Raw genomic sequence first — 142715 nt, 5'->3', positions numbered from 1 at the left:
AGGCCAGTGAGGGGTGTGGCCTGAAAAGAAGGGTGTGGCTTGGGAGAATTCCAAGGGCCAGACAGAGGGATGTGGTGGGCCACATTTTACTTCCTTGGGCCTGGGGATCCTCGCTCCAACTTAATACATTTCCATTAACATCTATTTGCAGTCATAGGTTTCATCCGCTAATAATTATTTAACTGGGCGACTGCTCTAGAAACTAAGCGGCAGTGTTAGGGAGCGAGTATCCCACCCCACCCCCTTCAGAAAGCCCATAGTTGGCTGTGTTGCTGGGGCTTTGCAAGGGACTGGATTGTCGGGGTGGGCGGGGTGGGGGGGGAATGGCGTTTAACATATCTTTCCTTGGATTAAAGGAACAGATTTACATCTCTGAGAAGAGCATTTTGAGAGATTATCCAACTCAAGACTTCTGCGGGGCTTGTCATCTTGCATCCTCTTTTCCACTAGGGTCTATTTAAATACGAGCGATCAGAAACTAAAAATAAGTACCAGTATCATGGCATAGGCAGGCAGACAAAGCAACTCCTCCACTCCCAACTTCAAGCGTGAGGCACACCACAAACCCCACCCTCTGCTGCAAGGGTTGGGGAACATCAGGCCTGGGTACTGAAAGCGGCCCTCTAATCCTATCAGTCTGGCCATTAAAACTCTCTGCAAGCTACCCCCCGCCCCCACAAAGGCTCTGCTTCTTACCACCACCCCATGTTTTTGCCTGGCTGGAATGTGGCCTTAAATACTAAAAATGCCTCTTGCATATCTGGATGAAGGAAACAGGGGAGTTGTGTGAGTACCCGCCTAGAAGAAGGTTAATTTACACCAGTTGGTCCTCCTGCTGTTGCCTCTGGCCCCCATACCACTGGCATGTGGCCCCCAGAAGGTTGCATGGAAGCTAACACGACCCTTGATCTGAAGAAGAAGAAAAACCGCTTCATTAGCATGTGTTGATCTTGCCACCCCTCAAAAAGATCAATTGCGTGTTCTCCCTGGTAAGCAGTACTCTTTAAATACCACCACCAATTTTCAGGAGCAAAAAACCCACAAACCTGTCTTGCTGGATAACTGTAGTTTCACAATGGACAAGGCTTATCTGTGGAGGGGGGAGGGGGGAGAAGGACTGATTTTCTTCTGACAAATCTAATTCCATCTAGAAGAGGACTGAATCTTTGCTGAAGCTTTAATCCTGGCACATATCCATAGAATCATAGAACTGTAGCGTTGGAAGGGAACCCAAGGGTCATCTAGCCCAATTCCCTCCAATGCAGCAAATCATGGCTAAATAATCCCTGACAGATGGCCACCCAACATACCTACCTCCAGTGAGATGGGTTTTTGTGATTTGATGGTTGTATATTGTTTTCATTTCATTTCAATAACTCACAGTGTGTACTGCTTAATAAAACAAAATCTCTAAGCCAACGACAGTTACAAGATCACAAGCGAAAAGTCAGTACACAATATCAAAATGCAATTTTAAAAGTTACCCACGACTCCGGCAAATGACCGACAGTAAAGGCAATGTGGTTCTGGATGGACAAGAACATTTTGATTGACTTAATCTCTTGTAGTTTTATTGTATATTTCCTTGGTAGTCGTGTACTGTTCACTGGTCCACAAAGGAGTATATAAATAAAATGTCATGTAATGTTTAGCGGCATTTACTTTTGAGCATAGACAAATATGGGATGGCGCTGTTCACTATTATAAAAGGAACATGGCCAGTTTAAAGAAAGGGCAGCAGAGAGCAAAGTGTGATGGGAAATGGAAAAAGTGGACACTTTAAATAGTTACACCTGTACCTTAAATAGCTGTGCAGAAGGGGAAATTTCAGCAGGTATAACTTTTATTTATTTATTATTGCATGTATACTCTACCATTTTCTCCAAGGAGTTAAAGGTGGTATACATGGTTCTCCACCTCTCCATTTTATCCTCACCCTGTGACTGAGAGATCGTGACCGGCCTGTTGTTATCCTGTGGGCTTCATTCATGGCAGAATGGGTATTTGAACCTTGGCCTCCCAAGTCCTAGTCAGACACTAAGCACGACAACACTTGCCAGGCAGACTGCACCTCCAGCCCTCCAGATCATAGAATTGTAGAGTTGGAAGGGAGAACCATGGTCACCTAGTCCAACTTCTTGCAATACAGGAATCTTTTGCCCAGCGTGGGGCTCAATCCACAAGCCTGAGATTAAGAGCCTCCTGCTCTGCTGACTAACTCTCCTCCTAGGAAATTGCCTGATATGGAGACAGATCTTTGGTTCACCTAGCTCAGCATTGTCTCCTCTGACTGGCAGTGGCTCAGGCAGGGAATTTCCCCCACCCCAACTGGTCAGGGAGGAGTGAACATGAGACCATAGGCATGCAGGGCAGGTGCTCTAATAACTAATCTGCAGTCCTTCCCTTAAGACCCAGGCAGACCACTGGTCCCCCTACCTCAATATTGACTGCACTGACTGGCAGCTGCTGTCCAGGATTCCCATCCTGAACAGGAGATGCTGGGCATCGGACATGGGACCTTCTGCGCCCAAAGCAGGTGCTTAACCACAGAGTAACAGCCCTTCCCCAATCACCAAGACAATTCTGCCTGGGGGGGCACCATTGCCCCCCCTTCCAGGATGATTTCTGAAACCTTGAGCTCAAACAAAGTTCTTTGTTCACACTCTCACCCCCTTCCCAAGATTGGTGGCTGCTGAGTTTATTCGGGCATTTTTGCACTACTCTGCTTCTGTTACTGTCACCCCCGGTGCCTCCCCCCCCCCCCACTAACAACAACAAAAAAAACCTCTGGAGCTGAAACTGACTGATGCGGGGGAGAAGAGCGTGCTTCTAACACCCACCCACCCCTCCTGAAACTGACAGCTTGTTTTTCCCAGGAAGAATAAAGGTAGGGGGTGGGGGAGAAAGAGAATTCGCCTTCTTTTTCAAGACCCTCCTTCCCAATAATTCCTGCCATCTTCCTCTGCCTTCTCCCCAACCCCGCTTTGCTGTGCCTTGGGGACCGCCCGACTGCTCTTTTTATTTATTTATATATACAGTACATATATATATAATCAAAATCTGAGCTCGAACTGAGCACGTGGAGAGGCGCTGAGCCCTCCTCCTCCTCCTCCTCCTCCTCCTCCTCCAGCTGCTGCGCTCTCTCTGGTAATGCTCAAAATCTGTAATTTCGGAGAAGGTTTATTTTCGGCCACCAGCTTTGTACGGATCTGCTTTTTTATGTTTAAAGAAGAATAACGGGAGGAGAATAATTTCGCCTTCTTGGAGAAGGGGAGGGAGGGGGAGGGGGGAGAGAACCATGTGGGGCAGGGTGCCATTTTTAGGGTGCCCGGGTGCGCGTTGCATTTGGCATCAAGGGAAGGCGCCCCTCTGAGCGGAGCGGAGCGGGGCAAGGCAGGGCAGCCAGGTAGTGTCTGTCCCGGAGTAGCTCTCCATCCCTCTCTCGCTACCCCGGCTCCAACTCCGGGGCGATGGTGGGAGCTGCGCGGTCGCCTTGGCGGCGACTGAGCCACTTGGCGTGAGGAGGATTTGCTCTCTGCCAACTTCATCCCTGGGTAGGAGAAGGATCAGTCTGTGGATGCTCTCGGGAGGATGGCGACGTTACCCCATCGCAGGATGCGCCGCCGCCGCTGCTGCCCAACCGGGATTTGCCAACTTCTCGTCTGAACAGCGCTGGGGACCTATCTAAACACACACACACACACACACACACACACACACACACACACACACACGTGTATATAGGAAAAGATGGAATTTTTGACCTGGGTTTTGCCTTTCTTACTCCTGCTCTGCACCCAACAGCACACCTGCACCAGGTAAGAGGAGAAAGCGCGCCGTGGGAAGGTACTACCTTTTCTAGTTAGAATGGTGTCTGTTGCTTATTATTATTATTATTATTATTATTATTATTATTATTATTATTAAAAATAGATATATAAAGGCAGCGATCCCAGCTGGGAGGATATTTTACTGAGCGCAGGGAAACTTCTCTCTGACGAAGGCTTTGGGCTGCAAGCCCCAGGCGCGCTTAACTCAGGAGGAAGGCGACTGGAGCAGAGCGGGACTCACTCCCGAGATAGGGTTGCCTAGTGGTTAGGCTGCACGCCTGCCATACTAAGCGCACTGGCGGCGCGATCCTGTGCGTGTCAGCCCGGAAGCGGAGCGTTGCAGAAGTCAGCAGGGCTTTGCTCTCGGAGATGCGTCTGAGGGATTTCCCAGCATTACAGGGCAAAGTGGGGCTTGCTTCTGAGAACGGTAGTGCTGAGTACTGTATTAGGAGGCAGGTGGGGGGGTGGTTGTTTCTTTTAATGCATCCAGCAACATTGCAACTCATCCTGGGACAAGGATGCGGAGCAGCTGTGGCTCTACGGGTGTTTGCTGGACCCTACCTGCCAGCAGCCAGCGTGTTCAACGGTCAGCGGTGACCAACATGGGGGGGCAGGGGGCAATCCTTGTCCTAGAGTGACCAAGAGGAAGGGCTGGACCACCGGCCTTCTTAGCTCTTAAATAGTTGTGTGAGGGGGATCCTCTCCCCCGCATGCTTCCAGCCCCTGCGCATCGGCGCTGAAAATGTCTTTTTTTTCTGCGCAACTCTTAAAAGTACAGGAGTTCTTCCTTTACTTCCAACCATCGCTGGGCCTATCCCTAAAGTATTAATGGGGGACGGAGGATTCGAGTTAATGTTAGCTCTGGAATCTCTCTTCCCCCTTCCTTGTGCCAGAGAGTTTTCCTATTACAGGCTGCCTCTGGGTATGTGCAGAGCGTTTATTAGATTTCGATGAGCTCGTGCGCCATGCGAGCCGCCGGGAAAGAAAAGGATGGCGCACAACTCTCTCCCCGACCCCCTTTAACAAAGGCTCTCAGCACATCCTATGTGAGTTCAGTAGGAAAGTCACACTAGGGTTAAAATGGGGTTCCCTCCCAGTTCGAGCGGCTGGTTGGCTTGCATCACCCTGCCCTAGAGTGCCCTTGGCTTGGGGGGGGGGCGTATTATTTCCCCGTTCGCAAGAAAGCATTGCGCGCAGAAATGAACTGTACGTCTGAAGTGTGCGCAATAAAGGATGATAATAACGCACTCAGAGATAAACACAGATTGATTGATGTATGTACACACCCCTTATCCCTTTTACCAACGAGGATGAGAACGAGGGGTTTGAACGAGAGAGAGAGAGAGAGAGAGAGAGAGAGAGAGAGAGAGAGAGAGAGAGAGAGAGAGAGAGAGAGAGAGAGAGAGAGAGAGAGAGAGAGAGAGAGAGAGAGAGAGAGAGAGAGAGAGAGAAGACTTTGCTGAGAGTTCCCCCGCACTGGGAGGCGAGATTCGTACTCGGGAGTCACCGCTGCAGATCTGTCTGCAAGGCTTTGGAGTTTTGCCCTCAAACGGATGCCCCTCTTGGGTCTTCCCAAGGGCGGCGGATGAAGGTTGCACTGATCACTTGGCAGGGGAGAGAAGGAGGAGGTTTTCTGCAGTAGAAGAGAGAATAATCAAAATATGCCCTACTTGTTAGACAGGAGGGAACCGGGGATCTCCCTAGAGAGTTCATCCAAGGGGTTGGGTATCACTTTAAGGAGCTATGGACCAGAGCTTAAAATATATATTCATTTTCTTCCAAAATGTGGGTTGTGCCCTACTGAGAGTAGGCTCAGTGGGTTGTATGCAACTTTACTCCTGCTCAGGGTAGACCCTTTGGAATGGCTAGACATAACTTTGTCCCATTCATTTCAGTGTGTCTACTCTGAGTAAGACTTAGTTGAATCCAACCCTTTGCTGAAAGCCCCCCGCCCCCCGCTTTCGATGGACATAGCTATCTGAAGTTGAGGTAAGAAACACTCAGCACATACTCAAAGACAGCCAGAGGTGATCAGATCGCATAGGTGGACAGTCTCCCTTCCTCTGCCCTTTTCAAAAGGTGCAGTCCTACATGCCATATTTCACTTTGAGTAAGTCTCCATCAGCCTCTGTCTAGGGCTTGCTTCTGAGTAAACCTGTGTTACATTTACACTTCTAATAATAAACTAATGTTCCATATAACGACTATTATAGTCACATTTGTTTATGTCCTATATTTCTTCTTCTTTGGCAATCACTCTTGCTGAGTAAGATTGTCTTCCATAAACACGGTTTTAACAATGAGTCCGTGAGTGACTGTGGAGGCCAATTCTGGACCCACACGTTCTTCCACAGTGGGGACATTGGTTTCTGGGTGGGAGTTGATCACGGTGTGGATTTGCCAAGCATGCCTTCCTCTTAGCACATTTCTCCCTTGCGTCCTGAGTTTGACTGTCTTCAAAGCCCATGACACCTTTGGTAACAGCTGTTCTCCAACTGGAGAGCAAAGTTGTGTCCTATATTAGTGCCACTTGGAGCTGATCCACTTAGATCAATTAATTTCTATGGATCACATCCTCATTTACATTTGACTACCCTGGGGAGGTGGGGGTTTTCTAGCAAATGTTTTTGCAAACTTAACTCCCTGGACCCTGGAGGCTGGGATATGTTTTGATGTAAACATGATAATAGCAATAATAGCAATGGGGTTGATACTATTTTGTGGAGGGGTGGTGGTGGCTTTTTAGATTGTAATGTGTATTACTTTGAAATGTGCTAAGCCAGCTGTGTTTGGGTTCTCAAAGTCTTCCTTCTGAGTGGAGGCCCTGGACTCTGCTCAAAAGTCCTTCCCTGGTGGTGTCAACTGCTAATAATAATTCTGTAGTGAAATCTGTCTATTGTTTAGGACTTGGGCTCTATAATCCAATGGTGCACTTGGGGACCCATTTCTTAATTTTTTAAAATATATATTTGCATGTTGGTAGTACTGCTTTTGCAACCCACCTTAGGTCAGGCTGCGACCTGGTGGTGGGTCCCAACCCACCAATTCAAAACCAGTGCTTTAGACAACTACTAGTACCTCCAGCTAGGTGCAAGTTCCTTAAACAGGTTGTGCATTTTTAAATCTGAAAGCAGGGTTTGTATGCGATCAGTTGGATGTGTGTGGCAGTTCAAACTCTTGCTTGACCTCTGGGACAGGTTATGATAAGAAAGGCCAAAATGTGTCGAGAAACAAAACGGACCCATTTATGGTGTGCCTATCCATTAATTGCAGGCAGGTGTGCATGTGGGCACACTTGATAAGTGAAAAACTCTCTTGTCTGCAATTGGAGGTGGCATTTCTTTGGATGCTGTTAACTAGGCAACAGCCATGGAGCTTTTCTGGATGTGGATATGGTAGGAGAAAGCAATTTGATAATGCAGTGGAAATTGAGATGGGGAGGGGGTGTCAGCTCATAATGCAGTGGAAGATTCTTGTGGGGTGTTATTATATTACTAATCTACAGCTAGGTCAATCTTGGTATTTCAGGGCTGACAAGATGGGCAGGGAAGAGTCCTCTGTGATATTTGTATTTTTTTCCTTCTTTGTTTTTTTTTTTTTTGCAAGGAGGGAATATTGTTCTAAAAGGAGCATCAGAAATAAAAACAAGGAAGAGTTTTATTGATTCAGCATGTTTTGGATCCTTATGACCCATCTTCATGGAAATTCAGAGAACAGTGGTTCAAAATTCAGATAATAATAACAGTGATGGTCACCGACTTAGATGGCTTCTGGTTCGCCTTGGGGGTCCCTATCTGAGAATCTGTTTTCCCAAGTAATTTTTTGTTTTGTTTTGTTGACTGAAGCAGGAGAAGAATAGAAATGCAGATTGCTCTGGCTGCACAGATTTAAACCAGCCTATCAAGGTCAAAGTTGGCACAAACCCCAAAGGGCAGCACGGAATGGCAGGCATATACCGTATGCAAATACTTGACATGGCAGCAGGAGATTTGAGAGAAGGATCAAGAAAATGGGTTGACTCCAACAAGGTTCTACTCACAGGAGTCCTATTTAAATTAACAGAACACTGTTAGTCATGTCCATTAACTTCAATGGGTCTCCTCTAGGTAGGATTAGCACTGGATACAACTCAACAAGATTAAATACTGTCCACATTGTATGATGATAAATTGTATTCAAGTCATGTGTTGTTGTCGTCACCCCCCAATTTAATATTAAATAAAAATTAAGGTCAGGCTTAGCCAACAGCCATTTTGCATAAGAGGGTATTGAGTTTCTCTCTCTGCCCCCACCTCACAGCACAAGTTATGAACTGCTGGTTTACACTGGTAACACAATCACCCTCGCACAGGCTTGAAAGCTTTCGTTTTTCGAAAAGGAGGGATGCACAGAGAGTGACCAAATGCACAGCTAACTCAGTGCTTTTTAATAGCTAGTGTTGAAGGGGGAATCTTTAGTGAGAACCACTTCCCCCAGTCCACCCCTGCGTGACAAGCTGCAGGAGGCAAGTTAGGATTTAGCAGTGCAATCCCCTCTGTCTGTACATCATTTAGGAGCATTTAGAAGTCCTGCTGAGTTCAAAGAGACTTTTAGTGTAAGATTGAAGTCTCTAGATTTGGGATTTTGATTCCTCCTGTTAACAAGGAGAAAACTTTAGGATGCTTTTATTAACCACAGTTAAATGCTACAGAGCTTTCCAAAGGGAGGAACATCTCTCTCCTCAAAGCTTTAAGGGTTGTATGCATCCAACTAAGTCCTACTCAGAGAAGGCCCAGTGAAACTAATAGACTTGTTACGGTAGTTATGTCTGTTAGGACTAGCACTGGATGTCACCCTAAGCAGTTTGCAAAGCAGAAACCCTAAAATCACAAGGCTGGAATACAAATTGAGATTCCTGCATTGCAGGGTGTTGGACTAGATAATGAAAACACATACTGGGTTGTAGCCAATTCTAGTCTTACTCAAGGTAGACCCACTGAAGTTGATAGACATGACTAACTTGAGTCCATTAATACGAATGGGTCTACTCTGAGTAGGGCTTACTTGGATACAACCCACTGCCAGTAAAAAAACAAAATCCAGTATCAAACTGCTAATGCAAAATACTGAACTGTCCAATCTAAAAATTAACAGTCATGAAATGCCTGAACAAACTGTACCCAGGCAGGCATTGCCAGCCTGATTGTTAGAGGGCAGGCTCCCAAAAAGCAATTTAAAAGTTATAGTCAATATTCTTTGGTTATATTAAATAAGTGCTGCCCTGGGAAGATCATGAAATGACCATTTGTCTTTTGACAGCAGTTCATAGGAGGATATGTCAGGCATGGAAAAAGCCATACCTTCCCAAAGTTTGGATGCTTAACTCTGGGACTTAGTATAGAGGCCAAACAAGCAGGGAAGGGAAGGGAGACGATGGGATGATAACTTCATCAAAAAAGTAGAGTTTGCCATTATTGGAATTCAAGAATGCAGTGGATCCAGATATATATTTTTGTGGGAGAGATAAACATTGTGAATTTGTAGGTTTATCTTGTAGTGGGAACACCTTCTGATCTGATTGATTTGTTGAGCTTAATCAGTGCATCAAACAGAAGGATTTCATTTAATTATATATCAGCAATGATATCGTTTATGACATATTACAATACCTGAAATTAACAATAGGTTGTATCTGGTGCTAGTTAGATTTAGAGCAGAACCACTGAAGTTAACAGACATGTCTAATTTGGGTCCACTGATATCAGTGGGCCCACTCTGAACAGAACTCAATTAGATTCAAGCCTAAGTATCAATTATTAGTATCTCATTTATAGAATCACAGAATTGTGGAGTTGGAAGGGACCCTGAGGGCCATCTAGTCCAACCCCCTGCAATGCAGGAATCCTTTGCCCAAAGTGGGGCTCAAACCCATGACCCTGAGCTTAACAGTCTCATGCGCTAGCGACTGAGCTAGTCCAACAATTATGTACGTATTCAAAATAAATTCATGGCAAAATAAAATGTTATTGTAAACCTAAAGTAGGGGTTGGGGGTCAAGAACTTGCAGCTCCCCCAGGCGTCTCCCTCTGATCCTCACTAACCTAGCTTCACACACTCCTTGACTATATTTGCCTGGCTGGGACTCAGATAATGCCTCTTGATTGCCTGGATGGAAGGCAGAGGCGGGTGTGACCATGTGCAGAGAGAAGCCTATGGTGCAAAAGGAGCATTTAATCTGTTGCCCTGCCCACTTTTGCCTGTGGCCCCGCCCACCACTGGCATATGGCCCTCAGAACATTTCTCAGAAAGCTAGGTAGGCTGGAAAGCTTTCCACTCTCCACCCGCACCTAAAGCTGTGCATAGCCTGGTACCTTCATCACTTTCGCCTCCCCTCTGAATCAGCTCAGGAACTTCACTCATCTCCTGAGACCTTTCCTGCTGTCTTACTGTTGGTGGGAATTCAGTTGGTGGGGGCAGTGGGGATTTACTCATTATGGAATGCTCTCCCCACTGAGATCCACCTGGGGTCTTCACTGACCTCTTTTCGCTTACAGGTAGAAGCAACAGTTTTCAACGGACTGCAGTGATGGCGTTTGCTGTCTGTTATGCTGCTGAAGCATTTAGGACTGCTTTGCAGATTTTCATGAACTACATGCGTTTTTACTATAGTATATGTGTGTGTGTTTTTAGCCGACGCTCAGGCTCTTCAAAAAGTTGTAAATGTCGTAAAATCACTTGGTGACTTTCTGTGTGTTAACAAGCAAATAACAAGTCCAGTGAGTAACAATCATTATAGTGATAAGTGAGGATGAGGACACTTTTCATACCAAGATCACCTCTGCACCCAGGGTTGGGTGAATCTGTCAATATCTCTCAGTTTCTCATTCTTCCCATTTTATTTTCCACATTCCTGCAGCAATCTGTGATTTTTTAATTTAAAAAAAATCATTAAAATTCCTTACCCATTTCAGTGTAATCTTGTCCTAATAACCACATTTTTCTATGCAGTTATGATTTACTCATTTTTACAAGCAATCTCCCCATCAATGGATTGTACATTACTGTCATTAAATTTTTGCTTTAACATTGTATGTATTTTTGGAAATATTGTTTGTGCATACTGCAAAATTCAGAGAAGTGTGGATTTCAACAAGCATATTTCAGTTCATGTATTGGTTTTAGAAATGTGAATTAGTTAGTTTCTAACTGGAATGCAAATGAAAGCAAATTTGCCCCCCCCCAATCCCTCTGGGATTCCAGTAAACCACCTATACTCTGCTCTTGTGTGAATTAAAACAATAGTGACTTTCTCCTGGGAGATCAGGATGATAAGTAAAATATAGACCCATTCACATATATTAGTTTCAGACGTCTCTCATTAAAATGCAAACAAAATTGAGTTTCTCCTCCACCCTTAATCTGCGCTATTATGCATTCCTGAAGATCCACTTCTGTTAGACGCCAAGAGAGTGTGTTGTTTTGCTTCAAGGCAGTCTCGAACAAAACACACTTTGTCCCACTATGTGTTACCAACAGCAGTTGCAAAAATGTGTGAAGCAGCAAACAGCGCAGTGCATGGTGTGCTTTTTCAGTGCTCTCCTCGTGTGTGCATTTGCCAACATGTGCACTTGAGATGCTTTGCATCCAACCGTCCACCCACTCACCTTCCTTAAGCTTCTGGAGACCCAGGGGGAGGGAGCTGAACCTCGAAGAGCGACGACGCTAGTAGATTGCACAAATGAAATTTTTGGAAGAATCTCCCAAGTGGGGGGGGGGGAATCAAGGACAGTGGTCTGTTGGGGACAGATGTGGGAAAGGAGGGACACTCAGAGTAAAGTCTGCAATTTTAACAGCAGTCTTATCTGCAGACCTGAGAAATTTAGGAAGCTGTCTTATACTAGGGTAGGCTATTGGTTCATCTAGCCCAGTATTCCTTTATTTATTGAATTTATAATCCGCTATTCATCCTGAAGGAGCTCAGAGCAACAAACCAATCCACAATCTAAAAACAAAGAACATTCTAAAGCAGTTAAAGCATTCTGTAAACAATTAGAGTGAAATTAGAGCACTTACAGTTAAAAACATTACTCCATGCAGTGATCTTGGGATTACCAGGAACAGTATCCTTCAGCCAAGGTAAAAAGGGATGTTTTCACATTCCTCCTGAATGTTAATAATGATGGAGACAGGTGCACCTCATTAGGGAGGGCATTCCAGAAACAGGGAGCCACCACTGAAAAGGCCTTGCTATGGGTAACTGCCATGGGCAGCCCCTGGCTGCAGCACCACCAGCAAAGCCTCAGCTGCCAATCATTGCATCCAAGACGGTTGATACTGTCTACTCTTGACTAGCAGTTTTTCTCCTGAGTTCAGGCAGAGATCTCTGCCACACCCTGCTCCCTGTTTTATTTGTTTTAACTGGAGATTGTTTGCACCTGGGGTCTTCTTTGTGCAAATCATGTTCTTTATCATGGGATAGAGCCCTTCTCCTGTAGCAGTATTCTCCTGTAGCAATGGGTCTGAACTAGGGATGGAAGGTATATCAGTCTTAAATTCAGTGATTTGTAGGTATGGGTCCAAGCAGTTGTTCATTTCTCAGAACAAACGTCAATCTGGTGGATGGGGGAAGGGCGATGTTTCAGCAGTAAACTGGGTTTTCCCAGGAAAGGTGGTGGGACCCCCCCCTCCCCCCAAACAAAACCATGCTCATACCTGTGCCTACAAATTTTTGGACCTATGCAGGTGAGCCCTTAAAGGCAAATCTACATAATTCACAATTTCTGAAACAATACACAAACCGAAATAGCCATCCTTCGAAACTCACGCTTCTCCTAATTTTGCAATGCCGCTCTACAGTCTTGTAATGTGCAGAAAAATGTGTGTACTAGGGTAAAGAGTGAAAAAAATGCATATACGGTCATACCTCGGTTTCAGTACGCTTCAGTTTGAGTACTTTCAGTTTAAGTACTCCGCGGACCCGTCTGGAATGGATTAATCCACTTTCCATTACTTTCAATGGGAAAGTTCGCTTCAGGTTAAGTACGCTTCAGGTTAAGTACAGACCTCTGGAACCAATTGTGTACTTAAACCGAGGTACCACTGTACCAATGAAAGTGCATTATACCAGGGGAAACTGCTTTGCAAAAATGTGCATATTAGGCAAAATTGCAGACAAATGTGCACATTTCATTCTGAAATGCTGATGTATGAGACTGGAAAAATGAGAAACTGAGAAATTGAAACTGACAGATTTCCTAGGTGGATTGAACTTTTGTGGGCCAGAGTCAATGTCCTCAAATGCAAACTCTTCTCAGGCATCTGGAAAAAGCTGGTGTGCTGTAAGAAATTTGTTAGTCCTTCAGGTGGTAGGACAGGCCAGTTTTTTGTTTTGGCAAGCTTATTAATGCCAAATCTTCTTCCAAGCAGGAATTGCTTTTCCTCTTTCAATAGTACAGGAACACCATAACATCATGGTTTACATCACAAAAAGAAAGAAAGAAAATAAATCCAATTAAAACTTTAAGCTTATGCTTTCCATTTTAATGCTGTCTTAAAAGCCAGCTACCCAGCTGAGCTATGTAGAAAACGCAGATTCAGTCCTATACAAATGCAGTCAAACTGCATTTATAGAATCCTTCAGTGTGGTGTAGTGGTTAAGAGCGGTAGACTAGTAATCTGGGGAACCGGGTTTGCGTCGCTGCTCCTCTGCATGCAGCTGCTGGGTGACCTTGGGCTAGTCACACTTCTCTGAAGTCTCTCAGCCCCACTCGCCTTACAGAGTGTTTGTTGTGGGGGAGGAAGGGAAAGGAGAACGTTAGCCGCTTTGAGACTCCTTCGGGTAGTGATAAAGCGGGATATCAAATCCAAACTCCTCCTCCTCCTCTTCTTCTTCTTCTTCTTCTTCTTCTTCTTCTTCTTCTTCACAGAAACCACATTTTCTGCAGTTTGTCAGATGTAAGCACTGTAGCCTGTAGAATCTGGGGAAAGATCCTTCAAACTTGGGCAATGTCCAGCTGAAAGCTAATAAATAAAAGGTGGCTTTGGAAAGCCACCTGCAGGGCAGAGAACATATTATTCTTATTCAACTGTTCTGTTGTTTCTGTATTTTTATATATTTCATCTCAAATCCACCCGAGAAATATTTATATTTGAAGGGCAGCATATAAATTATTAAAATAACTAAATATTGAACGAATGCATTCTTTTTTAAAAAAAATTTTTTATTAAATTTTCAGTTTTACATCTTAAAATAAACATTAACATACTGTTAGATATCCAGTGACTTCCCTCCTCTTTCCTTGTTTCATTTTAGTTATCTTACATTCCTGCATATTTTGCTATAACCATTGTAGTCTCCACTTTTATATCACTCGAACATTAATTACACTTGATTTTATCTTAAGCTGCCAAGCGTTTTCAGCTGTGTACAGTTATTTTCCATATACTCAGTAAATATTTTCCACTCTTCTTTGAATATATGTTCTTATTGCTCTCTAATTCTATATGTTAAACCTGCAAGCTTTGCATATTCTACCATCTTAAGTTGCCAGTCCTCTTTGCCTGGGACCTCCCCCACTTCCCATGTCGAGGCTAACAAAACTCAGGTCAGCGTTGCTGCATACATAAATAATTTTTGTTGACACTTAGGATTTCAGTCTTGATTATTCCCAACAAAAAGGACTCTGGTCGTTTTGGGAAAGTTATTTTAAACATTTTTTCAACTCATTTCCCAATATTCTTTTACCTTTTTACATGTCCACCACATATGAAAAAAATGTTCCATTCATTTCCTTTTATTTCCAACACATACAGTATCTGATTCTGCTTTATACATCTTAGCCAACTTGGGGTCAAATACCATCTGTGAATCATTTTCATATAATTCTCTTTCAGTGAGTAACATGCAGTAAATTTCAAATCATTCTTCCAAAGTTTCTCCCAGAGGTTTAAATCTATGTTGTCTCCTATATCCATTGCCCCGTGTGTCATTGAAGCTTTGACTAGCTTGTCTTTTGTTTCCCATTCTAATAAGAGGTTATATATCTTGGACAATAACTTATCCTTATTCTGTAATAATTGTCTTTCAAATTGTAAGCTTTGGTTCAGGAATCCATTTTTAAACATATCATGTAACTGATGATACTGTAACCAGTTGAAAACTTGGCTACTTACATCTTCCTTTGGTCTGATCATCTTCCAAAGCAACTACTCTATTCCGAACTTAAAAATGGAAAGCGTAATGCTGGTGGTCAACAAAAGAGGTTTAAAGACTGTCTCAAGGCAAATCTTAAAAAATGTAGTATAAACACTGACAACTGGGAAACACTGGCCTGCGAGCGCTCCAATTGGAGAACAGCCTTTACCAAAGGTGTCATGGGCTTTGAAGAAACTCGATCTCAGGACGCAAGGGAGAAATGTGCTAAGAGGAAGGCACACTTGGCAAATCCACACCGTAATCAACTCCCGCCTGGAAACCAATGTCCCCACTGTGGAAGAACGTGTGGATCCAGAATTGGCCTCCACAGTCACTTATGGACCCATTGTTAAAATCGTGTTTATGGAAGACAATCTTACTTGGCTATGAGTGATCGCCAAAGAAGAAGAACTGTAAACAGTTGAAAACTTGGCTACTTACATCTTCCTTTGGTTTCAGTCTGGGTTCCCACCCTGTAAGGTCCAACAGTTCCCTATAGGTTGCCCATTGTCTATCCATATTAACTCTTTTAATTGTAATTGCTTAAATGGGGGATAGCCATAAAGGTGTTTTTCTTTCCAGCAAGTTTTTTATATTTCTCCCAAACTCTATACAAATACTTCCTAATAATGTGGTCTGTAAAACTTTTATAAACTTTAGCTTTCCCATACCAAGGCATGCCAGCCAATTTTTTTATTATGGCCTTCCAAATGTCTGCATCTTCCAATACGATCCATTCCTTTAGTCAACGCAAGCAAGTTTTCTTGTAATAGAATTGAAAGTCTGACAGGGCAAAGCCTCCTTCTTTTACATCTATCAGAATGAAACTAACAAGCACCCCAGTACTGGGCATCCCACTTGTGTCTCTCTTGATTGCACTTGAATCTTAGTGCATGGGGTGGAGCGGGGTGGTGGTAGTGGTGGAGATGCACCTTGTGTATGGTGCATGTGCTTATACACATGCACTGTATCCTGCAAATCCTCCTATTTCCAATGCTCCAGCTTAGAGGGTTAATTTCTGAGTAGTCACTATGATAAATTACAGTATTTTCCCTAGTGTGTCTTTAAGCTAAAGAACCGACACCCTTTTTGCTTTTAACTCGACACAGGACAGGCTATTTTAGGGGAAATTAATGCAGCGTTACCCACAGGGAATAAATGTGTAAGCGTTTGTGTGTGTGTGTATGACAATGAGGGCACTGCAAGACTCTGCAAGTACACAAGGAATAAGACAGCCATGTGGGTCATTGGGGGAGGGAATAGAAAATGGAACAGAGGGATCTTTTATTTTTGTGTGACAAATTCACTTATCCTTTGTTTAGGTGGTATGATACTGAGCATTCAGCCCTCTAAACCCCTCCAGCAAACCATGGTATTTCATTCTTTAATTAAAAATAGAAACATAATCTCTTATATTTTGTTTGTAGGAAGAATCTGTATTAAAAAGAAAGAAATAATTGAAGCATGTCTATTTGCAGATAATTTGTCACGTAGTTCGTGTGATCTTTTAACCTAAGAGAAGAAAAGCTTTTAAAATGTAGACGCTATATACTGTAGATCTAAAGAGTGCACTATGTGGTGTTGCTTAAAGCTAGCAGGGAAAAGGAAATCTGGTGGGGTTTTTGTTCTTGTTTTTTGCATGTTTGCAAGGTTGCTGTGAATTAAGCCTAATGCTTTTTCAATTACATTTCAAAATATAGAACATTTTTACAGTGAGCATCACTTAGAGTCAGGAATGGCAGATGGAAAGGGTACGCGAATTGCTCTGGATTATCCCAGAGGCCAAAGCAAGAGAGAATTCATGTAGTGACCCCAGCCTGACTGAGAGGCTGTCCCAAAGAGGCATGCTTTTAATGGTGGTGGAAATAGCATTAGGCCCTGCTTTGAGAGTTGACCTGTAGCAAACTGGTCCCAGGTAAGGAGAAGCAGGATGTTCTTCAGGATTTCAAAAGAGGCAGCAGTGTTAGTCTTCTACAGGAAAAGCAAGGGCCCAGTTCAGGCCATCCCATCTCACCTTAATGAATTGATATGTCCTCTTCCTTAGGTGCTTTGCCTTTGTATTGCCTCTTCCCTCTTCCCTTATTAGCACACTCTGGTAAGCCAGGACACCTTCAACAAACCATTGTTTTCAGGGCTGTCTTAAGCATATGTGTCGGGGTGCAAAGATCTGCCCGGCACCCCCACCCCCAGGTTACCCAGGCGTGCAAGAGGGCAGAGCCGGCCGGCCACCTCACTGTCTTGCTGGCTCAGTTGCCCCTGAACTCGTGGTGCATTTCACATTACGGACAGGCCTCCGTTCACACGAGGTACCACTGTATTGTGGTTTTTATTATTTATGTTGATCATTTCTGTGAACCGCCCTGAGACCTCTGGGTATAGGGCGGTGTATAAATCCAACAAATATTACACCACCAACAACAACAACAACATGGATCTGTTTTAAATTTGGTAACCATCATTTCAGGATTTTGACATAATGGGAAAGGATGGTTAACTGAAACCTATGGAGTTAATTATGATGTCCACAGAAAGGGATAGACACAAAAACACTGACATCCAAACCAGGAGAAATACTTTTTCACTGTAATTATTCTACATACCGAAACTGGCAGATCCTTCCATCCCTAAGTGGGAGGAGAGGTTCTCTCTATTTTGCAATGAGTGGGCATTTGCTGAACACAGCCTCACGCCACCCTGCTAAGATCCTCTGCTGAGCTACAAAAACATTCCCAATAAAGGTATGTGACATTTATAGGAACTTTTAGTTGGGTGTGTCAAACTCTCTTAATGCCTCCCAAGAAATGCTAATTTTGCAATCAATCCTTATCAGCCATCCCCCATCCCCCAACACATTTTTCAGCCCCCATTAAATGGTGCAGAGAAATAGAAGGGGCATTTTGGCTTGCCGGGATCTTGTTTCACTAATTGACATAGTTCCCTGCCCACCCCTACCAACAGAACAAATTATGTAGAGCAGAATAAATTTCGCAAAATGAAATTATGCAAATGAGCTTAATTCATAGAGATCTTAGGTTTTCTTATGGTATTGCTTTTGAGTTGCCTTGGCATAGATCTCTTTATTTGTGCTGTTATATTTTTTACTCGCAGAATATGTGCATTCTTGAAGGGCATCACATTGATACAGAATGCTTTCAGAAACCTAATGAGGATGTGGGTGCTAAAAAAACCTAGGCAGTGGCCTGAGGGAACACGGAGTGATGCTTTTTTGAAACCTACAAACCTCAAGGAGCTAGTCTATCACATGAGGCAAGGTGAGGCTACTGCTTCAGGCGACAGGATGCAGTGGCGCAGCAGATCCAGCCTCCAAGGAATGAATCTCCCACAGTGAATGAAACTCCCACAGTAGATACAGCAAATGTGGAGGCCAGATCTGCTGCCTCCTTGGCATCCCCCACACAATGCCACCTTCACAGCGGGCCCTTGGCAAATAGGAGGCCTTGCTGGTCTCCTCCCATCCTTGTTCCTGATGTAGAGCTTCACTCACTCCTTTCCTGGTGCGGAGATGTGCCATTTTGTAGTTTGCCTCAGGTGCCAAAATGTATTGGGCCAGCCCTGCTGTATGGCAGTGGAAGGAAGGCATGGTCAGTTGAGAATTGTATCCAGTCCTGATTAAAAAGTGGTGTTGGGATTATGTATGCTGTGCGGCACTGATGAGTCATAATGCATTTTTAAAAAACCAACAACACCTGGAAACAGGTGGATGGGAAAACTTAAAAACATTAAAATTGGGGGATTTACATTTTATAATCCCTCTTGGTAAGGAAGTTAACCAGCTTTAGTTGATTCAGCAACTTTGTTCAATGCTTCGAGAGGAAAGGTGTGGTATAAGAAAAGGTTATTCATTTGTTTATTTTTTTTAAAAAAATGAGAATTTGACAGCAGCACTTAATGAATGGGGGACAAAATGTTGCTCAATCTCCAGCCTGCACCTCTAGAGAAGCAGAGACGAATGCTGACAGCAAATCCTTGAAGTAATTTGATGAAATGTCCCTCCCTGGTCCTACAGTTCCTAAGGAACCATTACTTTTTGTTAGTTAGATTGGTGGTTGTTCCGTCAGATGGTTAGGAGATGGTTTCCTGAAAGGTGGGAATCTCTCCCTGTTTTTAAATGAGATGCTCTACAGAGCTTGGGGAAAGATGCTCTCCCTTGTGAAAAGGAAGAGACGGGGGTGGTGGTGAAGAAACCAGAGTCTGTGATGGAAAGGGATGCATGGGCATAGTCAAGGGGGAGCAAATCAGCTTTCTCCCTGCCCCGGATCCACAAATATTATTGAAAAGCATTGAAAGTACTCAATTATCTGAGGTTCTGCCCCCCGCCCCCAGCAGAAGCCTGCCCCCCGCAATGTCCTATTTACAGGGTATATTTGCCTGTGATTTCCCAAGCAAAGCTCAACAGATGCCAGCCTGGCCAGGACGAGCTTTCCTTTTATACCTTCTGGGCTTGATGAGGCGTGTGACCCTCACCTGTCCTGACCCTACGCCAGCTGAGGAATCACACACCTCCTCCCAGAGCTAGCAAGCCCTACCTGGGCTGTGGGTCCTTGCTTCCCTTCCCACAGAACTGACAGCTGTAAGTTCTGGAATCCTGAGGTCAGAGATGGTGGCGGCCTGGCCAGGACAGCGGCTCAATAACTTTGGCTGCTTCCCCCCCCCCAACAAAAAACTTGGCTACGTCCACGGAGGGATGTACATTGTTGTGAGTTCTTAGGACAGCATTCTTCCCTTCCGAGAGCTACAGTTCTCGGAGTGGTTTAACAATCCATCCCTCATCCCAGAGATTTCTGGGAATGGTAGCACTGTGAGCGGAATAGAGGTCTCCTAACATCTCTCAGCACCTTTAACAAACTATAGTTCCCATGATTCTTTGGAGGAAGCCATGACTGTGTAAAGGGGCATTTTCTGGTTTAAATGCATAGTGCAGGTGGAGCCTCTGCCAGTCAGTGTAAACAACACTGAGCGAGATGGACCAATAGTCTGACTTGGTGTAAAGCAGCTTCCCATGTTTCTAATTTCTCTTGCGCTGTCTCTCTCTCTATAAAAACCCACATTTTAATGAATGACACAGAGGTTAGTAACCAACAGGGCATGACTTGCTGAACCTTTGAATACAGGGGAAACATGTCAGAAAGAAATGCAAGGGTTGGATCTTTCTCTTCTTCCCCCACTTTCCTCCCCCACCCCACCCCACATCCAGTGATGCCATTGCTAATGACAGTTCCTCACACAGTGGCTTTTATTCAAGTCTGATGCAGTGACTGAATGCAGGGATGAATCACTCATCTTGGGATACATTTTCAATTCAGACATGCAGTATGCACTTGCCAAGGGGAGTGGGAATGCAGAAGCAGACGGCTTTGTTTGGCTTTTTTTCCTTGTCATTGTTCTTTTTTTAAAAAAAACAACGAAAGCATTGTTTCATATACTGCAGTGGTGGGGAGACTCAAGCCCATGGGCCCTCCATGCAGCCTTCCTGACCCCTACATCGGGCCCACAAGTTTGTAAACACCAGTTCCTGGGAATTGCAAAGGGGGAGAGTTGCTGCTGTGCTCGGATCCTGCTTCTGGGCTTCTCACAGGCATCTGGTTGGCTTCTGTGAGAGCAGGATGTTGGACTGCATGGGCCATTGGCCTGATGTAGCAGGACTCTTATTGCATTCTGTAAAGCTCTTCCATCTTTGACAACTCCACTAACAGCAGCTGATGGTGTCTGTATTACTCAGAACATACATCCACAGAATGGTATCCCAACCCGCCCTGATGCTGCCTGCGCATACATGGGAAGCCAGAGCACAATCAGCACAAAAGCTGAATAACACTTTCCGCCCCGTTTGTTTTGCAGAGAAATTCAAAGCATGGCCTTGTGGCATTAAATGCAAAAGACCAACTTCGGAAGTAGGGCTTTTGCTTCCTTTTTGGGGCCAGTGACACATGGAAGAAGAAGAAGAAGAAGAAGAAGAAGAAGAAGAAGAAGAAGAAGAAGAAGAAGAAGAAGAAGAAGAAGAAGAAGAAGAAGCAGAAGAAGAAGAAAGGGGAGTGGGGGGGAACCCCTAGGAAAGTTACGCAAGTCCCAAGACAGGAAATGCTTATGGTATATTCGACTACAGCCTTTCATCAATATTTAACAAGATTTCTCTCCTTCTACCCGCATTATTTCTTTTCAAGCGCTCTGCTCATTTCGGAGCCTGGTGGGAGCTGTTGCGCCAGATCTGAGGGCGGCTCTCATCTAATGTTTTGAGTTATGTAGCTCATGTAGCTCTGGAGCTTAACTCATTACCGGTTTTGAGGTCCAACAGCAAGTTATCTCTCCCACATCCATAAGGGCCTTTGTAAAGGGAACTGCTGTCAGAAGGAGCTGCTCAGGAGACGTTAAGGACAGCGCTGCAGGATTAGACCCAAGGCATCCTGTTTTTAAGACAGCATCTTAAAAAGCAGAGACATCACCTTGCCGACAAAGGCCCGTATAGTTAAAGCTATGGTTTTCCCAGTAGTGATGTATGGAAGTGAGAGCTGGACCATAAAGAAGGCTGATCGCCGAAGAATTGATGCTTTTGAATTATGGTGCTGGAGGAGACTCTTGAGAGTCCCATGGACTGCTAGAAGATCAAACCTCTCCATTCTTAAGGAAATCAGCCCTGAGTGCTCCCTGGAAGGACAGATCGTGAAGCTGAGGCTCCAATACTTTGGCCACCTCATGAGAAGAGAAGAATCCTTGGAAAAGACCCTGATGTTGGGAAAGATTGAGGGCACTAGGAGAAGGGGACGACAGAGGACGAGATGGTTGGACAGTGTTCTCGAAGCTACGAACATGAGTTTGACCAAACTGCGGGAGGCAGTGCAAGACAGGAGTGCCTGGCGTGCTATGGTCCATGGGGTCACGAAGAGTCGGACACGACTAAACGACTAAACAACAACAACATCCTGTTTCCCCACAATGGCCAATCAGTTGCTTCTGACTGGATACAGAATGCTGCAGCCCCGCTACTGCCTGGGGCCAGTTAAATGTAGGGAGCATATTACTCCCCTGTCAAAACAATTTCACTGGTGACTAGGTTACCTGGAAGATTGTATCTCCCTTTATGAACTTGCCTGGGTGCTAAGATCCTCAGGTGAGCACCTTCTCCAGGCCCCATCAACATGAGAGGCACAGTTGCTGGCAACCTGCAAGAGAGCCTTTTCTGTGGCTGCTCCCATGTTGTGGAACTCCCTCCCAAGGGAGGTTAGATTGTGTCCCTCCTTGATATCTTTCTCTCAGCAGGCAGAAACCTTCCTATTCAGCCAGGCCTTTGGGCGATCAGTGTTTTCATGCTAGCTATAAATGTGTTTTATTGTATTTTAACTATTGTTTTCAACTGGTTTGTTATAATTATTTTGTATTTCAGAGTGATGTTTTTGAAGTTTTGAAAGCTTCATTGAATCCCAACTTGGGAGACAAGCGGGATATAGATACATTAAACAAATAAGTGATACCCCTCTCCCGTGGTCCGTCCCCCCGTCCCCCCCCCGGTTGCAATTGGTAGTCAGAGGAATCATCCAGGACAGGAATGGGGAACCTCAGGCCCAGATGTCAAATGTGGCCCTCCAGGCCCTGGCTCTCGGAATTGTCCCCAAAGCCACACCCTCTCTTTTCAGGCTATACCCCTTGCCTGCCCTGCCTTGAGTGTTTTTGCCAAGCTGAAATGTGTCCTTGAACTCTTATCATTCCTCTTACTTGTCCAGAGGGAGAACAGAGCACAGAGAAAGTTCTCAGGTACAACAGGTCCCTGCTGCAAAAGTCCTCCCCCAACACATGGACTCCTGCCACTGTCAGCCAGTGTGGATAGTTGTTGTTGTTGTTGTTTAGTCGTTTAGCCATGTCCGACTCTTCGTGACCCCATGGACCATAGCACGCCAGGCACTCCTGTCTTGCACTGCCTCCCGCAGTTTAGTCAAACTCATGTTCGTAGCTTCAAGAACACTGTCCAACCATCTTGTCCTCTATCGTTCCCTTTTCCTTGTGCCCTCAATCTTTCCCAGTATCAGGGTCTTTTCCAGGGAGTCTTCTCTTCTCATGAGTGTGGATAGTACTGACCTACAATCACCCAATGGGCTGACTTGGAATAACTTGGCAAATCTCCCAGGACATTCTATACAAGATCTCAAAGTAGCTGTCTTATTACAAAATAATTTCAGAAATAGACTGGAATGAGAATTTGCTGAATTGCAACTTATTACCAAACTTAAAACCATGGAGAGACCTGGTCTGAATAGAGACATTGGATTCTTATCTAATTATACATGATAAAGCTATTTTTAGCCATCTCACCCCTTGCTTTTTCCTGTAAGACCAATTGCAGTCATTAACAGTTGTCAACAGGTTTACCACACCTATCAGCCAATCACCCATTACCCTTCTGAGTAATATCCCTCCCCACCCTCTCACTATATATAAGGGTCTGGTGACTTCTGTTTCAGCGTATCTGAAGAAGTGTGCATGCACACGAAAGCTCATACCAATGACAAACTTAGTTGGTTTCCAAGGTGCTACTAGAAGGAATTTTTTTATTTGGCAAATTCCTGTGTTCTGATGCCATGTTTCCCCCTTCTCTTTTTTCAACAACAACACAGAGCTATGAATGACATTGGAGATTACATCGGGTCAAACATAGAAATATCTTGGTTGCCCAATTTGGATGACCTGATGAAAGGGTATGCAAGAAATTTCAGGCCTGGAATTGGAGGTAAGATTCTGGCTAACGTCATTAAACCACCCTGGGAATTGTAGCAACATGAGGGAAATAGGGCTCTCCCAGTAACATTCAGCACCCTTGACAAACTACACTTCCCATGTTTCTTTGGGGGAAGTTGTTGACTGTTTAAAGTTGTATGTCACTGCTTAAGATGTACAGTGCAGATGGGGCCTAAGCTGGATATGGCTCAATTTTTTAAAAAAACAAAGGAAGCATATATCTGTGGTTACAGGGCAGATTTCAACAGAATATTACCATGGGCCCCTGATTTGGATTGATGAATATGCTATGGATCAGGGCCGCAGTCTTTTCTCCACATATTTAAACGTGTGTCTGATGTATAGCGACAATGACACTCTTGAAACCACATGTGAGGCCGTGGAGGTGAAAACTACAGTAGCCAGTATAGCTCTGAGCCTGTATAGGATAGTTGTGGAGGGTTTTGCAGTTGCCAAACGATATACCAACATGAAAAGTTAGTATTAACAGTTTGAGCTTTTTCAGAAAGTCCCGGAACTGTGGCTTTTTAAAATTGCCATTATCCAATCAAATTACAAAGTTGGAGGAGGTAAAGGCACCAGTTGAGATGTGCCTGAGTATAGGTGGAAGAGAGGGGGTTATTGCTTTGTTTTGTTCTTGTTTTTATTTGTTCCTGTTTTTATTAAGTATTTTGTGTTTGTCGTCTTGTATTTTTATGCTGTGAACCACCCTAAGATCTACGGATGAAGAGCAGTCTACAAATTTAATGAAGAATAATAATCATGTGTAGTTTGGCTCTTAGGCTTTGTTAATGGCACAAAAACCTCCATTTGGACACCATCAGGTGGCAGGTGGAGAAGCAGTCACAATTCCCTCAGTTTCAGTGATGGGGGTTCTCCTTGCAAATTGTGTAACTCCTGTTTTAAAAGCTGCACGGGTTACCAGTGAAAGATTTAGGTAAACCTCAAATATATGAAAGACTGCCTCTTCACCAATCTCCCGGGATGCTAAGAATTGCCAGTTTGGCCTCTCTTGGTAGTTTCACTACCCTCTGAAAAGCGGGGGATTGGTCGCCCTGGACGGAAAGGGCCTTCTCTGTGGTAGCCCCTAAATTGTGGGACTGCCTCCCCGTAGACGTGTCTTCATTATATCTTCACTGAGCCTCTTCATTGTACAGTACACATCACTAGGACCCACCTCTTTTGCTGAATGTAAACTTTTGTGTACTGTTTGGAAAGGTTTCCCTAGCTTTATAATGGTGATGGGTTTTTTTTTCCTTTTTAAAAACTAATCTACAGTAATACTCCCATTGTTGTAACCTGCCCTGGGACATTATGGTGAAGTGGGGAGTAAGAAATCTCATAAATAAAATTAAATAAACCCCCTCTTTTTTCTTTTCCCCAATTCAGGCCCCCCTGTTAACGTTGCTCTAGCCATTGAAGTTGCCAGCATTGACCATATATCGGAAGTCAATATGGTAAGTTGGCGCTAGAGGAAAAATAACGCTGCCGTGTCGTAACATCCAACATACCGGTATTGGGTGGGGTGGGGGGATAAAGATAGATGTTTCTCCAGATTATGGAATTGTGAGAAATTTTAATGGCAGCCAGTGGTGGTGATTCTTATCCTCAGGAATACACAATGACAGTCTTCCTGCATCAAAGCTGGCGTGATGACCGGCTGTCGTACAATCACACCAACGAAACCCTGGGCTTAGACAGTCGCTTTGTGGATAAGCTGTGGGTGCCGGACACCTTCATTGTCAATGCCAAGTCCGCCTGGTTCCATGATGTCACTGTGGAGAACAAGCTCATCCGGTTGCAGCCTGATGGGGTCATTCTGTACAGCATCAGGTAAAACAGAAACTTCATGAGGAAGAGTCACCTTTTGTGCTGGGTAATTAGATAGCAACCTTTGCTGGGTTTTAGGTGGTTTCCCAAGTGCCGTACAGTCATACTTCGGTTTAAGTATGCTTCGGTTTGAGTACTTTCAGTTTAAGTACTCTGCGGACCTGTCTGGAACGGATTAATCCACTTTCCATTACTTTCAATGAGAAAGTTCGCTTCAGGTTAAGTACGCTTCAGGTTAAGTACAGACTTCCGGAACCAATTACACTCATACTTCGGGTTAAGTACGCTTCAAGTTGAGTACTCCGCGGACCCGTCTGGAACAGATTAATCCACTTCCCATTACTTTCAATGGGAAAGTTTGCTTCAGGTTAAGTACGCTTCAGGTTAAGTACAGATTTCCAGAACCAATTGTGTACTTAAACCGAGGTACCACTGTATATAGTTCAGGCCACATGCGTTTGTGGGCAGGGACCAGTTGGCCACTGATCAGCCGTGTGCGGTTCCGCTAATCAGATTCAGAGGGATCTGTAGTTCATCCTGATGTTTACTTGCACTTGTATAGGCTGGTGAGGCTCTTGAGAAGCAGAAGGTCATCAGCTCACCAGTCACCATTAGTGCTGCCTGCCCCACCAACTTGTTGGAGGAGGGGCTGCTCAGTGTTGGGTTCATATAAGCACATGTGGTGGACCTGCAATAGGGTAGCCACATTCTGAGGGGAATTATTCAAAGAGATTAGGGAGATAACCAGACAAAACATAGTAAAAGGCCTGAAGTTCACTGTACATAAAATTTACCTATGAGACAATATGAACCTGCATTTTAAGCACATTTTAAAAGTTTTAACTGGCCAGGTAGGGGTGGGATGGGGTTATTTAAGCATCTAATTGTTGCAACCTGACCTGCGACCTTAGGCTGAAGAGTGAGTAATAAAGTGTAGTAGTCAAATCATCGTCATCACCCAGCTTTTATTAGCAGCCAGGTTAGTAATGATATTGGAAATTATTAGAAGGTGCAACATTGACCGCAAGGTATTTTTTGAAAAGCCTGGCAATTAGCGCGGATAGAAAAATTAACCACTAAACTAAAAATAGCAAGGAGAATGAAATGAAAAGGCATATTTTGGGTGGATTGACATACTTTTATTATGTGCAGTGCAGAAGAGGGACCTTCTCCACTTTATAAAGTTTTGTTTGCTATCATTGCAGGCAGTAAGAGAAATGGCCACCCAACTGGAAATATGACAATTTAAGGGATGCAAGCTCTGATGTAATCCAAAGTCATGTCTTCAAAAATGGTGGGAGGGTGGGTTTTTGTTTTAACACTGCTTCTTGTTGTTTTATAGTATAAAAAAGTAATAATAATAATAATAATAATAATAATTTTAAATGGCAAATGTTACCCTATATGTAATGGTGGTTTTTGTTGCTGTCTTCATTTTGGATAGAATCACCGCAACGGTGGCCTGTGACATGGACCTTACTAAGTACCCTATGGATGAGCAAGAGTGCATGTTTGATTTGGAGAGCTGTGAGTTCAATTCTGAGGTGTCTATTTTTAAAAGGGCTTCTCAAATGGGAGGGCAGGGAGTGGAGGAGAGAATTACCTTCACACAGGGTAGCCTTGCCCCATAGTGCAAACCCCTTAGTTATTGGAGCAGGAGCAGGGAAACCGCAGCTTTCCCAGCTCCCATAATCCCTGACCATTGGCCATGCTGTCTGGTGTTGATGGGAGTTGGAGTCCAGCTGCATCTAGAGCATGGAAGGATAACCTTTGGTGCTCCAGCTATGGCTGGAATACAGCTCCAAACACCCCTGACATTTGCAGAAATGTGCATATTTGGAAAGATTCACCCTGAAATGCTGCAAAATTTCTTGTCCACATTAGTTTGGGATAAAACAAAAACATGTGGATAACTGAACTCAAAGAGTGGAAAAAGCAGAAACTGAAATTAACAGATTTGGCCCTACCTGTAGTTTATTTGAATGTTTCTAGTGGGCTTCTTGTAACTCAAGGCAGCTTACAGCAAAGGTCCACGTTGCAACTCTGTCTGAACGTGGTTTCATCACAGCACCACAAAGCTTCTGAAATCTAGCTGGTGGTGGGATGGCAGCTTAAATGGTGCTATGCATGGCCTGATGGCACCATGGAAACGCTGTTGCACACAGTTTAACGCCAGGATGACCTGGATGCTGAAAACTTCACATTTCTCTAGGCCCGAGTAGCCGTGCAAAGCTGTGCACTGGGACTAGAAAGCATTAGAGCAGATTGTATACTGGTGCGAGTTTCCTCCTCCTCCTCCTCCTCCTCCTCCTCCTCCTCCTCCTCCTCCTCCTCCTCCTCCTCCTCCTCCCTCTCATTTCATTTTTAGCACTGACTGCTTTCTGAGCAATTAAGCACAATACATTTTTATCCCACCAAATATAGCAATCTGCAGTTCTTTTTTACTTATGCAATCAGTAAATGCAGAGGCAGCCAGAGAATGAGGCGGCAAAATTTTAGTCTGCTGGCGAGTTTTTACAGAGGGCTTGGATTTTAATTTAATTTTGCAGATTGTGTTTATAGAACAATAATCACAAGGAGAAATGAAGCCTCTTAAAACAGATTAAAAAAAGGAAAGTTGGTTCTCCATGGGAGTGGAGGCAGTTTAAAGACAAGTGAGGAGTTTTGTTTTGTGGGAGGGGGAATGTTGATGTAGAAAATGGACTGGTGAGCCATGCACTTGAAGAGTAGCAATTTTGCACAAGTGAAGAGAAGCTGTGTAATTTTATTTCTTAATATATATCTTGCCTTTTCCTGTGTATGTTGTGTGACCGATCATAGGGTGGGGAAGAGGTGGGTGAATCTACCAATATCAGTTTCTTATTTTTCATAGAATTGTAGAGCTGGAAGAGACCCCAAGGGTCATCTAGTAGACACCCTGCGATGCAGGGATCACAGAAAAAGAATCCCTGGCAGATGGCCACCCAATCTCTGCTTTAAATCCTCCAACGAAGGAGAGCCCACCACTTTCCAAGGAAGTCCGTTCCACTGTCAACCAGCTCTTACTGTCAGAAGGTTCTTCCTAATGTTTAGTCAGAATCTCCTTGCGTGTAATTTGAATCCACTGGTTCGAGTCCTACCCTCTGGAGCAGCAGAAAACAAGCTGGCTGCACCTTCCACACGACAGCCCTTCAGATACCGCATTTGAAGATGGCTATCGCCTGTCAGTCTTCTGTTCTCCAGACTAAACATACCTAACTCCCTCAACTCTTCTCCATATGGCTTGGTTTCCAGATCCTCTATCATCTTAGGGCTTATCCGCACTTCCTCTTGTCCTGCTGCTTTCCCGGGGGGGGGGGGGCGCTCTTTAGCACTCAATTGGAACAAATGGCATTCTGGTTTTCTGCAGATTGCAGTTCTGATCTAGAGCTAAAGAGTGGGTTTTGCCTGGGAAAGGAGTGTGGCAAGGGGGCAAGTCTGGGTCAACCTTCTGTCTCTGCATTAGCTTGTGATTCTCTAAGAGAAGCATGAAAACACCTTCCTTGTTTCCAGGTCGATTAGCTATGATACACTGAACTGGTTTCATTAGGTTTGAAGTGGGCCAGAAAGCATTAACCAGTAAGAGAACTGTGGCCATGGATTCTGAGTGTTTCATCCTGAGCATGTCAATCTTCTTATCTTTCCCCGTATCCCTGTATTTATTCAGTTTCTTTTGACAGATGGCTACTCCTCAGAGGATATTGTCTACCACTGGTCTGAAAACCAGGATCAGATCCATGGACTGGATAAGCTGCAGCTCGCTCAGTTCACCATCACCAATTACCGGTTTGCTACAGAAGTGATGAACTTCAAATCTGGTAAACAAAGCCTCCAGTCCTTTTAGAAGCCTTGCAGGGATGGAACTGGGTAACATCCAACTAGGTTTTATAGGTCATTATAGAAAATTCTTATAACTATAAATAATCAGCTAACATTCCATTCCGTCTCTTGTACGAGAGGATGGCTGTTAGGAATTTAGCAACCTGTAGAGTAATATAAGGATCCACATCTTGAAGAACCCAGGCAAGCTGTAGGTCAACTGGTTTGTCAGCCATAGGCTGGATTATGGAGTTTAGTATACTAGCACTAGCCGAACTGTACATAGGGCAGATAAACATAACATGATGTAGAGATTCAGATGTTTTAATTTCACAAGCACACATTGAAGAGACTTGGCCCTTAGTAAATCTATGTCTCAGCACGTTTGTTGGAAAAACATTGAACCTAGCTTTAATGAAGGCATATCGGTGAGACGCGGCCGTAAGCGATGTTAAGTAAGACGGAGCACGGTAAATAGGGGTAAATAGCAGACTCCACCACCAGCTAAGAAATTTTGGTATAGCTCCGCATCATCCAGCCTTTGATTTATACACCTTTTTGCCGCATTTAGATCCAGTTTGAGCAATTCAGTGGGCGAGATCTCATAGGACAGCAATTTGGCTTGGATTTTTCCTGACCACAAATTTGTGAAGTCATCCCGCCACATGCATTGAATGAGTTAGTGGTTCGGGAGTTTATGCCATAGGCATATCCAATAAATCAAAACTCGCCTCCATAAAACTAACTCCACTGAGGGGATCATCATTTCTAAGCGAATAGCCGCATTACTTACGCATGTTGGTAATTTTAGAAGTCGGCGTAAGAATTGGCTTTAAAGCGACTCTAAAGGTGAGAGATTTGCAAAGGCCGCCCATAAAGGTGCAGCATAGGCCATTGTGGCCATCACTTTGATGCTATACACTTTCAAGGCTGCAGGGATGAATAAGGCCCCCTCAGAATAGAAAAAACGGAGAAGGGGAGAGCTCCAGGAAGACATTTCATGGTTTTGTGGCAGGCAGGCACCATCAAATCTGTCCCTGCTGCATGGATCGAACCCTTCAGAGGCTGCAGCATAGCATAAGAGAAGACAATCTGTCTCAACATGTTGTCAGGATTTTCTCTATCCAACTGCGAGGCAGTGGAGGGGGGGGCACACCTTGCCTTCAAAAATAGACAAGTTACTGGTTGCTTCTTTGCTATTTGAGCACCTGTTTGTACAATCCTCGGATCAAGGGATAAAGCTTTTACTTAACTATATAGGGAAGGGCAGTAGCTGAGTGGTACAGCATCTGCTTTGCATGCAGAAGATCGCAGGTTCAATCCCCTGCATCTCTGGGTAGGGCTGAGTGAGGACCTCCCACCATATGAAACCCTGGAGAGCAGCCGCCAGTCAGTGTAAGAAAATACCAAGCTAGATGAACCAGTGCAGTCTGCCTCTGTTTCCTGTGTTCCTATCAGTGGAGGCTGGCCCATTAGGGTGAATAATAATAATGATAATGATAATTATTTTTTATACCTTGCCCATCTGACCGGGTTGCCTCTGGGCAGCTTCCAACAGTAACATAGGGGGGAAACAACAGCAGCAACATCAAACATTAAAAGCCAAAACCACACTCCACCTGTCTTTCTTACAAACAGTCAAGGAGGTAACCCTGGCTGTCACCTTCCTCCTCCTAAGTCCCTGTTTAGCCCTTGTAGAACTCAGTAGATAGGAGGGGGGGAGCAAAATGGGAATTAGTTGGCTCTGCCCACTGTTGGCTCTGGTGCCACCTACTGTTGGCCTCCCCACCTTCTGCCCAATTGTTCCAAATGGACATTGGCTTCCACTGGTTCCTATACCACTTAATAAGCTTTGCAGGTTAGAATACTCTGTATAAGGCAAATATAGAGCTCTTATGCTGCTCAAATTTAATTTAATCATATGCATTTTAGTTGATTACTTGAGCTTTGCAAGTTAAATCTACATATATATATTTCCTTACAAATAAAGCCTGGTTTGGACCAGAACTGTGGAGAGACCCAGGGTTCAACTCCCTACTCAGCAGTGAAGCTCGCTGGATGAGCCTACCTCACAGGGTTGCTGTGAGGATAACATCTGGGGTGAAGTGAGCTACTCTGAATAATATAAATGTGGTGGCAGGGGAGGGATGGACACCTTCCAAGATCAGTTAACTACGTTATTATTTATACAGTGCCATTAGGAAAGAATGGATAAGTCTGTTTTGAGTCAGCTTCAGTTCTGCTCTTGTTCATCCATAAGACTGCAGCATTCTGCAATTCCCCCCCCAATGAAAATGGATTTCACATGAAAATGTGCATTTTTACATACCCCCCCAAAGGGTTGTATCCAAATGTTAGTCCTACTCAGAGCTAGCCTACCTCACAGGGTTGTTGTGAGGATAAAACTGAGCTAAATGGGGGAGAGAACCATGCAAGCCACTTCGAGCTCCTTGTAAGAAAGGTAGGATGTAAATAAATACATTTGCCTTTATGTCTCCTTCATTTAGCTGGTCAATTCCCCCGGCTGAGCCTCCACTTCCACTTGAGGAGGAATCGAGGTGTTTACATCATCCAGTCCTATGTGCCTTCCATCCTCTTGGTCGCCATGTCATGGGTTTCTTTCTGGATCAGTCAGTCAGCTGTGCCTGCCCGAGTCTCGCTAGGTAAAAGTGTATTGTTCGATTGCTGGGGAGCTATTGTAGGGTGTTAAAGCCCACAGAAGTGGGATGAGCATTTTGTGGGATGGGCTTTAATGAGTAGGTGAGGCTATATTAATTAAAAATAAAATAGAAAAATTCCTTCCAGTAGCACCTTAGAGACCAACTAAGTTTGTCATTGGTATGAACTTCCGTGTGCATGCACACTTCTTCAGCTATATTAATCACAATTTATGCCTCCAGGCGCCCATATGTGTGGGTTGAACAGTTTCAAAATCCCATCATTGGCAGCCAAATTAAAAGCAAAGGAATTAGGCTATAAAACCTTGTTTTTTAGCAAGTCCAGCTATGAAGTAAGCTTGTTCTCTCTTTCTTACCCCATTTAACAAAGAATCAGGCAACAACTTGTAAAGTAACTTTTAAAAAAGATGTACTTACTTTATAATCATGCATTGGTTCACAGCAACAGTAGCCAACCGTAGCAGTAAAAACTATGCAGGCAAAATGCTTATATTTACAGTATAACCAGCTTCAGGCATGTGGCTAAAGTTGGAGCAAGCACAAGGTACATCTGCCCTCATGGCTGGTCACAGAAAGAGAGAAAGGATCAGGAAGTACTATATGAACTTTCCTCTTTAGGTGAGGAGGGGGAAATGACATCACACAGAGCCCTCTCTACCAATTTTATTTCTATGGCCTGAGTGTCTATCAGCAATACAGCTCTCTTGTATTAGCCCCTTCTCATGCTAACTAGCAAGAATGTGCATTTGTTAGGTTTGCTTGTTAATCTCCCACACATTTGCCTTTCCTTCTTGGTGTTTCTTCCCCCTCCACTAGTCGAGCTTAATGTCTGACGTGAAGCTACTGCACTGGGTGCCTGTTCACATCTGAGCCAAATGCAGCCCTCTAGCCCTCCAGGGTATGGTCCTGACTCTCTCTACTCTCCCCAGGACTCTCCCCATACCAAATGCCTCACCAGCCTTGCTTTGCACCACCCTTGGGTGCTTTTTACCTGGCTGGAATGTGAACTCTGATAGGGCTTATCCTATATGAGGAATAGAGTGGTTTATGTGGGTGAGTATAGAATCTGGCCTACTGTGCAATAGTGAAATGTGCATTCTTTGCTCCACCCACTTTTGCCTCTGGCATAAGCCGCCACTGGCATATGGCTCTCAGGAGGTTGCCCAGATTGGGAATGTAGCCCTCAGACTGAAAAAAAAGCTTTTCCCAGCCTTGGACTAAACAGAATTAAACTCTCGCTGGGGCATCCTCCCCCCCACATTGTTTCTTTCAGGTATAACTACAGTCCTCACCATGACCACCCTGATGGTGAGTGCTCGGTCTTCACTCCCACGGGCTTCAGCCATCAAGGCATTGGATGTGTACTTCTGGATCTGTTACGTGTTCGTCTTTGCCGCACTGGTGGAATATGCATTTGCTCACTTCAATGCAGACTACATGAAGAAGCAAAAAGACAAGATCAAGACCAGCAGGCAGGCAGAAGAGGTCAGTAAGAGCCTCTGGTGGGTTCAGACTCTGATCCACCTATTCGGTAGAACTGGGCTGAAATGTGTGGTCCAGCCATTCTCCAGCCATGCAGGCAAAAAAAGGGAGGAGAGAGTAATGGGAGAAGCAAGCCACTTTCTGATCATATGGACTGGTTGGACACAGAGGAATGGCAGGAGGCACCAGTGGGGGAACCCCCATGGGAAGAAGACTCAGAGCAGGCATCCCCAAACTTCGGCCCTCCAGATGTTTTCGACTACAATTCCCATCATCCCTGACCACTGGTCCTGTTAGCTAGGGATCATGGGAGTTGTAGGCCAAAACATCTGGAGGGCCGCAGTTTGGGGATGCCTGACTCAGAGCAAGGGGGTTGGTGGTCTGAGGGAGAAGAGGAAGAAACTGGGAGGAGAGGTCTGTAGCTGCAGTGGTAACAGGGCTTAGTGAGAGGGGGGAGTCTGTGGCAGAGAGCAGTCCAGAATCAGAGCTAGAAGCTGCAGCAGGAGAATGGGATGAGGGAGGCCAAAGGGCACTCCTTTGCAGATCCTGTTTCCCCCCCCTAATAAAGAGTTAACTTTACTTACTCCGTGTGATTTACTGCTGGCTTGAGGAAAATATTTAAGGGAGAGTCAAGGCAGGTGTCAGCAGCAAGCCCTGGCAGTTTTCCAAGTATGCCAGGAGGTGATGCCAGCCCCACATGCTTACTTGGAGAAAGTCCCACAGATATCAGTATGACCACCTAATTCAAGTATGGGGAACTTGTTCCCCTCCAGATGTTGCTGGACTCCAATTCCTATCAGCATCAGTAACATCAGTAACTGGTGATGATGGGAGTTGCAATCCAACAACATCTGGTGGGCCACAGGTAAGTCACCAGTGATAACCAACATGGTACTCTCCATATGTTGCTGGACTACAGTGCCCATCAGCCTCATCCAACAAGACCTATAGGGAGGGATGGCAACATCTGGTGGTCCACAGGTTCCCCATCCCCTGGCCTACAGATATGTTGATCATCTGCTTCTCATTTCAGGTCAATGTGAAGAACGCCATTGTTATGTTTTCGCTCTCGATAGCGGGCGTCAACCAGGAACTTGCTGTTTCCAACAGGCATCACAGAGTCCCTAAAAACTTGCCTGGGTCAGTGGAAGTGGAAGCGGGAGAGACCAAGAAGCAACAGGAGACTAAACCCGAGAAGAAAAATGGCCTGAAGTCTCTCTTCAAGCCCATTGATGCAGATACCATCGACATATATGCTAGGGCAGTTTTCCCAGCAGCCTTTGCAGCAGTCAATGTCATCTACTGGGTGGCTTACACAATGTGAGGGTCACAAAATGGAGGCAGGCTGGGCAACAGGCAACTGAGATCCTCTGAGCCAAAGCAGAGCTTCTTAATGGAAGGGCCTTACTCCGGGCCAACTTTTTAACCACAACACTTCCAAAGCCAGGTGGATATTCTGTTAATAGAGAGGAATGTTCTTCTCCCTTCCTCTGTCGCTGAGACAGCAAAGCAGTTGGCCACTACTCCTTTTTATTGGCTTGTTTCCCCCCTTTTTAGTCTCCACAGAGTGAGTCAGATGCCACAGTCTTCCCCAGTTTGGCATGAACCTCCTGCCAAGGCTCCCACAGCTGCCTAATCCTGCACAACAATAAGGCATTTCACTTCTTCATCTGTAGTGTCATCTTCCAGTTTCAAGAAGGACAAGTCCTGGATTGGGGCCTGAAAAAATAGGACCTGGTGCATCAGGGTCTGATCCAAACTAATCTGGTGCGTGTCGCCAGGGAATAATTTCTTTGCCCGGGTGTTTGTGGGGAGGGATGCTTAAAAGTGGAGCAAAAATGGAAGGGTGGAGCTCTGCATGGTCTGGATTTTAACCGGCTTTTAAGGACCCAATGGAAAACCATTTTATTTGTGATTGGACTATTAAAAGGCTAGCTGGCTGGCAGTCCATTTCTTCGCAGTTCTGAGAACTTTTCTTTCTTCAATCTGCACCTGTTTTAAACACACACACACACGCAAACACACACACCCTACTTGACTGCACAGTTTGTGTCATAGCTCTGTATGGGCGTGATGGTTTAGCTGTGATTCCTGCAGTGCAGGGGGTTGGACTAGATGACCCTTGGGTCCCTTCCACTCTACAATTATTTGATGCTATGATATCTGTAGCTGGGGATTTTGATGGCCAGGGGTAATGGGGATGTGTGTAGGGTGGGGTGGGGGAGACACACACACACAGATGCATATACACATATTCCTTGAAGTTTCTTTAATGGTTTTAAAATTTGGGCAACAAAGGGTTTTGGGATTTTGTTTTTTTAAAAACTCTATCATTAGTCTTGGATAAAGCATTTAAAACACTTTTTTATCCTCTTCTAACCACAGCATGAAATAAAGCCTATGACACAGAGCTTGGCTGGAATTGTTTTATCGCGGATACTTCATAGCTGGATTGTGGGGAATAAAGATCCAATGGAAAGGGAGCAAGATTCACTGCAGAGAACAAGGGCTTGCGAAATTACAGAGAGAGAGAGAAAGATTTGTGTTTTTTATATTTACACCATAAACACAGACATGTAAGCAGCTCTGGAGAATCATTGGGCGCATCCTGATTTGCTTGTAGGGAAATTAGACGACATTAGACGACATTCATCCTGATTGGTAGATTAGGCAAAATTGCAGAGAAGAATTATTGGGGAAAGACGCGCTATTATCTTGATGAATAAGGACTTGCCTTTTTTTCATTTTTTAAAATTGTAAACTGGTGCAGAAATGTGGAGAACCGATCTCATGATCGGAAAAAATGAGCAAGCGAAATAACATGCCTACCAGGTGGGCAGAGCTGAGTCAGGTCGGGCCCACGCGAATCATCCACCCTGGTCCAACTCAGCCACCTGATCCACAATTACAGACCAATGATATTTTCCTATGGACTAGCCTGTCTTTCAGAAACAGCACCACAAGGTTGGGAGGTAAGTTAGCATCACTTCCCAAGATTTGTTGCCTGGGGAGAATGGGGTATGTGTGGAAGAGGCAGCAGCCTGAAAACATATTAACTCTGCATCTAATCCCTTTGCAGAAAGCCTCCCTTTAATACAACTTTAGATGTTAATTTGGCTTTAGCAAAAACAAGAGGGGGTGGAAGAGTGTTGATGGCATAGCCCAGTGAGACCCTTGTGTGAGCTGCTTCTGCTTTAATGTTGGAGGAACAGACTGAAAATGAAGCAGGATGACATAGTATGTTACAGATGAATGAGGGAAGAGGGTGATGTAGCTGAACATCACCATCTGATGTAAACAGGGCAGTGAGGCGGGGATGGATGAGGAAGTAGGAAGAGTTGAGGCTTATGATGATAATCATCCAAAAGGCTCCCACTTTGGCTCTTAATGGGAATGTGTTACTTCAGCAGATAATGAACTAAAAAAAAACAAAACCCCAGCACAGACCCAATGAGCCTTCTATAGCTGGAGCAATAGGCTCGTAATGCACTTCTTCAGCTAATAGGTGCTGCCATTGGGTTAAGAAAATTGAAACACTGTTTAATGTTAAAAAGGAGAATCAACAGACTGCCAAGTTTCTTTCTGCCAATGCTTGGTACCAAAAAACTAAACAAGAGGAAGGGGGTGGGGGTGGGGAGCGGAATTCTCCCAAGATTACATTCAAGAGGAATTTAAATGGTGCTTTTTAAAAATATACTTGGAAGTAAGATCCAGTAAAATCAATGGGCTGTATTCAATGCTAGTCCTACCCAGAGTAGACCCACTGAACTTAATGAACTTGGCATCCATTAATTCCAGTGGGTCAACTGAGTAGGACTAAGTTGGAAACAATCTGGTTGAATTTATTTATTCGGTAAATGTTTTGGGGATCTCCTTGGATGAGTTCAAAGGCACAAGGTCAGACTATTTGTCCATCTAGGCCTGTACTGCCTACTCTGACTGGCAGAGGCTCTCCGGGGTCTCAGGCAAAGATGCTTCCTGTCACTTCTTATTCTTTCATCTCAGGGATGAGGAAGCAGCATTGCTGGACTACAATTCCCATTAGTCCCCACGCCAATCAAAATGGCCAATGGATGGAGATGATTGGAATTGTAATCCAAAAGCACCTGGAGGGCCACAGATTCTCCATCCTTAGAGATGCCAGAAACTCAACCTGTGAATGTCTGCCTGTTTGAGCTGCAGCTCCTGCAGGTGACAATCTACTGCTGGAAACAGAAACCTCAGCTCTTATTACCTTTTAATTAGCATTCTTTTATTCCTCGGGGTCCATGTACTGAACATCTCTTAGAACGCTGTACGGTCCTCTTTCACAAGAGGTGTTTAGGAACAGCATTTTTTTTTCTTCACTTGTTTTAAAAACTCCCGTGTCTGAAATTCTAGTTGTGAAGGCTCCCTTTTTATTGTTGGAGTGAAAAATAAGTTTTCATCTTGCGGGTAGTTGAACACATGCCAAAGAGTGTAATTTATGTGTGCCGTTAAAGCACTTGGCAATTCCTCGCCCACACAGAGGATTAAAAACTAGCTTTTCTATTTAAAAAAAAAATTGATGAAATACATAGGCATCCTTCTCTAGAGGGCTTAGAACACTGTGTTAAATAACATCACAGCAGCAAGTTCTGACTTACATGATCTATTTCTTTTCTCTCTCTCCCCCCCCCCCCCTGTTCTGAATGGTGTCTTGGATTTTGTAGCATCAGATCAGTCTTTAGTCAAAAAGCAAATAATCCTCTTTGATCCCCTTTGAATGTATCACTTACTATGCTGGAACCAGGACTGTACATACCATACACTTAAAGCACATGCCGTCACCTGAAGAATCAAGGAAACAGTAGTGTGCTAAGGGTGCTGGGAACTGTAGCTCTGAGATAAACTATAGTTTGCAGGATTCTTTGGGGGAAGGCATGTATTATGTCTTCTCCAAAGATTGAGGGCACAAGGAAAAGGGAACGACAGAGGATGAGATGGTTGGATAGTGTTCTCGAAGCCACCAACATGAGTTTGACCAAACTGTGGGAGGCAGTGGAAGACAGGAGTGCCTGGCGTGCTCTGGTCCATGGGGTCACGAAGAGTCGGACTCGACTAAGCGACTAAACAATAACAACAATGTATCATGTGTCCACAGCCCAAACATATCCTGGGCTGCTGGATGTAGGGCGGCGTCCCTCCCCCCAATCTAGCGTGGATGCTGTAAGAGTGTTGGGAAATGGCATTTTGCAAGCTGTTTGGGTCCTTGCAGGGCCTATAAACTTAAGCCAAGCCAGTTGGTTGGTCAAGTACAATCTGCAAGGCATCTGGTGTTGTAGCTTCCTTTGGAATTATATTTCCTCCTTCTGCACATTTGAAGAGCAAGGAGAGAAATAATAATTCTCCTTCCTGAGAACCATGTAATATACTGCATGCGTGCACCATTCAAGAACTCTCCATCCACCACCTACTGGCACTTAACCATGGTTGGCACATCTAATGTATCACAATTCCCTCTTAAGAGCAAACTCAGGTGGTGAGTGCCAGCAGGACTGTAGCCAAAAAATGGGGCCACAAGCAGGAGATTTTAGAGAATGCTCAGGAGGATTCCAAGGTTCGCATACGTAGGTGGCTGGGAGCCTTGATGAAGCCTAAGGAAGGCACCCACATACACAAATACCCCAGTGAGACACCCTGTGACCACAAAATATTGTGCGCCTGTTGCAGGGTAGAATAATAATAATATTATTATAATTTATTATTTGTACCCTGCCCATCCAGCTGGGTTTCCCCAGCCACTCTGGGCGGCTTCCAACAAAGATTAAAATACATTAAAATGTCACACATTAAAAACTTCCCTAAACAGGGCTGCCTTCAGATGTTTCCTAAATGTCAGGTAGTTGTTTATCTCTTTGACATCTGATGGGAGGGCATTCCATAGGGCGGGTGCCACTACCAAGAAGCCTCTCTGCCTCGTTCCCTGTAGCTTTGCTTCTCGCAGTGAGGGAACCACCAGAAGGCCCTCAGCGCTGGACCTCAGTGGAATGCAGTCCCTTGAATGTTTTGTTGCAGGTCTCACTCGTTCCCTTGGATAGCGAGCTGGGGTGCCTATCCATTTGGAGGCGAAACGGCACCATCCAAAGTATGTTAGTGTTATCTCCATACTTGGGAGATTGCTGAGGTACACACAAGTATATGCATTTGTAAATTCGTAGGGAAAAGTTTAAACTACAAACCCCACAAACAGCCAGTAAAGGACATCTGAGTACAGTATACAGGATGTACAGAATGGTGCAGTTGTGGCTGGGAGAGAAGTTGCGGGGGATGGGGGGGATGGGGAGGGAATTCATAGCAAGTATCCTAGAGGGAGGCATAAGTATTGGGGTGGAGGAACTCATGATTTGCCCCATGAGATTAAAAATCTCTCCTTGCAAGACATAGTAGGGTTTAAAGAGGGAAGAGAGGAAGAATAAACCTTTTCTCTCTCACCCTGAATATTGCATCCACCAGCTGTATAACCAGTGCTCCCCCCCCCAAAAAAATGTTTAGGGGTACTCTCATTTTCCTACTCATATTGAAATACTGCTCCTCAATGAGGCCAAACTTAGATTCACAAAATGTTTAGGGGTATGCATACCCCTGCATCCCCCCAGAAAAAAACACTGTATATAACTCTTACAAGTTTGTTTGCTTTTGGGGGGGGTAGGCTTTACACCCAGACCCTTCTAATTCCTGGGTCCAGCAAATTTTAAAATCTAAGCAAGGATTCAAATTCCTGGAATAATCAGACTAGCTTCCTAGTGGGATAATGGGCCATTAAGGTAACAAAGCATGTGGCTTGGTGCCAGATTGCAAATACAGTAGCGGATTTAGGGTAGTGCAGGCGGTTCCCCCACACAGGGTGCTGAGCCGGGGTGTGTGTGTGCGCAAAATTGAGAAGATCTGCTTGGGGGTGCCAAGTGTTGGCCTCACACAGTGTGCCATAATATGAAAGATTACCAAAGTCCACCCCTGGCAAATAGGTGCCCCCCCCTCTCTTAACTCGCTAGTAGTTAGAAAGACAAAGCCCAGAGCTGAGAGTGGAGTTATGTGAGCTGGAAGCAGGCTGGGAACCCAGAGGGTCAAAGCCATGCTTGATTTCTGCCTGAATCCAAGGCTGTGGCTATGGGGGAAGCAAGACCCTCTGTAGGGTTGCCATATTTTGAAGCACAAAAAAGAGGACACATTTGCCGGCTTCTGCTTTTAACTATGGATAGCTATGACGACTCTCATTTTATATACCTATGGGGGGGGGAAATAGGGTGCGTCCTGGAAAAAGAGGGCATATGACAAACCTATTTTGGGGTGTTAATGCTGTGGATCCCTCCGTCACAGTTTCAGGTTATATTAAGGTGGGTCTGCTCCTTGCTAATAAAAAGAACTTCCAAGGGGTCCAATGAGGAGGGCATGGCTGGATTAGGCAAGGAAGAGGGCCTTCCCAGCCCCTGGTACCCTTGGCCAGTGCCTGACTTAACTGACAGTTGGTGCTGGGCCTGAGAGAGAGGAATTGGCATTTTCAAAAGGTGTCCATTCAGCTGATCACCTTTTAAAAAACCAGCTAACTTCCTTCATGCAGAACCTCCTAGAGCGAGTGAGATAATTTCCCCCATTAGTAACGCACCTCTAATTCCCCACAGCCCTTGCTGATGTTCATAACTCTGGAAGTTTTGCTGATACTTATAACCTCTCTCTTTGACAAGTAACCAAAGAAAATTAGTTATCTTCTTAATGTAAGTGTTAAACATGGGGCTGACCTATTTTAAGAGAGGCTAAATAATAATAATACTGGTATGCCATCCTCCAAGATTACTTGCACAGAGATTACCATGGAAATCAGCTGGGGGGGGGGGTTTCCCACACACCGTCGCTCTACAGATTCGACGAATTCTGGTACAGCAAACAAGATTCTATCTTTTGAACTTTCTGTCTAGCTTAAACTCCGTTCTTTTTATTTATTTCTTTTGTATAATAAAACATTCTGTTTAATCTATCCCATATTCAAAAGAACCTGTACATCAAGCATGTGGTTGTATAACAGTCATTACACACAGAAAACACACAAAGAATATAGGGTTAAAAACAACTCTGTGGGATAAATGAATGCATAAATTAACAGCATACTCCTATATTAGGCAGCTTCCTCTATTTTGCTCTCGGGGGAAGCAGTTTGGCAGGTGACGGAAGGGGAAGGAAGTCCGATGTTTCCATACCTACAAGCCTTCCTCAACTGTAGGATCCCAGATGTTGTTGCACCACAGTGTCCATTAGCCCTGACCATTAGCCATGCTGCCTAGTGGGAGTTGGCACCCTAACATCTTGTGGAGAGCCACCTGCAAGCTGGGGGAAATCCTGTGTGGGAACAAGGCAGTTCTGGGGCTCGAAAAACCAGGCAAAAAGTGTGATCTCTTTCCATGGTGCTGAATCCATTTTATATCCCTGAACAGAGCAAGGGAGTCCAACTTGCCACTTTTGATCACATGTGTTTGAGGAAATGAAGCCAATTCATGTTACATTGTGGAGGGGACGTCAGATTTCTCTCCCACCCAGTCCCGAGAGCTTGCAGTGGGCTTACAAGTATAAACCCATCTCCTTCTCTCCTCCAGATGATCTCTGGGAGCTAAGTCATTGTGAAAGTGAGAAAATGCCGGTGAATTTGTCCGCATGCCACGGAGGTTGTGCATTCTTTGATAGGACTAGCCAGGAGTGCCTTAAAGGGGTTCAGTTGCCATGGGGGCAGAGGAAGGCTGGGGAGTTGAGGTGGAGACAGTGGTTTGGGTGTTTGTATTAACTTTAGTTCTGTGAAAAGTTCTGCGAGAGAGAATAAAAGAGCAACATTTATTACAAAGCCAGTTAGGAGTGACAGCACTGTGTTGAAGCTCAGATGCCTGTTACCAGGGGGTGTGGCAAGGGTGGGAGTAAGCAATGGAATTGGGAGAGTTTTTAAGTTAAGACAGGAAAAGAAATAAATTGATGGGCAGGAAAGCATCATGAAATGATAGACTGGAAAAATCTTTTCTACCCTCCCTCGAAACTGTCTATTGACAAAAGGCACCAGCCTTTATCTTAAATATTAGTTGCCATTCATGGGTTGTCTCCAACTAAGTTTTACTCAGAGCACATATCCATACCTATTTTTACTTGTATGCTGCCTTTCCACAGACCAAACTATGCACAGGGCGGCTTACAACATGAAAAAATACATAACCACAACATAACAATAGTAATCATAAACAATAAATAAAACATTAAAAGATATGCAAACAACAAGATCAACAGCAGCCAGGATCATGTATGCTGGTTTATGCCTAATTTCCTCTGGTTCCTGGCATTTGCTCCCAGAGCTGATTGGAAGCAGGGATCCTATTGGTTCAAAGTTGAAAATGCACCTGCCCCTCCTCGCACAGCTCTGTAGACTAAAAGGTAAAGGGACCCCTGACCACTAGGTCCAGTCGTGACCGACTCTGGGGTTGCGCGCTCATCTCACATTATTGGCCGATGGAGCCGGCGTATAGCTTCCGGTCATGTGGCCAGCATGACAAAGCCGCTTCTGGCAAACCAGAGCAGCACATGGAAACACCGTTTACCTTCCCGCTGTAGCGGTTCCTATTTATCTACTTGCATTTTGACGTGCTTTCGAACTGCTAGGTTGGCAGGAGCTGGGACCAAGCAACGGGAGCTCACCCTGTCACAGGGATTCGAACCGCCGACCTTCTGATCAGCAAGCCCTAGGCTCAGTGGTTTAACCACAGCGCCACCTGGGTCCCCTTACTCTTACGCCACAAATCTCTTACACCACAAATCTTTTTGCCACATTCCTATCTTTAAAGCCTCAGTTAGATCACAAGCCGTCACACAGCCTACGACGACGGAATAAGTGCTGGAATCACTCCACATCCCCCCAGCCTTGTTTCTGTTTTCTTTTTAAACACCATACCTCAGGAAAATTGGATGAGCTTAACAGACTAGCAGACTATGCAGATCAAGAGACCAAAATAGAAATGAGGAATACAAAGGAAGAAGACTTAAGACTGGCCTATTTAAATAAATGTAGGTCTTTTCATCTCTGCCCGGGGACATTGTCACAAAACAGAGCCTGGATCTGGCCTACGTATTATATCACAGAGTCTGTCAAAGGTCAATGTGGGATATATGAGCATATGTAAAACAGGTGTGGAGAGTATCTAGGCCAAATGTGGCTTTCCAGGTCTCTTCATTTGGACCTTCTGAGCTGTCCCCAGACTACATACCCCTCACCAGCCCTACTGAACAAAGGTGAGATTTACAGGAGCGTCTCCACCCCCATCATTCTGCCCAGACACTGAGCTCCAGCTCCGAAGGCCTTCCCTCACTGAGAGATGTGAGGTTACAGGGAACCAGGCAGAGGGCCTTCTTGGTAGTGGCACCCGCCCTGTGGAATGCCCTCCCATCGGATGTCAAGGAAATAAGCAACTACCGAGAACTACCAAGAAGGCAGATAAGACATCTGAAGGCAGCCCTGTTTAGAGAAGTTTTTAATGTGTGATGTTTTATTCTGTTTTTAAACCCAGCCAGATGGGCGGTTTAATAATAATAATAATAATAATAATAATAATAATAATAATAATAATAAGGTCCTCTACCCACTTTTGCCTCTGATCCTACCCTCCATTGACATGTGGCCCTTGGAAGGTTGCCCATAAGTTAATGTGGCCCTCGACCTGAAAAAGTTTCCCTACTCCTGTTGTATGATCATCATAATTATGGGTATGTGTGGTGGGATGGTAGGGAATTAAGTCACCTTCTTCCTCTTCAAGGTATATCCTTGACATCTTTCAGACCAAGAATGGTATGGCAAGAATTTGTGAAGAGCTTTGGAAGGCTTCACTTGAAAATATGGATTAGTCAACACAGATCTTCTTCCTTTGTTGTGAGCCGAATAAATGGCAGAAGTTCACGTGTGGTTTGCACACCTAACTTTCCTCCCTTCCACGTCAGCAGACTTACTGAAGGCAGCCCTGTTTAGGAAAGCTTTTAATGTTTAATAGATTATTGCATTTTAATGTTCTGTTGGAAGCAGCCCAGAGTGGCTGGGGAAACTCAGCCAGATGGGTGGGGTATAAATAATAAATTATTATTATTATTACTACTACTACTATGCGGAACATAATGAAAATGAAGGACAGAGAACCGCCCTTGAAATCCACTTGTCTAGCTTGCATTAATGTAATGCAATTGCATTGTATGTTACTAGATCTCAGCCTGAGAGAGGTGAATCACAACAGCACTACTACAGCTGAACATATATGTGGTAACTTCTTCTTCTTTTAGAAGTAGGCCACCAAATGCATGTTTGGGTGAAAAGTGTGCCCCAGGGCACTGATGCATTGCTCCTCAAACAAGAAATGCAAACTCAGATGTTTATCCAACAAGCGAGGCATGCTCTACCCCTTCCTTTTAAAGGGCAGGGGAGGCACAGCAAATGACTGGAGTCTTGGGACTAGATAAGCAAGCAGGCACTCTTTTGGGGGGCGCTGGGCTGGTGAGGTCCGTCCATGTCCTTGGTGATGTTGGCAGAGTTGGTAAATCAGAATCTGATTTACTCACAGTTGCCTCCTTGGGAGGAGGCTCTTCATGGCTAGGAGAAGCCACAGCAGGAAAGATCTGACAAGGGGTGTCCGGTGTCACAGAAACATAACATTCTTCTGTTACCCATGCTCTCTTTCTAACTTCTGAAGAGTTCTTTCTCTTTAAACTGAACTTGGACTAGACAGCCTTTTAGATAGAGGATTGTCCTCTATGAAGCAGAAAACATGGCCACCTTAGGGAATGAGCCAAGCTGATCCTTGAGTGCCCCTCTCATCCACCCTTGTAGGCCTACTGCAGATCATCCAGATCCACACTGGGATCTGTTTGTGAAAGGCAGGTAATAAATTTAATCATTGGGATATTGTTTAGGTGGGTTTTTTTGTTGCTGTTGTACTTGGTTAAAATCTGCCCCTTGTTTTCAACTATCTTTTTACCTACAATGGTTGTTGTTGTTGTTGTTGTTGTTGTTGTTGTTGTTGTTGTTGTTGTTTTACAACGATGCACATTGGCTCCATGACACTGTTCCATAGCAGAAGACATCCTCAGTGGGGCAATACAACTGGATACACAACCCTGCCCCTATTAAGGCAGCGTTACATAATGTTTGCCGGTACAATTGCTAAGTTTCTCACAATCTGTGAGCTCCTTAAAACAAAACAAGAGAAGATACAAGGTGTTGCTATGCTTTCCCCAGACGTATTTTTAGGACTCTCTTGCCCTCTGCTGGAAGAATTAAATATGCTGTGATGGAATGCACTGTTGCATTTGGACTACAAAAAGCAACACCTCCCCTCCTTTTAATATATTTTATTTACCACAGTCACTTGTAAACTTCTAAGGTGTCATCATAGGATTATTTTCTATAACAGTTATCACTCTTGAACTGGGAAACCTTATTTATAAAACACCCTTCTAGTTGATGGTGATCAGGAGCAAAGTTTTGCTTTGGAGGGAGATGCTGAGTTGGGAGTTCATTTGTGTGTAGGAAGAGAGAGGTGGAGTTGAGGTTGAAAGTGAACCAAACCTTTCTGTCATGCCAATGGGAATTTACTGTATTTTTCAGTGTATAAGACTATATCCCCCCCCCAATATTTTTTTAAGTTTAAAATTGGGGGTCGTCTTATACACAGAATATTTAAAATTTCTCTTAATTTTGGGCTAAAAAAATAGGGGCTGTCTTATACACGGGGTCATCTTATACATGGAAAAATGCGGTATACAGTGAGAAGCAGATAACCATGTTTTGCAAGTAAAAGCGTGGGGAATTTTTGGCCCTCCGGTTGTTGCTGAACTACAACTCCCATCATCCCTGGCCATTGGCTATGATTGCAGGGACTGGTGGAAATTTTAGTTCAGCTACATGTGGAGGGCCAAAGGTTCCTCACACCTGAAGTACAGCAAAACACCTGTCTGTCTTCTCCTTTTTCCTCTTATTTTTTTAAACCTGTTAACTTTATTTTTTCCCTTTTTTCTTGGTACTCTTAATTTTTATGGGGCTTTTTTCTATCCCCAGTTGTAGCAGGCAGTTGTCCACTCATCCAGTTGGCATCCGTCAGTCTTAGGAGACAATTGAAGATGATGCCGCCGGGGCATAGAGAAGAGTAAGGGAGAGACATGTTTTGTTGCAGCTGGGGCAGAGGAAGAAGTCCTACAGGTGTACCATGGCATTTCTTCTTTCTGCACTACACTCCTTCCAGCAGTCATTCCTCTTCTGGTAACTGCTGTGAATACACAACCTGTCTCAAGGCTCTGTGGTCATCTGCAAGAGATTCCCACTTAGAAGGGTTAATGTTGCCAGCCCTCATATCACATCTTTGTAACACAGAGTTGGTCTGTCAATGGACCTGGTGCCTGAAGCCAGCTCCAAAAGGAGCACAAACCCTCTGGAATCTTGCAACTGCGAGGCAGAGAGTGGGGGCGGCACCCAACTTTTGTAACATTATGTTTTAAAATACTGTATAAGATTCTCCTCGCATTTTATCCTCACAAATATTGCCCATTGAGGTAGATTGCGCTGCCAGGCCCTTTTGTGGGCGGACTGGGAGGATTTGAACCTGAATTTCAAGGCCAGCCTTAGCCAATCTGGTGCCCTCCAGATGTTTTGGAATAGCGGGCACCAGGTTGGCGAGGCTACCCCCGGCACAAAAGACCATTGCCCCTTCCAAAGCCTCCTCAACCCGCCATGCCCGCCTTGTTGCTAGGCAGATTAGCCGCTCGTCCCATCCCCTCCCTTCCCTATTGGCTGCAGGTGATTATCCATCCCACCTCTAATCCCTCTTTCTCCCCTCTATTGGCTCCTCAAAGCCTCCCTTCGCCCCTCCCCTCTCCGCCTCTTCCCCCTCTGACGCCTCCCCCCGGCCAGGTAACGACCAATGCCCGTTCGCCATTGGTCCATCTCCCCCTCAGGGGTGGGGCCAGGGGAAACCGGCTCCAGGTGAGAGGCCGCCCTCTTGTTTACTATAGGCCGGCGGTAGTTATAGAGAGGCTCGGGCCGGGGGAAGCGAGCTGATTGGCTGCCGCTGTATATGCGTGTGCGGCAGGGAGACTGAGGAGGGTTGAGGAATAAATCCCTCGAGGGTTGGCCTCCGCCATGTTGGGAGGAGGAGTGTCGGCGGCGCGCCGCTGCTGAGGTGGGAGGGAAAGGTTGCGGGAGCGCGCCCGCCAAGTGACCGACCGAGCAGCCTAAGCCAAGGCGCGCTCGAGGCGGCGGGTCGGGTGTTACCTCAGGAAGAGGCGGGCGAAGGACTCTGAGCTTTCCCCCACCCACATCCCGACTCTCCCCTTTCGTTTCGGAAGTTGGAACAAACTTCCAACGGGTCGGGAAAGCCCGAGACCTGAGGGAAGAGGAAGAGGAAGGATTCAGGACGACCCCCTTCTAAAAAGTTTTGGTTTTGGGGGTGTTTGTTTGGAAAGAGCCTGTCCCTAAAGCGGGACTGAGGGAGGGGAAAGGTGAGTTTCTTCTTTGGAGTTTTTGAGGGGTGGGTGGGAATTTATTCGGGTGAGGGGAGGAAAATTGCTCATTTTTGTGGCAGAGAAGAAGACAGCGCTTGCCTGCCCCCACTCCCGCAAACATAAGTCGGTGTGGGGCGGGCTGGCGGGAAGAGTAAGATTCACATGAATTGGAGTATAAATTGCGATTGTTTTCTACGCTTGCAAGCAGCCTTGTGCAGGTAGTGTGCCTTTATTGTGTTTTAAAGTTGCCTTTTTATAGAGAACTAAAGGAATATGATTATTCCTTTACTTCTCTATAAAAAGGCAACTTTACGATTATTCCTTTACTTTTCTATAAAAGTAGATGAATTGCTGTTATTGTTAGGTGCTTACAAACACATACCGGTAGGTGTGTTGTGTCCTTTTGCAAATGCGTAGTCACCTGTTGTGATGGGGGAGGAAGGATTTTTATGTCGGAGGAAACTCAGTACACACAGAGCAGGGTGTGTTTTTATTTTTGTTTCCTCTATTACCATGAGGATAGGTCCCTGCTCTGAGGAGTTTACAATCTATACCTAGAAGCAGGGGAGATCTTTTGAATAGAAGCGGGGAGAAAGATGAGAATGTATTTTTTGTTAGATGGGTGCTCTGAAGCAGTGTGACATTAAGAGAAAGGTTTGAGAGAGGGTGAGCTGGTTCTGTATCACTTTTTATTATTATTATATTTATATAGCGCCAGCCATGTACATGACATTTCAGGAAGAATGAGAGATGTGGCTTACAGTCTAGAAAATGAAGGTGGGGCAAGCAAGGGGGACAAATATGCAGTTATTTCTGTTTCACCTGCTTGGGCTTAGTCACAGTAAGGTCTTGAAACGGAGTTGTGAGGAGGAAGTGGGTAAGTTTTTCTGGAGGTATGTGTGGGGTAATCAGGGTGACATTGCTAGTTGAAGGTAGTGAAGAGTTTGTGCTGGTGGTGCAGCTTAGTATTGGAGGTAATGTGGATCAAATGCAGGTGTAATGTGGGGAGAGTGAGTTGGGGGAGTGACAGAACAGTCCACAGAAAATTGGAAGGTTGCAATCCTATACTGTACACACGTAACTAGGAGTAAGATCCAATGAACACACAGGATTGCACTGCTAGGAAAGTCTACAAACTGCATAGCATTTTTTTTTTGGAGGGGCAGGGTGGTGGAATTCCCTGAAAAACTGGTCTCCTCACCTAGCCTATGAAGGGAAAATAACTGAATCTGAAAAGTACCCTTGGGTGTGTTTGTCTGTGCATGTGCTAAAGAGACTAGTATATCTACTGAGGTGGAGAGTTTTGCTCCGGGGACATTTGTTCAGGACAGGCTATATTAAGGGAGCCTTTTTCTTTTTGGAAGGGTGTTCATATCTGCTGAAGGAGTAGCCACAGGTAACCAAATGTGTAGGTCAACACTGTTACCAGATTGAGGAGGGGGTATAGGATTCTAGTGGAATGCACTGTTCTGTGGTTTTAATGTAGTCTTTGCAAGTAATTGGCTACTAGGTTATGTTGACAGCTCATAGTCTCAAGGCATGTTTTATGAATTTTAAGGGTTTCTTGAAGTCTACATATTTGAGGGTTGTGAGGATCTTTTAAATAAAGTATCTTGGTTTTAACTTTCCTATCTAAATGTAAGTTCTTAAAAACCAATGTAGTGTTTTATGACTTTGGTAAAGTTGTAGACAAAAACCTATGTAAAAATCTTTCACACTTTCCCCTAAATGTACTTTAGTGTGAGGAAAAAAGTACTGTACAGTATCTACAAGTTTTTTCCTGAGTGGAGAAATGTATGACTGTTCAGAGTGCTTACAAATATCTGAGGGGGGACAATTGCATAACATTGCATTCTTTTAGCTAAAATGTGGATTCACATGCTTTGCATGAATACCTTGACATGCCTTACACATTCTATATCAAAGCTTACAAAAGGAAGACTTTCAAAGCAAAAATTGCAATGCAGTTGTGTATAGTAGAGAGCCTGATCTTTAGGGAAATGCCTAAGCTTTCATACTTACCTAGAATGTCATTTTGTACTTTCATGGCTTCCCCGCCTATTTTTTAAGTGCATGTTTTGTAGAAAATGCTGGAAACAGGAATGAAACTTGCTGAGCAGTCCTATCTTATTCCACTCTTGAATCCCTAGATTGGACTTTTTTCCCTGCTTTGGATATTGTGATTTGGATATAGCCTTCCTAAAGTTCCTTTTTCAAACATAGGGAAGCAGATAGTTTTGTGATAGTTCTGCCAAAGTTTTTGCAGATCCAGAAGATAAAGATCACAGACCGTATCCCCACCCCAATGATTTTGTAGGAAGGTTAGCAAGAGCGCTTGGAAGAGAAGGTTTCAAGAATGGAGCCAAAAAATTTCTTTGCAAAAGAGTTATCCTTCCGTTTGCTAAGCAGTGATGGCTAACATCACTGGCTGGAATCTTTCTTAATTTTCTATTGATTCAACTTCATTCCCTAATAGAAAAAAAGTAATTAGTCCTATTTTTAATAAGTATAGTCTTACATTTCATAATTTTAAAATATATTTGTTGAGTATATAAAACAGCTTTCATGGAACTTTAGCAGTTTTATAAAAATAAACTATTGTATCAGGATACTAGAAGAAAACATGAACCTGAATCCCTCCATTGATTTGTTGGACTTACTTGGTGTCTGTTTAGTTTAGCACAATGTATGTTCTGTTTTCCAATCAGTTGTTTGCTTTTTTGTGTATTTATACCTTTTTTTGTTTGCCTGCAGCCTAATGGGGCTATTACTTTGGAAGAAGAAGCATGGAAACTTTGCCTGCTCATTTATTACAATACCTCATTTCTCCTGAATGATTTGGAAGACAAGTCTGTAAACTCAGAACCTATCTTTAACTTTGACTGCTGCATTAGGACCATGCCTAGCAGAATGGGATCAAAAATGAATATGAAGAGAGATTTCATCAGAGTAAAAACACATTATAATGGGTAAGCGATATCAAATGTTTTTTGCCCTTCATTTTGCTTCTTGTTTATCAGGTTCTTTGCAACTTTTGTTTTGTCTACATTGGGTTGTATCCAGTTAAGTTCTACTCAGAGCAAACCTGCTGAAATTAATTACCATAGCTTCGTTTAAGTGGGTGTTCTCTGATTTGGACTAGCCATTTTTTTGTACTTACAGTAAAAAGAATGAAATTTACGTATGTTTTTATCAATTTCTGAAGTCTGTTGCATTGGTATTGTAAGATTTGAGAGGAAATGCTAATGTTGTTTGCATGGTGGCTTGGTGCAAAACCTGTGTATCATGCTCTTCTGAACAAAGTGATGGGTCTTTCATTTTAGGCTGATAATACTACAATTCAGTACCAGAACAGGTATAGTGTTTCATATTGGGGTTTGTAGGTGGTGGGGTGTCAAAAGATTTTCAGCAATCAAGGTTCAGCCACCCATGCTTGGATAAGTTTAAGATTAAATTGTTAAGAACCAAGCAATGTATTCTAAGAGCATTTGTTGTAGGAATTTTATTTATACTTCATAATAACTATAACAATGTTATCAGCAAAGGTCAGTAACCCTTGCCTTCAGTTTTATATGTTTATCTTTGTATTGAGAAATGTTTTTATTCTGACTATCGGTCGAATAAAGTATATTGATTGATTGGTCAGTAACCCTTCTATATTTTTGAACAAAAACATTTTCAGTGTTGGGCATAAATATACTCATTTAAGTTTTTGTACCAGTAGCTGCAACCCAACAGTAGCTCTGGCTTGTGGTGGAAAGGAGTTAATAAGAACTCCCCCACCCTCATGTTGCTGCTACAGTCACGTTATCAGCAACTCAATTTCAATTTTAAAAACACCAAGAGACTGTATAACACTGCATTACACACTCTAAACTGCTGCCCCCCCCCCCCCGGTGATACGGGTTTGTTTGCATTAGCACTTTATTTAGTTTAATATGTTCGGGGTGTGTGTTTTGCATGAAATGAAACATGTTGGAAAGACATGAATTCCTGTCTTTGCTTCTAACTTGTGGCCAGACATGTTACTGGCCACTCACAGTGGACTAAATACTAAAAAAGTGAAGTTTTCAGTTGATTTCTCTAGGCAACAATCACTTCTTTCCAAGGAAAGATTTTAGAAAGGGCTTCAGAATTAATCAGGAAGTCTCTTTGTCATCTGAATCCAGAAAAAAAAAATCTAAAGTCACACATGCACCAGAGAAGATCAAAAAGCCCTTTCAAAATGCACCAGGACGTCTCTTCAATGTTTGGAGGAGGGCCTTCCTGATTCATTTTGGGGCAATCTTTGTTTTCCCTGATGTTAATGTGTATTTCTTTGTAGCACTTCTAAGTCATAATACACTGTCTTGTCAGTCTACTCACACTGAAAGGTGGTAGGAAACTAATTACTCAGAAAAAAATAGTGCTTGCACATTTTGCTTTATATCTGTTTCCTATATTTTCCATTGTTGGGGCTCCCTTCTTGCCCTGGACCCAATACAGCAGTACCCATTACACTCCTTATTGGTGGGCCTGTACATAGGAAATCGCAGTAAACTAGTGTACACAAAGAGTTGAGCTGCTGGGTATAAACATGTTTTAGGATCTATAGCATTGCATGTGTTTCACAAGCAGCTTATGCTATCCCAGTGGAATGTTTTGACTTGGGCTTTGAACAATTCTCTCCCACCTCAGAGTTATATCAGAAACTGGTTTTCAGACTCCCTTGTGTGATGCTGAGCAGAGGTAGTGGCTGCTTTTTTGTGACAAGCCCATTGAAATGCTCTTGGAACTAGTTTCTCACTTCCTTGGACACTGGATTGTGCTTTTCTAAAGAACCTAGCAACTAGTACCTTGTATCTCCACTCACAATTCAACCATTGGATTTAAGATTTAGCTCCATTAGCTTTAATAGCATTGACAGTCACAACCAAAACAGCTGTTCTGGCAGAACTCTCTGTGACTGTGGTGTAATGGTGCTGCAGAGTAATGCCATGTTGCACTTTGCCCTCTGATACCCAATGGTATACCATTTTGTATGCAGTTATGAATATATCATAGGAAATCTTATACAAATGCTGACTTCAAAAGAACTTGAGCAGTAGTGTGAGGTGGGAAATATCCAAAAACTGATTCCTCGCCGCCACCACTGCTTTATATTTTCACTGGGAAATTTCCCTTTGATAAGTTCATTGGTAAGGATGAATGGGTGCAAATTACAAATAACAGTATTAGGCAAGCTTCACAGTGTCACAAGTTTTGTTTTCTAAAAACAAGTAAAATAAACATGCTAAATCAGGTCACTCTAGGGCATTAAAACATTTTCTGATGCAAATTATTCTTTGCTTATGAAAATGTTTCAGCTCAAAATTTTCTGGAAAACCCACATTCCTGCATTTGGCCCTCTTGTTTGTCCCTTGTATGACAGACCTCTAGATATGTGATAGAAATAAAACAGCGTGTTTAAAACTCAGTATACATTCTGGACAGTGCTGGATTTGTTTGTGTTGATCATTTAGGACTATAATCCTATGCACATGTCACTAACTTGGTAGTAAGTCCCACTGAACTTGGTGAAACATACAGTGGTACCTCTACTTACGAATTTAATGCGTTCCGAAAGCACATTTGTAAGTCGAAAAAAATTGTAAGTCGAATCCCATAGGAATGCATTGGGAGAAAAAATTCGTAAGTAGAAGCAACCCTATCTAAAAATTCGTAAGTAGAAAAAATCCTATCTAAACCGCATCCAAGATGGCGGACGGAGCTCCATTCGTAAGTAGAGTTATTCGTAAGTAAAGGTACCACTGTACTTCTGAATAAGGATTGTACTTTAAGACTTGCATGTGAAAATTTCATTAGGAACAGCCTGTTCATTGGCTTAAACCAGAGTGATTAAGGTTAAATGAATTGTCAATCAGGCTCTTGGTTGTGCAGTGCAATAAGGTTTTAATGGGTTGTTGACAAATGCAGCCTGTACAGCATTTTGGGGACATTCTTCATGGCATATTTTAGCTATAATTTCAAGTAACACTCAAGTTTCACTATGTGAGGAATGACATAGGGTTGTATCCAGCTAAGATTTACTTAGAGTGCTTCTATTACGGTAGAATTAACCTAATCTGGTCATGCCCCTTAGATCTAGCATTGAAAATAACCTTTAATTTTCATTGTTTAAAATAGTGATGTGTTTCTGTGTTAACTCTGAACAACTTTTAAGTTTAGCCTCTGTAAAATGGGGACATTGTAAAGCATCACATAGCAAGATTTTATGCCTTGTTTGTGGTAAAGGACCTCTGTACAGTTACATCCAGTCGAATTTAACTTTAGGGTGCGGCACTCATCTCTGCTTTCAGGCCAAGGAAGCTGGCATTTGTCCGCAGACAGCTTTTGAGGTCATGACTAAACCGCTTCTGGTGCAATGGAACACTGTGACAAAAGCCAGAGTGCACGGAAACACCATTTACCTTCCTGCCACAGTAGTACCTATTTATCTACTTGCACTGGTATGCTTTCAAACTGCTAGGTTGGCAGGAGTGGGACAGAGCAATGGGAGCTGATCCCATCGTGTGGATTCAAACTGCCAACTTTGCAATCGGCAAGCCCAAGATGCTTGATGGTTTTAAACCATAGTGCCACACCCATCCCTCTATTGTTTGTTGTTACCCTCACTGGAAAGGGTAAAGCTGACATTGCAACGTAGGGATCCCTATTTACTCAGCTTGGGTTTATTGATCATTTGTGAAGGTTTGTATAAGTATTGCTTTATGAAATCATGGTATAAAATGTAGCATGGCAGAATGCAAGTGTGTGTGTGTAGTGGATTCTTATTTCTGTGTGATCAAACATGTCAAACCACAGTAAGTCACAGTTATCAAAACTGCAAAATTAGTGTCGAGAATTATTCAGGAAAGTACTAAATAATTCAAAGTGTCTGTTCATGGTACAGTACACCTTTGATATTATGATTAAACAAATAGGCTAGTAATAAAAGCATTAGGGAGTCGTACCATTCATGATTGTTAGTGTGTTTCCATGGAAGCTTGGGAGGGTAGATGTTTGTATATCCTGGGTGTGACAGTGCTTAACGTAGCATAAGTGATCATGCATAATCTTCCTTTATGGCAAACATTCCTTGCTTTGCTTACAATACAGTTCATAGAATTCTTCTAAATTAAGCCCTGCTGACTAAAAATGTTGAGGAATGTGATGAAGGTATTTTTTAAAGTACATGCTTATTCTTCCACACCATTATATCTTATGTGAAATCAGTTGATGAGGCTCATTTGACAGCTACAAGGAATTGAACCTTTAGTGTCATTGCACCATTCCAGTGGAATGCTCTGCCATGGAGATTCAACAGGCATATTTCGTTTCAACTTTTAAACACGTGCTGAAAACTTTTCTATATTGTCACACCTATGCATGCATGTATATATACATAATTTTATTTGTATGCCGCCTTTCCACAGTTCAAACCATGCTCAAGGCAGCTTACAAGATAAAAAATGTTGTAACAGAAGTAGTCCTAAACAATAAATTAAACATTAAAAAAAAACCAGACTGAACAATTTCCACATAAATCACAACAAAATCCAAAATAAAGATTTTTTTTAAAAAAACCACAGCTACAACCCTCTCCCCAAAATACCCCAGCACCCCAGGCAATTACATGAGGTTTTGGTTCTGGGGGTGCATGCCCAGAGGCAAAATCGCGTAAAGCCAGGAACCCCCTGAACCATCCCTATCTGTGCGGAGTGGGCCTTGCCCTTCACCTTACTTACTGGCCTCTGGGAAGGAGGCACAGGGGCTCAGAGTGTCTTAGGGGCCTTGCATGACTTTCCCAGAGCACAGTAAGCAAGGCAGAGGGCTTAAAAAGCTCTTTTTGCTGTGGGTTCCACTCATGTTTATTTATTTGGTTTTGGGTCAGGTGTGTAAGTGGCGGGCTATCTTTCCCTGATAGTTACCTGATTTCTGATTTTAACTTTTTTATATGGTTTTTATGATTTTATGTATAGTTGTTGTGAACTGTTCTGATTTTTTTAAATGAATTACTGTAGCAGTATATAATTAGCAGGTGTTGGGTCAGTAAAACTGTTTGTGAGATTCTGAAATGCAAAATTTCTAGGGCTGCTGATAGATTGCCTCAATCTTTGCAAATGTCTTGTGGTTTAAAGTGAACACATGTAGCTATTGAATCTGAATTCATCTCTTTCAGGGATATCCTCATAACAAAGCTGGGTGCATCCATCAACTATGGTGAACTTTGTGATGAAGTTAGAGAGATGTGTAATTTACAACAGGAACAACCAATTACCCTTAAGTGGATTGATAATGAAGGTATTTCAGACTCATGTAAATATGCTTCTGCAAATATTTCTCTGATGCATTTTACAGCAGTTAATTAACCTGGTGTGATGGAGATATTAAATAGGTAACTTTTAATTTTGAATCATTGTCAGTTTTCAAATTTTCACTTAAGAGATATCAAGGGATATATATTTTAATAAAGCCCAGATAATCAGGCATGTATTGCAGGTTGCTCCAGTCCTTTCTGAAAATGTTATGTTATGTACTCTCTAATTCTGATGCGTGAAGCATAACCTTCCTTTATAAATGTGGGTGTGATTCTTCCTGACATAGGTACTGTGCACAGAAGGATTTGCATAGAACCAAGCACAATTTCTCCCCATCCCCCCAGTATCTGTGTACTCATCAGGTTATTATGGGGCAGAGGAGGCCTATGGATGCCTCTCATACCTTTGCTGGAAATGTAAGCCCCTTTCTTTTGAATGTCTGATGCAGTGTGATTGCACTAGAGGTAGGCTTTGTTCTGCCCTGCAGCATGGTTGGGAAACTTGCCCTCTAGATGTTGCTGGATTAGAGCTCCCTTTATCCCTAACCTTTGCTCGTAAGCTGATGGATGTTGAGAGTCCAACAACATCTGAAGGGCCACAGCTCATCACCACTGCTCTATGGGGATTCCTTTTAAGGAGGTGTGCTTGTGAGGAGAAGAATCATACCCATTGACTACCTTAATATGCCACACTTAACTAATGCAGTGTTCATTTTTACAGTATTTTAAATGCATTCTACCAGATTGTTTGTTATTCCTCAGCTTTCTGTTCTTTAATTGTTTAGCAATACCCACATAAACTAGAAAGAGATTAGTGATTATACAATTGCAATGTGTGTTTCCTAGTATGAACTTGAAGAGTGTGTATTGCTTAATAGACAAAACCTCTCTAGATCTTTTTATATACTGCTCACATCATTTCATAGAGACTTCTTGAAATTCTAGAAATTGATTCTAGAATCAATTTATACAAAGGCAAGTGGACATGAATTTGTAAAAGTATTTGTTGTAGCCACTGAATATAGGAGTCTCTGAAATCTTGTCTCACCTTATGTAGACAAGCTCTGCTAGCTAGACTTCAGATACTGAGAGAAACATACCTCTTCCAAGTTCTGTGTGTACAATAATGACTCAGTTGTGTGCGCTTTGTTTGTACTTGCTTTCAAGATGATGCTTCAGCGATACCATGCAGAAACTTGATATTTTCTAATTGAGTGTAATTTGTTTGCATAGGACACGTGAGTTGAGAACTGTAGCAGTTCTAGGGTCTTTCCTGCAGATCTGTAAATATTCTCCAGACTATGAGTGTATTATTCAATACTTAAATCTTCAGGCAGCTGCATCAAGTATTGCAAGTGTGACTACTGCTACTGAATTGATTTATGGTGGTTTGATGGGAGAGGTGTCCCAAGTGACAAGCCATAAAAAGCATGAACATAGCACTTAATGCAAGGTGAATCATTCCCATACTTGTTTTTGAGTTTAGTTTTTGTGTGTGCTCCTATTTTACTCTCGTTGAGTACATTTAAAGAATATTGGAAGTTGTCATGCTTTAAAAGCATGGTATCATTCTCCTGATGTTTTTTGTTTCCTACTCCCAGTAAACTTGAAAAAGCTTTGAAATACTGAGGCATCCATTAAATTGAGTGAGCCTGTTTCCCAGATGTATTCAAGTGGAGAGGCACTGTGAAGGGGGCTTGTCAACCCGTCTTGCTTTTTAAGCATGCAAAAGTTCCATCAGGAGACTTTACCCCCATTTTAAAAACTGAAAGACCACTGACAAGGGCTGCATGAAAGTTGTGCCAACAAGAAGCTTGCTGAGTTGAAAGCAGTTTTTATGGTGAGCATATGTGTCACTTAAGCTAAGAAAGGAAGCTCTCGTGGCCCAGTTAAGGATTCAACATGAAGTCTCTACCTATCACTATTTACTGAGGGAGAGAACCCACCCATGTACATATCTTGTACTATTCCCCTCACTGTGTTGCTGTAATATCCATGATTCTCAAGTGTGAAATGGGCTTGTCTACAGACCCACTTCGTTGCTCTAAACATAGCTGTTCTGGCCCTTTAATGCAGATCTCAGGTTCCTGAGCTTTCTTGACTGGCTCTCTTCTTTTTAAGTCTGTTGGAATTCTGCACCTCCCCACCTCACAAGGAGGATGGGGAATCCCCAACTTAGAAACATATTACAGAGCTAACCAAATACGACATATAACCCCATATATACTGGAAGATGAGACAAAACAATGGATACACCTAGAGAGGGACTCAATCGAAAGTATCTGCACCACAGCATACCCATTCCTCCCAAACAAACTAAGGAAAATTCCCACAACACTTAATAGGTACACACAAACCATGTTCAAAGCATGGAAAACAGAAACAGGCAAACTATCCCCAACCCCATGCCCACTAATCCCCTTGGCTTACCACCCATTATTCCACCATGCAGCACAAAACCTCCAGATAAAAACCTGGCAAACCAAAGGCTTATATTGCCTAGCAGACTTTTATAAAAATAAGAAACCTCTGTCAACACAAGAAATACAGGATAAACTAGAAAATACCCAAATACCCTGGTTAGCACAACACCAACTACATGCCCTCTTAAAAAATCCAGCAGTAAAATCAGCAGCAACTAGGCCCCTGACAAGCTTCGAAAACCTCCTCCTAACGACAAAGGGATGGTATCTGTAATATATAAAATACTACTCCAGAATCCCATGAGTCACCTAGACACAATCAAAAGACAATGGGAAGATGACATAGGCTACAAGATTAATCCCACTCAATGGACCAGAATGTGGTCTAAACCCCCCTTTAAATCCATATCAACAAAAAGGAAAGAACTCACTCTGAAACTCACCTACAGGTGGTACCTAACACCAAGAAAACTAGCGCTAACACGCCCAGGAACCTCACCAAAATGCTGGAGAGGCTGCACCTTAACAGGCACATATTTCCACATGTGGTGGGAGTGCCCCCAAATCCAGCTATTCTGGACAACAACCATACGGGAAATAAGTAAAATAACCAAGCAAACATTAGAAATGACCCCAGAATTGGCCTTACTAAACATTTTCCAAGATAATAATGTACAAGTACACTACAAAGAACTCATAATGCACTTACTCTCTGCAACCAGAAGCACCAGAAGCAGACACTGGAAAGACCTGTCAGGAGTAAGCATGGACCAATGGTACCAAATAGTATGGGAGATAGTCCTACTGTACTAGAAAAATTAACCAATTAGCTGAAACTGACATTGGGACAAATAGAAGAAGACGACTTCACCCCGGTATGGCTCCCCTTTATCGCAAACACAGCCCAACAAGACAATGACAAAAACCCACCAACAGCATACAAATTGATATGGCTAACCTGATCCAAAACACCCACCCACTCCACTCACACACGAAACAAAGACCACCACAGCCAACCACAAATGTGCAACCATATCCTAGGCCAACCCCAACATCTCTCACCACCAAAGGAACACAAGCGAACAGCAGAGAACTTACACAAGTGATGCTGAGAATAAACCCCACATATATTAAGCAAAATAGAAACACCGTCACCCGACCCCACCCACCCTCCCCCATCTACCTCTTTCCCCCTTTTTCTTCCCAATGTCTAAATAAATGAAACTGATTTGTAAAAATGTTATGAGAGACATTGCACATATATTTGTAAACCAAGAAAACCTTCAATAATAAAAAAGTCTGTTGGAATTAGAAAAAACAAGTCTGGGAAAAGAACTCTCCTATATTTGCAATAAGACTGGTGTGTGGTGCAATGTGACATGTGTGGGGTAACTGTGCCATAATCTTCAATATACTTAACAAAAGATTCCTGCACTGCAGAGTCCTGTATAATTGCTATCTGAAATCAGATCTTTCCTTGACTATCTGAAAGGGAGAAATTTTCCTCAACAGTGAAATCAGAATATTTCCTAGGGATTTTGCTTATGGGCCTCTAATATCAAGGGTATATCACTTGATATTCATGTAGCAGTGTTCAACTTGCTACAGGAAAATCTGATAGAGTATTCCCTTATTGTTCGTATTGTATATTTTGGCACATTTCAGGCAAGGACATGTTAGGTGGTCAATAGGATGCCTTGAGCAAGTCATAGTGGTTCATTTCACATATCTGCAGTGTGCTCTGTATGGGGCTTCCTATGTGCTTGACCCAGAAAAAGCAGTTAGTGTGGAATGTTGCAGCACAGTTGCTGACAGGAGTAAGACTCTGTCAACACGTAACACTTCTGCTCAGATACCTGCACTGGTTGCCTTTTTGTTACCCGGCCCAGTTCAAGGTGCTACTATTGGTATTTAAAACCCTTAACACCTTGGGACCAGTTTACTTGTGGAGTTGCCTTCCCCATATGTGCCCACTCAATTTTTACAGGTGTCACAAAATGCTCATTCTGAAGTTATGAGAAATTTACTTTTTAACATGGCAACATCTGCACTTTGGAATTCCCTGAATGTTGACACCAGGCAGGCACCTTCACTGTACTCTTTTTGGTGCCCGATTAAAACATTTTTGTTTTAGTTTGCCAATCCAGACACATAGATGTTGGCATGTTTTCATCTTTTTATTGTTTGTTTTAGGTGCTTTTCCAGTAATCTGAATATTTGTTGTAAACCACTTAGAGGTTTTATTACGATCAATGGGTAAATTAAATTTTGTTAGATAGAAATTTCAGTTTACAATGAACATGGAGGTTAGTTCCCTTCTGCTCCTTCCCCACTGGGAGCAACAAGCCACAGTCCCTGGCTTGGCATTACATCTGAACTGGAGATTGCGGTATGTTTCACTTCCAACAAACAATGATTGGTAAACCAAGAACAAAGTTTAGCTTCACATTGTGGTTCTCTGCTCTCCAAACAAGCTCAGTGCTGGAGCTGAGTGTAATGCTTCGCCAAGAATGATGGTTTGCTGCTCCTTCTACAGAAGGAACAAAGCAGGAGTGATCTCCTCATTCATGGTAAGCTGTTTACTATGCTTTTCTGCCACATGTGAATGCTGTCACTCTTGTTATCTCTGCATATCCTGATCTCCTTGGAGGAAGGAATATCCATAGGAAAATACTTTGCTTTTTATGTTTTATTGTAATTTTATTGGTGTGAGCCGCCCTGAGCCCGGTTTTGACTGGGGAGGGCTGGGTATAAATAAATTTTATTATTATTATTATTATTATTATTATTATTGGACTGGTCATGTTTGGATGTCGGATTATGGTCTTCCAAAGCAACTACTCTATTCCCAACTTAAGAATGGAAAGCAAAATACCAGTGGTCAACAAGAGGTTTAAAGATGCTCTCAAGGCAAATCTTTTTAAAAATGTAGTATAAGCACTGATAACTGGGAAACACTGGTCTGCGATGGCTCCAATTGGAGAACAGCCTTTACCAAGGTGTTACAGACTTTGAAAAAGCATGAACCCAGGGTGAGAAGGAGAGACGAGCTAAGAGGAAGGCACCTTTGGCAAATCCTCACTGTGATCAACTCCCACCCAGAAATCTCTGTCCCCACTGTGGAAGGACGTGTGGATCCAGAATTGGCCTCCACTGTCACTTACAGACTCACTGTTAAGACTGTTTTCATGGAAGACAATCTTACTCGGCTTTGAATGATCGATCACCAAAGAAGAAGAATCCTATGCACGGAGCTTATCTGTGAATAAGCTCCACTGAACTATCTTCTGAGTAGACATGCATAGGAAGAGTTTGCATACATGGAGGATTTGCTCTACAAAGGTTTTCCTGCCCCTTGTAATGCAGCCTTTTTTATTTATATTATATTATTTATATTATATATTACATTTATATTATATTATTTATATATATTTCAAATTGCTTGCTCTGTTCTTTGGTTTTAAAGTACTGTACTAGATGGAGCTAGACCGTGTCAAAGAGAGAAGTGTATGCAGCTTTGCCCTGTGGAATTTTTTTTCAACCTCATGCATTTTTTCTGTAGTCTTATTGCTGTTACAATTTAGACTAAGCAAACACCTTCATTTCTAATGTGGTGAATGATGAACTTCGGAGGGTCTCTCTCCTTCCTGATAAAGCTGAAATCAGTCATGACCTTGCCTTCTCCCCTTCTGTTTTCAGTCTGGAGCTAGCAAGGATTGCATTTAGCACAGATAATTAGTCCTAGCCTTCAGAGTGACTTGCTCAACTTCTGCATCTCCACACCTTAAAATTTGTGCTAATGATCCATATATTTGGAGGAGCTGAAGCTCTTCTGAGCCTTATCCTTATTGCCAGATTTGGGAGGGGCACCACCATGAAAAGTGGATTTCTGAAAATTTTGTGCAACTAAGATGCCTATGGCAAGAGTACCAAAGCACTATATCTGATATTCCAGATGCATAAGTAGACCCATCCCTTTCCAAAAGGGATGGAGATTATCTGGAGAAGTACAGGTGTGAGAAGCTACTCTTAAAAAAACCATTTGACTATACCTGCCAAGTGCATGTGCAAGTACTTTGCATGGGCCTCTCTGAATCCTGCCTTTGTAGAGGGATCAATTTTCAGCAAAATCATGAACTTCTTGTCACTGCTTGGTTTTGCTGAGATACTGAATTAATCTTATGTTTGGTGTCAAAGATTCCAACCTACACTCCTGACAATTCAAACAAAACCATGAATTGTAGAGCCATGTAAATTTGGTTACTTATTCCTCCTTGTTCTCATTCTCTTACTCTTTTGGTAGGTGATCCATGTACCATATCATCTCAGATGGAACTGGAAGAAGCATTCCGTTTGTACTGTCAGCATAGAGATGAAGGGCTCATTATTCATGGTAAGTGATGGTGCTGCCTGAAAAAATCTGCTAAACTTTAAACAGCGATTTTACATACCTTTTTGTATGGTATCCTTTTAGCAGTCAGTTTTACTATCTGAAGCTTTCAACAAAAAGTCTAGCTGTGCTCTTCTGTCTCCTTTTGGAAAGATTATGTAATGCAAGAGTGTTGCTGCTTAAATCTTTCTAGTCCTGGATATGATCCTATCCCCACCCAGCATCTTTCTGTTCCCGTATATGATCTTATCTCTCACCACTCTCCAAGCATGTACATGTCTTTCTGTACAAAAAAATTAAAAATCCAATATGTGCATGTAAAGCTCTCCATCTTGAAATAACTCTGTCTAAATATAGCTGGCATAGCTGTAATATCTGTTTTGTTCGCCGCTTAGCATTGGGTCCAGCAGATATATTTGATTTGATTATTTCATTTCCATACCGCTTGATATATTAAAATATCTTGAAGTGCTGTATAAAAAACTATGAAATTCATATGAATTGGCCCCAATATCCCCTGTTGCCTGTGTCTGCCAGCCTTGATGATGTTTTGATTTGCAAGCTCATCCATCTCATGTTTCAGTTTTCCCCTCTTCTACATTTGTGCTTCTTTATTTTAAAGTATTCCTCAAAAAGCACTCTCTTTATCTAGTACTCTTCATCCTATAAATCACTTTTTAGCACCTATTGCTTCTGCAAACATTTCCTAGGTCACCACAGGCTTTTTTTTTCCTTCTGCACTGACTGGATCATCATCTATACCATTTGAAACCCTGTTGTCCTCTGCAGCTTTGTCCTAAACAATATATTTTCAAGACACTGCCCTGCCTTTGTATTCTTCAGTTGTGGAAGTAATATATCATTATTGCTTTTGGATAAAACAGTGAATGGCTAAAAATGTAATTCGTTAAGACATAAATATATACTTCATGTTTTATTGCAGTTTTCCCCAGTGTTCCAGAAAAGCCAGGCATGCCATGTCCAGGAGAAGACCGTAAGTACTTGAATGTGGAGGTCCATTCTTGTGTGTGTGTGTTTGTTTTTGCATTAGAGTATAAAATACCATCTTATCATTGAAAATATTTTTGTTATGAAAAGCATGTTTGTGTGCTTCAGTATGCTTGTGATGTACTGTGAAGTGTGTATGGAGGTATTTAATTTATTCCACTCATTATCACGTTAATAAGTGGTAATACTTTCAACATAGGTGAAAAGGATAAATTTATTGGCTGTTACATAAAATTGTTTAGTAGGTGAGCAGCATTTAAGCTGATAGTTCTTTATGCACTCATCCTTCTACTTCTAATGTTGTGAAAGTATTAGAATAGTATTTTATGAGAATAAGTTGGGCCAGAGTTTCAGATATACGTATTAATGCAAGGCCCTTGGGTACCTTACTTTTCCAAGTGTGGGTGGTATTATGCAAATAGATGCTGAAAGTGTCAGACTTAAGAAGCCTAGTGAGGTCAGTATACTATTAGTCTTCTGGTGCTGAAATACTGCAGTTAGTTGGTTGGATCCAGACTAAGTTAGCTGCATTTCATTCTCACTGAAATCAGTGGGACTTAAAGCCTGTCCAGCTTGTCTCATGGATTTCAGTAAAACCTTAGTTTCATGAACTGGATCCAACCAATTTTATCAAACTATAGTCAACTCATGGAAACAGTTGCAACTAATTTGTGTAAACTGCAGAAGACACTAATGAAGATAATGTTAAATATTCATATTTAGGGGTGTCTGCATGTCACATTGTTGCATGATATCTCTATTTTAAAGTACAAAGAAAATTGCACATAGCACCCCAAAGTTTGTAAACATGTAGTCTACATCCAAATAAGCACATGACAGGTTCCTTGAACCTGAGGGAGATTAGGACTTGTGCTTCTAAAAAGAGCAGACCTTGTTGATAAATGACATCAGTTGAAATTTGTAAAACATTTGTGATACGGCATTGTTGAGGAGGGCCTGATGTTCAGGAGTGGGTGGTAGTTTTTAAAAACCTTGAGCTACTTTGGGCGTTTACCCATAAAAACAAAATGGCACAATTAGAGGCCATCTGCAAGCCACAATTTGAGGCAAAGTTATATATTTTATTGGACCAACCACTGTGTAACTGAAGTCTTCCTTGGCAGGTAAATAAGCCATGTCTGTAAGATCCTAGGATATGATCTGAAGGTACATGAGACCCCCTCTTTTCTGAAGCTAAGCAAGTCTGGTCAGTACCATGGAACCAAATGTACACTTTCTTGGGTTCCATGGTGGAAGAAAGATGGGATATAAAATGTCAGGGATATATAATGTCAGGAAATAAAGTTTTTGTATTCAAAAGTCTGGATATCCCTTTATTCATTCATCTGCTGATGTTGGTTCAATAAAATATATCTCCTTAACATTTTTTTATTGGTCTGCCTGCCCACTGTGGACTAAAAGGGGTATTTGTGTGTGGAGCTCAACTTCTATGAAGCTTCTCTCCCTCCTCCTGGAGGTTATTCCTGCTGCAAGATATGTTTATAACCCTCTTCTGCGGTAGCACCTTAAAGACCAACTAAGTTTTTATTTTGGTATGAGCTTTCGTGTGCATGCACACGAAAGCTCATACCAAAATAAAAACTTAGTTGGTCTTTAAGGTGCTACTGAAGGAATTTTTTTATTTTACTTCGATCCAGACCAACACGGCTACCTACCTGTAACCTCTTCTGCGGGATTAATAAGAGAGAATTCTGGAAAGCAAGCAATTAGTCCTAGATCTACTGTTGCTATAACGGAGCAGTTTTTATGGACCATCTAACAAAATTAAAACATACAGGTACCTTATGTGCCCAGGTCCTTAGGCATGCCTAAAGCAGCCTTTGAAAAGCAGAACCCCTAATTCCCTTGAGTTTCAAAAGCAGACTACAGCTTTTGTGTGAGGGGAGGGCTGCTGTTCAAGAATTACATATTCAGAGCCCCTTACAGAAGTAGTTGTGCCGTTCCTGCACTGTAGTGAATCAAAGCTAGAAAGGAAAGAATCACATACAGGTTTGGGGTATTGAAAGAATCACATCCTGGAATTTACTTGAGTAAACTCTAGTTTTCTCTTATAAACTGATATCAAGGAAGATTTATTCCCTGCTATTTAGTTACAGGAAATTATTCAAAGCAACATGGCAAGATTGCTCAATTTTCAATGACCTTAATAGAGTGAAACTAGAAATTGGTGTCAGATAAATGCTTGGTGATCTGTTTCATTCTGTGTCCTCACTGACCATTGCTATTATGCATTGTGCTTAATGAGGGTAGACCTAGGATCGATTCACACAGCCCTTTTAGCGTGTCAGCATCCAACTTGATGGTGCTCATTTCTGATAAGACTATTTCAACATACAATAAAAAGTAGTTTATCAGTCCTTGAATTTGCCCTCCGAAATAAGAAGCTGCTAGTTCACTTAGTAAAATCCGATTTCCTTTTTGCTTATAGGTAGTCAGCATTTGACCAGAAAACTGGAGGCTGAGGATGACAATGTCACTGAGCAGGGTTGGCATGCTTTTAAACATTGAGGGTCATACTAATATATCCTGAGATAAAAGATTGCAGTGAATTTGTGTACAAACCAAGATCTTAATAGTCCATACAGTGTACTAAAATGCCCTGGACATTCCATTCAGCCTCTTGTTTAAATACCCTTTATGCATGGCACACTTTATGGAGTCTGAGGATAACAAATAAACTGGATAGCCAGGGAAACAGAACTATGTCCTTGCAGTGCAGATGGTGTACTCTGAGTTTTCATAGTAGTAATGCCTGGAAACCTATGACCACTTAGTTCAGAAATAAATGTAATGTCTCTGGGGCTTTCTTTACAGGTCCCAGTCTCTTCCAACTATGGTTAATGAAATAGTACTAGCTGTTGGAAACAAACACATTTCTGCATATACCCATATTAATGTTTATAAAAAGTGGCTTTTAAAAAGGCCCCTGGGCCAAAGCCTAAGGCTTCATAGTTTGGATATAGCCCTTCAATTCCCTCATTGAATAACTATTCAATTGGGTACTTTTATTAGGGCAGCGGGTACTTTTGTGTACATTGTTGTGTGAGGTCGTGGTCTGAAAAGCGGCTTATAAATATTCTGAATAAATGAATAATAAGGACAGTTAGTTTAACACCCATAGAGGTCTTGATTTGACAGGCACATTTATAAATTATGGATCTGTATAGACTCGGTTGACCTAGTTCTTCACTGGTATGTAGAATGCTCACGCTACTGTGTTAGTGGTCAGGTTGAATCACACTTGAATTGTTTGAAAAGCCTGCCTAGTAGCATGCAGTTGGTGAGTGACTTCTTAGGATTTATCTGTATTCTATAGGTATGGAACCTTACTGGAAACATGATGCTGAGAGCGCTGCCTGTATTACTAAGCATTAAAGATGGTTACCAACCAATGAATGGTATTGGCTGGGATTAATTATTAACTGTTCAAACAACTGTGGCCTGTACCGCACACTTGGGCTATGCTCAAGTGTGAGCAATGCTTGTATATAATTTATCTGGTTTCAGTCAATGCCATTAGCAGCATTTTAAGTGTCTTTATACAGTCATCTGTAAAATAAAGTTTTATATGAAAGATAATATAGTAAGAATCTGCTATATTTTTATTGATACATTTCTTAATGGAAATAAAGTTGAAACTTTAAAAATCTCTTATAAACATTGGTTTAATTGATTTTAAAATTCTCACTCATTCTTCTGTCTGGTGTTTACAGTGAGCCATATTTAAACTTTATGCTGGAAAATTATTTTCAGGGATAAGTGAGAAATTTTAATTCTTTGTTCACTCAAAATATGCTGCCACTTAAATTAACAATCTGTTTGTGCAGACTAATTTTTACAATTGTACAAAAATATGGACTTTCTGGAATGAGTTGAATAGAGAGCAGTTGGACAAATTGTTCCTCCCCTCTGCCTTACGACTCTACATATTTCATATTAGGTTATTAAAAATAGGTATTTTATCATGATTTGTGAGCAGAACCCTGATTTCTGGCCTTATTTTTTGAGTGTGAGCCTGACTGTTTACATTTTTTTGTTGCCACAAACTTTGATATGCATGAAAGCAGTAGTTGTTTCCTTAAATGCTTTTAACTTACTCTGATTTTTAGAGTAAACTTTAGGGATGGCTTTTTGCTTGGGTTCTATTTGAAAATAAGATGTGATAACTATATTTTCCTTTGAGCAAAGCTTTGTATACTATTAATTCAACAGGGCTATTTTGCATCTGTTTCAAGCAGCTGTTCTAAATTGTGTTCCTGAAACATATTGAACTATATTTTGTTCAGAAGCTTAAATAAATATTTCAGGCTTATTTTATTTAATAATGTAACCAGACTTTCCTCCTACTCTTATGAGAATCCCATCTGCAAACCACAACAATCTGATATAAAATAGGATTTCACCATTGCTTAGTCTCTGAACTCATAGTGACCCTGTTTGTGTTCCCACCCCTTCACTTCCTTGTCTGAATTATCACGTGTGTGTAAATGCTATCTTTATTCCTTAATCAAAGGTCCTGGGCATGACAACAGCAATTTCCTTAATCAGGACTGATACATATGCAGATCAAGTTGGAATTCTGGTCTGTGGAGTAAGGTTGTAGAGTACTGGAGCTCCTTAATGCAGGTTCATATGTGCTAATTGATTCATGGATGTAAAATGAAATGATCTCTCTTGGATGTCAAATGTTACCCGCTTGCCTTCGGGCCTAAGATGCATTTATCTGGGCTAAGTATTTAGGAAATAGTTAAAACCACATTATGAAAGGTGGTTGAGGCACTCTGTATGAAAAAGCAAGTGAAGCCTTATCTGCTGCTTTATTGGCAAGAAACTGGCTCTGGGCTCTGTGGTGTTAGAGGAGTAACAGTGCAGCTTGATGTGGCTGCAGTATCATTTATTAAAAAACAATCTGTGGCTGGCAACTCTGAGTTTTGAATTGGCTTTTGGCTTCTGATTCCTTGCCTATAGAGAGCCGTAACAATATCTCTGTTGTAGCTGCTTGCTGTGGCCTCGTGAATGTATATTTATTAGCAAAGTCTCTGTCCATAATATTACAGGAATATTTGTTCTTTCTGTCATCGGCTCCTTGACATCCATGCCATGTTTTAGTTTGTGCCTCAGCTGCTAGCTACAGCCTCTCAAGGGAGCCAGTACCACCCGTGCCTGGATACATGAGGCAGAGATGTGAAAGAGAGAGAACAGGATAACCAGGCTTCCATTAAATATTTGTTCTTAATGTTCAGGCTGATTCTGCCTGTCGCCCTTTCTGGGTGTCTAGTCCTATTCAAACAGCAGCATCAGTGAAATAAGGGCAGGGGGAAATCTCATTGCATGCCTACTGCATTGTAAAGCATAAAGAATTACATGCTGAGGAAGCAAAAGAATAAAACCCAGTGAGTAATGCATTTCTTTTCTGTAGATTTTATGTGCCTTTACTGTGATTGTTGTGAACCGAAGCCATTGATGCAGTATGTCTGTGCATGTGGTGCAATAGATAATAGAAGTCAGCATTTTGCTTATCTAGCTGCCTTAGCCTACAGTCCTCCTCTGCAACCACAATTGCTACAAACACAGATTTCGCAGCTGCCTCTTGCGTGCACTGGGATGTGGCTGAAAGAGCTCTGAGATATAGTGGGGGGTGGGGGGATTTGCCCTGAAAAGACGTGTTCTTGCCAGGTGACGGGTTTTTTTTTGGGGGGGGGGGCACAGAGACCAGACAGAGGAGTATGCAGAGTGAGTGATGCTGCTGCTAAGAGAGATTAATGAAGGAAATGTATCCCAAAAAACCTGACGGTATGTGAGTTGGGGCCTGTTTATTTGAGAGTATTGTTTTCTTTATTTCGCAGATTTGTTTAGTGTTTGGTTTAATTGGTTACATTTGAAAAAAAGCTTAAAATGAATTAGTGTATTCTGTCGTCATGCTGAGGAGAAGTCGAATGGTACTGCATTGCTACATCAGACTAAATCAATACGTTTAATGGTCAAATTGTATTTTGTGCGGTAGCTGATGTTAACTAGAGCTTTATTTGATATTTTTCATCAGAGCACTGGAAGGGAAGAATCATTTTGCTCTTGTTTACTGTATAGCAACCCCCTCCTCTCCAATGTCCTTTTCAAGTCATTGAGCCACAGAATCTGGTCAAGGAATTTAATCATATTTATTCACAGGAGTCTTCAGCCATAAAAAGACTATCTTCTTTTGCCAGGTATATATTTTATATTTGGTACTGGTGTTTGTATATTGGAGCCGGTTGTTGTTCCTTATGATCCATTTGCCGTATATTGTTGTTGAAAATTAAATTCTAGGTCTTAAATGGTTTTCTGATGTTTAATCAGCATGTTCCCTTCGGAATTTTTGTTCGATCTGTGCAACATATTATAAGGATGTAGTACATGGTATCTCAAATGGAAGGAAATAACGGCTTGTGGCCTGTAAATATTGTGCAACTCATAAGGGCAGGTTTTCCCTTTATTTGTTGCTGTATTAGCAGCAATGATTAAGTTATTCAGAGCACGTGAACAAGACCCATCCCCCAATGAAGAAAAGAGTGACTGCGACTATGGAGGCAACTCTAAAGACATAGCTTTGCTTGCAGAGAGCATTTCTTTTGTACTGCAACTACAGTACTAAGAAATGAGGTTTATTGGCTAGACAGATTGTGTGTGTGTGGGAGTAGTACAACTGTTTTTGTAGAAAGTAAACAGTTACGTAGGTATTAGCTGCACCACTATTTCTCAGCAGTGCTGAAATCCCTGATCTGTCCCTTTTAGTGTGCTTGTGCTGTGTGTCTCCACCCCACCCCCAAAGTTCATGCATGTTTTTTATTTCTGAAAAATAAATGGGGAATGTCTGTCATATGTCAGATTTGTTTGTTTGAAACAAGTTACATGACTTCTTCCTCTTTAATTGCAGCAATACTTTTCTCTCTTTTTCCCGTTAAATCTGAAATGACCATAACATAATAGCTGGGATTCAAAGAATCACACAACTATTCATTATGTGCTCAGGATGGCATTTGGCTTCTGTTTCTCAAGTGGCAGCCCTTCCTGTCACGTGGCAATCTACTTTTAAAATCTGAGGGCTTTCAAAACAGAGAGTTATCTGACATATGGACCTGCTACTTTGGTCATACCTGTGTTTGCCCTTGACTGCATCTGAAGTACCTCTTTAGACGTTGGACTGTGTATGGAAACCTCTCTAAAGGGGTACTATTGGTTTGACTTTAGAAAGTACATGACCTGATTTTTACATCAGGATTGCCATAGGATTGTATCCAACTAAGTTTTACTCAAAGAAGACTCATTGAAACTAATATACCTTAGTCAAATCCGTTAATTTCAGTGCACTAGGACTATCATTGGCTGCAACCCAGTACTGTCATAAACTTTAAAATGTATTGGTTTGCATATAGTGGAAGTTTAATTTTAGGATGTCTAGTCTTTGGCTTTTGTCGTAAGTTAAAACAGAAAATTAAATGGCAAAGGTGGCTTATTTTCTTATACACATCTCAGCTCTGCCTTGTAATAAATTGCTCTGTCTTCTAGGGCCAGTGTCAAGGTAATTTTATTCAGTCCTTTACTATCATCCCTTAGTTAGCAATAGTTAGTTTCAAAACCTGGTTAGAGAGAATTCTTGTTAGAGCTAGTCTTGTTTCATGGTTAATATTTTGTGATGACCTAATTCTTAAATAATAGTTAAGGCCATGTGGAGAGGCAATTTTTATGTAAGGTATGTGTGCATTGTGCAATCCTGTAACCTATAGTCATAGTTAAGAGATTGTAAGTGTTATATCTGCACTAGCACCTTGTGCTATCACCTAGGCTTCATAATGCAATGTTCTTCTTAAACCTGTACAGGTATCTCAAGCTCAAGCCTTGATTTTTAATATATGAACTTTTGACAGATCTGTTAATAAATTGCTTGACTGCTTGTTGGCTCGGATGTGCAATTGTGCTGAATTTGTTAAATAATCATTTTTCTTTCAGGGGCAATAGAGTCATGAGCAGTGTGCTCTCATAAAAAGAATCTCAAGGATATCTATCATAGTTCTTAAAAGGTGAAAGGGCATACCTAACTGCCCACAACTCTTAATTCAGCAAGTACAGCTTTGTAATTTCATAGAAAGTTCAGAAGAGGCAGAATCTACAAATCAGTGACTGTATTTGCCTTTGATGCCAAACCCAAGGTTGTGAACCTGTGGTTGCTGGATTATAATGTCCATCATCCCTGACTATTGGTCATGCTGGCTGGGGCAGTAATCAAGGTCACTGGTTCCCCACCCCTGCACCAAACCGTGGTTTACTGTGATGTGCATGAGCCACAATAATCATCAGACTCACATGCTCTCCCCTTCTGAATAACCAAGAGAAGTCTGGAAGCCATGGTATTCAGAAGTAGAATTCTGGTTTACCTATTATTAGTTTCAACCAGCTAGGTTCTAAAATTGCAGTTAAAAGTTGGTTTATTTCATATTAAAAATAGTATTAACCACAGTTTGTTGCTCTAGTGACCCAGCAAGCTGCAGCTAAAGAGTGAAACTTAAAACTTCAAAACTTCTAGCTAGACAGGACAGGAGGTGTTAGAGTACAAATCTGAAGCTTCAACCCTTTCCTGTTTTGCATGTTGCACTAAACCATGGTGTAAATGCAGCCACTGACTCAGTATAGAAGAGGGTGAAAGGTTGTTTTCTGCTGCTTCAGAGAAGCGGACACGGAGCAATGGATTCAAGCTACAAGAAAGAAGATTCCACCTAAACACTAGGAAGAACTTCCTGACAGTAAGAGCTGTTCGACAGTGGAACTTGCTGCCAAGGAGTGTGGTGGAGTCTCCTTCTTTGGAGGTCTTTAAGCGGAGGCTTGACAGCCATCTGTCAGGAATGCTTTGATGGTGTTTCCTGCTTGGCAGGGGGTTGGACTGGATGGCCCTTTTGGTCTCTTCCAATTCTATGATTCTATGAGTTTGTATGTAATGCTAACTCAAACCATGGGTTAGTTTGAACAAGCAAATATGCAGGTTCCTGGAGAGGGTATTATGGCTCCTTTTCTCTTCCCAAATCATTTTATTTCTGGGCTGAGTTAAGGCACACCTTGTGGTTTAGATCTCTCCAGACAAACCTTGAGCTGAAATCAAAGTTTGTCCTATGATTTACAGTTTGTGGTTGTCTAGAACAGTTGTACCATGAGCCCAGATTCAGATAACATGCTAAGACAAACCATGGTTTAATTCAGTGCAGCAGCCAAATGATTGGAGAGAAGCAAAGTGGTGGTCCATAGTTGCTCGTTGGTACTAAACCATGCTTTGGATGAGTGTTAGGTGCAAATGAGGGTGTTGTCTTTAGAGCTGAAAAGAAGAAGTGAAAATCAGTTTTCCTAAAGTTTAACTAGAAAATGTGCAGCATCTCCTATTGTGGAAAAATACCACACAAACCAGTTTATAGGCATATGTGTAATTTAGATATAATTGATAATATTTAGAACCTTTGTTGCAGTTCAGTGTGGATTGCTTTAACTCATGAAGAAACATGAAGAAAAATATTCGTATTATGAAGACAGCAAAATAATTGGTTACCATAACAATTAAAATGTGTTTGCAGTTAAATAAATAAATTATGCTATCTGAGAGCATAGTCTAAAACATGCAACCCCAACCTGTTTTCTGCACTACTCAGTTGTATCCACTTGGAAAAAAAATAAAACAAAATATATTTTTGTTTGGCGTCCTGTACCATGTAAGTATGCCAAACAGGCTCAGTTGCTTTAAGATAAGGGGTCAAAATCCAGTATAGTGTTAATGCTGTTAATGCTGATGTGTGAGCAGAAACCTTTCCTGGATGCGAGGCAGGAATTATTGGGCAAAGCATTTTCAGTGAGTTGTAAAGTAAATACCCATCTTATTGTTGTCAGCTAAACAAGTGTTTGTAATTTGATGCTGTAATAAATACTATTATCATTAAAAATAATAATTACAAAAAAGTTTGACCTCTCTCCAGGAACCCACTTGTTTGCATTAAATCATTGCTTGGCTTATCATTATGTGCAAACTGGGCTGTAGCAAGGACTAGAACAGTAGTGTAACTTTTGTTCTCAAACCTGGAAGCAGGTCTGATTAAAAGTGAATGACATAATTCTGCACATCGAGCGCTATTGGTCAAATGTATACATGTATTTTGCTGTTGCTAGGGCAACTACTATTTATCTGTGTACTGGCCTCAATCATAATTTGAGAAACCTCAAGAAAGGCACCCAATTGCCATCCAGTTCTGTTAAGAAACAAATAATCTTATTTCTTCATGGTTTGACAGACAGGAGAATTGCATTTTGAATATAATATATAAAATATTGAACTTCTGAGAACTCATGTATAGTCAGAATTGATGTTCAGAATTATTTCTTGGTTGAAACCAACAGGGAAGTTGTGAATTGATTTAGTGTGAGGCTTTTCTTAATTATTATCCAGAAGCTTTAGTATTAGGGTTATGCAGAGATTTAAATAAAAACATAAGACTGTTGATTGAGTGCTTTACACATACTGGTATTATGTGTGAAACGTCAAAAACAGGTCCTCTTGTGGAGAATTGGCTGCATGTTACATGCAGCCTGAAATCACTTTGCAGAACAGAAATTAAAGGAAACCAAAACAGATGATTTAAACTGTTGCATTGTTTCCTAGAGTTGGACTATAAAGGAAACATCTGCAATTGTTTGTTTATAGTGACTTTCTGAAGCCAGTTGCTTTGCCCCTGATTGAAATAATTGCTTTTTAATGTGGAGGTGGATAAAATTTTCTGTTGTAGTGGAAATTAAAAGTACTTACATTATGTCACTTAGGTTTGTAAATAGCCACCTGTGTGTTGAGTAAAAGTCACTTCAGGTCACCTGACATGGAAGTCTTGCACAATGGGAAAAAGTTAATTCTCTTTTCTTTCAGAATCTAACATAGATATGACAGGTGGACTAATACAGATTTCTGTTAGATGATAACATTTGCAGGTTTATTGCAAGGCTGCATTAAGCCACAGCAGCATTTTTAATTTCTGACTATTAGACAAGCAAAGTGATGCCAGCTGAAGCAAAAGTTACTTAAATTTCAGACTCATTTGATACTATTGTTATGGCTTAATGCTACCTGAAAGAGCCTTGAGCTTGTTCATTCCTCTCTCCAGTGTAGCTATGAAGAGATTAAAAGGCTTTACTTCTGTTTTTAGCTAACCATACTTTGGCATTATGTTTGTACTAGGGCAAACAGTGGTTAGTCTTAACCATGGTGTACCCTTGTGGTAGGTAATACTGTATTCTCAAATAAGTACATATACAGATTCACAAAATTCCTTCCAGTAGCACCTTAGAGACCAACTAACTTTGTCATTGGTATGAGCTTTTGTTTGTATGCACACTTCTTCAGATACACTGAAACAGAAGTCACCAGACCCTTATATATAGTGAGAGGGTGTGAGGGGTATTACTCAGAAGGGTGGTGGGATTGGGAGTTGACGACTGTTAATGACTGCATTTGGTCTTACAGGAAAAAGCAAGGGGTGAGATGGCTAAAAATATCTTTATCATGTATAATGAGATAAGAATCCAGTGTCTCTATTCAGACCAGGTCTCTCCATGGTTTTAAGTCTGGTAATAAATTGCAATTCAGCAACTTCTCTTTCAAGTCTTATTTCTGACAACTACTTTGAGATCTTGTATAGAATGTCCTGGGAGATTGAAGTGTTCTCCTACTGGTTTCTCTGTCTTGTGATTCCTGATGTCAGATTTATGTTGTATACAGATGTGTGTGTTTTAGTACAGCAGACGGACACAATACTTGTTTTGGAGAGCAAAAGGAAGTCATTCCTTTTGGACGTTAGTTTACTGTACTTTCTCTCCCACCGCCTTCATTTCTATGCTGTATAACTAATCTCTCTCACACACCCCACAATTTTTTTCCTCATACAGTTGGAGAATAAACTTATTTCTCCCAAGTTATGCAGAAACAAGCCAACTTCAAATGTTGTTTTATGAAGCTAGCTTCCTACAATAAACCATAGTTAACTTAATGTTTAGTGTTACATCTAAATATTAAACTGCAATTCATTGAAAACAGAAATGAAAGCTTCTAATCTCCTCGACAAGAGGAGGGAGCAAATGAGCCCAAGGCTCATGCATGTAACATTGAAACATGTCCAAACCATAGTGTCCAAATCCACTCACAATCTGGAATAGTGTGTGGCATGGCTTCAGCTGGCATACATTATAGTAGCATCTACTCAGGGTAGGTTTGGTAGGCCATCCTGCTATGAAAATATTAGTCATGTTGGTGTACTCTGTGTCTGGAAAACTTAAGCCTCTTCTGGCCTTAAAGGTCTGCTAACCCTTAAAGCTAGTACTGAATCCCAACCTGCAGTTCTGAGCTGGTTGTATGTTTGTTTCATGATCTCTGTCCAAGATTGTATCACTTTAGGCTAGGAGGAAGGTGGGAGGAGTTCACAATTGCCTCTGTATTGCATGGTTGCCACTTGAGTGCTTGCCTATGGCAATTGAGCTTCCTGCAAGTGAGCAAGCATGTCTCCAATGGGAAGGCTTCCATAAGACATAGATGGTTGTAGAGGGGTGAAAGGCATTAAAGTGTGAGTTTCTGCAAGGCTGAAAGATTAATGGAACTGTGCAGCGTGTATGCAATTGGACTTTTACAAGCAAACATTTCTTTTAACAGGTAATTAAATGTGGGTCTTAAAGCTGTATATTAAAGAAGCATCTGCTAGCTTTCCATAGTTGAGTGTTTCAGTTAATGATGATAGATATGGTAACCTGTAGAATTTTTTTCCCTTTAAAAAAGCCCATTGGATTGCGTTTCCTTGTGTTTAATCAACTAGGAATTGATCAGCCCATATATCTCAAACCTAATGTGGAGGAGACAACATAAGCTTGTTCTTGATAACTGAGTATGTGGATAGATAGTCCCTGTGGGTGGGGCAGGACATAAAACATATTATTGGAATACTGTATGTAGTTTATGGGACACGGGTGGCGCTGTGGGTTAAACCAAGGAGCCTAGGGCTTGCCGCTCAGAAGGTTGGCGGTTCGAATCCCCGCGATGGGGTGAGCTTCCATTGCTCAGTCTCAGCTCCTGTCAACGTAGCAGTTTGAAAGCATGTCAAAGTGCAAGTAGATAAATAGGTACTGCTCTGGCGGGAAAGTAAACCATGTTTCCGTGTGCTGCTCTGGTTCGCCAGAAGTGGCTGAGTCATGCTGGCCATATGACCTGGAAGCTGTACACCGCCTCCCTCGGCCAATAAAGCGAGATGAGCGCCGCAACCCCAGAGTCGGTCACGACTGGACCTAATGGTCAGGGGTCCCTTTACCCATGTAGTTTATAACTGTTTTATCTGTTCTTATAATCATATATTCTGTTAGGATCTGCCCTGGGACCTTAAGGTGAAGGATGGGTACGAAATCTAAAAAATATGACATTTATTGCACTATTAAGATAGACTTGGTTTGCTGTTTCTACTATGTGTACTTATGAATATATGGAACATTAGTAGAGGAGGCCATTTGGCAGTCTAAATAATGGAATATATGGTGTTTGATCTGAAATAATAACATGGGGAATGTAAAAGCTTATTCAGTCTATAAAAGTGCAGGAAGAAAAGTCCTGTCCCCTGCCCCTTATGTGTTTAAGGGATGCACATCCCTGTTTCCTTTACCTAATGAATATTTTGTTATCTTCCATTGCATTCCAAACTCCTCCATTCCTCAACAAAGCCACTATGATATTTCCAAGTCTTCCTACTTGGTGTATTCAGGTGAACACAATGCCTACCCCTTAGCCATACTTACAGGAGTGTTAGGGAATTCCATGCTTCTTTTCTTGGCATTCATGACAACTAAGGGTATGCCAGCATTAATGCTAGTCATGGTTGACACATAGAAAGCTGCTTTATACTGAATCAAGCTTTTTGTCCCTCCAGTTCATTATAGTCTACACTGACTGACAGTGGCTCTCCAGGATTTGAGGCAGGGATCCTTTCTTTCCCTACCTGGAGATGATGGGAATTGAATCTGGGACCTTCTGCGTACAAAACAAATGTTCTCCATTGAGTTGTGTCACTGAGCTTACCAAGGCTTGCTGTTAACCATGGTATGAAGCTAGTTATCAATCTTAGGTAAAAACAAACCCAGATTAATGTTAATTATGGTTATACAGTGGACCCTCGAGTTACATACCGCTCTGGATATGTAACCTTTGGGTTGCGAACATGGCAAACCTGAAAGTGTATATTTTTCGGGTTTTGCCGCGTGTGTGCACGTAGGAGAGGCGCCTCCAGTTACGGACTTTTCAGGTTAAGTACAGACCCCTGGAATGAATTTAATTCGTATCTGGAGGGTCCACTGTAGTCTGTGACAACATAAGCCTTACTCAATGTTAAAGCCAGTGGGGAAAGGGTCAGCAGTCTTGCTTTAGATATGGGAGACCCACTGTCCATACCTAAACCTTGGATAAGAGGATAATAGTATTATATCTGCATCAGGTCTGTGATACTCACAGGACAATTGTACGTATCAAGTGATGACTTTAAAATTTTCTGCTTCTGCTGCAGAATCCAGGGTTTATTCCATGAAGTGTTGTGGAGCTCCCTGAACAACAACAGATTTGGTTGATAGTGCTTTCTTTAACTAAGTGCTACGGTAATTCATATGTTATGCTGCAGAAGTGTTTGCTCTTTGTGTGCTGTGTTTTCTTAGAATGAATGTTGCAAAATGCATAAGTGCAAGAGAATGCATAGCCATGGATAACTCATGTGTGCCCATTGTGTTTTTATATACACGCCTGTTCTTCACACTTTGCAGCATTCACCATCGCAAGCAGTATACGGTAGTATGTGCAGTAAATGCATCTGTTGCATGAAGCTTAAATCAGACTTCATTCCCATTTCTGTTCTGTAGTGAGAGAATTTATTAGCTCTGCTAATTTTTTTTAATCTGCTGTTATAACAGCTCTTGTTTGCTTTATGGTTGCTATCAGTGTTGCTGTTGATTATTATTTGAGATCATATGGGCTGATTCAGCACCATGTGTGATACAATTCTCTTGTTGGGACTTATTGGAGAGAAGCTGTCTTATTCCCCTCGGCTGTGATACATAGCTGAGTGTGTAATAAATATATGTGGGTTATAATATTGTTGAGTGTGACAGGGTAGGTATGATTGCTTGGATGGTTGAGGTATTGTATGAAGTGGTAAATGAATAGATGGTTGTATAAATGGGTGGTGAGAGTGACATTGTATGGTGAGGGTGACGTATGGGGAAGGGCCATAGATCAGTGATAGAGCATCTGCTTTGCATGCAGAAGATCCTAAATTCAGTCCCTAACACCTCCATATAGGAAAGGGAGAAGGCCACCCCCCAGCTGATACCCCAGAGAGTTGCTGAACTAGATGGGACAATTATGTTGCTTTGTGTACGGTAGTTGCTATAGTGTATTTTATATGTGTTGGGAGTTTGTAACATTTTGCCTGGTAACTTATTCAATATATACTGTATGTCAATATTGTACATTTATGTGGGTTGGATTTTTCTTAATGTAAATAATATACAATAATAAAAATGGTATATTTTGATGTTCCTTATTGTAAGCAGCTTTGGGCTCTGTGGATATTAAGTGGGCTATAAAAAATAAAAAAACTAGTCCTGAGATGCTCTGCAGGGAGGAGAGAAGGGGAACAGGTGCATTGGATGTCTGATGCACCTGCAGAGAGATACAGGCAATGACCAATTTAGGCGTATCCGAATGACATGTGATTGTGCACATGGACACAGTGCTGAACTTGGAAGGAGCTCCAAAACATCATAAAGATGTCACAGTAAGGGGCAAAACAAGATGGGATGGGGGCAGAGCAGGCTTATGCATACTCCTCTGATGCATGTGGCTGTCTGGAATGGAACCCCCATGCAAACCAAGGATTGCCTTACTGAATTCCTCTCACATTCTAATGTGATAATGTGTCTAGAGTGGAAGGAATTGCTGTCAGGAATCTTCCTCATAGAATCATAGAATCATAATTATTCTATATAATTAATTAATAATAATAATTAATAATTAATAATGAAGAGGCAACAGAAGTCTCTTCATACATAATGCAAACTGTGGTTTGGTGGTGCAGGATCAAGCCCTAAATGAACAAATTGCACTTAGTTGCCTCCTGGTTTGTGGCAAATCATAGTCTGCAGTTATTTCTGAAGGCAAAATTTGTTTGGTGCTGTGTTTTACCTAGCCTCTAGTGTGATAATTTGTGATCTAAAGTTTTGATTAATTGTATCTTGTACAGTGGTACCTTGGGTTACAGACGCTTCAGGTTGCAAACACCGCTAACCCAGAAGTAGTACCTTGGGTTAAGAACTTTGCTTCAGGATGAGAACAGAAATCGTGCGGCGGCCGGGCCGCAGTGGGAGGCCCCATTAGCTAAAGTGGTACTTCAGGTTAAGAATAGTTTCAGGTTAAGAACGGAGCTCTGGAATGAATTAAGTTCTTAACCAGAGGTACCACTGTATTTAACCCATCTATAAGCTGGTAGACTATAAACAAACCCATGCATTCAAAAACTGGGATAACCATACCAATAAATAGGCTTAACTAATGAATGTGAAGGTCTTTATGCTACTGTAAGAATAAAATGATGGCAAACTTGGAGGACCATAGTGGGGATTATTGGCTAACAAAACTAGATGTGACTTTATTAAGAGCATGTCCTTAATTACCTACAACTCTGGAATATATAATGCTGTTTTATTAGATAATAAACCATTACCTCTCTGTACACTTTTTACATCATCATCTCTTTAGAAGCAGCAGTGAGGAACTCTGGATCTCTTATTCGTTGTCAGCAAATTTAGTTGCCTCTTGAGGAATCTGAGGGGTAGGGGGTATTAATGTGATAATCTAATAGGGGAAAGCACTTTGATTTAGCTCAGATAGGTGGATTAGACCTGCTGACATTTTCAGCTGGACACGCCCCCCTGTTGCTTGCCTGACAGGAGACATTTAAATCTGCAACTGCCAAAGAACAACTTAGAAGCTTTGTTTTCAAGTGAGATCAGATCTACCTGATGTCATATGACTTCAGATGATCGACACCTACTTATCAAATGTGGCCCACAGAGGGGTGGCCACTTTTACCGTTTGGCTTGCCCAATTAAAGTGCTCCCCACCCCAACAGCATTAATGCAGAGCAAAGTGCATGTGATGATATTAGAATGTTGCTTATCCAGTGTGTATTTATCATGGATTTCTTTTGTGTTTCCTCACGTCTGACAAATGATATTAGACATGCAAATGCTAGAGGGGCTGCATCTGCAGAGATCAGACAAAGCGACTTCCATAAGAATGTGATACCTAAGGAAATACTTTGTAAGTTTGATGATGAAGTATGATTGTTTTGAAATGTAGATACAAAATGGGCTGTAAAACTTAATGGAAAAACTTTGCCTTGTTTTCAAGAAAGATTGCTGTTCTAGTATTCTGCAGGATTATGCAAGGGTAGAAAGAATATTTAAGGATAAAATATTGCTTACAGGCCTTCATGAATCTGTTGAACTTGAACCTCAGTTTTTTTTGGAAACCCTCTTGAAAGAATTTCTGGTGCTGGCAACTATAAATACCTTCTTGGAGTATGTAAGCTCCTGAAGTGAAAGAATTGTTCAAGTCTTCTGTTTTTAATTGAATGTCAGTCATCCTAAGCTATTTTGGGCAGATTTATTACTCTAATGTCACCCAAATGAAGGGTTCTTCACTGCATTCTAATTTCATTTAAAAAAAATATTGTACCTTGATACAATTTTAGAGTTCTCTGATAAAGGCTTGGGTGTGTTCCGGAAAATGTCTACTTGGTGTGCTTGAGTTGTGCTTTTCCTGAATAATTACCATTTATACTTTAGCTGGCCAACTTTTGTATTCTTCAGGTGATACCCTGTTCTCTTAAGTGATCAGGCTGCAAAGTTAGGGTTGGGTTGCCTTTTTACTAGACAGCTTCATTCCCTGATGGACAGTTGGATTCTGTATGGATAGCTCAGTCAGTAAGCATGTGACTCTTAATCGCCTGGTTGTGAGCCCCACATTGCAGAGGGTTGAACTAGGATTTCTGCATTGCAGAGGGTTGAACTAGATGACCCTCGTGGTCCCTTCCAACTCTACAATTCTATGATAAAGTCGGTGAAGGGCCAGGACTTTTCATGCAAAAGCCAAAGAGATATTGCATTAACTTGGAGAATATTTCAATATCTTGAAACAATTCTTTGAGTGTGACTGCAGATTAAAAAAAAGTGATGTTAATGGCATAGAGAATTTATTTCAAAGTCCATATCCAGCCAAAAGGCTTACACAGCTAAATGCCTACATGCAGCGCAATAAGTCAATATTCGTTGTCTTTGTTATTGACAGCAATAACTATCCTGCTGAAGTTACTACACCTTACAATACCATAAATACCGGATAAGGGATATGGATGAGACTAAGCAACCATGTTTGTATAACTATACTCTAGTGTGTCTTCATTTCTGAATTAAATATAGTTGGCATATGCTATGATCCAGAGTGGATGGGTAATTAACAGGGTTCAGGCTCAATTGCTTCAATGGAGTAACCCATGGATGCTTGTGGAATCATTGATTCACCTGAGCCTTCAAGTATTTGCTGCAGCTTGCAGCGCTTTCTTGGTAATCCTTGGACTAGACTACTGCAGTGTGTTGTGCAAAAGATTGATTTTGAAGACTGGAGGCTAGAGTTTGTTGAAGATAGAGGCAGCAACCATTTTGCCTGGGGGTTCCGTCCTGACTAGCTCCCTGTTCTTCCCTCTTCTGGGTCCAAAAGGAATTGCGTGCCATTTGGACATGCCTAAAATGGGCGGTACCTTATAACAGCCAGGCTACTAGCTGGAATTGTTAATTTGAAAGACATTTCACCAGTGCTTAAGGAACTACCTTCATAGGATAACTCACTTGGCACCAATGTTAATATATCTTATGATTCTTACGATTTTCCTAAGCCCTTGAACTTGGTGACCAATTTCTATGTGGCAATATTTATTGTACTGTTCTGTTGACATTATATTATATCATATCTTTCTTTTAAAAAGTGAAGCACTGTGAAAATGTTTATTTAAGAGCTGTAAACAAATTCATTAAGTAATTCAAATTCTTGATTTGTTATAGAGGTTTTAGCATAGCATGAAACAGCATTCCTGGATATTGAAAACAATTTCAAGATCAAAACACAGTTTAAAAATGCCTACATTGTTTCTTTGCCTCCCACATGTTTGCACTTCCATGTAAGAAACAACAGTACAGGCTATAGGGCTATGCTACACCTTGATCACCCAAGAAACAGAAAATGGTCCCTAATCTCTTAGGTGCATGACACAAATTTGATGCGCCTCTCTATGTGCTACGAATACTTTCCTCCAGTCACAAAGATAATTTTAATTTTGCCCTAAAATGCTACCTGAAGGCTCCAACTACTGTAAATGTGCTTTGCCTCTGAGAATTCCACAAATGGATTCTGATAGGTTCTGTTCATTAAATATATGGGATGTTCTCTTGGTGGGTTTTTTTTTAAAAAAAAATCTTTTGGGAAGGGAAGGGGCCTGTTTTAACTCATTTTTACAGCGTAGTACTGTATTTTATCTTTTTGTTTTCTGCAAGTGTGAGATTTTTAGTTCTTGCGTTATTGTATGACCCAGTATTTATAATGAATGAAACAAGGTGTGGGAGAGTGCATCTGCCATATAAAATGCTGGTGTCAATCTGATCTTGGGTTTGCCTACACTTCCAACTAATAAAACCTGACATGCCATGCCCAGTCTTCCTGATTACCTTCTTGTATGTAAGTCTGCTTTTTTAACATCAGCAAATGTGATCCTATCTCATGCTTACAGATTAAAAGAGAAAAATTCCTCCCAGTAGCACCTTAGAGACCAACTAAGTTTGTCATTGGTATGAGCTTTTGTGTGCATGCACACTATTTCAGATACCAAGTGTGCATGCACACAAAAGCTCATACCAATGACAAACATAGTTGGTCTCTAAGGTGCTACTGCAAGGAATTTTTTAATTTTGTTTCGACTACCGCAGACCAACATGGCTACCTACCTGTAACTAGATTAAAAGAAGCAACTCAGCTTGAGCAATGTGTCATGGCTGAGAACAGGCAACACTGAAATGCCATGGCTTCATGGTACAAGAACTCTAGGCTGCATCAACAGAAGTCGAGTGTCCAGATCAATGGAAGAAGTGTATGCACTTCAACACCCAACTATGCACATTTAGCAATGCAGGACTAGAGTAGTCCAAGCCAAATTGCTACAGTGCATTGCAATAATGAAATGGAGTTCCAGCCTGGTTCCTCTTTCCCTCCTCACCCCAGAGTCAAGGCAATAGGAGAGCTTAATTGGCCTCAGTTACAGTTAAATTCAATTAGCTATGTAGAGCTGTGATGTCATCAAATTTACAGATGACACCAAACTGTGCCACCAAAGATAGAATCTGGATTCATTATGACCTTAACAGATTGGAGGACTGGGCCAAAACTTAGCTAAATGAATTTCAATAGGGACAAATGTTAGGTTTTACATGTAGGCAGGAAGAACAAGCTACACAAATATAAGATGGGGAATACCTGGATTGCCAACAGTACACATGAAAAAGGGTCTTAGTAGACCATAAGCTTAACATTAGTTTAGATTCCTGCATTGCAATGCATTCGACTATATGACCCTCTGGGTCCCTTCCAACTCAACAATTCTATGAGTCAACAGTGTAATGCTGTAACAAAAAAAGCTAATACTATTCTGGTTGCATCAACAAGTGTATCAATCAAGGGAAATAGTTTTTGTTGTTTAGTCGTTTAGTCATGTCCGACTCTTTGTGACCCCATGGACCATAGCACGCCAGGCACTCCTGTCTTGCACTGCCTCCCGCAGTTTGGTCAAACTCATGTTCGTAGCTTCGAGAACACTGTCCATCCATCTGGTCCTCTGTCGTCCCCTTCTCCTAGTGCCCTCAATCTTTCCCAACATCAGGGTCTTTTCCAAGGATTCTTCTCTTCTCATGAGGTGGCCAAAGTATTGGAGCCTCAGCTTCACAATCTGTCCTTCCAGTGAGCACTCAGGGCTGATTTCCTTAAGAATGGATAGGTTTGATCTTCTAGCAGTCCATGGGACTCTCAAGAGTCTCCTCCAGCACCATAATTCAAAAGCAGCAATTGAAGCGGCTGGGCCAAAGCCGAAAGGTCGCTCAGTTGCGGATATGCCTGGAAGTGAAAGGAAAGTCTGATGCTGTAAAGAAAAAATATTGCATAGGGAAATAGTAGTACTTCTCTATTCTGCCTTGGTCAGACCACACCTGGAATACTGTGCCCATTTCTGGGCACCAAAATTTAAGAAAATTATTGACAAGCTAGAGCATGTGCAGAGGACAGCACCCAAGATGATAAAAGGTCTGGAAACCAAGCCTTATGAAGAACTGTTGAGGGAGTTGGGTTTGTTTAGCTTGGTAAAGAGGAGACTGATAGTAGAAATGAAAGTCATTTTCAAATATAAAAAGGGTTGTCACATGGAAGATCCAGCAAGCTTGTTTTCTTCTGCTCCAGAGGCTTGGACCCAGTGCTTTTTGTCAGGGGGTACTCAAGCATATGCAGTAGCAGCAGCTCTTTTTTTGTTAAAAAGTGGGGCACTTACTGTAGCAACTTCATGGTGAGTACCAGCACCTATTTTTCTAGAAAAAAGCACTGATAGGACCCCAACCAATGCATTCAAGTTACAAGAAAGGAGATTCTGACTAAACATCAGGAAGAACTTTCTGATGGTAAGAGCTGTTTGACAGTGGAATGGACTTCTCTGGAGGTGGTAGACTCTCTTTCTTTGGAGGTTTTAAAGCAGAGGTTGGATAGGTCATCTGTCATGAATCCTTTAGTAGATATTCCTGCAATTGCAGGGGGTTGGACTAGATCAGGCATCCCCAAACTGCGGCCCTCCAGATGTTTTGGCCTACAACTCCCATGATCCCTAGCTAACAGGACCAGTGGTCAGGGAAGATGAGAATTGTAGTCCAAAACATATGGAGGGCCGAAGATTGGGGATGCCTGGACTAGATGACCCTTGCGGTCGCTTCCAACTCTACAGTTCTATGGTACTTTGAACAACATTCCTGGATAATGGAAACTATTACAAAATCAAACAGTATAAAAGTCCATACATCATTTCTTTGGCTGCCATTTGATTACAATTCCACAGTAAAAAAAAAAGCACAACATCTCTGATAAGAATATGAATTAAGCTCTGGGAATAGAAGTCTGACCAGCATAAAACTGTAACAAGAACAGCTTTGGGCTTTCTTGGAAAGAGAGAAGCTGAGAACAAAGAAAAAATTCAATTGAGCATGACATTTGGGGAGGGAGGAGAAGGGAAGAAGAAGGGAGAGAGAAAAGGAAATCAAGGTCGGGTTTTATATTCCTGAGTGGCTGTTTTCCTGATGTACAGATATGTGGAAACTTGTTTTTAAATCGCTATACTGGAAAAGCTGAGTTTAAGAAGCATCTTTACCTTAAATGCTTTTTTCTTACAGAAAACTGTCTTAACCATAAAAGGGAAATGGTGTGATTGTTTTGAAAGTGTATGTAATGATTGGTGTTCTGTAGCATGCTATTTTTCATATTTCTTACAGAGATTGGAAATTACATATTCTTTTCTTCTTTTTTTACTCAACAGAGAGCATGCCTTAAATCCCACTCCTTTTCCATTTTTACAGGGATCGGGGCTATTGCATAGTTTGCAGTGTTCTTTTTAGGGGATGTAATAATTGGCATTCTACTGTGACTGACTATTCACATGAAACAAGATTGTTTTCTCTGATCCATCAAAATGGCTTCTATGGTATATTTTGCTAGAGCTGGAAGGATGCACTTCAGATATAGATGAGCGCCGCAACCCCAGAGTCGGACACGACTGGACCTGATGGTCAGGGGCCCCTTTACCTTTTATGTGCCATAAATCTAAACACCAGTGAAGCAACAATGAAAGAAATCAAAACCAGTTATTTGTGAATAGAGGCATCAACTTACCTTTTCACTTAAGTAAAACTAATTGCAGGTTAGCACTCGGATTGCTCTGAAGCCAAGCATTCAAGAATGGGTAGACTCTCCACCAGTCAGCTCTGGAAATAATAAGGACCCTGGATTCTGTCCAGGTCAGGTATCTCTAATACTCCTGTGTATCAGGCAATTGAAAATAAAAATTGCCAGGATTCTTATTCTGTTGTACAGATCTATAGTGCAGCCACATTTTGAGCACACTGTACAGCAGGGGTCCCCAGACTACGGCCCCCGGGCCGGATGCGGCCCAATTGGCCTCCCAATCCGGCCCGCAACGCCCCCCGCCGCCCGCTGCCACCGCCCGCTCTTACGGCGCGCGGCGCGGCGCGGCGACGATCTTCAAAATCGCAAAAAATCGCCGAAAATCCTTTGTGCGCATGCGTATAGGCCTCTCCCGACCCAGAAGAGGTCATTTCCGGTGCACTTCCGGGTCGGGGGAGGCCCATACGCATGCGCACAAGCGATTTTCGGCGATTTTTTTACGACCGCGTGCGTGTGCGCATGCACACGGGCGCGCACCCTCCGGCCCGAAGCCCGGTAAGTCTGGGGACCCCTGCTGTACAGTATACTGTAGTGGTGGAAAATGAGGTGGGAGACTGAAAAACTTATGAGGAAAGCAAAATGATTGGTGTTTTTTAGTTTCGAAAAATAGCAAATAAGGAGTGCATTATAGAGGATTATAAAGCTAAGTTTTTGTTCCTCATAATATTACGTGGATGTGTATTTTAAGTTCTCGTTGTGACTTGGTTTTTATATTTAGTTTTAATGATTTGTACTATTTTTGAAAATTGCTTTGGATCACTTTTTAAGCAAGTCATAATACAAATAATAATAGAACTTGGGGTCATCCAATGATCCTGATTGGCAATAAATTCTGAGCAGACAAAGGTTCCTCCCTCTCACAGTTTATACCGGTAGTTAGTTTACAGAATTCACTGACATAAAATGTGGAGGAGGCCACTAGCTTAGGTTGCTTTCAAAGCGGGGTTAGACAAATTCATGGAGGATAAAGCTGTCAGTGGCTACTAGTAGGCCTGGGCAATGTATCAATACATTGCCCAGGACCAGTATGAGGGGCAGAGTGTGATGGTGGCTTCACCCAGCAGTATATTGCTGGTGAAACTGACACTGCTCCTGAGTCCCTATGCTACCAGCATCACTTTCAACATTGGGCCACTGGTAGCAGAGGGACTCATGAGCAGCGGCTGTTTTCCCCGCAATATACTGCTGGGTGAAGCCGCCATCACACTCTCCCCTTCATACCACAGATGGAGGAGCAAGCTGTATTGTTGGGCTGATACAGCTTATTCCTCCCTCAGCTTCTTTAAACTGCTTCTGCCCCGCAGATGAGCAAGCTCTGATGCATTGTGCATGAGCCAGAGAGACATGGAGCCATGCAGGAGGGACATTGGGGCTCGCTCAGGTGGGGGGCTAAACGTGCATGGTTGGGTGTGGAAGTGCATTCAGATACAGCATTTGTACAGTTGTCTTGGCAGAAGAGAAACATCCCTCCCATTTTTTATTTTTATGTTCCAACTTTCCTCCAAAGGTGGTACATGTAAATTCTACTCCTCTTATCGTCACAACAATCCTGCAGAGTAGGTTAGACTGGGAGATAGAGTGACTACTAGCCTAAGGTCATGGCTGGTTGGCGATTTGAACTCAGTTCTCCCCTGTACCGCCCAGACACTTGCCTGTGAACAGTTTTGTAGCCTTTTACAAAAGGGTGTGAAAAGCACACAAGGAGAAGACATATTTCAATTTGATGGGTGGTGGTGATTAAAATATTCATGAAGCATCTACCACTGCAGCCACTGTTTTGGCTCAGCAGTGATTTGAATATGGGCTCTCTTCTGAGTTGGCTGGAGGTTTCAAAATTGCTATCCTTTGTTGTTTCTGTGTAAGCAATACATTCTGCCTGTCCCAAAGAATGCATTTTAAAGCTAAATTACAGTGCAGTTTTTTGGGAGGCAGGCGAGGTGATGCATGTACATAGTGTGGAGATACATGGCTATATGCAGTGAGTTGTAGCAAACATGCTTGATGAGTTGCCTATTTGTTCATAAACTCCCTGGCAGAGTGAGAGCATTTGATTAAACACTGCATGTTTAGAAGACATTTTGAAGTGCCAGTGTGTTGGATGGTGACAGGAACTCTGGAAATTCTTTCTACATTTCCAATGAATGAATGAATGAATGAATGGTCGTAGTAACAGGATGCTGCTGGAAGTGAACTGGAGCACAGTAACAATTGTTTTTTATCACATTTGTCATGGAAGAGTTAATAGAGCTATTTATTAGCTGCTGAGTTTATGGGTGCCCTGTTCAAAATGTATGAATACATTTCCCCCCTGCCTCATACACTGCAAACATGTTGAAATGGCACTCCACAACATAATTAGAAGAATACATAGTAGTCAGGAAAAGGACTGTGATAAGCCAGTAAATGGTTGGGGTATTGGTTTAAATGCAGAATTTCACATGCAAAACTTGAAGAAATCTAGCGAAACATTGTGAAGTTTCTGTTAGTCACTGTTTGCCAAGAGCAACCAACAATTTATAGAGGGGAAGGCAACAGGAGGAGCAGGTGAAAGAAAGCATAGCAGGAAGGGAGAGCTGAGTGAGAAGTTGCTGTGGCAAGTTCTGGGGGGCCCGGCAGACAATGTTGGCCATAAATTGCAGCTGTGGACCAGAAATGTTCCCTGTCTATAATATTTAGGGCTCTTGTCCAGTGTTTTTTTTAATACTTTAATATTGTGATTGATTATATTTGCATTAATTTTCACTAATTTTTACAACCAATGCTTCTGAATAAAGAATTTGCTTACTAGATCTGGGCAGTTTTGGTAGCAAGTCCAACTTGGGTTTATGCACATGGAAATTTGCAGTGTTTCAGCCTTAGAGCTTGCTCAGAAGTGTCCCAAACCTTTTTCCTTGCTGAACTGGCTGCCTCCTCCAAGAGGTGGCACACAGACACGCAGAGGGGCAGTCGTGACACAATGCATGTAAGCACCCACATTGTGTTTTCACTGTGGTATTCTGCTTCTCTGTGTTGCTACTACACAAGGCTCCTTTGAGAATGTGACTAGTTCTTGGTCCTCATTTTGCTCTTCCCTCCGGCTTCACTCTGGTCGCTTAAGCTTCTCTTGCCAAGCCACCATCTATTTCCTCCCTCCCCACCCCTAGAAGCCTTTTAGGTTGCATTAATCAAGACTAAAGCCTGAGTATAGTTTTGGCAAGAACTCATGTTAGCTGAATGTCATAATTAGCATGCTTTGTTTCTTCACTTGGCTGTAACATAGCAGTTTGGATGACAATGTTATGTTGTAATGATTGCAAAGTATGTTAACTGCTGAGAGCAGGGCCGGCTCTAGGTATAGACCTGGTGGCGTGGGGTGCCAGGGCGCCGGAGCGATCTCCGCGCCTCAGCGCCAGGGCACCCGACCTGCTCGAGACCGCCCTGGCTGAGAGTAATTATCATATACCGTAGATAAAACTCCTTCAAGAATAATGCAATTGTTTATTTTTGTCTGGTGGATGGGAGGTAGCTGATGAAGGATGTTGGGTGGATATTTTATGTTCTGACACTAGGAGAAGGTTTGTGAAGATCTATTTATGTTAAGTGCCACTTGAGCATCTGCAGTGTAAAATTATAGTTAAATTGATCACATAGTATTACGTAGTTGAACTCAGTAGTTGTACTGTCCAGACTTGCTTGAAACACCTAATCCTTGAATAGGGAACTTGTGGTCCTTTAGATGTTGATGGATCCCTGCTTCCATCATCCCTAACAATTGGCCATGCTTGCCAGGGCTTATGGAAGTTGGATTCCAACAACATCTGGAGGACCATAAGTTCCCCATGTCTGCTGTTGCATAATGTCCTTGCATTTGACCAAGCCCTGACATGAATATTTGGCTTATAAAATACTTAAGGAGTATAAATACATTGCTAAAATTCATTATTTCATGTTGTGGTTTTTGAAATAAAACCAAAACTGTCTTAGTTAGAAAAAAGAATGTGATGTATATATGAACATTTTAGAGGCAACAGTTTGGTATGGTGCCTTTCTTGGCTGGTTCTGTTGCATGTACAGTATATGTAATACCTTTTTCATGGCTGTAATTCTGTGCTACCAGTCATGCTGTAGGCAGCTGCAGTGAGCACTGTTGGGTGGTTTTATTTTACCTAACCTTAAATTGCAATGCGTGCTTGAAGCACCATTCTAAAGTAGAATTTTGAGTACTGCACAGCCACCTACTTAAAGTCAAATTCACTTTATATATCACTTTTCTGAATACATTACACTCAACAGAGCATGACAAAAAAGGAAAGGAAAATATAAATACATCAGCAATCACTATCTATAATAACTCCATTTAAAAATAATTCTCTAAAGTAAACAGTATCGTAATAAAACACAAAATTCAAAAACATCCATTAGCACCACCACAGTAAGCCCTCTTTTATTATTATTATTAAAGGTTTTCTTGGTTTACAAAAGAGATGTGCAATGTCTTTCATAACATTTTTCAAATCAGTTTCATTTGTTGAGACACTGGGAAGAAAAGAGGTAGGTGTGGGTGGGGTGGGGTGGGGTGATGATGCTTCTATTTTGCTTAAGATGTGGGGTTTATTGTCAGCATCGCTTGTGTAGGTTCTCTGCTGTTCGCTTGTGTTCCTTTGGTGTTGAGAGATGTTGGGGTTGGCCTAGGATATGTTTGTTCATTTGTGGTTGGCTGTGGTGGTCTTTGTTTCGTGTGTCAGTGGGGTAAAATAAAAGTTGAGAAATGTGTGTGTGAGGGAATATGGTTTATGAAAGTACATATTTTAGGGGGAGACACAAAGGAAAATGTGTACAAAATCCATTTTAGGATAAATGCACACAATTTAAATGGAAATGTTTGCAAGTTGTTTTTTTAAAAGGAATGGACTTATGCAAAACAGGTATGGCCAAATGTAGACTGATCCCTTCATGCAAATAATCTTGATCCATCATCATTTATTCTTCAGTAAAACAGAGTTTTTCCTTTTTTGTGGAAATGACCATTTTTCTTGTATAATCAACAAGAGTTTACAAAGAACCCTCACTTGTTCTTTACCAAAGCTGTTTTTAGGCAGAAGGACATTTTCAAACAGTACAGCTGGCAGGCATCTTATATAATTAGTTGTACTTGCTGGTAAACAAACTCTTACACTATGGAAAGCAATGACAACTCCTACACTAATTATTCTATTCCATTCAATACTGTAAGCCTGCGTCAGAATTTATCCCTTTAACAACAGCTTTGCGTTCATATTCATTACAAAGAGAAACTTGATTGATGATCATAATTCACTTGCTACTTTAAAAGGTAAAAAAACCAACTTTTTTGTAAAGGCAACCTTATTGTATTAAACCTTAACGTTTAAAATTCCATTGCTTAGCTTGATAAATAAACCTCATTCCGTTCTTTGAACTTGTAAACTTGCAAGAAAGAATATTCTCTTCCTGCAAAGCTCTTAACTATGGATGGGGGACTTAAAATGTATCATTTATTCATTCAGTATAAATTGTAATACTAAAATACTTTTATTCCTTCTCCTCATTTTAAGATGTTGGCCATTAATCTACAGCTAGTTTCCAAGGACAGGTTTCATGCAATACTCACCGTGCAAATGTTTGAGAAACCAGTTTTGAAGTAGGAAAAACGTCATGAGCAGCTGGTGGTAGGCATCAGTAATGCTGTTCAAAGGGGTGAAAGTTACTTTAACAAAATGACCCACTGGGTAATATTTGTATCTTAATTCAAATGTTATGTAGAAATGTTATGCAGAAAGAGAGCTGAGTGGCACCTCACCCTGAAACTCAAAATGACTGCTCAGTGGCTTCATGTAGATATTAAATAGCACTGGGGATAAGATAGGGGTGCTACAGAGGACTAACATACCCACCAGGGGGCCAAAAGACACTTTTCCAATGCTCATCTCTGGACTTGGTCCTGAAAGTAGGATTGGAACCAATGTAAAACAGTGCCCCTGGAGGATACCATAGTTGATGATATCAAAGGCTGACAAGAACTCTTTGGCATTATTCAGTGATGAAATGACAAGAGTTTCCGCTGTAGATCTTAAATCACAACCATGACAATTGAACTAGAGCCTCTCTTTCAAATACTGTAGTTATGTCATAAGTCATTCAGGGCTTTATTTGCAGACACTAAAACCTTGAATTTGGCCCAGTGAAATACAGGCAGCCAAAGCAAACCTTTTTTCATGTTGGTTCTGAGCAGCTGAACTTGTCAATTCTCTGGCTGAAAGCAGCTGCAATCTCTAGACCAGGCATCCCCAAACTGCGGCCCTCCAGATATTTTGGCCTACAACTCCCATGATCCCTAGCTAACAGGACCAGTGGTTGGGGAAGATGGGAATTGTAGTCCAAAACATCTTGAGGGCCGAAGTTTGGAGATGCCTGCTCTAGACCATATTCAAAGGCAGCCCCATGTACTGTGCATTTCTGTAGTCTCAACTGGGAGGTTACCAGAACATGGGCTATTGTGGCCATGGTATTTCTGTCTAGAAATGGTAATACCGTAGCTGGCAAAATAGCTGGAGCTGGAAATATGCACTCGTTGCCACTGGGGTTACTTGATGCTTCAAATGACAGAGCAAAAGAGAGCAGTGTGTCAGCATCATACTGGTTACAATGCGCCCCATCCTACAGACAGATGGATAATCTAGTCGTCGCCACAAATGTCTGCCACATCTTCTCACCTGGCATAACCATCCACCTGTGTTATGCACTCTGTTTTCTGTGACTCTTCAAATAGGCGTCTTTACCTAGTCTTTACCTTCTCCCTTTCCTCCAGCCAGACATAGACCTCATATTGACACAACAGAACAGACAAAGGAGCACTTAATCTGAAGTGAGAAATAAGATCCCCAGAAGAGTAGGAACACTATAATAATAAACAAAATATCAAAGTTTTTAAAGAGTTGCATTTAAACATTTGGCAGCAGGCTTAAGTGCAGATGCTCTAAAAGAGCAGAGAGGTGATGGATATTGTCAGGGGATTGTTGTGGCTACTCTTGAGTAAAGACACTCCAGTCCGATCTGTCTTTTAAGATTTTATTGCGCATACTATTTACAGTACAAAGATAGCAGAAAACATGACCTCCTAGTCACTCGCAGAATCTGGCAATGGCGCCCTTCTGCTTAGGGGCCAGCATAATAGCTTGGGGACCCCGAAACGCCGCCCCCTAAACCTGCGTTTGGGCGCACGCCTCAATTCGGGCGGCGAAAGCGGCTGCGCTCCCTCTTACACCTGTTGGCTGGGCCCTCCCTCCATTCCGCTCCATTCCTCATTCTCCCCCGCCTGACCCGCTGCTACCGCTGTCGCTGGGCGAAGTGCTGGTCAGGATGACGGGGGAGAAGGAGTCCCCCTGACAGATATGATAGAATGGGGTGAAAGAGTAGCAAAAGCTTTACAGTATCTGTTTTCATATTTCTTGCAGCTTTGTGCACCTCAGGCTTATCTCCACCCCCCAATTCTGTGTATTTTTAACACACCTGCAACACTACACTTGGTGGTATAATCTTTTCTGAAAGATTTTTCAGTAATGCCTTTTAAATGATGCAGTTATTGAATTTACCAGGAGAGGGTAGTCAGAGCTGATATTCCTGTAGTGTGAAAAAAGCTACTCACATTGTTTCAGGATAATTTGTCTGAAATCGTGTTGCCGTAATAATACACGCAACAGTAGAGGACTTGTTGACCCATTTTCTGAAAGGGAACTCATAAGAAAAGCTTTCTAATTGCTTTAGCTCATCAATGGCCACCTACCACCTGTTGCCCTACACTTAGATTTAAGTGACATCAGCATTTTAAAGATTATATTTAAATCCTTTCATTTCTTCAAAAAGAGACCTTTGAAGCATTTGTGTGGTTGGATACAACCTTATAATCATATGTTACTGTTCTTAATTTCAGCACCATAGTACTGTATCCATTGGATGTTTTACTGGCGCAACTCTGCTTTTTGCATTCTTTTTTTGAAGGGGGAATGACAGATTGCTTAAATGTAAATGTAAAAGCAAAGTATTACGGGTTGGATCCTGGCTAAGTTGAACTTCATTCCCATTGAGACCAGTGGAACTTAAGTCATGACTAATTTGATTTCTATGTGACCTGATTTCAGATCCAACCCAGTTTATCACTTCTGTTATACGTTTTTTTCCTGAAGGAAAACTTAATTTTAGCTGGGTATTATTGGAGATCAAATTAAGATTGCTTAGCTTTTTTAGTTCTGCTGCCTGCTTTGGGGTATAACCATATGCATTTGGGGTCCTAGTGTTTGTTGCCAATCTGTGTAGAATTGTGGTCCAGTAAATGTTTTGATGTTCATGCAGATTTAATTTTATGAATAGCTAAGCTTATCAAGGATTAGTAAGTTTCTTCTTTCAAAAAACAACAGTAAGAAGCTTGTTTAAGCCTTACAAGATGCACTTGGTTGTGTTCAGTCCTACTCAGAGTAGACCATTTACATTTAATGAACTTTAGTTACCATTGTCATGGGCATGGTCTTGGCCTCTTGCTGTCCTTTTCATTCTCAGCTTCCCAGTGTTTTGTCCCTTTCTGTGTTGCCTTTTTTCTCCTCTAGGAAATCACTAAACATCACAATTGATCATTTTTCTTTAAGAATAATTTTATTTTGGTGAGTGTCGCCAAGGGGCAATTTTAAATGTAAATTAAAACTAAGATTGTCTGTAGTTGAACATCTTAGCTATCTGGTAAAATATTCAATTGCTCCAACCACTTAGTGTGTCTGTTTTTGCAACCCACTCTTTTTAATCCAAACTCTCCTTGATCCTGATGAGAAGAGCATCCGTGTCTGCTTGCTGCTACAGTGCTTTAGAAGGGTTAGATAGCTTTCTTTCTCTCTCTGTCTCTCAAAAGAAAACAGAGATTCTCTCTAATGAAGCAGCTAGTAAAACATTCAGTTTCTCCCGTTACATATTACTTCTCCTCTAAAGTCCCATCTTGCAGTGAGAAATGCATTGATCAGTTTACAGAGCCAGACAGGGGCCTTAAGCAACTCCAACAGAACCCAACCTTGGAGGAATATATTATTTAGTTCAAGTTTCCCTTATGTCGACTACTAGAGCTGGAAGTATGGAAAAGCAGAAATTCAACAGGCAGAGGACATTGCTCTGTGGACCAGGCAAGAGCAGAAGGCCATGGTCCTAATATTTAGAGGCATCATGGTGCTTGCTAGTTACAGGTATTGGTATTGCAGACTCCTTTTTCAATCCTAGATAGCTCACCAGGGCAAGTCTCAGCTTCAGGTTCCTGTTTCAAACCCCAGAGTTCCTGACAAGTATGTTTTTATAACTACCGTAGTTTTAGCGTACTCTGCTGTTTAGAGACCAGAATGTATTTCATTTTCCTCACCCCTTGTGACTAATAACAGGCTTGTTTCTAGACTGTGTGTGAGTACTAAACAGCTGTATTGAGTGATCTTGTTTTTTAAGACTAAGTGCTTCAAAGTAAATTAATTGGAACATTATCCTATATAATAATATGCAAGTGTCTCTGCGTCCGGTCCATGTGTCCGTGGGATTGCGCTACTGCGCATGTGCCCCACGGACAGCCATTGGGACTTGGAGCGCAGAGACTTCGGACGGGATAAACCAGGACCGTGAGAGAGATTACATGCTTGCATATACACAACCATACAAAAAAAAAAGTATGCAGCTTCCCCTTGCCTCTGCTGCGATACGGAAGGATCTCTCTCTTTCCTCCTGGTTTCTTCTCCGTTAGAGGGGAAGGAGAGGAGGCAGGCGTGTGCTGGCGAAAGGGAAAGGGGAGGGTAGGTGGGTGTGGATAGAGAGAGAGAGAGAGCAGCGAGTGATGCGGCTGCTGGGCTGAAGGATCGTTTAGCCGTTACTGAAACGATCTCTCCAGGGCACAGACCTGGGCGGACGATAAGACACCACTTTTGGCCTTACAGATGAGGTCCAATGAAAGCAGAGTAATATGTTTGGCACCAGCTTGGCTGCAGGAGTTGCCAGAAGGAGGGCATACAAAGCACCATCCAACTGTTTTAGGGACTTCACTCCAGATTTGTGTAGGGTTTAATCCTTAGCCTTTTCTTCTCCTGAAGATACCCTGGAAGGTAGCAGAGGTTTAGGATCAGAGTTTTCCTTCTCCTAGATGGGCTCCCTTCCCAGGTTGATGAACCCCATCTGGCATATCCATCTAGGAATGCAGGAGAGTACAGCACAGAGGTGGAAGTGAGACAGTTTTGGAATGCTGGAGGTCCCCTTTTCTATCTGACCCACCAGCCTTAATACAAGCTGAGTTGCATCCCTACACTTCCAACAGTTTGTATGACACTGTGCTATACTATAGCTAACTCAGACTGCACAGGTACACATATTCTCAAAGAGGTGCTTGGAGCAGCTTTGCTTTGTCCCATCCTCTGCTCCCCTTTTAAGGCCTGGCTTATTATGTCATCTGAGCTGTGGCTCGTGATTAAGCACTCTTATCACTCACCAGAAGCAAAGATGTCGCATCTAAGCAGTCCTGATCCAGACAGCCTAGTGCAGGTTCTTCAAGGGCTTCTGGCAGTTCCTGGAATTCTCCAATAATAAAAGGACACTACAAATGCACTGAATTCAAATAAAAATCTAAAATGGCAAGTTATTCAAAATTCAAAGACCACACCAATAGAAGGTATCAAAAGGTTGTGGGCAGTTTGGTTGAAAAAAAATGGTGCTGCAAGCTGCTAAAAACACACACCCATCACTCAGTATGTTTTAAAAATCTCTGACGAGTCTCCAATTTGCCATTTAGGGCATGAAGAACTGTCTGAAAGATAATTGTGGAGGGCTGAGCACAAAACCCATGTAACAGATTAAAAACTTGCATTTCATTTTAATTCACTGGGCTGGAGTAAAAAAAAGTGCACACTGCACCAAGTTAACAATGATCAAATTATTATGGATGGTGAAGTGGGTCATGGACTGGTTGTAATCCTAATACTTTATCCCCCCCCCAAAAAAACACACACACACACACACACACACACACACTGAAAACACTTTTAATGGTATTGTTAACTTTTTAGTGTGTCTGGGTCATTTTTTTCTGTAAGACTGTAAGACCACAAGGAGGGAGTAATACCCCTCCCCACCATCTCACTATATATAAGCATCTGGTGACTTCTGTTTCATTGTATATGAAGAAGTGTGCATGTACATGAAAGCTCATACCAATGACAAACTTAGTTGGTCTCTAAGGTGCTGCTGGAAGGAATTTTTTTATTTTGTTTCGACTACGTCAGACCAACACGGGTACCTACCTGTAACTGTGCCAAACCAAGACTTAGTACAAATGTGCTGGTTCTTGGAAAGAAGACTTTGACCACTGCACACCTCCCCTAGTCCTGCTGCTGTGAGCTAAGCCATAGTTTGTCTTAGTGTAGTGTTGTGTTGGAGTCCTGGCTCATGGTTTGCCTCTTTTCAACAAATCATAAGCTGTAAACCGAAGAACAAACAATGATTACAGTTGTGGTTTGTCTGGGCAAGACATTGAGGTCACAGTAGATAGCTCAATGAATGTTAACCCAGTGTGTGGCAGCCTCGAAAAAGTCAAATTATTTTCAAAGGAATTGAAAATAAACCAGCCAATATCATAATACCATTATGCAGATCTATGGTGTGACCACATTTGGAGTACTGTGTACAGTTCTGGTCACGTCACCTCAAACAAGATATTGTAGAGTTGGAAAATGTTCAGAAAAGGGCCACCAAAATGATTAAGGAGATGGAGTGACGTCCCTATGAAGAAGGGTTGCAGTGTTTGAGACTTTTTAGATTAGAGAAAAGGTGACTGAGAGGTGACATGATACAAGTTTATAAAATTATGCAAAGCGTGGAGAAAGTGGGCAGAGAAAGGTTTATCTCTCTCATAATACTGGAACCTGTAAACATCCAGAGAAGCTGAATGTTGGGAAGATTTAGGACTGATAAAAGAAAATACTTTGCCATTGCATAGCCAAACTATGGAATTCGCTCCTCCAGGAGGCAGTGATGGCCACCAGCCTGGATGGCTTTAAAAGAGGATTAGACAAATTAATGGAGGAGCGGGCTATCAGTGGCTACTAGCCATGATGGCTATGCTCTGCTTCCACTGATAGAGGCTGTAATGTTTGTAAATACCAGTTGTTCTGTTCCCTAGTTTCCCACAGGTATCTCTGGTTGGCCAATGTGAGAACACACTAGACACATCTTTGACCTGATCCAGCAGGCAGTTATTAAGTTATGTTTTTAACAGCCCCCCCACCAGACATCGTTGGACTACAGTTTTTGTCATCCCTGACCATTGGTCATACTAGCTGAGGCTGATGGGAGTTTGAGTGCAACAGTGTCTTGTTTCCTCATCCCTGTGCCAGTTGGTGAGGGTACTGATCGAATGACCAACTGGGTCCGATGTACTTCTTGAAGTATGCATCAGCAATCCTTAGTAGTTCTTGCTCTACCTCATTTTTTCAAATCACTTTGCATAGCTTGTCCGTGGTTCTTACAACAGCCTTGTAAGCTCAACCAGCATTTATTCCCCTATTGCAAGTGGAAGCCAGTGCCAATGTGGTATCTTTCCAAAGACCACCCAGAATTGATGGCCAAGCTAAGCCAGAGACTCTTAGTTAATTATCTTGACTATTATGTTGCATCATGCCAACTTAAAAGAAAATATAGCATAAGGGCCTTTTTGGTGGCAGCACCCTTCACTTTCAAAGGAGGGGGGAATAGTCACATTATTTACATTTATGTGGGCAGTGTTAACATTCTTACAGCTTTTTGTTGTTTTTAAAGTATGATTAAACACTGGTCCTTTTGGTTTGGTTTTGGTTTCAATTTTTGTTACTTGGAAGTTTGTTCTTTGGGGACTTTTGCTAGGGCTGGAAAGTTGTATAACCCCCCCCCCAAATAAAGTTAACCACTCCCCATAGTTGTTATTTCTCTAGTTTTCCACAGGATTTGAAAGCATCTGAATTCTGCATGTTGCTTTAAGCATTTGCTTGAAGTCCTTTATTTGAATTAGCAATCTCTCCAACCAATGCCAGAATTCTGTCAACTCTGTTTAAAATCTTGAGTTTGAAGATATTTGCACCTAAGAGTCCCTGCCTCAAGGACATTTTTGTTATGAGCACTGGTATTTGTGCTGTGAATTGAGTTGAGCTGCTGGGGGAGGGGATCTTCAGTGGCCTTGAAATAGACATTTTGTTTGCCTTGGTCTCTCTTAAATGCATTGGTGTTTGTCTTTTTAAAAATCTTGTTTGAAACTTTTTTCCAATGTCCGTTATACTAGTTAAGACTACATTTTAAGTTTTGTTTAGGAATTGCTACAGAATTATTCCATTTAAGGAGGCTCTGTCAAAATCAAAACCCTCCAGATCTTCATATGTGCCTCATTTAATTTAGGTAGCAGAAATCCAGAAGCTCTCACAGTTGTCACTTTCTCTTTGTGCTGAGTCCCCTGGTGTGTTATTAAAACAAATGTAGTATTTTGGAACTGAATTATTGGGGTCTCCTACAGAAATTTGTAGGGCATTCTTATCTTCTCAGAGGAGTGCTCTTGTTCAGGACACCTGCCTGCCAGCCTGGAGGGTGGAGTCTCTTAGTACTTTTCCCATCTCTTAAGGGGGGAATTTCTGTAGAAGAGGGCGCAGGAAAGGACAGGTGTTTCTTCACACCAAGACTTTCCTTATTGCTGTTCTAGAGGCTAGGATTGGAGTTAACTGCCTGATGCTGAGCATTTTATAGCAGATGAGATGTCTTGGAAAGTTAGAAAGGAAAGAGGTGTCATTTTGCCATTCTTTCATTCCTTCTTCACTTCCCCCTTTCCTGGGATTCTTGTTATATACGGTAAAAGCAAGGATGGGGAATGTGTGGCCCTTCAAATCCCTACTGTTGGCCATGCTGGCTGAGGCTGGTGGGAGTTGTAGTCCAATAACATCTGGAGGGTGTCAGGTTGGGGAAGGCTGTTCTAGAGATTCCCCCCCTCCAAGAATTATAAAGCATGAAAATTGTCTTTTTTAGAATTGCTTCTAAGCATTGTCTCATACATACTTGGAGTTTTGTGTCCTGCTTGTGTGTTTAATGCTAGTTACCTATTTTGTTTTTAGGAATACTAGTTCCACATTGCAGCATTGGTGTGTGTCCCATAGTTGGTTTCACATGTATTATTTCAAACCTTGGGCATACAGTTGTTATAGAAACTACTACAATTCCTTATGAATAGCCTAATAATAGAAGTTGAAATAAAAGCTCACATCAAGATTTGTTTTTCTTAAGGCCTTCAGTTTCTGACTGGTCAAGACAGACTAGGCTTGGATGCAGAAAGGGGAGATTTCTTCAAAGGGAATACTGTGTAATAAATGGGAAGGTTCTGGTGTTTTCAGGCCAAAATAAAATCTCTGTGGGTAATGAGTATTGGACATAATTCATGCAGTATGACTCTTATGAGACTTGTTTTGTTAAGTATTTTCAGAACAGTCACTTGCATCAATCTTAACTTGGAGGCTGCTAGAGTAGGGGTGTGGAAATTCAGACCTGGGGGCCAAATGTATCCCTCCAGAACTCTCTGTCTGGCCTTCAGGACTCTTCCCACACTTCCTTCTCTCACTCACTCACTCACTATCACTCACTCACTCCCCAGGCTACATCCATCTCACCAGCTTTGCCTCACTCACTTCTCAGGTACTTTTGCTTGACAATAATGTGTCCTTGAGCTCTGATAATGCCTTCTGCTAGCCTGGGTGGAGCACTGACGCGTGTGAGAGTAGAAACTAGCCTACTGTACAAAGGTAAAATGTGCTGTTGTTACTTCACTCACTTTTGCTTCTGTTTCTACTCTCCACAGGTGTTTATTTATATAACAGAATATATACACCACTTTATAAATAATCTAAGTAGTTTACATAGAATATAAAATGTTCATAAAAATACTGAAAATTAAACATTAAAAGCTAGTAAACTTAGTTTATCAACATTTATGTAAAATCAGCAATTATTTTTTAAAAATGCATAGTAGAATTGTGGGAATGTTCAGGAATGTGGATGAGGAGATATTCTTTAATATATCCTATTCCCGCTTGCGCTAGCAAGCATCAAACTTTAGCAGAGTAAAAACATTCCCCTTTTTGCAAAATACACAGCAGACAAGCGTTTGCGCAGGCTTGATTTAAGCCACTAAAATAAAGTGTATTTTCCTGGTATTTCCCCTTTTTCCCTCTTAAAAGAAAAGACACAACACAATGCTCTTAAAAGTATAAAAGATGTTTACTTACAAGCATCTCGAGGTACAGCACACTCAAGAGGTAGACTTGCTTAGTAAAAAGGTAATATATACATTGTGAAGTTCACTTATAAGAGGTGAGACTCCATCTCATCTTTCTCTCTAGGCTGGAGGCCTTAAGAGAGAGACTCACTAAGATGTTGCTTCTTTGCAGTCCAACAGAGTCTGGTCCAAGAGAGGGAAATGGCTGTTTCCTTCAGAATTTATCTATCGCCTTTTTCCATCTAATTAGCATGTGAAGGAAGAGGAAACTAGGCTTAGTCATGTCCTCCTCCTCAGTCCTCCAAGTGGACTATCTAGGGATTGTTGTGACTTCACTGCACTTAACCCTTTGCATCCCACAAGAATTACATGGCTGGGTACACCTTTCTAAACAAAACAGTTTTTAGCAGGCAGCAAAAACTGCCTAATATTAGTGGGCTGGCAATTCCTGGTAATAGGTGCCGCCATTCTGAAAGAAAAGGTGGGGGAAAAGAAGACCCAGGTAACTACCACCCGGGTATCATGACATTGATTCCAGGAAATGTCATCAAACAGATAAGTAAACAGTTGGTCTACAACACTTAGATAAGGATGCTGTGATTACTAAGACCTAGCATAGGTTTCTCAAAAACAAGTTATGCCAGATGAATCTCATCCCTTTTTTAAATAGAGTAACAAGTTGGTGGATCAGGGAAATGCTGTGGACATAGTGTATCTTGATTTCAGCAATGTGTTTGGCAAAGTCTCGCATGATATTATTGTGGAGAAGCTGGTAAAATGTGGGCTGGATGAGGTAACTGTTAGGTGGATATGTAGCTGGTTGACTGACCAGACCCAAAGAGTGCTAACTAATGGTTCCTCATCATCATGGAAAAAAGTGACTCGTGGGGTGCCACGGAGTTCTGTCCTGGACCCATTGTTGTTCAATGTCTTTTTAAACAATTCAAAATGACCTTAACAGATTGGAGTTGGGTATGGTTAGCCTGGAAAAAATGAAGACTGAGAGGAGAAATGATAGTCTTCAAATATTTAAAGAGCTGTCACATAGAAGATGGAGCAAGCTTGTTTTCTCCAGCTCCGGAGGCTAGGACCAATGGTGACAAGTTAAAAAAAAGGAAATTTTCATCCATTGGATTTCTGGGTAGTAATGTCTTTGCTGCTGATCTGTTTTTACTCATTGAATGTATTAATGATCTTTGCTTTTTAGTTAATCTGTTAGCTACCTTAGGAGTTTTGTAGACTGAAGGGCTGTGTATATTTAAAATAAATCATTTTTCCACCACTTCAGAGGAAGCATAGCATGATGAGTGCTACTTGTCAAAGATAGTACCTTGTTTCAGCCACCTACATTAACATTATTGCCAGGACCCAAAAGACCCAAGACACTGCTTTGGACTATTGTATTTCAGATGGAAATTCTTATGCACTATGAAAAACTGTTCTTAAAATGGAACAGACACAAACTCTGTTGTGAGATTACATAGTTGAAGGGGTTCTGTTCAAGGAAAAATCCAGAAATTCCATATAAAAGGAGTTCTTCAAATCTTGACATGTATTCACTGTAGGACAAGTTTCTAAAACAAGAAAATGGCACTTTCTGTGGTACTCAGTTACTAATTCTGTCATCTCTACTTTTAACTTTTCATTCTTCAGGGAGTGGAAATTGGTTATGAATTATCCAAAACCTAACTAAAACAGCTACACAGCCAAGTCTAAGTAAACTTGTTCAGAAAACAGTTTCTGCATTAGGAAAGCTTATAGCTCTTTCATTAGTGGTGAAAATAGCTAAAGTGAAGCAGAAAACACTTTAAAAAAAAGTACTAAATTCTTCAGATTGTCTCATCATATCAGTTTGGCCAGAGTGGCTGTGATCCCAAATAAGTTCTGTCAGCACAAATCTCATCTCAGAGGTTGTGGTTTATTATGTCAGGATATTTGAAGACCGCCCTTGTAAATGGACGAAATAATATTCAGTGTTCTCTGAGAAATTCCAAGAACTTGTATGTACATTTTTTTAAAAAGGAAAGCATTGAGTGGACTTCTTAAAATTTGTAACCTGAAAATTATTAAATAAGATGTAATTGTGTCTGTCTTAGGGCACAATTCAGTTCCTACTGTAGCTCCCAACAACATGTCTTTCCCAGGAGCAACTTTTAAGTTTAAAAATAAGGAGTGTGACTAATGAGTTTCACTTTTGCCACATCCTGCTACCTAGCCAAGTCACTAGCATCAACTTTGTACACCTGACCTCTTCTCTGCTTCGTTTTGGGAAATTGTAACTAGTTATTAGAGGCTGCTGTTTGTGGGGTATGAGTAGAGCAGTACATCTTTCCTTTCCCCCAGTGTGGACTGCTAGTGAGTCCTACTGCTTACAGCTGCCATCTCCTCTACTCCACCTTACCTCTGGGGTGGTAATTGTGAAGCTAGACATTTATTTACTCTGTTTATATCACCCCTTAAGGAGCCACATCATGTTCCTCATGTCTGCTCGTAATCCTGTGTGAAAGGCAATATATAGTCCATTGGGTAGCGTGTTCTGGACTCTGATCTGAATGGCCTTGGGCAAATCTTTACCTGTCAGACTCTGTTCCCTCTCTATAAAATGCCAGTAATAGTGACTTGCGTCACAATTGTTGTGAAGATGAGTTATGACTATCAATCCAATTTCATCCTGGAAAACGCATGTGATGCAAAAATCTAACTTTCCACGGTATCTCTCTGAGTGGTCCTCATGTCCTTAAGGTTCCTTTGTCCTGGTTCTGTACTTTTAAAATTACTAAACTGAGAAAACACTTGAATTGTTCCTGCTTTATTTTTATTTTTAAAAGGAAGATCAAATAGTGACATCATCTTCCAGGATGGGGAAAGTGGGAATCATAACTGTGCAAAGATTTGTATGGTTTGGTGTACTGCCTGCACCATCCTTTTAAGCTAACTTGTATCCTTGATGTTTTCATGAAAAGCTGGTACAGCAAATCTGCCATTATGAGGGTTAGCAAGGAATGCTGTTTCTTTAACCCAGTTATCTCTCTCCATCTCACCTGAGCTTGAAGCAGCAAGCAGTCACAGAACTGTAACAAGATTATAATCATGTGAGGGGAAACAGCAAGGGGGGGGGATGGAGGAATGGGAGAGGCTGGGTGGGGGGAAGCATCTCCTCCAGATGCTTTTTGACAGCAGATTGTGTTACCAGCAATATTTAGCTGTGCGTGGATGTTCAGGAAAGCAAGATTGAGGCGCAACTTGCTCAATGTAGAGTGCGTGTGGTATTACTATGCTCCTGCTTTACACCTTTTTAATTTCCTTCTTAGAATCAATCTACCGACGTGGAGCCAGAAGATGGAGGAAGCTGTACAGAGTGAATGGGCATCTGTTCCAAGCAAAACGCTTTAACAGAGTGAGTACTGTTGCTTAAAAAAAAACCAACCAAAAAGCCTCGGGAGTGGTGTGTGTATTGTATATCTGTGTGAGGTGCTGTGAATTATTATCCTTTCCTACTGGAAGCTTCCTATACTGGGGAAGAATAGGCAGAGATTTGGTTCTTCTCAATTCAGTTTATGCAATATTACTGAATAAAAGGTCTTTGAATTCATTGTGGGGACAGTAATGTAGGATTAATTTCTCCTCTATGCGTTTGAAAACTTGCCTTTTGTGTGTGTCTGTGTCCAAATAAATATTTTTCATGCTGCCTTTCCAGCCAGTCTGCATCGTGAATACTCCCTCTAAGCCTATTTATTGTCTTTCATCGCTTCCTTTTTCCTATTGTGTGTAGATTAGCGTTAAGATGCTTAGAATTCTCTTAAAATGCAGAGGAGCTAAATGGATATGACCTAATTAATGAAACCACAAATATTTTTATCTACTGAGCTGCAAACTCTAGTGCGTGTACTAAAGACACAGCTGTGTTAAGGGTCTGACTTCATCTGTAAAAGCAAAGGAATCCAGAGACCCCTCCTTCCTTAACCCAGCCCATTATGCTGCAGCATGTATTCTCTACATAATACAGTCTTCTGAAGTTTTGTGAAAAATGTATGAGCAGGGGAGTGTTGGATTTTAGGTTAATTATAAGGATTGTCTGACCATTGCTGCCTTGTGGGAAAGGAGGAGAGTTCTTTAATAGCTATACCACACACACACACACACACACACACACACACACACACACACCTCTCTCTCTCTCTCTCTCTCTCTCTCTCTCTCTCTCTATATATATATATATATATATACACACACACATACATACACACACACACACGAACCCCTAATAAGTGGTGAGCAAAATCTTTCCTGATTAGGGTCTTGATATCTAAGTGATATGATTCACAGATTAATGTGGGGCTGTCATATGCCAATGCACTCTAATTTGAATATTAAGAGTTTTAGGGAGCAATTAAACCAGAATTTTGGGATCAACAGTTTTTTTATGAAGCACATAAAGCACAAAGCGCAACCTGAATGGTATGCAAAGTTTTAAAAGCTTGTGAATAGTACCAGTGTTCTCTGATGCTAAATGGAGGCCTAGTTAAAAATAGTCATGTAAAGGCTAATGCCCCTGACACTACTATTATAATTTTTCAGACACACACTTCTGCTTTGTGAGTACCTTCTGTACATCCATTCCAAGCTTGGGCTTCTTTGAAAACAAAGGGGCTTTCAAAAGCAGGTTGTGATATGGTAGGGATGGAGCCCACTGTTTAAAAGAAGCAAAGTCAAGAAGCCCACCATATGCATGCCAAATATTGGTAGCCATTTGGAACCCAGACCTATGATGGTATGAGTATTTTTAATTGAAAGTTTGCTTAGGAATAAAATGGTATAGGGTTGTTTCCAAATAAGGCATACTCAGAGTAGACTCACTGAAATTAATGGGACTGTTAGCCATGATCATTCACTTTAGTGGCTCTATTCTGAGTAGGACTAACATTGGATGCTACCCTGATTTTATTCTTACCAATATATTTTCTCATACCAGTACATTCATGTGGGAATTCCGCCTCCTCTGCACACACAAAATAAAGCTTGAGGTATATTAAAGAGTCTGCTTCAAGTAAAAGTGCGCATTTCATGCTGAAAGCCAAAACTTCTGCTTAACACTCTGTGTGCCATATATTGCATAATATAAAACAAATAGCAGGTCTCACTCATTTGGGTAATGTACAGACTTGGGCCTTGCTTAGAATTGACCAAATGTACTGCAAGAATGTAAAAGAAAGATTCTTTTATCCCAAGCAAATGCATAGCTTTTTATGTTCTTTATCCCTTACAGTAAATATACCAAAACAGGTGCAGTTAATGGTTAAATTACAAAATTTGCTACGCTATCAGATCATTGTTAAACTAAAGCAGCACCACAAAACATGGTATTACAGCTACATTTCAGAAAGATTTAGCCTGTACAGATGTTTGAGGTCAAGGTACAGGATAAGAATGCAGAACATGTGACCCTCCAGTTTCCAACCCACACCAGTCCTTATAAGTTTTGCCTATAGTCATTTATCCCCTGTATAGGGGGAGAGGTTAGGAAGCCTGCACCTGTGAATGCAATCCTCTTCTAGTCATTTTGTATTCCACAAAATTTTGTTAGGTCTAGAGTTTCCCCAGGGTGACTTCTTGTGTGAACACTTTAAGCAGGAGTCCAGCAAGTGGAAAAAGCAAGCATCTCTTCTCCAGCATAGATACAGTGAATTCTACTGTGTAGACTGTAGGCCCTCCTCTTGTCTCAGTACCATTTACAGTGGTACCTCAGGTTACAGACGCTTCAGGTTACAGACGCGTCAGGTTACAGACTCCGCTAACCCATAAATAGTACCTCAGGTTAAGAACTTTGCTTCAGGATGAGAACAGAAATTGTGCTCTGGCAGCACGGCGGCAGCGGGAGGCCCCATTAGCCAAAGTGGTACCTCAGGTTAAGAACAGTTTCAGGTTAAGAACGGACCTCCTGAACAAATTAAGTTCTTAACCTGAGGTACCACTGTAATAAGAAATGGGCAGGCAAGAAACTTTCATAAACTGAATATATATATATATATATATATATATATATATATATATATATATGTATATATATGTATGGATATATGTATGTGTGTGTGTGTGTGTGTGTGTGTGTGTGTGTTTACGCTGCTTGAAATAGAACCATGTGGATGCATCTCCTTGTGGCAAGCTATTTGTGTGAAACGTCTTCCCATAAAGCGTGGGCAATTTCAGTTTGCAGTGGTGCGGATGAAATCACCCAAACTGCATGGGGAGCTGCTTTCACACACATGGCTTGCTACAAAGTTGCTCCCACACAGCTCCATTTCAAGCGGCCGCCCACATGGTAAGTTGAATGTGTGAATTGGGCCATAGTAACGTCTAACAAGGCACAGAACTGCTTTCAGGGCTACTCAGTCAGGGGCTTCTGTTCCCATGATTGTCACTGTGGCCTGAAAATTAGGGTTTATTCTTCAGTGCAAAGCGACAAATAGTAATACGCTTTTGATATTAGGTAGCTTAGTTACGTTTTTTTAAATGCTCCCTATTATATATAATTTTCCTTTCTGCTTTAAGTGTCAGCTGGTCTTTATTCTTGTCCCAGGAAGTTGTAAAATAATGAAATTTTGTTTATTGTGAACCTTTCTACCCACACAGAGTGACAGCCCCCACCCCCCTTGCAAAGCTGAAGTTATTGACAATCCACTGTTCCATTTTAGAAAACATTTTGCTGGAGCAAGTCTCATTTCTCAGTTGTTGTAGCACACTCTTTGCCATTTCCACTCAGGAGTGCTGTTACTGGGGCATCTTATGTACCCTCATTTTATAAGCCAATCACATTGTGAAGGGGAGTAATGGGTGAGTGTTTTAATTACAGAAGAGCTAGAGGGGTCCTTGCTCCTTTTATTTTTTTTAGGTACTGTTTGAGAACAACAGGAAATATATTTTGGCTAAAATTAGGAGGAGTCAGGATGGTGGTTATGGATTTTGCTAAATGCCCCCATACCCTCCCCTGTAATTTGAGAACCAGATATGGGTGGGCTTACAAATCCAAATTCTTAATGCTAAGCCAGTTCAAGGTGTACATAGCCAAAAAGTCTGATGTGCAGTTTTTTAAAGCTGAAAATGGAGTTAGATTTATAAGTGTGACTTTGCAAGCAAAGTCAGGTTGGGTTCAGTGGCTACTGTGTTGAATTATGGTGCAAGATTAAGTATTGACTTTCAGTTTGAATTAATTCTCTTCTGGGGAAAGCAATGTCAGATCTAATGATGAGGTTTTTGTTTTGTTTTTTAAGAGCATTTTAGATCTTGTAGAAAGAAAAATTTGTATTTCGGAATATTTGGAGGATTTTTAGCAAGGTAATGTGTTGGCACAACATAAAAAATAGTGGGTGTTGTGGAGTTATCTTCTGTAGATCTTTGCATCACCTGCGTTTTCCAGGATGAAATTGGATTGATAGTCATAACTCATCTTCCCCTACAGCAGAGTAACTACACTGTGGTGCTTTATTCTCAACTTGAATGTTTGTTTTGGGGGAAGGGAAGAAGTTAGTGATCAGACTGAATTATAGTTGTATGTGTTTCCTTAAGTTATAAAAATGAATTTATTATGCAAATCTTACTCTTACATGAGGCTTGCAGTGGTCTCCCATCTATATTGCCAGCCAGGGCTAAACTTGCTAACCTTCTGTAATGCTGCAATGTCTGGTTTTCTCAGACCACTTGTTGGGCCCTTGTGTGTTTTTTTAAGAAGTAGAACTAGTTCACACTTTCTAATTTTTTTGGATAGGGCAACTGAGGCTTACCGGAAATTGAAGGTTACAAATGCAGCCATATTGAAGCAGGCTAATGACAGCTGTTATGTGGCTATATTTCTTTCTGCATGTTTAGATTATCTTGTTTCCAGAAGGTGATCGGAAGGTGATAAGCTTTCCCCACCTTGTGTAAATGCCTTTTGCAGGTGAATTATAACATTGGTTCGCATTGACTGAAATATTTATTTGCCTGCAAGTAAAATGTTTATTGGAAATCCTGTTTTATTTTTTGCAAAGAACAACAACAACAACAAAGGCTCCTTGTCTAGATTCTCCCCTCCCCCCAAAAAAATTTAGGCTCCAAGTGAAACACTTTGAGCAGGAGTTATTGGAACACTTTTGATAGAAAATCCTACTGCTGCTCTTTTTAAAGGAAGGATAACCCTATCATTATTGCTAAGAAACATTTAGAAATAAAACCTCCCCAAGTTCCTTTTAAGAATGCTTATTGTTTAGATATAGCCTGCACAAGATGGTTTTCTTTGGCAACTGTCCTTCCACTTCTGGGGCAGAGGCAGCAAAATAAACTGGATTATTCTCATTCCCAGGTCTTCTAACAAATTTGGAAGATTCTTTACAGATGCTGTCTTATATCACAAGTCAAATACTTCCCCTTTTGATATATCTTGGCTTGATAAGATGCCCCTCTTAATTTGAGGAACTCGGCACTGATCATATTTCTTTGATTCCTGAAGATGTGCAGGAAGATAACACTTTTTTGAGCCTCAGCTGTGGCTGATAACCTTCCACTTCAGCTTTCTGTTAGGGTTTTCTCTGTTTTCTCACAGTGCTGCTCAAGTGTATGTAACATCTGTGTGTGATTTGTTTATGAAGTAAACAGATAACAGCTTTTAATCAAACAAATTAAACCAAGATGATACAGCTAAAATATTGGGGGGAGGGGAGGAGAATCAAAACTGTGGCAGGGGGAGATCTTTGGCCATCTTAAAAGGCCAGTACACACATTCTTATCAATTTAGTTCTGCAGAGGCATAAAATTTCATTGAGCATCTTGCTAACCCAACAATGGGGTGCTATTCACTTGTTCCACTGACCTGGAAAAAAAGCTTCAAGCAAATAGGCTCTTGAATTCTACAGCTTCATCTAATGCATCTGTCAATGCTTGGACTGAACTACTCATCCCTTCATGATAGCAGGTTGTGCTCCTCATCTTTTGAAATCACTGCACAGTCATTGTTATCTTATTGTTCTTTTGCTAATGGAATACCCATTCTGATCTTTTGCCTTTGCTTCATGAACAGAAAAGGAAGTGTTTGTACGAAGGCATAATAGCAGAATGCCTCTTGCTGTAATAGTGGTAGATTTGTGAATGGTTTTGCATTTACACTATGAATTTGGGCATTGAATGATGTATATTTGGTGGGGACTGGTTTGAATCTTCCATGTGTATTAAGTGTGGGTCACTGAAATCAGGCCAGTAGCTTGGATGTACGGAGCTCCATAGTTGTACCTGAGAGCTTTGCACAAGCCAGGTGTTTGTTTTTACTTTGACAAAAGTAATATTAACCCCAGAAGAGAAGCATTTTCAGTGATGTGTTTAGTGTATCTGTTTTGCCCCATAGAAAGTAGTTGACAGCACAAGCTTCTGTTTGCTATCATCTAAGGAACGGCCATAGCTCAGTGTTAGAGTTTCTGCTTTTTGCATGTAGAAGGTCCCAGGTTCAATCCCTTGTATGTCCTGTTAAAATGTAGAATGCAAGAAAGAGGGTGCTCTGCCTGAGATCCTGGAGAGCTGCTGCCAGTCACAGTAGAGAGTATTGAGCTAGATTTATTTGTTTGTTTTCAGTATGTTTATTCTGCTCTTCAGCCAAAAAGGCTCCTAGAGGAACTCACAGCTCAAGAAAAAATAAGACCCATCTTTGCCCTCAGGCCTAAAGTCTAGAAGACATGTGACAAAAGGGATGGATTGATTGGGAGAGTAGCAGAAAAGCAAGCTTGAGCATCATTTCTAAAAGTTACAAGGTTCTTAAAGAGGACCATCTGGGATGGAAACAATTCAGTGAGAAAAGGAGCCAAAGGGTGTCTCAGGAGAGCCAGTGGAGTGGCCTGGCTTCCCATCTTTCCCTCTGCTGCTTCTGGTGAACAAATAATCTGCTCCCTAACTTTCTGGACAGTAGTAGTTACAGGTAGGTAGCCGTGTTGGTCTGGCGTAGTCAGACCAACTGTTTCTGGCCAGTGAAAGTTATGTATGAGAGAATCTATTATTAGTCCTATAGAAAGTTGCCAAATTGCACTTGTGAACAATGTTTCAGTGTGCAAAATGCTTTTAACCCCCCCCCCCTTTTATCTGGAAGATGTCTCTAAGTGGGTGTACCTGAAAGATGATTCATACTTTCCCCCCATCTTCTAGAGAGCATACTGTGGCCAGTGCAGTGAAAGGATATGGGGTCTCGGAAGGCAAGGCTACAAGTGTATCAACTGCAAGTTATTGGTCCATAAACGCTGTCACATTCTTGTCCCACTGACCTGCAAAAGGCATATGGTAAGTTTGGCTCCAGCACAAAGCTTCAGTGGGGGTGTGTACTTTTTTCATGTTTGAAGGCTATACAGATGTGCGGTTCATTAATTTTAAAATATCTGGTGTTTGTAGCCTCCTTCTACCTCAGCCTGCTTGTGAGGTGCATGAGATGGATGGCAGTGATGAATTTGATAAGAACTCAATGAGTGCAGTTTTATTGAACCTAATTTGGACACCGTCTGCCCTGTGTGAAGGAAGTGCGAAGGGTTGGGTGCTTGGGTTTCATTTTTATCTGCTGGTGAGTGGCTGGGAGAATTGTAAAATTGTAAACTGCCTTGGGTACCTTGGTAAAAAGGTGGTATATAAATTCAAATAAATAGTATTTTAGTTTTGGAATAAGTACAAAAATGTTGTGGTGTTGAGTTGAAACTGCTCCTTTTTGCCCATACCTTTCAGAATTACTATTCTCTTCACCTCACTTATCCAAAAAGCCAAAGTTAACTTGCATTTACACTTATTGATCTGAACCTCTCGTTTTAAATTTTATCTTACACTATACACTAATATTTTCCAAGTTTCATGAAAACACCATCTCATTATGTAAACTAGCTATCCCCAGCTTGGTATGTGCAATATGTTTCGGAGTATAACCCTAATCAGCCCCAGCTAGCATAGCTATGGCTGTGTGAAAGCTGGCAAAAACTGGTGTAGATCATAATAATAATAATAATAATAATAATAATAATAATAATAATAATAATAATAATATGTTTATACCTCACCCATCTGGCTGGGTTTTGTGATGCTATTACCAAGAGCAATTATCTAAAAATCTTAATGCAGGCCATCTTCACAATCAGAATTTGGTGGATATCTTGTTTAACAGATCACTGTTGTTTGAAGAAAAGGTTCTCTAGTAAAGATGACACACAGAAGACCAACCTTCATTCAGCATCGGGCCAATTTGTAGCCAAACCCATAGCTTTTGACTTACAGCATTGCAGCCATGCCTTAAATATCTTGGGCCTATGTTTTTACTTTATTCAGGTGCTTTGAGCTATTCTGAGTCCCTCATAATATAAAAGGCCTTTCACTTATATCATAAACATAAAGGTAAAGGTAAAGGGATCCCTGACCATTAGGTCCAGTCGTGACCGACTCTGGGGTTGCGCGCTCATCTCGCATTATTGGCCGAGGGAGCCGGCGTATAGCTCCCAGGTCATGTGGCCAGCATGACAAAGCCGCTTCTGGCAAACCAGAGCAGCACATGGAAACGCCGTTTACCTTCCCGCTGTAGCGGTTCCTATTTATCTACTTGCGTTTTGACGTGCTTTCGAACTGCTAGGTTGGCAGGAGCTGGGACCAAGCAGCGGGAGCTCACCCCGTCACAGGGATTCGAACCGCCAACCTTCTGATCAGCAAGCCCTAGGTTCAGTGGTTTAACCACAGCGCCACCTGGGTCCCTATCATAAACATATATTCTCTTAAACTATGGGAATAAACTCCACTCCCATATCCTTTGCCATATTATGCAACCCTTACTAAATTATTTTAATTGGTAATCTCCCAATCCTTTCCATTGAGGTTGACTTGTAGTCCTGCTTTGATATGAGATGTTAAGTGCTTTAGAAAAGGATCTTGCCTTACCCTTACTTGAATCTATGCTCTTGTGCACGCCATTCTCACTTCAAGGGAGTTTCTCCAGGATTAATATCTAATTCATTCATTCATATAAAATAGATATGTATGTATTTCCCTCCTGTATAGTCAGTTATTTCTGACAGGATCTTATTAGCGTCCTTGCTAACCCACATAAGAAACTATCCAGCCATAGCTTTCACTCTGCTTAGGGTTTGTAGGCTTAAAATCAAAACCCATTGGGAATTCATTCTTTCTAGATTAAAGATCCTTTGAATGCTTTTGGAGTTTGTTTCTTGCCTGTGCTTTCAGGACTTTCCTGCTACTTTAAATTGGTTCCAGGTTTTTGCAATATAGATTTTATAGGCTCTGTGCATTATATATTTGTCACTGGAAAAAAGGAACAATTAGAATAAGAAAATGCAAAAACTAAATGACATCTTTATATATAAATGCAAAGCTTTATAAAGCATATGAAGTCAAGTTGGGTATAGAATGTCCTACTTAATAGCTCAAAAGGTGCCTGCAGTTACATGCAGTTGTAACAAAAGTCAAAGTGGAAGGTATTTGTTAACATGTGCTGAGGCAAGATCCTCTATTGCAGGCACGTCCAACAGGTAGATCGTGATCTACCGGTAGATCACTGGATGTCTGTGGTAGATCACTGCTAGATCACTGGCACCCCAAAAAAAGCTCACCCAAAATTTTCCTCCTCCATAAAAAAAGCTGAACAACTATAACCTGAAGCCCTAAACGAAAATGGGCCTCCCTCCCTCCTAAAAGAAGCTCAACAGGTTTGACCTAAACCCCCCAAAACAGGGCTTCCCTTCCTTAAAAAAACTCAACAGCTTTGACCTGAACCCCCCAAAAAGGGGGTAGATCACTCCCAGTTTTTAACTCTGAGTAGATCACAGTCTCTTGGGAGTTGGCCCACCCCTGCTCTATTGTAAACAAAAGTGGCTTTTGAAGCAAATAATCCATTCTGTGGTAATTTATATGCCACTTTTCCAGATGTTTGTCTTGGGAAATCCCAGGGAAAACGACATCATGATGACATGAAAATTTATAGAACTTAATTTTGCACAGTGCCTATGTGTCTAAAACTACAGGTATTAAGTTCTTAAAATGTTATCTAAAAAAGGATGCTTTGGAATGGCACTTGAAAAATCTTCAGATATGAGGATGGATTAGCCTCCATAAATAGGGCACATCTTTAATTTTGGCTTTGCACCTGCGAAGGTTCTGTTATATCCATGAACTGTGCATGTTCTAGAATGCAGCAAGCAGAGGGCCAAAGAGACGCAGGTTTGCTTGTAGGAGGAGGAATATTTTTAGCCAAAAATGTTTCTTTTTTTATAATTCAAAAGCATTTGAAAAAGGAAATAAGTCAGCTTGTTGGCTTCTGTGACTCCTTGAGCAGAAAGAAAAAATAAATCCCCATTAGTAAGCAAGATGTCTTGTCAACGCAGAGAGGTATTTTTTTCCATAAAAGTATCAGGTTGTGAATCTGGACTTTAAAAAGTTTTCAGAATTTTGAGACCATTGATTGAACCAGAATTTTCCTTGGGGGACAGAGGGATCCTAAATGGTCCTGTTCACACATTAGAAGTGATGGGGTGGTTTAAAAATGTGGAGGAAATTATCAAATCAACTTAAACAGGAAAGAATCCCTGGAGTCATTATGCTTCATTGTTGGAATATTGAAAGAAAAGACAAGGGAAATTTAGGGATATCTTTAAATTAAAGTATATATTGGAGGTTTGGTAATATACCCTTGGAAAGATGCGTTTAACAAGTTTTCTTGCACTTTTGAATCAAGGGTTTTAAAATGCTGTCTGCCATTTTGGCAAACAGGCTGAAAAGGGGGATACTTGCTTGTGTGAATACGGATAAAATGAATTTATACCAGAGTAAAATATTTTATTCATTATAGAGAGACTCATATAATGGATTATGTTAATGACAAGAACAGGCCTGCATTATCCAGCTTTCCCATCCCATGTTTTGAAATATCCATGGAAACTCCTCAGTGTTTCGTATATTCTTGCTCTGAGGATCTGTAGGTGTGAATCGGATGCATGTTAAAATGTGCGTTTGGATGTGGTATGCTCCTTTGCACCATTATTTATTCATTTATTTAATGCATCTTTGTCTTGCCTTTCAGCTGTAAAAGTCTCCCACAATGTCTTACATCAATCCAGTAATAAGATTGTCTTTGCCCTCAGGTTTACGTACTAAAAGGCATGACACAAAAGGAGAAAAGACAGGGAGAGAGTAGGAAAGAAGCAAACTCGGGTGCTAGTTCTTAGTTACAGTGTTCTCTTTAGCAGGGAGAGGAGAATGTAAGCTTACTGCTGCAGCTGCTCCTCTGGCATATGAATGTGACCAGTTAGGTCTCCATCTTGCCAGGATAGAAGGCAAAGGGACCCAACCTCCCAGTAGTCCTTGAGGCTAATAGCCCTACTGGCTAATGAATGGGGTCAGAGTAAGCTGCCCTTTTATCTGTGCAATCCCAGGGCAACTGTCAGCTGGAACACTCAGTAGGGTGCACGTTCAGGTGTGTGTATATTAGCTCTTAAACATTTGGCTACCTTGCACAAGTCTTTGTACATTCAGTTGCTAGTAACATTTTCCACAACAGAAAGTAAATTGGAACCAGAGCGGAGTTGGGCTCAGAATAAATGCCCCCATCACCAGAACTACAGCATTTGCCTTCAGAAACAAAACCTGTTAGATTATGACATAATGCTTAATTGAAGTCTACAAAACCCATGGCAAAAACTCATAGCAGATCTTGATAGGAGACAATATAATACCTATTTAAAGCACCATACAACTTGTATTATCTACCTAATTTTCCTCCATGTAGGAAACGACCTATGTTCTGCAACATGTACACAGAGTTATACATGTTTGTCTCACCTTGAACTACTGCTGTCTTTCCTACATGAAGTGATACCATTTAGTGAAGGTGGATCCTTAGAAATCCTGAGATTTCAGCACATTTTAATCTGGTTTCCAAACCTACTTTTTGCAGTCATGACTTAAAATTCTTTGTACAAAAAAATTGAGTTTTTTTCAGCAATATACAAGAGCTTACAAATGATGCCCAAACATCTTGGGGTACACTAATATATTTTTAGAGTGCAGTCGTATCTCTTGGGCTTTTTTAATCCTCTCCCCCAAAATCTACACTCTTTCTTGCTGTATGCTGTTGCTATAATCTCATATGAGACAAGTTTGGAAATCTTTAACTCTGCTGGTTTTATTTTAAAAAGATAATAAGTGTAAGGCTTGTTTCCATGCCAAGCTATATGCTAGTTAATTGGAGAAGCATACTGCAGGGGGGGAGAGTCTTCAGGGAGCATGCTAGAGTTGCATGAAAGTCAACATTAGTGAGTTTTCAGTAATATATATTCTTACAGGATTCTGTGATGCCTTCCCAGGAACCTCAATTAGATGATAAGAATGATGAAGCTGACATTCCCACAGAAGAGAGTGATGGAAGTAAGTAATGTTTCTTTTCTCAATGTACATGTTTGGGGGTGGGGAATCAGCTATTCTAGCCATTATACAGTGCCATTAAATGTAAAAATCCCTAGAAATTTAATTGGTAGTTTGGATCTCCCAGTTGCACCCTGTTGCAAAGTGAGAACAACTATGTTTGGTCCAAGACTATGGAATGGCTGTACCATGAGAAGCCCATAGTTTAGTAGTAGAGCACACACAGTAGTAGAGCATACATAAGTTCCTGTGTTCAATGCCAAGCAACTGCTGGCCCTCTGCTTGAACTGGAGATCAGCAGCCAGTCTGTGTAGTACAGTCGTACCTCGGGTTACGACCACCTCGGTTTGCGAACAGTTCGGGTTACGAACTGCGCAAACCCGGAAGTGTTTTCGCCGCACGCGCGTGTGCATAAGCCGCGCGCGCGATCGCGCGATTTGCGCATGCACGAAAATCGCAAAAATCGCGCTTTGCGCATGCGCAAAATGGCGGCGCCCGTCGCGCTCGGTTTGCGAACTATTCGGGTTACGAACTGCGATCCGGAACGGATCGCGTTCGTAACCCGAGGTATTACTGTAGTACAATTACAATTTCAACACCTTTATTGGCATATATATAAAATATAAAAACAAAGACAAGACATATAAAACATATAGGACATTAGTATAAATAGTAACTCTACATCATACAGAAATAATGGTGAGCAGGAGGAGGAAGAGGCACACAAGGGATCCTCAGCTATCATTATTGAAGGCTAGATGTACTGATTTTAATTACATAAATTCTGGACAAGTAGTGGGCCATAATTCTGGTAATTTCGGGGAAGTCATCCCTCAGCAAGAGCTGGACCACTGTTTCCTTGTTGGGGAGGGTTCCAGGTCTCATAAAGGATAAGACGGGGCCAAAATAAAAGAAATTAGAAAGGGGACAGTCCAGAATCATGTGAGCCATAGAGTCTACCTCTTTCTGGCCACAAGGGCATAATCTATTCCAGTAGGGGATGCCTTTGAGTCTTCCGGCTAACACAGAGGATGGAAAAGCATTTAGACGGGCCAACATAAATACTCTGCGATAAAAAGGAGATACCAGGTCATATAAATAATTAGGTATCAATCCTTGGTGCGGCGGCAGCCCCAGGAAGGCAGGCGAGCATACTAGAGGTTGGGCAGGATGAAGTTTCTGGAATTCAATATCAAGCAGTCTCTGCTTAATAAGAGTAAAGATATATGAATCCTCATATGTCAGGAGGGAATCCACTGAAAGGCCTAGTTGCCTAAGTTTGTTGGAAATATTAGAGAACCATGTAAAGCTGTGGCTATCTTTCAGAAGATAGGATATCAGGCTATGTAGTAGTATTGATTGCTTTTATTCTGCTTTGTCATTTTCTCTTGCAGTACCTTATATTCCTTCAGCCCGAAAACATGACAATATTAAAGATGATTCTGAGGTAGGTTTTATTAAAAAGTTTAACTGTTGGGTTTTTCTTCAGTCTATTAAGAATGCACATTTCCTTATTTCTGTCATACTTTTTCAGCAATTAAATAACCTTTAATTTTGGTCCTAGCAGGTTCATTAGATAGACCTGTTGCATCTCCTGTATTAGCACCATCTCTAGCAGTCTTCCTTTCTAGGGTTGCAATCTCCCATCCACCTCCAGGTGACACTTAACTGCAACCCCCTCCCTGCAGTGGTGAAATCAATGCAATCTGCCTGGTCCCATTTACCTACTGTAACCTATGGTTCCTGTTTTCTAATAGCTATCCATGGAAAAGAACTGTTCCTGGAAAAATGTTGGGTCTATCTTCAGGAGATAAAATACTGAGTGGGATGCAAATTGAGTGCCCTTGTATGGGCTTGAATGCCAGTGCATGGTCCCCCCTTCATGCATCCCAAGAATCACTATACAGATAGTTAATGTTCATAGAATCATAGGACTTCCCCTGCAAAGACAGGCTCTGGTGGATTGAGCAGATGAGACCAATAATAGGTCCACTGGTCAAGAAGGTGATTTCTGCCTGTGCTGAGGGAAGTGAGGGGCAGATGGAGCTCATCATCCTGGGAAGGTAGCCCATCTAGGAGAAGTAAGACTTTGATTCTAACCTCCACTGTCTTTTGGGATATCTTTGGGAGAGAAAAGGACTAAGGAGTAAACCCTACACAAATCCAGAGCGGAGTCCCTAAGACAGTCAGATGGCACCTTGTACACTTCCTTCTGGCAACTCCAGCAGCCAAGCAGATGCCAAATGCATTTCTCTGCTTTCCTTTGGACCACATCAGCGAGACTGAGGGTGGGGGTCTTTTTGTCTGGGCAGCTCTGGACTTCCCTACACACTGCCCAGGCTTGCGTCCCAGTAGGGTCACTTCTGTTTGACTTCACCCCCGGAGGCATAGCTGCCAAGTTTTCCCTTTTCTTGCGAGGAAGCCTATTCAGCATAATGGAAAATCCCTTTAAAAAAGGGATAACTTGGCAGCTATGCCCGGAGGCACGCTCCATTGCCAGCAACAATAGAATCATAGGACTGTAGAGTAGGAAGGGTGTGCAAGGGTCATCTAGTCCAACCCCTTTGCAATGCAGGAATCACACCTAAAGAGTCCCTGACAGATGGCCATTTAACCTCTGTTTAAAAACCTGTGTTGAAGGATAGTTCACCACCTGAAGTAGTCCGTTCTACTGTCAAACAGCTCTTAAAACCAGAAAGTTCTTCCTAATGTTTAGTTGGAATATTCTTTCTTCTAATTTGAATCTTGGTTCTGGAGCAGCAGAAAAAAGCTTGCTCCATTTCCATGTGACAACCCTTCAGATGTTTTGGAGCTACAGAAATTCTATAACTTGATGTGTTATGAGATGAGATTTTTTTTAAAATGCTTGAACATCTAAAAAAACTCACCCTCTCCTTTTTATAGAGGTCATCTCAACAATCTAGGACCATTCTTCCCCCAACCTCCAAGTAGCTGCTTGATAAATCCAGAAACACTTTAAATAGCCTTAAAGTGTTTTCAGAACAATCACTTTTAAAGAACAAAGATGCCAGGCAATTATTTAATAAACAGAACATCATTTGAAATGCTTCATCTTCTTTCTTCACTAGATTGGCTGCCAGTGCTAGTAATGTTCACATGAGTGGCTTCTGCAGTTCACTAGACTGTCCTACTTTCAGCCCATATATTCGCTGCCTAAAGCAATCGTTTCTAAAACCCCAAGCTGAAATACAAGTTAAACAGAATAATTGATTGATTTTCTTAACAATTGTCTAAGAAAAATGAGTATTTGTTGTGTTAGATGTACACATAACTGGATGTGCGGTTCCCCTGCCTTAATATTCTTACATTTGATTGTCCCCACTGCCCTAACAAGTCATTCTAAAAAGCACATCCTGGAGATGTGTCGCTGGTCTTATTCAGAGGAATCTTTAAGCTCTGTTCAATCTCCTGTTAATAGCAGTCAATCCTAGATCAAGACTCCTTATATAAATGCTTTCCCTAGTTCAGATCCTTGATCTGGCTAAAAGCAGAGTACCATAAGGTCAAACCAAAATAGACTGTTAAAATATTAAACATTGTACATATAGTTTAACTATTTTAAAGTTTTGCATTGCATTTGGTTTGGGAAATAACCCCACATTGCTTCAAATAATAATTACTAGTACTCTAAAATAAACAGTCACGAAGAGGCACCTTTCATAAGTCTCTCGCTAGAGAGGGAAAATCTTTTTTTGAGGACAAATATTTTCTTTTGGACTAAGGTCAGATTAGGGCATATTCTCAGTTGTTTATTTGATCTGGTCAATTTCAGAATAGTATTATTACTGTATTGTTATGCACAAAGCAATGAACAAAGTTAAGAATGACATCAAAAGCACCATAAAAATCTCATTAAGACTATAAAGTCTGTCTCCCTCTTATTGAATATTAGGTGCAGCATGAAGATGTGTCTTTTTAATCAGGCCTTTGGGAAACTATAATGCTGTATTTGTGATTAGAATTTTTGCTGTGTTTTTGTGCTTAAATTGTTAGACTGATTATTTTAGTATCTTAATGGTTCCTTAGGTTTTTATGGGAGGCAGGTGGCGCTGTGATCTAAACCACCGAGCCTCTTGGGCTTGCCGATTGGAAGGTTGGTGGTTTGAATCCGTGTGACGGGGTGAGCTCCCTTTGCTGTGTCCCAGCTTCTGCTAACCTAGCAGTTCAAAAGCATACCAGTGCAAGTAGATAAATGGGTACCATTGCGGTGGGAAGATAAATGGCATTTCCGTGCACTCTGGCTTCCGTCACGGTGTTCCGTTGTGGCAGAAGTGGTTTAGTCATGCTGGCCACATGACCCGGAAAGCTGTCTGTGGACAAATGCCAGCTCCCTCTGCCTGAAGCGAGATGAGCACCACACCCCATAGTCTCCTTTGACTGGACTTAACCATCCAGGGGTCTTTTACCTTTAGCCTTTTACCTAGGTTTTTATATTTCCTTAGTTTTATTTGTTTAATTGCACATATTTTAAACCACTCTGGTGAAGAGCAGTTTAAAATTAAATCAAATAAACAGCAACATTTATGGTGAAACAGAGCACTAAACAGCTTGCTTTAAACAGGAGTTTTTTCAAAAAGCCTTAAAAGTTAGAACAGGCGTAGGCAAACTCGGCCCTCCAGATGTTTTGGGACTAAAACTCCCATCATCCCTAGCTAACAGGACCAGTGGTCAGAGATGATGGGAATTGTAGTCTCAAAACATATGGAGGGCCAAGTTTGCCTATGCATGAGCTGGAAGGAAGCCTAATAGATCTCCTCTGGAAGGGCATTCCAGAGTTTGGGCACTACCACTGAAAAGGCACCATCCCTTCTGAGTTCTTTGGTAATGGATTTTGAAGGTTATGTTTAGAGTTTGGGAATGTTCATATCAGAGAAGTGGTATTTGAGGTAAACTGTTCCTAGACTGTTTAGCACAGGGTAAAACAGGTAAACAATGGAGCTGGTACATTACTGGAGTTATATGATCTAATTCAGGCATCCCCAAACTGCAGCCCTCCAGATGTTTTGGCCTACAACTCCCATGATCCCTAGTTAACAGGACCAGTGGTCGGGGAAGATGGGAATTGTAGTCCAAAAACATCTGGAGGGCTGAAGTTTGGGGATGCCTGATCTAATTGCTGAGCAGTTCTTTCCAGGCAGCCTAGTCTTCTGTCTCCACCACATGACTTTTGTATCATACAGCCATCAGAGGAAAAAGCAACTGCACCTAGGCATCCCTCGATTGTTCGATGATACAGCTCCATCTAAGAGCTGCTGCCATGTATATGAAACTAAATTATCTCTTATTTGTGTGAAACTAATTATCTTTTGTAAGCTACCTTGGGAGGGCATTGCCCTGAAGAGCAACATATAAGTACTAAAAATATACAATCAAAACTGAACAGGACTGCTGAGTTTCACTCTTTCTCCCAATAGTTCAACCCTCCTTTTATCAACCAATGCCTCTAGAAGCCAAAAGGTCATTCCACCAGGGAAATTGCCATTTCTAGCCTTCATTGTAGGTTTGTCAGTAGAGGAGCTGTGCAAAGCTTCCATGTAGTCTACACCATCTATGTTTCTGAAACACTGTTGTCTAGAACCTCCCAAGGGTGCAACATTTTCCTCCCAGGTATGTCAGCTCACTAATCTAACATATATAGGAAACTGCAGAAAGGTCACAAAGAAGACTGATAGGTTACTTATCTGTCAGTGATGTTCTTCGAGTGGTCACCTCTGTGGTCACACAACATTTCCATTGTGTGTGTTGCCCTGTGCACCAGGAAAGTTGCAGTCACTGAGAAGGAATGTGCACACCCCATGCCTTCACTGGGATTTCCCTTTGGGGGAATAGAGGAGGCAATGCCTGCTTCCTGACTAAAGCGCTAAAATGCTGTTTTGAAGCACAGGTCTTGCATAGCAGTACAAAGTGCTACTCACTTTAAATACAAGCAACAGTGCTGCTGATGAGACCTCTGTGAGCAAGCTGATACTGGAGAAGAATGATTCACACTCACCTAAGACAAGTGTTGAAAATGAGAGGATATTTTTATTTATTTAAGTATGATTGAGGAGGAGCAGTATTTAGCAATTTTTATGGTATGTTAAGCTGCCAGTGTTTGTTTTTTTCAAAAGGCTATGTGGTGTCTTACCTGCTTGCCTCTCCTTATAGGAGCTCAAGCCAGTTATTGATGGAATGGATGGAATTAAAATCTCTCAGGGGCTTGGTCTACAGGACTTTGATCTAATCAGAGTTATTGGACGAGGAAGCTATGCCAAAGTTCTATTAGTGCGGTTAAAAAAAAATGATCAAATTTATGCGATGAAAGTAGTGAAGAAAGAATTAGTCCACGATGATGAGGTAAGAGCTTAATTCAGCACATTACATGAAATCACAGAAGCATAGCAAAGAGAATTAATTATAGGTGGGGAATGTATGGTTGATTTGATCATAAATTTCATCCCTCCTCAGCTGATGAACACTTAACAACTGTTGCCATTTTGGTTAGACACAGTAGGCAAGATGACTTTGGGGCAAAATCTATGGGAGATCTATTATCATATCACCCTTAAAAAAACCAAAATCCTTCATCCACAGAATTTGCATGTGGCAATTTATTTGTTAAATGTATTTACTGCTTTTCATCGAAGGATCACAGGGCAGTTTACAATATGTATTTTAATGTATTTTTAATTTTTGGGGAAACCCAGCCAGATGGGCGGGGTACAAATAATAAATTATTATCATCATCATCATCATCATCATCATCATCATCATCATCATCATTATTCATAGCTGCCAAGTTTTCCCTTTTCTCGTGAGGAAGCCTATTCAGCATAAGGGAATTTCCCTTAAAAAAAGGGAGAACTTGGCATTATTATTATACAGTTGATGTTGGCAGAGAGGGTATTGCATTGCATGTCGTTTGGCCCTTTGTTGTCTCTGAAGGTGAGCAGACCTAGGCTCAGCCAATTACGAAAGGCTGTTGGTAATCCCTTGTATACTCCTGAGCTTCTAGGGAATATGCTGGCAAAGCAGTACCAAGCAGGATTGAACTCTCCACTCACCAGCTCATGAGCAGAAGATTCAATCCTCCTCTCTGCAGGGGTCTGCTTCTCCAGCATGAAACAGGACTCAGTCTTTTGAACCCTATCCACCAGCTGATATTTCCCAGTGATGTTATCTGATTGACAGGTGGACTTGGTTTGGGGAAAATGGCCCTGCTGGCCAAGTTATACCCCCTGGCAGGCTGAGACCGGCCCACAGGCCAGAGGTTCCCCACCTGTGATTTAAATGCACAGTTTTTTCTACTGATGAGAAATGGATATAACCCCATCTGCACAGAAACAGTCACTAGTTAATTTTATTTGTATGTCATCTTGTCTCCCAATAAAGACAGATGTCAGCAAAAAAGCAAAACCTTTCCATAGCCGAAACCATCCTCGAGGCAACTTACAACATGCAAAATACCATGTAAATTACAAACAAAGCAAACATCATAAACAATAAAAAACATCAAAAAGTACTCAATGAACCAAACAGTTTCCACACAAATAATATCAAATATAAAGATACAAAACATTCATATCAATAACAGCTACAGAAAATTCCAATAATAGCAACCCCCCCCAAAAAAAAACCCACTTAAAAATACCTGAGTCCAAGAGTCTGTTCAACAGCCTCAGCTTCTGCAGCTGAAGTCAATCAAGGCCAGGTAGAAAAGGGCCTGCAAGGCAGGGAGCAGGTCTTCCAGGACTCACAACCAAGATGTGTATTTTTAAAAAACACAGATAACTTAAATCAGGATTTGGTCAAAGTTATATGAAAGGGAGCACCCCCAAGTTCATTTTAACCAGAGTTAACTATTATATAGAATGATTCATTCAAGGGTAAGGTGTGTGAGGATGAAAGAGAATGTTTTTTCTCTTTCTCATACACTTACCCGAACCTTAATTTTCTGATTTTTAGTGCTTCTGGAACTTTAATATTTTGCACATACAGGCAGGAAAATGTTGAATGGGTCAGGACATCAGTTTAAAGCAAATGCTTTAGTAGTGATATAAATGTGTGCAAGAATAATATAAATGTGTTTGACTTGATGTTGTCTGCAGCCTGTTGTATAGCTGTCATTGTAATGATCAAATTTGTTTCAGGATATTGATTGGGTGCAGACAGAAAAACATGTGTTTGAACAGGCATCCAGTAATCCGTTTTTAGTCGGCTTGCATTCCTGCTTTCAAACGACAAGTCGGTAAGTGAGCAAATCCTTATCTTTTTTCAAAATTTAAGACAACTACTTTCAAGAACCTTGAAGGACACGGCAATCTGCATATCTGTGCTAGAGCTTTGCTACCAGAGTGAATTGAAGTGAGACTTATATGCTGTACAGTGGAACCTCGAGTTGCGGACGTAATGCATCCCGGAGGCATGTCTGCAACTTGAAGCATTTGCATCCAGAAGCCCCGCGTCTGCATGCGCGTTCCGGTACTTCCGGGTACCTTGCCCATCAGGGAGGGATTGGGCGTATCCCCCCCCGGGACACAACTTGAAAAGACATAACGTGAAGCAGACGCAAATGAGGTATGGCTGTAGTCTTCTTGACTCCAGGAGAGTGAATGGCTGCCATTGATTATTTGGCCCTTGTTGCCATTCTTGCTCAAAGTTTACATCTAACATGTCTGAAATGTACTTTTCTGTGTTGTTGTTATTAAATTTATATACCACCCTTCATTCAAAGATCACATGGCAATTTGCAACATAAAAACACAAAAGACATGATGTACTTGGAAAAAGCAATAAGTCTTTTCAGGAATTATTCTAGTGCTTGGGGGTCCTCATTGCTCTGTGTCCTGGTTCATTGCACCAGACAGCAGGGTTCTGTTGGTTTAACAGAGCTGACTTAGACAATAACATGCTTTATCAAACACACATGAGCAAAGCATGCATAACATTAGACAATTTGGCATAGGGAGTGTCCTTGTTAAGATACCAGGATGGAAGAACAGAAATGAAAAAAGTGAAATAAAAAAGCAAATGACAAGATAAGCTATTAAAGTGTGGTGTAGTGGTTAAGAGCAGTGGACTTGTAATCTGGTGAACCGGGTTCGAGTCCCTGCTCCTCCACATGCAGCTGCTGGGTGACCTTGGGCTAGTCACACTTCTCTGAAGTCTCTCAGCCCCACTCACCTCACAGAGTGTTTGTTGTGGGGGAGGAAGGGAAAGGAGAATGTTAGCCGCTTTGAGACTCCTTAGGGTAGTGATAAAGCGGGATATCAAATCGAAACTCTTCTTCTTCTTGTAGAAGGGAGGGAATTTTATAAAATAAATAAGAAACTTGAGGTGTAGTGGGCCATTAATAGCTGTACAGTAAACACTGCTTTATATGTCAATATGTCAACAGAAGTCTCTTAAACGGTTTACAAATCCCAGCGAAAAATCAATATCTATATTAAAATGTAGACACTGTGTGCGCGGAGGTAACACCCTTGCACCATAACCGCTGAACCGAATTGCATCAAATCAGGGCAAAGCGTACCTTGCCCATCAGGGAGGGATTGGGCGTATCCCCCCCCCCAAAAAACCCCACACCTTTCACACCTAAAATAATGATTAAACACAAAAAGTAGTGCCCTGCAGAAGGTCTGAAGACTCCAGCAGCATCCAATAGAAAGGCAGATTGTGCGCTGTCACCAGCAAAAGCTCTGAAGGGCGGTGCCAAATAATGATGTCATCAACTGAGCAACTGAAACCACCAAGGTGGCCATTACCAGTGTGGTGCAGTGGTTAAGAGCAGTAGACTCATAATCTGGGGAACTTTGTCTCCACTCCTCCACATGCAGCTGCTGGGTGACCTTGGGCTAGTCACACTTCTCTGAAGTCTCTCAGCCCCACCCACCTCACAGAGTGTTTGTTGTGGGGGAGGAAGGGAAAGGAGAATGCTAGCCGCTTTGAGACTCCTTCGGGTAGTGATAAAGCGGGATGTCAAATCCAAACTCTTCTTCTTCTTCTTACCACACAACCCACAGAGTCAGGCCGGGGCCAAGGAATGGAGATACAGGGCGGAGGCTTTGGCTCGCATTTACATACTAGCCCAAGCCAAGGCCGACAGACTAGGCCTTGCCTCTACTTTAAAGCCTACAAACCAGGTCTCGGCTCTACTTTACAGACTACGCCTCGGCTCTACTTTACAACCTACAGACTAGGCCTCGGCTCCACTTTACAGACTAGGTCTCAGCTCTACAGCCTACAAACTAGGCCTCTACTCTACTTTAAATACTATCCCGAGTGGAGCCCTGGGTGGGGGTGGGGGGAGGAGGGGCCCGAATAGGTCATGGGCTGACTTAGGGTGGGGGGAGCCACAGGGTGGGGGAAGGGGGGATGGTATACCTCATGGGTCGCTACAGGGTGGGAGTAATCACAGGGATGAGACACAAGGGGGGGCCACATAGTCCAGGGGGGAATGGACACATCCTCCCCCTTTCCTGGGAAACAAGGACCCTGAGAGAAGCACAGCAAACAATCATAAGAAAACAAAAATAATTAAAACAACAAATCCAAGGACAAAGATCATACATCCGGAAAAACATATTACATCAAAACACTAACCAAAAACAAGTTATGCAACCATCTTCATTCAAAACACAAATGACATCAATTCTCCCCCCCCCCAATAAAATCCCCACAGCAACGCGTGGCCAGGTCAGCTAGTGAGAAATAAAATGCAAATTCCTCATTCAAAAATGAACAATGCTACTTTGGTTTAATGATGCTTTTACATTTGAAGGGAAATGGTGTGTGCAAGTAGTAGTGGAGGCTGGAAAGTGTGTTTGCGTATGACTGAGAGTGCGTGCAATAATATATCTGTCTGAAGATAGTGCAGGATACTGTCATCTACCAATCCTCATTGTGATCTGTCCAAAGAGAGGGAGGGAGAGAGCGCAAGGGTTGTCATCGGAGTGAATCCAAAAGAAGATAGAGCAGGCATGCATCAGTCACAGAAGAATTTACTGGGCAGGGAGCGATAGATGGGGGGATGCAGAGACAGGCACTAAAAGCTGGGAGTTCAAAGAGTCAGTCATGCTCAGTGCATGCCAGCAAAACTGCTCTCCTGAAAGCACACTGAGTTCTAGCCTTCAAGATCATTTGTGGTCTTAGGGCAGATCCACACCATACATTTAAAATGAGAGGCATTTCACATATCTCTGTAAAACAAGAAAATGTTTAATAATAATAATCTTCCAAAAAAGAAGAAGCATATCCAATGCACATTTAAAGAACATGGCTCTCCACAAAGTATCCTGGGAACTCTTCTTTCCCCCTCACAGAGCTACAAGTCCCGACACCCTTAACAAAACTGCAGTTCCTAGTATTATGCGGGGGAGAATTCATTTGCTTTAAATGTGTGTTGGATGTGCTTTAAACATAAGGTGTAGATATGCCCTTAGAAAGGTAAGAAGTAACAGAAGATCAGATGGAAATGGTGTGGTAGAAACTAGCTACATGATTCCTCTGTTGACCCCAAATGAAGATTTTAAGATGCAGTGTGCATATTTAACATGCTTTTGAACAGGATATGAACAGGATATAAATTTGGATGATTAAAAGGCCCTTCTTAATTAATCCTCATCTAGAACGCGCCTTGGCATTTGTGTGAGTTTTTATTCATTAATAGTGCTTTCTATCCTTTAATTGGATGGCATCTTTATGTGTAGCACAGCTTGAAAAACAGTTTTGGGTTCTTTTGGGAACACACTTAATAAACTCTTAGCTGCTGTCAAAGTACTAATGGATTTTTTCTTGTCTGCATAAACTGAAATACTACTTCAGGTTTTTTATAACTTCAGCTTTTAATAGTCACACAAAACTTATTGTCAGGTTCAGGGGTTGAGACTCATTCCAGGAGACTTTGCAGTGGTGTCCAAACTTTTTTTCAAAGAGGGCCAGATTTGATGAAGTGAACGGCTGAAAGGGCTGACCAAAGTTGTTGAGGGTTTTTTTAAAGGATTTTACCCCAGGAAATAAACTGCCACAGGGGCCGGATTAAACTGAAACGAACTTTGGACATGCCTGCTTTAGGGAATCTGAGATATTCTTGGACATTCTGGGGGATTTTCCAGTTCGTATGCCTGGCACTTCTATTGATGCCCTGGTCTCATTGTAGAATAGTTTCCTTGTGATCATAGTGTATTGATGGTGTTCTTTGTGATGCCCGTTTTCGTTTACAAATAAACAATGTGAGCAGAGGAGAGAAGGCAGGCAACCAAAAAGGCTAGTCTTCAAAGATCAGCCACCCAAGAACTCACCTGCTTGAAGCTGGCTGTTAAAAGAGAACTGCAAGGATGTGCTTATTGCCAGCTAGCTGCAAAATGTAGCCTCATTTCTTTGGCCATAATTAAACCGCAAAGCTGTTTCAGTTCCTGTCCCTCCCTGCCCAGGTTTGATACAGATCCCAGCTATCGTAGACCCCTAATAAATCACCTTCAGTGATCAAATGATACTAAAGCTGAAAGGTAAAGGGCCATTTTGCTTAACCGCATAGCATATTTACAGCAATATTTTAAAAGCTTTCATCGGTTGCCATGGTTGTAGAAGTACTTGATAGGGTATTGTCTTGAGAATATGTGGAAGTTCTGTGTGGCTGTCTAGACAGAGATTGTGCTCATATTGGATGTACAGGGCATAACAAAAATATAATTCACAGCTGGCCGTGTTCACAGTATTACAGATGGATCTCACTATTTTTTTGGCCTACACAAATCTGGAGTCCCTAAGACGGTTGGATGGTGCCTTATATGTCTCCTTTCGACAACTCCTGCAGCCAAGCTGGTCCCAAATGTATTGCTCTGCTTTCCTTCAGCAAGGCTGAGAGGGGGATCTGGTTGTCTGAGCACTGAATTCTGACTTTCAGTGCTCTAAAAATTTATTGAGCAGGATAAAATAATTGTAATGTCCTGTGGCTTAAATTTCAATAACACCTCCCCCCCCAAAAAAAAACCCAATTGAGGACACCATACCCAACTTAAAATAAAAGAAAGTCGACCACCTGCCTCTCCAGATGTGAAAGTCTGAATGTCACGTTCTGAAGGCAGTGTGTGAATGTGTCCATGAAAATGAAGCATTTTGGAGTGGATTGGTTTGGGATTTGTCCCATTTCTACTTGTACACTGATTACAAAAGATGGCAATGAGATTTTACACGAGAACAAGTACAGCCCACCCTTCTGAGAGGAGAGGCCAGGCCATCATTCATTCGTTTGTTTATTTACTTCTGTAAATGTATATCCTGCCCTTCCTCCTAAAGGCATATCAAGGTGGCTAACAGATATATATTTCTGACAATGCAGAAATACCAATAAAAGCTTTCAAAACAACCAAAGTAAAATAGCAAAATCAGTGGAAAGATTCTTAAACTCCAAAGTCTTGGCACAATAATGAAAGCCCAGAAGGATATGCTCTCTCATCAAGATCAAACCATCCTACCTGCCTTTCTCAGTTTTCCTATCTTCCATACTTTCTGGACTTAAAAATGGTATCCTGTCCCCAGGTCTAGATTTATTGATCATAAATACCGTAATGTAAGGGACACCTATTCCATATGCCATCAACATTGCAAGCTGAAGTCTTGATGTGGCCCAAAATAAAATGAATGTATTCCTATATATGTTGCTTTTTATGCCATAATATGTCTTAAACAGGAGACAATGTTTTTCAATAGTAAGACACTAAATAGACTAACAACATACTGTTGGAGTGTGTTCCACAAAAGTGAAATAAGAGGGTTGGTGAACCGCTAATTGTCTTCTGTAATTAGGATGTTACATGACTGCTTAATGCTGATTGGCTTGTGTGGGCAATTTCCTCAAGCCAGATAATCAGAACTTGCATGTTATACTTTCAGGTTGTTTCTTGTTATAGAGTACGTGAATGGGGGCGACCTCATGTTTCATATGCAACGGCAAAGAAAACTCCCCGAAGAACATGCAAGGTATTTTAAGTGGCAGCTAAAAATGCATTGTTCTCTTTTTGCAGGTGCCAACAACTTTTTTAAATCAGCTTAGTTCCACTGAAGTTGTTAATGCCTTCAGCAATGTATGGGTTGCCTTAAAGTGTTTTACGTAGCAAGCAAAACGTTGATATCCCAACTCTAGAGTCTGGGTGCAATCCCTTGGCTCCTACTACCTGGAGTTCTTTTCTGCTGAACTTCTGTGAGATTTCTTATGCTCTCTTGTTTCCTGTTTGTTATCTTGCCCTTTATTCTTTCTAAATGTGGCAAGATTGGTGCCACAAGCACATATGGAACCAATTTTGCTGTGGAGGCTGATCCATTAGGACAAATGAGCCACTGCCCCACCAAGCTTATTCTGCCCTCAGTCAGCCCCAGCCTGCTTGCCTTTTGCCCTGGAAGAGCTCAGCAGGCTGAAGGAGGATGGGGACAAAATTAGAATTAGTTTGGGCAGGGTACACCTTTATCAGCACAACCAGACGCCTTCATCTGCCCCAGCTGCAACAAAACATCTCTCTCCTGTATTGGTCTCTGTAGCTACAGCAGGCACTGTAACTCCAGTGGTTTGACTCCACCCCCAAAGGGGTACTCCTCCATTGTCTCCTGAGACAGACAGATGCCAACATGTCACTGGCTCTGGCTTCACCTGCGGCTCGGGCTCACTGCCTACCACCCAACAATTCTCAATGGGTGACAGCCACCACTGATACAAGAGTTATCAAAAGAGCATGGCATCCTTTTGGGGGTTTGATTTAAAGTGAGGTACTGCTTTAAACACTTAGCATGTGAGCTTCTAAATCAAAACAAGATTAGTGTAGATGCTACTCACATTCAGACTGGGGAGTGTATTTTTTAAAAAAATGCATTTTATTAACACTGCTCTTAAAAGTCACTCTTTCATTTAAGGTTCTATGCTGCTGAAATCTGTATTGCTCTCAACTTCCTACATGAGAGGGGCATAATATACAGAGATTTAAAATTAGACAATGTTCTCCTGGATGCAGAGGGTCATATCAAGTTAACAGACTACGGTATGTGCAAGGTAAGTTTACTCTTCAAGCCTTTGGGCTTTTTTCATAGTGTGTTTTTTTTAAAGCAGAATTGATTATACTGGGAGTAATTTGAGAAATGTTCTCACACTTTCCCCCCCATTGAAGTACCGGTAACTATCAGGCACGTTACTGGTCTTTGTAAAAGACTTTTCCTGTGTCTTTGTACTTCCTTCTAGCCGCAGTGCAGTTCCACTTCTGGGAAGGGTGCATACATAGGCCAGTCCCAGCCTTTCCCACAGCCCCTTAGAAGCATGAGGTACTCCTTATTATTTCCTGCTGTACCTCTATCAAGCAACACACCTTCCCTCAATTTGCTCTATTTAGGGTGCCTCCATAGCGCATCAGGAAGCCACTGTGTAGATGTTCTCCCATCTCTTAGCATGAGAATGGAAGGCAAAAGAAAAATTAGCCAAAAAAACTGAAGGTAAACAAGAACTGTGCATGGTGTAGATAAAATGGAGAAGTTTCTCACACACATAATACTAGAACTCAGGATCATCTATTGACACTGATTAGTAGAAGATTATGGATAGATAGAAAATAGTAGTACATCACGTAGTGCATAATGCGCTAGTGGAAAATACAAACTTCTAGTTTAGAAGACTTTAAAAGGGATTAGAGGAGATGTCTACCAATGGCTACTAGTTGTGATGGCTGTATGGAACTGCCATTCACCTGCATGGAATTCTGTGCACTCACCTATTGCTACCAGGCTAGTGCTTAAATAACAATGCTATATAAATAAATTCAACAGCTTCAGTTGCATTAAGTGGTATGTGTGAAATGCTTTTACTTACTTTGCCAAACCTTTATTAGGTGTTACAAGTATAGGCCATCATAAAAAAAATCATAAAATATCCATATATAAGGTTTTAAAATAGGTACAAATAAACAGCCATGTAAAATATATAATGTGTGAAATGCTGAATATTTCAGGTTTTGTGGAGGAGTCCTGGGAGTGTGGCATCTCCTGCTCCTGACTAAAAGGAAATTTCGGAAGGTCATGTTTCTTTTGTACATAAACTGTTGTATTTTATTTCTGCAGGAAGGTTTGGGCCCTGGTGACACTACAAGCACTTTCTGTGGAACACCAAATTACATTGCACCAGAGATTCTACGAGGAGAAGAGTATGGTGAGTTGTTACGTAGAATGTGTATAATGGTTTAATTGCTGCAAGTCATTAAAGTTCTAATTTCAAGAAGCTATTGATGTGCTGCTTATTTACGTGTAAGTCTTTCCCCTAATAACTAGATGCCAGGGTAATAGCAGGATTTGTATGTTACTTACTTTTTTGTGTGAAGGAAAACGTTGAGTTCTTTTTAAAAAGTGCATTGTGCAGAAGAATTGTAAGACCGACTCAGTACTCTGTACCTGGAGACCAGGTAGCAAATCTCAAATGGAGTTTTTTTTTTAAAAAAAAAAGTTTGCCAGCACCTTCTGTGATTCAAGATGTGATGGCGCATAAGAGGCTCGCTCTGTGGTGGCCCTCTGGTGTGGAATGATTTTGCTCCATCGTTGTACACTTTTCAATTATTGATAAAGACACAACTGTTTTGTGATAAAAGCACTAAGCTAACAAAGAGCAAAATTTACAGCAGCACAGAACAGCAATGCATGCCAAGTGATGTTTTCCCTGCTGCTGCATTGCTGTTCTGCGCTGCTGTAACTTTTGCTCTTTGTTAGTTTTGTGAGTTTATTTTATGATTTTAATACAATATATTAATGTAGCGCTGTATCCAATTTTAATCATACTCAGGGTAAACCCATAGAAGGTAATGTACATGACTAACTGAAATCCATTAATTTCAGTGCTCTGAGTAGGACTAACTTTGGATACAACACATATATTTGGTGAAGGGCAGAATGTAAGTATAAATAACAAAGGCAATATTAGCTCTCTTGCTGTTTTCGTTTGGCTTTATATTCACAGAGGGCACAAAGTGCTCAGTGATTTGTAAATCACACAAAAGACAAATAAGGATATGAAATGATGCTTGAATGTATGTGCTGCTTGAACGTATGCATCTCAAATATTTTTACAGGGTTCAGTGTGGATTGGTGGGCACTTGGTGTCCTAATGTTTGAAATGATGGCAGGAAGATCTCCCTTTGATATTATTACAGACAATCCAGATATGAACACTGAAGATTACCTCTTCCAAGGTATTGCTGTTTAATTTTGTATGTGTGTATTTCTAGGATTTATATCACATGCTGAAAGTCAGTAGCTCTCCAGGATCTTGTACATCACCAACTACCTGAACCATGGTTGCTTCTTGGGAGGCTTCCTCAACCTTGGGCCTTCAGATGTTTTTGACCTACAATTCCCATGATCCATAGCTAGCAGACCAGTGGTCAGGGATGATGAGAATTGTAGTCTCAAAACATCTGGAGGGCCGAGGTTGAGGAAGCCTGTTCTTGGGCATTCTGGGACAATATAATGAAATAGCATTTTCAGTTTTATAAGTGGCCTGAATGAGCTAGTGGGATTTGCCAGTCAGGACAATTTAATAATTCTGCGTACTTACTAATTAGAGGGGTTTATCTACTGTTGTCCATTTCTATGGAACATCTGTTTAGAACTTGATCTTCTCTTAAAGTGCTCCCCAAATCCCCTCACCAATAGAGGACACCCCTTCCCCAAGTTCTCTGGTAAAGGAGGGGAACTGTCTGTCTGGATTTGCAGAACGCATAAATGGTGCCACATTTGCAAAGTCTTTGCTGAAACTTAAACAATCCAGGCTTCTGTCATACAGAGAACTTGTGAAATGGTAATGACTACTTGCAAATCCCCATCCCACACCTCCACAAATCCCCAAATCCCCACACCTCCACAAACTGAAAGGTTGATGAGGCAAAGGACTTGTGCCATTTCTTGCCTTCTAGAAAGCCCTACAAGAGGTGAAACAATATTCTGTCTCATCCATAATCCTCTGGTACATGTAGAGAAGATGGAGAAGAGCTTATTTTAATCCGCTTTTTTCATACCATGCATGAAGTTATACACCTTGATCATGCCCACGCTTACTTTTTTTTTAGAAAACCAGAAAGCTCCAAATGTTGCAACATACCTTCATGGGGAAGTTGTTTCAGCCTCTTAATTGTTTTAGTTGTCCTTTCCTGAACCTTTTCAATCTTTACAATATCATTTCTGAGGTGTGCCAACTAGAACTGTACACAGGTGTAGTTGTACCATGTTTTGTATAACAGCATTATGAAACTGGCAGTTTTATTTTCAATCCCTAATGATCCTTGACATGGAATTCACCTTTTTCACAGCTGCTGCACCCTGGGCCAACAAATATACTTTGTCTTTGTTAACAAATATACTTTGTCTCTAAATTTCACAAAACAGAATCACAAACTTTCAAAACCATGCCCACTTACTGTAATCTTCTATTTGCTCCACTCCAATTTCTGCTTTCCTGTTAGAGGCAAGCTTTCCTCTCAGTGCTGAATAATCTGCTCATTCCTGGACTGTTTAGCAAGAATTATGGTACGTCTCTCTTTTTTTAATTTAAAAATATCCTTTTAACAGTTATCCTTGAAAAACCAATCCGAATTCCAAGATTCCTTTCTGTGAAGGCATCCCATGTCCTGAAAGGATTTTTAAATAAGGTAAATTCTGCACACCTGATCTTTTGTTCTGTTCTTGTTTGCTCAAAACCACTTATTTGACTGATTTCTCTGCTTCCTCTATTAGCCCCGGAACAGCCATTCTTCTCTGGTTGGCATGGAATATATCCACGTGATGAGTTGTGTTCAATAATTTGCTTAAGGCAAGTTGAACTGTTGGAGTTCTCTCTTTTCCTTAGTCTTCTCCTTCAGTTCAGCCCTTGCCTTTGCCTGAAGCAGATGTTGTCATCCTCTCCCTCCCTTTCAGCTTTCTCCTCAGGTTACTGTGAACTTCATCTTCCATCTTTTCCTGTATTTCACTGCTTCCTTTTCTTCAACCCCTTTCCCCTGTTTGTTCAGCTCCATAAAAAGAAGCAGCAGCATTCCTTGTACTGGCCTTTTCTTCTTTCTCACTGGGAGTTTCTGAGCCACTTTTGAAAGGCAGCCCCATGTAGAGTGTGTTACAGTAATACAAATGGCATGTAAAAAGGTAAAGGGACCCCTGACCATTAGGCCCAGTCGTGACCGACTCTGGGGTTGCGGCACTCATCTTGCGTTATTTGCCGACGGAGCCGGCGTACAGCTTCCAGGTCATGTGACCAGCATGACAAAGCCGCTTCTGGCGAACCAGAGCAGCACACAGAAACGCTGTTTACCTTCCCGCTGTAGCGGTACCTATTTATCTACTTGCACTTTGACGTGCTTTCGAACTGCTAGGTTAGCAGAAGCTGGGATCGAGCAATGGGAGCTCACCCCGTTGCAGGGATTCAAACCGCCAACCTTCTGATCGGCAAGCCCTAGGCTCAGTGGTTTAACCCACCGCGCCATCCGCGTCCAAATCAGACTGTGGCCAAATCAGACACCTCAAGGAAAGGGCGCAGCTGGTGCACTAGCTTTAACTGTGCAAATGCACTCCTGGCCACCGCAGAGACCTGGTGACACCAAACCCCAACACTCTGGGCAAGTGTCTTCATGTAAATATTAAATAGCATGGGGAACAGAACAGAACCCTGAGGGACCTTGGAGGCCAATGGCCAAGGCAACAAACAGAATTATCCTAGCACTACCTTCTGAGTACAGCTATCCATGAATGAACGGAGCCACAGAGCTTTATCAAAGTTGTCTGAATCTCACAGATTTATTACTGATGCCACTCTTGACATGGTGCTGTTCATTGGCCATTCTTTTTCTGCCAGTGCGAAGACTAGAAGAATAAGCTGGCCTTTGTTTCCACTTCAAGGCAAACCTTTTTTTTTTTTTTGCATAGGAAGAACTAATAGACCTTTTGTTAATTTTAAAAGCCTTTTTCCTCCTCTCATCCTCAAAGACTTTCCTATCGCTCCAGGGATTACAGATCCAACAAACTGATCTGGACCAGAATCCAGTTCTCAAGGCACAAGCCATTTTCTTGCTTCAAGACCAGCAACATCAGCCAGTCCAAGTCAGGCAAATGACTTCTGATGCCCAGATTTTTATTCAGATGGCTGTCTCTTCTCTTCTTACATCACTCTTTTAACTCTTTAGTTTTGTCTGTTTTTTACACTCGAAAAGACTTGAAGCTTCCCTCCCACTGGTGGCCAGTCATGTTCTCCATTGTAATTTGGGGGTTTTACTGTTCAGCCTGCGCTCTCTCTCAGAGTCTGACCTTTTGTAGCTTGGCTATGGACATAACTGGAAGTTGATCTATCTCCATCCAACAGTTCAGCTAGTCACATGCCCTTGCCTTAAACAAATCATAGAACGCAACCCATCACATAGCTGTATCCCTACGCCAACCTAGAAGGTTCATTCATGGTAAGTGACCAGTGTGTCTTTCCCTTTCATAATTATAATTGTTTTGAACATTTTAAATGCTGTTGTTCTTTAACAGGAAGCTGTTTTTAGTGTCACAATTATGGACATTGTGTGAATGGATATGATTTTCTCCAAATTTCACAAAGTAGAATCCTAAATAAAACGAGAGTTGTAAAATATAATGTCTAAAATTACTGAGCAGGTCTTATAAGCCCTTATCAGTAAGTATGCAATTCAGTAAGCAGTTGGATATGGGGTGTGACCCAAAGCCTGCTTTTCTAGGTAATTCTGGCAGTTTTCTTTGAAAATAGGTGATAAAATAAGATCAAAAATATCTTAATCTTAAATGGTGCCTATAAGAGCTTCTCTCCCAATACAAATAACAGCTTTGGAAGGGTGGATTTCATAAGAACTGCAGCCTGTCTGTGTTGGGGGAATAAACTCCTCTCACTATGGCCCCAATGCTGAGTGGGCCCTCTAGTGCAGATGTAGGGAACCTGTGGCCCTCCAGATGTTAATGAACTACAACTCCCATCAGCCCCTGCAGGCATGACCAATGGCCAGAGATAATAGGAGTTGTAGTTCAGCAACATCTGGAGGGCCAAATGTTTTCTTCACCTGCTCTAGTGGTTGCTAGTTGTGATTTTTTTAATACTAATTATATTTCACATCAGTTGTAGTTTGGCCCTACATTTTTGTGCTTCTTGTACTTAGCTGTTGTTTATAACATGGACAAAATTAATTTTGTTCTTGCCTCTAGGATCCCAAAGAGAGGCTTGGCTGCCAACCACAAACTGGATTTTCTGATATCAAGTCTCACACATTCTTTCGCAGCATAGACTGGGATCTGGTAAAGTTCAATTTCATATGTAACCCGTTGTGGTGGTTCTTAGTTTAAAGTATTGATGCAAGCCACTATCACACTTAGCAAGCACTCTGTCAAAAATCCACAAGAACAAACAAAAATCTACAAGACACAAGGCAGGGTGCAGACAAAAATGTATTGCAAACTTTAGAAGGAGCTGTTTATAATGTTCTGACAGCTACTGGAATAGTTAAACTTAACTTGATATCAACAGATGGACTCTAGGCTCTAGGATACCAAACGTAATGCTAGCTGTTGGAATATCTTAGCAAAAATTAATTCCAGGTGGGTAGCACAAATTTATTATGGTATAAGCTTTCATTGGCTTGAGTCCACTTCATCAGGTACACTGCAAATACAGCAGAAGCAGCATTTGGGTGAGAGATGGCTTGTAATGGGAACCAATTTAGAACAGAGGAAACAGGCTTCACCATATCCAGCAGGTGTTTTTCCCAGGACATAGTTTCTATATAGGCCTGCAGCAAACCTGGCCTGTTTTCCTAGCTTCCCCACGATGAAGAGGACCAGAGATGTGCATTATGAAAAAGAACAAACCCAAAGGGTTCTTAAGGTTGTGTCTCTTTACCCCCCATTTCAGCTGGAAAAGAAGCAGGCAACCCCTCCATTTCAGCCTCAGATCACAGACGATTATGGTCTGGATAACTTTGATACCCAGTTCACCAGCGAACCTGTGCAGCTAACTCCAGATGATGAGTATGTTCTAATGTTGTTAAGCATGCTTTATAAGAAATGTATATTATGCATTTAGATTTTATCAGATCTGATTTTGTGTGGACTGAATAGCTACTAAACCTGGTTATGCTCCTCATCAAAATATAAGTGGTAGAGAGTGGAAATGTAAACCACTATTATTAGCCGTATCCTTGTTATTAATATTTTTGTGTGTGTAGTCATGGCTGCTCGCTAAACACAGTAAATTGAACTGACTGACTCAGCTGAATGACAGTATGGCCAATAGTCGGGGATGGTGGGAGTTTTAGTCCAACAGTACTGTATCTGGAGGGCAAAGGATGAGCCACCCCTAGGTTAAAGAAACTGAGTGGGGTGGTGTTTATCCTATTGCTTTATGCATTGGAGGGGGTTGGATTAGATGACCCTCGGGGGCCTTTCCAACTATACAGTTTTATGGTGTGTCCTTTTCTAGGAAGGATAAGCACCAGTTCCCCCTGCTACAGAAGTTCTAGAGACTTCTGTAGTATCTCTGCACAAGTGCAGATCCCATCTGTATGGCTGCACTGATGACCATTCAGAGGTAGAATTGTGTGTCTTACAAAACACCAAAATGGTTGCAAACAAGAGATAATTGTGTATGTGTATTTGTCTGTTCCATTTTCAGAGATGTAATAAAAAGAATAGACCAGTCGGAGTTCGAAGGATTTGAATATATTAATCCATTGTTGCTGCAAACTGAGGAAACAGTATGAGAGAATGGCATCGACACAGAGGACAAATAATGTGAATGAACTTTGACATTTAATCCTTAACAACAGTATATGCATGCAAGGCTGGGGTAAACTGTAAGGTTTTGAGTGGAGACCAATGATGATAATTGCTGCTGAAAAATCAAAAAAACATGATTTTGGTAGGTGTCTTCCTCTATTTTTTTTGGAAAAAAAGAAGTTTGGGGCACTGACAGAGCTGGCTTCACAAAGAAATCTGCATTTCGTGCCTGCTTCATCAAGGATCAATAGTTGTTTGCATCCTTGGAAGAGAGATTCCAAGCCACTTTCAAAGCTGCACGCTTCTGATGGACATTTTCATCCAAATGAGCTACTAGAACAGTGTAACATCCTGAAGAATAAAATTGTTAGTGGTGTTGAAGCTTACTTTAGATGCCTTTTTTCACAAGTGGTACCTATCTTAAATGTCTGTTTTATATACATATATATATATATGTATTACATATATATATATATAATATGAAATAAAAGGAGTTGTGTTTTATTAGCAATTAAAACAAGTTTGGGTACAGTATTAAGTGCCTAAATGGATAAACTGCATAAAAATATTCCATATTTGGTACACTTGATAAACCCTGGTAAGTTCTGGTTAAAGAAAAAAGTAGTATTTTACACATGGAACATAATAACTAACAGCTGCTATCTAACATTAACTTATATCTTCATAGAACTTTTAGACGGGACTTGGATCTCAGCAATAACAATTCCAAATTAGAATTTATCAATTGAAATATCTAGATTATGTTTAATGTGGGAGAAAACAAAATTTACCAAAATCTCATTAGAAAATTTAAATTTGCACATGGTGGATTTCTGAAAATACTTGAGCAGTGCCTACAATGTCTTGTGTTGTATACTAGATTTTTGAATAATATTTTTATCAATGCAATATTCAAAAGGAACAATGGAAGTGTAATAGATCATAGCCTTAAAGTTTTAAAGAAATAAATTATAGGATATCCATCAACATATTGCATTTTTTTCTGATAAAGCACACCTCCTACTTAAAACTATCTGCTTTGAAATGTTCAGCATCTTGTCACTGACTAAGCTCTACAGGAGGATGTTTGGTAAACACAACACTCAAAGCAGTAATATAGTGATGGAGAAAATGAACAGATGTATAAATATTGTATGATTATAATATAAAATATGTCCATATTTCCTCTTTTGAAAATGGAGGATGTTGCATCAGGTTAATTGTCTGTCAGCTTTGGGAATAAAAACGTATCCATTCGTTTGAGGACAAACAAGGGCACGTTGCTGTCTAAAACCATTCAGAATTATTGGTCTCTATGAGAGATAACAAGACACCGTATTTCTTTTTTTTTAGTAGATTTTCGTTGTAACTCCATTGAGTAGCTTGCAGTTCTGGGGAAGAAAATTCTTCAGGAAGGAGAGAAACCCTGTGTGCCATGATATCTCACCCAATTCGGTATAAAATGCAAGACGCCTTGCAACCGTTTTCACATTACTTTTATTGTATAGGTTTCTCAGGGGACAGCATTACATTAGGTGCTGAACATGACATCTCAGTTGCATTCAAGTCCATGAGGTGCTAGGATAAGACTGCCAAATCATGGTATTGAAAAATCTTTCAAAAACCATCAGTTAAGACTATATTTTGTATGCCCCTTACCTTGACCACTGAATTAACGCACATCTGTGATAATTCAACTTTATTAGTCCCATCCAGAGTTGTTGAAAGTTGCTCTCTGAACTATCTTTTTTGTATTAAGCAACATATGTTCTAACCAGCACTAAGTAATTCGGTTAG

At 41.7% G+C, this 142715-nt stretch overlaps 2 protein-coding genes across 3 annotated transcripts; both read left to right on the top strand.

The window, feature by feature from the left end:
- The first annotated feature begins 18172 nt into the window (after positions 1-18172).
- On the top strand, positions 18173-35022 carry GABRD (gamma-aminobutyric acid type A receptor subunit delta). Its single transcript, XM_060276474.1, has 10 exons — positions 18173-18275; positions 19584-19614; positions 23628-23740; positions 25138-25205; positions 25361-25581; positions 27023-27105; positions 29277-29414; positions 31923-32078; positions 33367-33578; positions 34609-35022. The coding sequence occupies exons 1-10, from the start codon at positions 18173-18175 to the stop codon at positions 34897-34899; spliced, it is 1416 nt and encodes a 471-aa protein (XP_060132457.1). The 3' UTR covers positions 34900-35022.
- A 12766-nt stretch (positions 35023-47788) lies between these two features.
- Positions 47789-141416, top strand: PRKCZ (protein kinase C zeta). 2 transcript variants are annotated; one of them, XM_035116949.2, is made up of 19 exons: positions 47789-48092; positions 50850-51064; positions 56296-56417; positions 63160-63249; positions 64190-64240; positions 106037-106122; positions 112884-113015; positions 118076-118136; positions 119528-119580; positions 124302-124490; positions 126284-126381; positions 132027-132113; positions 133038-133173; positions 134229-134316; positions 135227-135346; positions 136722-136801; positions 139353-139442; positions 140056-140171; positions 140815-141416. In XM_035116949.2, exons 2-19 carry the CDS (start codon positions 50994-50996, stop codon positions 140900-140902), a joined length of 1758 nt encoding a protein of 585 aa, XP_034972840.1. In that variant the 5' UTR covers positions 47789-48092; positions 50850-50993; the 3' UTR covers positions 140903-141416. The 2 variants fall into 2 exon arrangements, with proteins under 2 accessions (XP_034972840.1, XP_034972839.1); XM_035116948.2 differs by having other exon boundaries at positions 47790-48092; positions 118055-118136.
- Positions 141417-142715: the final 1299 nt, after the last annotated feature.

The sequence above is a fragment of the Zootoca vivipara genome, chromosome 6 (genome assembly GCF_963506605.1).
Source record: "Zootoca vivipara chromosome 6, rZooViv1.1, whole genome shotgun sequence".
NCBI classification, from domain to species: Eukaryota; Metazoa; Chordata; class Lepidosauria; order Squamata; family Lacertidae; genus Zootoca; species Zootoca vivipara.
This window is presented reverse-complemented; position numbering and strand designations above follow the sequence as displayed.

Bases quoted from the DNA above. Each gene is read 5' to 3' on its own strand.
- GABRD (XM_060276474.1), top strand. From the start codon at position 18,173: ATGTGGGTGCTAAAAAAACCTAGGCAGTGGCCTGAGGGAACACGGAGT. The intron at 23,741-25,137 runs GTAAGATTCTGG...TCCCCAATTCAG, and splicing joins TTTCAGGCCTGGAATTGGAG to GCCCCCCTGTTAACGTTGCT. The intron at 32,079-33,366 runs GTAAAAGTGTAT...TGTTTCTTTCAG, and splicing joins GCCTGCCCGAGTCTCGCTAG to GTATAACTACAGTCCTCACC.
- PRKCZ (XM_035116948.2), top strand. From the start codon at position 50,994: ATGCCTAGCAGAATGGGATCAAAAATGAATATGAAGAGAGATTTCATC. The intron at 118,137-119,527 runs GTAAGTAATGTT...TTTCTCTTGCAG, and splicing joins CACAGAAGAGAGTGATGGAA to TACCTTATATTCCTTCAGCC. The intron at 126,382-132,026 runs GTAAGTGAGCAA...TTATACTTTCAG, and splicing joins TGCTTTCAAACGACAAGTCG to GTTGTTTCTTGTTATAGAGT.